Genomic DNA, 121896 nt, shown 5'->3' on the forward strand with positions numbered 1-121896 from the left:
GTGAATAGTGAGGAGTTTTGGAGATAACTCACTGCTGGTGGCCTATTGGTACTTGTCAACTTAATCTCTGATCAAGGCTTCATTCTTAGCATTTCCAGGCTTCATTTCTAGATTCATTGGCGGCTTCTAGACCACCTGAGGATTCGGACCATGTGGAACCTTCCAGGTATCAGACAGCTTTCCCTTACCCTGGTAATGGGGATTGTGGTCCCCGCTGGAGGCACCTCCTCCTCTGAGGAGTAGCAGGACAGAAGGGAGAGAGGGCCACATGTCCCAATGCAGCTTCCAGGGGAGGGACCTGTGGGAGGAGAGGCGTAGGCACAAGGGGCACAGGGCCAGCAGGTAGTCCAAGACAGAAGGGGCAACAGAAGATGCCACTATCCTGCTGCCATGGTTTATAGGCGGCGATGCAGCTACCTCAATCTGCCCAACATGCAATGCCGAAGAGGTTCCATCTCTCCAGAAAGACCATGACCTCCACTTGTCAGATGATTGGGCCTGAGATAGGCTCCAACTATACGGATGGACACCCCATGGCAGTGGCTCTGAAGGTCACAGTGGCCCTCAATTTCTATGCCTCTTGTTCTTTCCAGGACTCAGTGGGGAATCTGTGTAGAGTCTCCCAATCAGCGTTCCACAGTTGAGGTGACAGACGCTCTGTTCAGGCGGGTTTAGACTTTCATTCATTACCATACGGATGAGACCAGCCAGGCTTAGTGAGCCAGGGGCTTTGCAACGATTACTGAGTTCCCCTGCGCCCAGGGTGCCATCGACTGCACACATGTGGTCATCAAGTCACCAGCAGGTCAGCCGGGTGCCTTCATCAACAGGAAGGGATTCCACTCCATGAACTTGCAGATAGTGTGTGACCACAGGAAGCAGATTCTGCAAGTCTGTGTAAGGTACCCTGGCAGCTCCCATGACATGTACATCCTCAGACACTCCCAGATGCCGAGGCTCTTCAGTGCTCCAGCCTGACTAGATGGATGGCTGCTGGGTAACAAGGGCTATCCCTTGAAAAGGTGGTTCATGATGCCTCTCCGCCACCCAAGAACAGAGGCCAAGTAGCAGTAAAACAGGAGCCATGCCTCCACAAGGGCAGTTGTAGAGAACCATAGGTCTTCTCAAGATGTGCTTCCGATGCCTGGACTGTTCAAGGGGAGCACTACAATACCCCCTCAGCTGATAGCAGTGCACAACCAACTTGAGTTCTACAGGGAAGATCATCACCAAAAATGGCACACATGAGCAAAGCCTCCTCAAATCTGCTTATGACAGTCTTGATGACATGGATCCACCAGCTTCAAGTAGCAGAAACAGCTGCAGCCACAATATTGTTGCTTTCTCCCAGCTTCTGGGTCTAGGCTTCATCTTCTTCAGCCTGCCTATACTGCATCACTGGAATCATCATCTAAAACTGAGCTCTGAGGGCTCTCCACGTCCTTTTAAATTATTTCAACGAGGTTCAGTCTCCCCAAAAGTTTTGGTTTCCAATCTCAGTTTCAGTCATAGTTTCTTTAGAAACTGGGCAGGTCAGTTTCCTTTCTCTGTTTCCCTATTTGGTTCCCCTTTTCAATTAGGGTCTGCATCAAAAAATACACCCATTGAAATGATGGTTTCCATCACAGAAGCATGAACACCAACATGGGCCTATTGGACTAAATGGCCTGTTTCTGTGCTGTAAATTCTATATATTTATTCCTCCCACCATCCCACCGAGGTCTGCTCGCAATCCCTCATGTGAACAGAATAGAATATAGCACATTAGTAAGTACATTTTACATTTTCGTTCAATTGTGTTTAATTTATGTTGACATAAGGCGATATAAGACAGGGCAGATTTTTCCCGTTGGCATGCGGGGGCGGGCCCCACATGTCCACGCGTAAAATAAAGCATGGTGACATTGGGCGAGCGTTTCGATGTCACCACGCCCCATCGCGATATTTCATTGGGCAAGTACATGATGATCTCCACTGCGTGCCCACCATTAATTAACCGGCCTCTTAAGACCCTTGACTCACCAATCGATGTTGATTTTTCGGCGCCCGTGCAATCTTCGGGTCGGCGCATGGGTGCAACGGGCAGGCGAGTAGGACACATTTGTATAAACCCCATCCATAGGCGGGATAAGAGGGCTCAGTGGGGTCATGAGTGTTGTATTGCAGGTATTGATTTTCAAAGTTTTTTGAAACTTGCATGTGTAATCTGTAATCCTTCAAAACGCACACCAGCTCCTTTGTCTGTACTCTTAGCTCTCAGGTCAGCACTCTGCACTGAGGAATTCTTTTTGGGCCTGTGTGTTTCGGGAAGCCTTCCCATAGCCTGGGAATGGGAGCTGAACTCTCCACTGGAGGCACCGCCTCTGAGGAGGAAGGGAGGGCTAGAAGAGGGAGGAGGCCAGGAGTGCACATTCAGCCTCCAGGGGAGCCACTTTTGGGAGGACAGGCGCAGGCACAAGGGGCGCAGGACCAAGAGGTAGACCAAGGTGGAAGGGGCCGCAGAAGACGCCACTATCCTGCTGCCAAGGTATACAGGCGGCGAAGCAGCTACCTCAATATGACTAAAGTTCAGTGCCGAAAGGCTCCGTCTCTCAAGGGAGGCAGTCAACTATATCTGTCAGATGATTGGGCCTGATATCTCCACTAACTGTGTGGGTGGACACCCCATTCCAGTGGCTCTAAAGGTCACAGCTGCCCTCAACTTCTATGCCTCTGTCTACTTCCAGGGGTTGGTGGGTGATCTTTGCGGTGTCTCCCAATCAGCTGTCCACACTTGTGCCAAGCAGGTTACAGACACTCTGTTCAGATGGGTATTGACCTTCATCCACTTCCATTGGGACCAAGCAAGCCAGACACAGCGAGCCAGAAGCTTCGCAGCCATTGCTGGCTTCCCCCGCGTCCAGGGTGCAATTGACTGTACACATGTGACCATCAAGGCGCCAGCAGGTAAGCCCGGTGCCTTCGTCAACAAAAGGGCTTCCACTCCATGAACATGCAGATAGTGTGTGATCACAGGATGCTGATTCTACAAGTCTGTGCAAGGTACCCAGGCAGCTCCCACGACGCCTTCATCCTCAGACACTCCCAGCTGCAGGGGCTCTTCAATGCTCCAGCCCGGCTGAATGGATGGCTGCTGGGTTCCCCTCAGAAGGTGGCTCATGACTCCTCTCTGCCATCCAAGATCAGAAGCTGAGCAGCGGTACAATAGGAGCCACGGCACCACAAGGGCTGTGGCGGAGAGAACGATCGGTCTTCTCAAGATGCACTTCCGATGCCTGGACCGCTTGGGGGGGCGCACTCCAGGACCCCCCAGATCATGTGTCACTGATAGTGGTTGCATGCTGCGCTCTCCACAATCTAGCACTGGAAAGGAGGGATGCTGTGGATGACAAAGACATTGTCGCAGTGGCTGCAGCTGCACATGATGCGTCCAGCAGAGGCCGAGGATGAGCATGCACAGGGAAATACTGAGGTGGTAGACACTGACCCAGGCATACTGCAGGGAGGCAGGGACACCTTGGATGCTTTAATCTAATGAACCTTCAGCTAGCACAACACAGATGGACCTCCAGGACAAGCCTGGGCTGTAGGCTCCAAACTCGATACCTAAGTGCCAAATCTTCCAGGTTAGGAACATTAACTAAGGGCATTGTTAATAAATTTGAATGTCCTACAAAGCACTCCTAACATTTTTGGAAACCATACACATGCAGAGGAAAAGAGACACCCTCAGCCACGGTGACAAATCTGAATTTAATATCACAGGCAAAGAAACTTAATGAAACAAAATGACAAGGGTGTTCCAATTCAGAGTAAATCATTAAGACCTCATCTCGGGCCAACACAAAAGCACCAGTGATAAACCCGTGGTGTGCCTAAAATGCCTTATGTTTACGTTTCCGGGTGCTACGTCTTGGTGCTGGGAGTGGCATCTGAGACAGCCTGCTCACTCTGCTGTCCTGTTGGCCTCAATGACCTTGGTGGTCATCCCCTGGCCCATGGAGCCTGTGCTGGCCCTGCCTGGGCGGGAGCTGCCAGTTCCACAGCTGGTATCTCCCCAGTCATCGCAGCCTCACTGGATGCTACAGTCACTGGGAGAGGGGCTGAGAAGCTGATGCCCTCAACTGGAGCACCCTGAGAGGTGCCTGCAGAGACAACAGGCAGCTGCTGCGCCGACTGCGCTAAGGACCTCTCTGCTCACTGTGGATGGATGGGCACCGAGTTGGGAAACTTGATGCCCACACCATCTCCCACACTGGCACTGACCAGTTGAGGTCATTGCCGATGTGAGGGATTGCTGGTCAGAGTGCATCCCCAGGAAGCCCTGGCGGGTCTCCTGGAGGAGGTTCTCCACGAGAGTTGCCACTGTCTCCATGCAGGATGCATGGCGCTCGGACAATGTGGCTTATTGATTTGGCGATTGTCTGCGTAGATTCCTCCACCACGGAGACCAAGCCAAGCAGAGCCTCATGTATCTCCCCCAGATGTTCCCACACATCCGGCTGCATTTCCTGCCCCTGCTGTGTTGCGGACGACTCCAGAGGCACATCATCAGGCACTGATTGAGCACCAACTGCTGGTGCCATGGGCACTCTCTGTCTCTGCCAGCTCCCCCAGTGACTGTGAAGTCCCCTCACCGCTGTGCCCTGGGGCACTAGCCGATGTTCTAATTCCCACCGAGGTGCTAGTATCTGCGCTGGTGCCTGCCTGGGGGAGATGCTGTGATGCTGGTGAGACTTCCGGGTCCTCAGGTGTGAGATGGGGCCTCTGCTGCTCCTCCTCCCGGCCCTGCTCCGCTGATGCTGAAAGGAAGAACAAGGACATTGGATCAGTTAACGTGGAGACAATGATAATGTGCATCCCTGTCCCCCGGATCATTATGCACTCATCCTTCCATAAGCAATGGTCAAGCCATGTTGCAAAATTAACTCACTTAACATCCAGCACTGCTATGGTTGTTGGGAGAACAATGTTGACCTCACTGGGCATACATACCTTGCCGTAGCACCCCAAGCTCACTGACACCAGTGAACCTGGACGCATGGCGCCTCTCCAGATCCAGGGCCTCCTGCTCAAACCAGCTGAGAATAGCTAAATACGCCTGGCCCACGCCAGTCCTCACACGCTCTGCAGCATTATGAGATTTCTTCTCCTGAAAATTAAAGAAGAGCATTGATTTTTGCAAATTGTACCTCAACTCTCTTCGCGCACGGCCCACCCCAACCAGAGTGGGACATATCAGGGCTCCAGTACCTCCTCACCCTGCTGCTGCCGAACACTCACACAAAGATGCCAGGCCTGTTCCCCACCCCACCCCCCCACCCCTCACTTGGCCACATGCTGCGTACATCACTCTAGGCACCATATGGTCTAAACTTCCATAGTAAGGAAGCGCAAGCACATGGAGTGCAAGAGGCAGCAGATGGTTCATTGCCATGCCACCTTGAAGCTCCCCTCCCAGCCTGTCATCACCCTGACTTGGACATGCCCTGCAATTCAAGTACAGCACCTAGGTGCATCTCCTCCAGGTTGCCCCAAAAACAGTCATGTGGGTCTCAGTGTACCACCTGCTGCGGGTGCAGAACCCATCTCTTCACCACCCTCTCAGGGTGACCTTGGCATGGGCAATATCTGCTGGCCCACCCAACAAAGGACACATGCCGTCAATGATTCAATGCAATCATTATGCTCAGACTTGGTGGGTGTAGGTGGGGGGAGGCAGCAGAGGGGAACCTGCTGGGTTAAGTGACCAATGCCAACATTGTCCTTACCCTTCCAGAGCACAACAAGTCGTTGAAGCACTTATGACACTGGATCCAGGTGCGCCACACCACATCACGGGAGCTCACCACCTCCGCCACCTCCTCCCAGGCACATTTTGTCATGTCGGGGGGCCTCCCCCTCCCATCCTGGGGAACCAGCACCTCCCGCCATGCTGCCAAGTCCTCGAGGAGGGTAGCAAGGCAGTCATCAGAAAAACGAGGGTCACACTGCCCTCCTGCCCTACCTTCCAGCCTGGCCTGCCCCGATGGCCTGCTCTGTGGCCTGGCCTGCCCCGATGGCCTACCCTCCGGCCTGGCCTGCCCTGATGGCTTACCCTCCGGGCTGGCCTGCCCCGATGGCCTACCCTCCGGGCTGGCCTGCCCCGATGGCCTATCTTCCGGGTTGGCCTGCCCCGATGGCCAACCCTCCGGCCTGGCCTGCCCCGAAGGCCTACCCTCCGGCCTGGCCTGCCCCGATGGCCTAGCGTCTGGACTTGAATAACCTCCATTGCCCCTCTGCAGAGCCCTTTCCCAGGCTGTCAGGCCTTCCTTTATACAGGCCACTGGGTCGCTATTGGATCTGGCGGTCTGAGCGCGCCCGCCACCGCCCGGGAGTCATGGAGCACACTGGGTGGGTCTTACTTGGCCACCCCCATGTAAAATGGCAGCGCAGATCCGAACGCAAGCAGCGATCGGGTCCATGCCTGGCCACACCCGATCCCGCTCCGCACCGCCACCCCCCCCAAACGCCCCACCACCACCCCACCATCCAGAAAATTCTGTCCATAAATTCCCCAATCTTGTGCTTGCAGCAGGAAGCTATACTTGCAGGAAGTGTGAATCAGAGGACAGCTTATTATGGTGGCGGGGTGGTAGTGGACCCCATTCACACCCTTCACCAGAAGCAAAGTCGGCATGGAACCAACTCGTTGGATGCCTGACCTCCCCACATTGACCAGCAGCTCCAGAAGTCCCAGCAGCACCAACGGGAATCAGGGGAAAACTCTCCCCTGGTTGGAGTCTTACCTAGCACAAAGGAAGATGGTCGTGGTTGTTGAAGGTCAATCATCTCAGTTCCAAGACATCACTGCAGGAGTTCCTCAGGGTAGTGTCCCATGCCCAAACATCTTCAGCAGTTTCATCAATGACCTTCCTTCCATTATAAGGTCAGAAGTGGGGATGTTCGCTGATGATTGCACAATATTCAGCACCATTCGTGACTTCTCAGATACTGAAACAGTCCAAGTCCAAATGCAGCAAGACCTGGACAATATCCGGGCTTGGGCTGACAAGTGGCAAGTAACATTCGCACCACACAAGTGCCAGGCAATGACCACTTCCAACAAGAGAGAATCGAACTATCATCCCTTTACATTCAATCACATTACCATCACTGAATCCCCCACTATCAACATCCTGGGGGCTTACCATTGACCAGAAACTGAACTGGACTAGCTATATAAGTACTGTGGCTACAAGAGCAGGTCAGAGGCTAGGAATCCTGTGGTGCGTAACTCACCTCCTGACTCCCCAAAGCCTGTCCACCATCTACAAGGCACAAGTCAGGAGTGTGAAGGAATACTCTCTGCTTGCCTGGATGAGCGCAACTCCAGCAACACTCAAGAAGTTTGATACCATCCAGGCCAAAGCAGTCCGCATGATTGCCACCCTTTCCATAAACATTCACTCCCTCCATCCCCAACGAACAGTAGCAGCAGTGTGTACCATGTACAAGGTGCACAGCAGAAACACACCAAGGCTCCTTAGGCAGCACCATCCAAAGCCATGACCATTAACATCTAGAAGGGCAAGGGCAGCAGATAGATGGGAACATCACCACCTGGAAGTTCCACTCCAAGTCACTCCCATCCTGACTTGGAAATATATTGCCGTTCCTTCACTGTCACTGTGCCAAAATCTTGGAACTCCCTCCCTAACAACACTGTGGGTGTACCTACACCACATAGGCTGCAATGATTCAAGAAGGCAGCTCACCACCACTTTCACAACGGCAATTTGGGATGGGCAATAAATACTGGCCAAGCCAATGATGTCCACATCCAGTAAATTAAGTTTTAAAAAGAGCACATTAGAGTGCACTGGCAGGACTTAGGGAGGGGAGCATGCGTGTGGGGGTGATGTGTTTTATAGAGCAGGTGGGTAGGAAGAAAGGGGGGGTACTACCTTAGCAGGGTTGCTCCCAAATGCGCAAAGGGCACCACCTCCGAGGATAGTACTCACCCTTTTAAAAAGCTTCTTAAAAAGACATCCTGCCCACTCCTGCCCAATTGCACACGCCAACCGTTTTATGGTGTGGGCAGCATATTATCAGGGTCAATTGGCTTGTTAGCAAGCTCAATTGGCCCTTGATTATTTATTTATATATGATAGGCTGGCTGCCGAGCTCGGCACCCGCCTAACCCAGCCCCCATATTATGGGAGTAAACTTAGGGCGGGTGGGAAGACGGTGGTGTTGACATGCACCCTATTTTACGTGCCCCAAGCCCCAACAAAAATGCGCCCAGAGGGGGCATGTAAAATCAAGCCTAGAGAATCAGTTTTATAATTTTGTAGCCCTATTGCCAACCCACATTTCGTCAAATGTGGCTGCACACTTGTGGGTCAATTATTTTATTCTGTGGGCAGAATTTTTCACTCGACGTGCGGGCTTGCACCCTGCCCACTTGAGCATGAAATAGCATGCGATGACATCGGGCGAATGTCCCAACATCAATGCACACTTGTGTAATATTTCAGTCAGTAGGCACACATGAGAGTCGGCAGCGCGCCTGCCGACAATTAAATGGACTATTCAGGCCATTATCATAGTAATCAATGGTGACTTTTCGTTGCACGTCCAACGTTACAATTGGCGGGCAGGCAAATCAGCCAGGCGGCCTTTGCCTTTTTAAGGAAGCCTCATCTAAGGGCAGGATGACATTTCCGATATTAATTAAAAATAAGATAAAATTGTTTGGACAGAACTTACATCAGACATATGTTCAGGTGACTGATCCTGATGTGTGGACATTTTTTTCAGCATTGAAAATCTTTATTTTTGTCTTTTGAATTCTTCAGCTCCCTGAGGCAACTCTCTGCCTTCAGGAAGTTTTCTATGAGCGCTCCCTCACGCCCACGCTGAACTCAGCACTCGCCCTCCTCCTGCCCCCACCCCAACAGCACTGAGCATTTCAGCACGCCTTGCTTGCGTGAATTTGTGGTGGGGGCACCGATCGCTGGCAGCAGCCTGTTTCCCAGCTGCTCCCCGGCCCGCACACCGTACTCAAAACCTTGTCCTGTATGTTTTGTAAGGTGTCGTCCTTGGCTCGGTGGTGGCACCCTCACCAGTGAGTCACAAGCTCATGGACTGAAGTTCCACTCCAGAGATTTGAGCCTACAGTCGGCTCCGTGCAGAACTTCAAAGGGTTCTGCAGTATCGGAAGTGTTGCTTTTCAAATGAGATGTCAAAACATGGCCCTGTTGGCCTCTTAGTTGAATGTAAAAGATCTATTTCATGGAGGAGTTGCCTCAGTGTCCTGGCCAACATTTACCTTATTACCAACACCTAAAACAAGGTTTCGTTGGTGTTTGTACAAGTTTGCTTGACATAAATTGTAGTGTTTCATACATTACAACACTTTCCTTGATTGGCTGTAAGGCTCCTTGGGAGGCCATGAGGTCATGAAGGGTGCTGTATAAATGCAAACTCCTTCATTTTTTCTCCATTGTTATGTGCAAATTTTACACAAGAAAGGAATAATTATAATTTTAATGGTGTCCACCTATTGTTTTTAACCTTAACAGTTTTAAACATAACAGCGCATATGTGCAACACGTCTAATGTGAAGTGCTGCTCCCTGTCCCTCATGTTTTGACACTACTGGAAGACGACCCAAACTGCTGCCTGCATGCAGCCCTGACATTCTGGCTCTATGTGCACTTGCATCTCTAATTCATCGGTTTTCTCAGTCTAAATTGTGTAGGCTTGAAGATTTGTAAAGGGCTGCTCCTCACTCACAGATAACTCCTAAATCAGAATACTAAAAACTGTCAGCATCAGGAACTTGATTTAAAAAATGAATGGGAACAAAACATTACCCATGGTTCCAGAGACATTGTGGTAGCCATCTTTACACCCCATCGAAGTAAAGAACTGGTCTAGTATATCACATTCTTTTTCACTCACTGCACCTATTAAGGGGCAGTTTAACAGCATCACTGCAGTTTTTGCTTAGTTATGTGGAATTTGAATTCCAGGAATGCACAATGAGTATGCCTGTGTCTGGAAAAAACAGAAGGCAATAAATTGATTTGCTTTTAACATAAAATAGTCTATGATGAGCAAATTAAACCATCGGAGTGCAACTTTGACCTAACTATCGAGCAATGTTCTTAAAGGTCAAACGCAGTGAACTTCAGGTTCAACTTTGACCAGGAAATCAGAAGATCACGATGAGACAACTCAAGCGTTGCCAGGAGGTCACGCTGATTATGAGATCACGGACTCTTGATCCTCAGACTTGAACACCAAAGTTTAGACTTGAATGTAGGAAAGTTGATCAGTAAGTTCGCTGATGACACTAAAATTGGTGGGGTGGTAAATAGTGAGGAGGACAGCCTTAGATTACAGGAGGATATAGATGAGCTGGTCAAATGGGCTGATCAGTGGCAAATGGAATTTAATCCGGATAAGTGTGAGATGATACACTTGGGCAGGACAAACAAGACACGGGAATACATGATGAATGGTAGAACCCTGGGAAGTTCCAAGGATCAGAGGGGCCTTGGTGTGCACGTCCACCAGTCCCATAAGGTAGCGGGACAGGTAAATAAGGTGGTTAAGAAGGCATATGGGATACTTGCCTTCATTAGCCGAGGCATGGAATATAAGAGCACGGAGATTATGCTGAAACTGTATAAAACCTGGTTAGGCCACAGCTAGAGTATTGCTTGCAGTTCTGGAATCCACATTATAGGAAGGATGTGATTGCACTAGAGAGAGTGCAGAGGAGATTTACCAGGATGTTGCCTGGGCTGGAGAATATTAGTTATGAGGAGAGATTGGATAGACTGGGTTTATTTTCCCTGGAGCAGAGGAGATTGAGGGGGAACATGATTGAGGTGTATAAAATTATGAGGGGCATAGGTAGGGTAGACAGGAAGGAACTTTTCCCCTTGGTGGAGGGATCAATAATCAGGGGGGATAGATTTAAGGTAAGGGGCAGGCAGTTTAGAGGGGATGTGAGGAAGAATTTTTTCATCCAGGGTGTGATGGGAATCTGGAACTCACTGCCTGAAAGGGTGATAGAGGCAGAAACCCTCATAATATTTAAGAAATATTTGGATGTGCACTTGTGATGTCATAGCATACAAGGCTATGGACCTAGTGCTGGAAAATGGAACTAGAATAGTTAGGCACTCGTTTGACCGGCGCAGACTCGATGGGCTGAAGGGCCTTTTTCTGTGCTGTAAACCTCTATGACTCTATGACTAATGTCGCTTTGCTTTTGCTGCCAGACAATAACTTAAAAACCAACAAACATATTGGGCCCAATCATAATGCCCTGCAAGTGATTGAGTTTTGAATTAGTTAAAATCTTGTCCATTTTGTTACTATTTTTAAACTCTGATTTGTCACTATGTAACTGTTCCTTATGGAATTTCATTTTTTTGATCATTGGTACATTTAATTACCTGAAATTAATAAAAACTCACAAGGCCCATTTTATGCTTTTGAGTTTTTCAATGTAAGAAAATCTCAAACTGATTATCCATGTACTCCCAGATGATGAATAAACCCTGGTAGCAGCAGGAAGAATAAACCTTTACCACTTATACAAATACCTTAGCGGAACCAAAGGGTTACAAATTTCCACCCACATATGAAATTGCAGGACATTTTGCATTAATAATTTTTGAATCCTGTGAATATGAAGTTGATGTAGCTTAAGTACGGTACAGACCTAAAAAAAAGCCTCTATGGTGTTTGTCATTAATGATATCATGATGTGAATGTAATTATGACAGTCATGATTATAGCAGATTTTTACCATTTGCTGATTTGACTTAAATGATAAACAGGAAGGAGAGATGGAGCTGCAACACACCTTATGAAATAACCGCATAAACTATTTATAATACAGATTTAACTGCAATCAGCCATTAATTCAGTTTCTTCCCTGTCAAGACTGTCAACATTTTGGTCAAAATAAAATTGAAATGTTTTCTGATTAGATGGTAGTTATCCGACTGATATTTTTCTACTCATATGTTATTCTATTTTAAGTCTGAGGATGTCATAAAATCTATGAGTCTGACTCAAATTCAGCACTTGAACATCTTGCTATCAAAAATATTTTCAATTGAAAGTCAAAGATACCAGAGTGCACATTAAAATAAATGCCAGGATGGCTCAGTGAAGCAAAATGACTGTTGCTACATCAAATATAGTTGACTAAGCAATTGCCTTGGTGTCTGAATTTATGTACCATTGTTTCCTATCACATTTCAACTGACCTAGCTGCTATCAATTGTTTTTCTAATTAATACTTCTATGTAAAATTGGGAATTTTTAAATATAAATATGTCAGAACTGTCCAATTATTTCAATCATTTTCTAAGTTGATTAGCTTTCTTTTCCTGACTTGCTTAGTAATAGCAATTTTATTTTTGTTGTTTAGACTTTGTTTTAATATCATGACTTGGCTTGTGGAAATTATTCCAGGGTTATCATTATTGCTACCTCGAATTAAGCGAGGAATTACTGATACTTATACTCTGTTATGTACATACAGTGCACCTGATGCCGGGGTTCTCAACTCTGCAGGGAGATGGGTTGTTTAATGTCTCACTGTAATTGTGCCTTGATATGCAGTATGTTTGACCATTGAACCTAAGTCAATGTGGACAATGTATAGTGAAATTTCCTGTCATAAATTGTGACTCAGCTTAATCTGCATCATATGTCAGTTGACATGACCCTTGCACAGCTCTATAACATAATTGCTAATTGGTTTGTAGAAGTTGTAAATTGATTGCCATCATCAGAAAATGCATTTAAAAGTAAATTAAATTTTACAATGAATTTCATACATAGAGGATTACAAGATGGGCACAGAATTGGAGGTGGCATGTGATAAGAATATAAGTTAAAATGTTTAAGGTAGATCTTGACTTTGAGTGATTGTGTAAAATAATTGCTAGCAAATCAGCAGCCCGTTTTACAACCCTTGCTATCTTTATTTCTATTGACGGCAATAGAAATAAAAAGAACAGGAGAGTTGTAAAACAAGCTGTTGATTTGCTAGCACTTACTTTACACAATCACACAAAGTCAAAATCTACCCTATTGATTGGAGACTGCTGGATGCCAGTACCGTGAACAACTTAGTACGCAGTTACTCATTGATAAGTAATCCATTGTGCAGAAGACAGATCTTATTAAAAGGATTTACTCTCCAATTCCTCATACATCTAATGTTGTGGTACGTGCCTTCAAACAAGCTATAGCCTCCTATCATATTGGGCCATCACAATGACAACTTGATACTATCAACACATTGTGTCAAAATAGAAAAAAACATACACCAATTACATTGTTAACGGAGTGGACATGTTATTATTTTCTGTTAATCTTGGGTTGGCAAATTCTGGTTTATCTATCTGGAAAATTCCATTGCTTTTAAGCACAAGGAACATCATGAAATGCCCGAGGCAGATAATACTAACAGTCTGTTCTTTATACACTGCAAAAGCAAAACAAAAGAAAAATATCAGCACAAATTTATATATGCACAGGCTAAATTAGGTAAAATAATTCTTAATTGGTTAAAAAAAAGAGTTAGTTCAGCTACACATGCTTTTCTGATCAATATGTTTGTGACTGTGATTGTGCCAGATAACGATGGTTCAAGCAAAAAGCAGTGTCACTTGGGCCCTCTTTAATGCAATGCCTTTGCTGTCACAGTGATGGATGCCCTAGTTCGAATATGCTGATTCAATCTCTCCACTGTGCCATTTTCACATAACCTGAGCCCTAACAATAGCTTAATCTTCCCCTACCAATTAAAGGAGTTACTGTTATGAATTTCAAAACTCAGTTAAATATCATCTGTTAATTCTGAGAAAATTACATTTGAAATGATAATGTGCTTCATTTTGAGGAACCCAGACATGATACACAAAAACATGCTGCTAAACAGATTAATCAACTGTATCAAAGGAAGATTCAATTAACCATGGCTGACCAACCATTTAATCTCTCATGACAGAAACTTCATAAAGACAACATGGAGCAGCCATAAAATATATATATATTTTAAATTTCAGAATATTGCAGCAAAGTGTTATCTCTTTCCTTTGTATCAAGCCCTTGTAGTTGAATTGTTGGGTTTAGGATGTAATGGCTTCCTAATACTTAAGCCTTTTCAGCTCTTTAATAAATAGCTCTCTAAGTTATTGGTCTACATTGTAGTGCAATCACCAACTGCAGGCTTAGACACATAGAAATCAGCTAAGTTTGTATGCATTGGAAGAACAGTTGCAATTCAAAGTTCATGAGCTAAACTTTCAAATTGTTTTGAAGCACATTCAGACTAATTTTAACTTTCATTGACATTCAATGGAAAAGGAAGTCAAACAGTGCAGTAAGTTTTATGTGGCACCTTTAATGAATGTCTTTTGGAAATCCAAATACATTACAACTACTGGTTCCCCTTTATCCACCCTGCTTATTACACCCTCAAATAACTCTAATATATTTGTCAAACATGGTTTCCCATTAATTGGATGCCTTTTCTTTCAATTTATTACTATCTTTAGCCTCCTTAGTTTGCCACAGATGGTGCATTCTTCTCATAGAGTCTTCTTTCTCAAAGGAACATAGCTTGTTGAGAGTTATGAAATATCTCCTTAAATGTCTGCCACTGCTAATCTACAGTCTTACCTTTTAACCAATTTTCCCAATCCACATGGATGGCCAGAGACTAAAGGAGGAATTTTCCCAAATTTGCACTAAGTGCGGTAGCGGGTGTGTAAAACGGCATGCTGCCAATCGACGATGATGGTGGGTTTTCACACCGTATCATCCTGAGCCCACCTCATTATTTATGTACTTCCAGGAAATGCGCCGTTTCCGTGGTGGGTGGGCTCCTCATTTGCCTGCCTGCCATTACCCCACCATTGCATCACTCTGGGCACCATGTTTAAAGGCCAAATACAAGCACAATGCTTGCTGCTTCCAGCTCACCACTGCTGCCGGGAGACATGGTCCTCAAAGGCAAGAAAACTGCAGCTCCCCGGTTTAATAATGGGTCCCTCAAGCAACTGCTGGATGCCGTGGAGGCCTGCCGGGATGGCCTATACCCCGGCTCTGGACGCAGGATGGGCAACAATCCAGCTTGGGAGGTGGTGGCAGTGGTGGTCAGCACCAACACCCTTCAGAAGAGGACAACCACCCAGTGCCGCAAGTGGATGAAGATCTTCTCCATTCTGCCAGGGTAAGTTACTCTTTTCATCACTCTCAACACATACACTCACGAACTGAGCACACATCCTCAGGGCCCTCATTCATTGCCACTTCAAGGGGCATCACCATCCACTCTCTCACACTTACTGTCATGGTCCTCATCCCGTCCATGGGACCACTCACCACCCGCACAGGACAGGCACATTTATCATCTGGCCCAGCAGGCGTCCTGCTTACACTTTCTCCATCTCTATCAATGCAGGACAAGCTGGCACACAACAAAAGAGAGAGGTCACAAACTGGTGGCAGAATGCCCAAAGCCAAGGTCCTCACGGACTTTAAAAACAGAGCCCTCCAGTTGGTCTGGACTGGTCCTTTACTGACGGTGAGGTCAGCACTGCCCTACCAAATGAGGATCCAGCAGTGCAACATCCATCAGACAACCATGCCATGAGTGATGTGTCTTGTTTGACAGGCCACTGCCAAGCACTAATTATCTCTCCATGTTTTCACAGGTACATCTGCCAAACAGCCGATAGAGTCCATGACCGAGGGCCTCCAATCAAGCGCCGAAGAAACCTCTGAAGAGGACTCTGAAGGCACCCTCCCTGAAGTCCCATCACAGAGTTCACCCACACCCTCCACCAGCGCAGAGGCACACACCTCGGTGGGACCTAGCTTTGGAGTAGCCCCAGGGTCACAATCTGGTGAGTACATCGCACTTTCTGATCCACAGCAGGTGGAGGCAGGGACTTCCCAGGTCCCTGGCACTCAGATGACTGCTGGAGGCCAGAACATTGCTGAGTCCAAGTCAGATGACGAGCCTCTGGACTCAGTCATGTCACAGTTGCTAGAGCTGCAAAGTCAAACTCGGGAACATCAGGGAGGGGTGTCTGCTGCACTCTGCAGGTTGCAAGGCACGATGCAGGAGTCCATCCACCTTTAGTCTCAGGTGATAGAGCCAGCATGTCAACGCACCAAGATCAACACTGGTAGGATGGCAGCCGCATGGAGACCTTGGTCCAGGGCTTCACTCTTGCACTGCTGCGTGGGGTCAACTCCATCCTTGATGCCATAGTTGGCCTCCTACAGTGTGTACACGAGAGGGTGCCAGGAAGATCGATCTCAGCACTCCAGCTAGCCCTGCTCCTCAGGGAGTGAGCCTGGGGGCCCCCAGGCACCCATAGGGAGGATCCACAGGTCCACACTCCAATCCCATCCATCCAGGTCACTTTGAGAGTGTCCGGCCCATCCAATTCCCCTCTTCCTGTTACCTCAGCAGCTCCAGCTCCACACGCCGGGGGGGTGCCACTGTCACAAAGCAGGACCCCGAAAGTAGGCCGGGGCCCTCCAGATGACACCTGCCTAAGTCATCACAGACAGGGTGTCACAGTGAGCAGGCTGCCTCCACCTCCATCTATGCGGAGCATCAAGATGTAGCAGCAGGGTTAGGACAGTTAATGAGAATTAGTTGCATAGTCTGGGCATGGGTGTTAATTACTTGTACATACTGTTCACCATTGTCAATAAGCTCCCAAGAATGTCTCCCTGCCTATGGCTCCTTGTTCTGATAAACAGTGTTCATGTCACTCAGATGTAAAACCTTTCTGCACAAGATAAAGGCAGGTGTCTCAGTCCAGGGCCTCTTCCCTGTGCTCCGTGCAGCCTTCAGACCAAAGTGATGGTCTGGCCTCACTCTCCCTGGAAACATTACAGATGCCTGCACCTTGGCAGTGCTGGTCGTTGCTGCCAGAATGTAGTGGACAGGTGCCACAGAGTTCTCTCATTCTCTCTGTGTGCTCTCAGCACGTTTAAGGAGGGGCTGGTTCCCATATCTTCAGCATCTGTGTCCACTGATGCTGTGCTCCAGCTCCTGAAGGACTCAGGTGCTGAAGGCAGAGAAAGCATCAGATGCTTCTAAAGTTTCATGGCTGCGTCTCTATGATATGATCCTGATCATGGAACGCAAGCGAGCTGCCCTCAGCCAGACAGGATTCAGGCATTCTCAGAGATTTATGGAGAGTCTTTAATGTATGTCATCATCATCCTCCTGCAATTGAGCGACTATTAGGGCCTCCACTGCCTCTCCATGACAGGAGCATTCTCACAGAGGGTATTCACACTGCCCTAAGCCAGACTGGAGTCAAACATTCATAAATGTGACGTGAGTAACAATGGGGTCACTGTAATATGGGCTCACTGCATGTCGTCATCATCCTTCACAAATCCAGCAGCTATGAGGGCCTCTCAAGCATGCCTGCCTCGTCTAGCCAGTGTGAGGGCCTCATCCCCATCATCGTCGCCTCTGAGGACCTTCTCGGCCTCATTCGCATTGGCATCCTCCTCATCAAAGGAGATGTGCAGCTCCTCCATCTCCTCCTCAGCCAGTTTGTCTATCTGTTAGAGGGCCAGGTTGTAAAGGGCACATCAGATGACGACGATGCATGACACCCTATGCGGACTGTATTGCAGGGCTCCACCAGACTAGTCCACGCACTGGAACCTCATCTTCAGCATCCCGATGGTCTGCTCCACCAAGGTGCAAGCTGCAGCGTGACCCCCATTATACTGTCGCTCTTCCGCAGTCTGAGGCCGCCACACGAGTGTCATCAGCCACAGCCTCTGCAGGTAGCCCTTGACCCAAGGAGCCAATCCTGCAGCTTCTGTGGATCCTGGAAGACTCCAGGGATCTGTGACAGACTCAGGATGTAGACGTCATGCACAGTCCCTAGAAACGGTGCTCACACCTGCAGGATGCATTTCTGGTGGTCACATACCAGCTGCACATTCAGTGAGTGGAAGCCCTTGCGGTTGATGTAGTTCACCACCTGTTGCAAAAGAGATCTGAGCACCACATGAGTGCAGTCGATTGCACCCTGCACTTGTGGGAGACCCAAGATCAGGGCGAATCCAATCACTCTTGCATTCTAGCCGTCCTGGTCCTGTGTGAAATGCACAAAATTGTGCGCCCTCACAAAGATGGCATCCGTGACCCCATGGATGCATTTGTGGGTGGAGGCTTGTGAAATCCCACAGAGATCACCTGTGGAGCCCTGAAAAGAGCTAATGGCATAGAAATTGAGCGCCGGAGTCACTTTCACAGCCACTGGCACTGGACGTCCTCCATATCCCCTTGGCGCCAAATGCAGTAAGTGGCAGATGGTAGAGACCAGTTCCCTAGATATTTACAGTATTCAGCGACACTGGTTCTTGGTGATGTGCAGGAATGAAAGGCATTGTCTATAGACCCTGGGTGTCACTAGGTGCCGACCTGCGATGGCTCACTGTGGCTCTTGGATGGCATATTGTCCGCTCACACCACCTATCATGCCCGCCACCAGCGGGCATGGAAAATTCCACCCTAAAGCATGATCCCAACCCAATGTACTTGGGAATGATTCTAGACAGGACTCTGTCCTTCTGGGAACACCTGGAGGAAACAGCAGCGAAGATCAAAGCCAGAGAGAAGCTACTAACCAAACTTGCTGGATCTACATGGGGCGCTGCTGCCACATCACTCTGGACCTCAGCACTTGCCCTATCATACTTCACAGCAGAGTACTGTGCACCTGTCTGGCAAAGGTCATCATCATCATCATCACGCACACACACACGCACACACACACACACACACACACACACACACACACACACACACACCTTGTAGACATTCAATTGAACAAATCAAAGTGCATCATAACTGGAAGCTTCTGCTCAACGCCTCTCCCCCGGCTCCCTACCTTCGTAAACATCATTCCCCCACATATCCACCAACTGACAAAAAACCACAAGCTGGTTGATACCCTCAATGCTGCACCTCACTTACCACTCCATGATGACCTGCTGCCTACTACCCACTTTCCATCACAGTGCCCCATATGGAGCAACTTTCCTGAGCAAGATCTACTAGGAGATATCCTTTGAATTAAGGGGCAGAATTTTATGGCCTCTCCCACCGGCGGCATTTTCCGACCCCGCTGAAGTCAATGGACTTTTGAATGGCTCGCCACATTTTACGGCCCTTCCCCACCATGACAGGGCCATAAAATTCTACCCAAGGAATGGGAAACCAGGAAGTTACTACCAAGTTCTTTGTGAAAAGCCCCATCTGTCAAACGGCAGGCTTTGAACTACCATATTGAGAGTGGTTCTTGCTAACCAGGTTCAGGGCAGCCCAAGGCCCTGTGCAGCCAAGCTCCACTGCTACCAACCCCTTATGCACTTCTGGAGAAACATAAGCAGCACTCTACATTACTGAGGAGTGTTCCCGGCTTAAACTCAGCAAATGAGGAGACTATTGCTTGGCTTCAGGGATTTGCATTCACTAAATAAATAAATAAATACTCAGACTGAGAGAAGAACAACACAGCTTTCTGAGTGGCACCAATACTTAGCACTTTCAGAAGCAGTAAATTAAGTTAGATCCATCTTTGATCAAAGTCTATGTACAAAAGCCATTAAGGATTCAGGAAATAAATGTTCCAAAACCTATCTATGTGCACAATATTCTATTGAATACAATGCATACAGAGAAAAAAAATCTGTGAAATATAATACATTATTGAAATGATTCAATATAGTTTTTTTATATTTCTTTTAACATTGGACATAAAATTGAGCAAAAACATTTTAGATAAAGCTTTCTATAACATCTACAGATTGAAATATTGGTTTAATGACTTGAAATCTACTTTCAGTGTGAAGTTAGAATAATAATACTTTTATCAAAGCTATATTTTTAGCATGGAGCTGTATTTGCAATAGCATTATGAAGAAGGACTTAACACAGAGGGAGATTTATCTTCATATCACTAAACATTTCCCCATTCAATGTTGCTTTTTTGCTTTGCCATTATTTACCTTCAGATTTTCTATAATCTTAAATAATTTTCCTTTTAAGATAGCTTTGTGCAATATATTTTGAGAACAATTTTGTTGGGGTTAGTATTCTACTATGCATTTAGCATTTTACATTCTATTTGCATTGGTGTCAGTCAATGGCTCAGTTAAGTTGCAGCCTTACCTATGAGTTAGAATGTCCTGGCTTCATCTCCCACTTCAGGAACCTGAGCACAAATTCCAGGCTGACACAGCAATGCAGTGCCATCTCTCAGGTGAGACGTTAAACTGGGACCTCACTTACCTTCGCACTTGAAGTTAAAATATCCCTTGGCACCATTTAAAGAAAAGTAGAGGAGTTCTTTCTGGTGTGCTGGCTAAAAATTATCCCTCAGACAGCATCAGTAAAATAAATTAACTGGACTTTATCACTTTGCTGTTGTGGAACCTTGCTGTGCACACAAATTGTCTGCCATATTTCATACTTTACAACACTGCCTATATTTCAGAAGTATTTCATTTGCTGCCAAGCATCACTGAACATCAGAAACTTGCTATAAGAATGAATGTTCTTCCCTTCTTTGCTTAGACATCCTTATTAAAATATAAAATGATTTTACAAATTGTTATCTGTTGGTATAGTACTTGAGTATTGCTGAAAAAAGACATTTTGTCAAAGCTTTTTGTCTTGCGCTCATCAGAACACTTGCAAGAATACCAATGTCAGGGGAAGCAACAACTTTATGCTGTAATAGAAGGGAGTGCCGATTGGTTGACAAGTGGACTCGAATTGGTAGAGGCATTGTTGTGCAGAATGCGCCAGTTATTGATGGCTGACAGTTAACTGCCAAGCATTGTTTGAAATTTAATCCAGGCAGCTTGACTCTGATTGGTAAAGGCATTGCCCTGAGGAATGAACCAGAAAATGGCTAAAGCTTATTCTGTTTGGCTGAAACAAGCACAGTGTATTCTTTCAATTATCCTGATGAGTACAAGACACAAAGCATTGACAAAATGCCTTTTTCCAAAATTATTTTACTGATAATCTGATGGGAAATGATCTTATGGAAAATTTGACTGTGGCAGTTTTAACCCTGGTACCTGCTGGCAAGTCCCAACAAAACAAAATTGTCCAGAGTTCATCACAGATTGGCAGTCTCAATTAGAAGGACCATAAATATGGTGCAGAAAATGGAAAGATGTCAATGCTGCAATACAGTGTTCTCTTCCAAGGTAGGATAAGATACAATTTGGAGCACAATGAAGGAATTTTCTCTCTTTATGTGGCCCTACTGTATCTGATTGTCATGTTTGATGCTGACATTGCTTAAAGCTTGTATTTATACAGCCTACTTAATGTAGTAAGATGTTCCAAGAGGCTTCACAGGAGCACAACCAACAAACTTTGAAAGCGAGCCATTTAAGGAGATGTTCAGACAGAGGACCAAAAGCCTGGTCAAAGAGGTAGGTTATAAGAGTGTTTTAAGGGAGGAAAGAGAGATAGAGAGACAGAGAAGTTTAGGGAAATAATTTCAGAGCTTGGGGCCTAGGGAACTAGAAGCATGACCACCAATGATGGAATGATTAAAATTGGGTGCTCAAGAGGCCAAATTTAGAGGAGCGCAGATACCTCAGAGGGTTGTGGAGTTGGAGAAGATTACAGAGATAGGGAGGGGTGCAGTCATAGAAGTATTTGAAAACTAAGATGAGAATTTTATAATTGAGGCTTTGCTTAACCAAATGCCAATGTAGGCCATCGAGTGCAGGACTGATGGGTGAACAGGACTTGGTGCAAGTTAGTAAACAGTCAAGAGAGTTTTGGATGACTTCAAGTTTATGCAGAGTAGAACTTGGGAGGCTAGCCAGAATTATGTTGGAATAGCCCAGTCCAGAAGTAACACAAGCAGCAGATGAGCTGAGGCAGCGGTAGGGTCAGGTGATGTTACAGAGGTGGTCCTAGTGATGGCATGAATATGTGGCCTTAAGTTCACCTGGGGTCAAGAGCAAACAGTCCAGTAAAGTTTCAAATATTTACCAAGGAGAGGGATGGTGTCAATGGTTGGGGATGGATTTTTTCACGGGAATCAAAGATAAGGGCTTCAGTCTTCCCAATATTTAATTGTAGGAAATTTCTGCTCATCCACTACTGGATGTCAGACAAGCAGTCCAACAGTTTGGAGACTCTGGGAGAGTTGAGAGAGATGGTGGTGAGGTAGAACATAGCAAACCTGTGGAACCTGTTATGCTTTTAATGATGTCATCTAGGGATAGAATGTAGATGAGAAGTAGGAAGTAGCCAAGGATAGGTCTTTTGGCAACAGAGGTAACAGTGTAGGAGTAGGATGAGAATCCATTGAAGGTAATTCCCTGGCTACAATTGGACAGATAAGAATAGAGCCTGGTAAGTGCTGCTGGACAACAGTGGAGAAGCTTTGGAAAAGGCTGGTGCAGTTAACTCTGTTAAAGTTTGTAGACAGGTGCAGAAGGAGGAGGAGGGAAAGTTTACCATTGTCACAGTCACATAGAATATCATTTGTGATTTTGAAAGGAACTGTTTCAGTAATGTAGCAGGACTGGAAGCCTGATTGCAGGAATTCAAACATAAGAATTTGAGGAAATATGGGCCCAGTTTGGGAGGTGGCAGTACATCCTACCAAAACTAGGGAAGCGTTCCAATCCCTACCATTAACATCTTTCTTGTTGCTGATCAACAACAACTTACATTTATATAGTGCATTCAACGTAGTAAAACATCCCAAAACATTTGATGAACTATATCAAGAAAAACATTTTTGAGCTTTTTTGACAGAAGGAGAAATCACAACAGATGAACAAAAGCTTGATAAAGGAAGTAAGTTTTAAGAAACAGCTTAAAGTGGAGAGGGAGATACAGAGATGAAAAGGTTTACGGCAGGAATTCCACAACTTATGGCCAAGGCAGGGGAATGTATGATTGTCAAAGGTCCAGTGATTAAAATCAGGGATGCCCAAGAGGCCAGAATTGGAAGAGAGCAGATATCCCAAAGGTTTATAGGGCTGGAGGAGGTTACACTGATAGGAAGGGACAAGACCACAGAGGGATTTAAAAACAAGGATGAGGATATTAAAAATGATTGATTGTCATATGGAAGACAGTGAAGGTCAGCAAACATAGGGATAATGGGGGAAGTAGATTCAGAGTGAGTTACAATATGGCAGCCGAGTCTTGGATGGGCCCAATTTTACGCAGGGTGGAAGATGGGTACCTGACCAAGAGAGTATTTGAATATTCAAGGTAACAGTCACCATCAAAAAGAATGCAATCTGTACCTTTTAACAAGGGCTATTTTTTTTAATTATTCATTCATGAGGCATAGGCGTTGCTGGCCAGGCCAGCATTTATTACACATCCCTAGTTACCCTAGTTCAGAGGGCATTTAAGAGTCAACCATATTGCTGTGGGTCTGGAATCACATGTAGGCCAGACCAGCAGGCTTCCTTCCCTAAAGGACATTAGTGAACCAGATTGTTTCATGGTCATCATTAGACTTTTAATTCCAGATTTTTATTGAATTCAAATTCTACCATCTGCAGTGGTGGGACCCAAACCCAGAGCATTCCCCTGGGTCTCTGGATTACTAGTCCAACAACAGTACCACTACGCCATCAGCACCATGGCCAGGATGGAAACCTGATTTGAAGGGCTTCAGACATGAAATTTTGGGAAAGTTGGACACAGATTTGGGAAGCAATAACATATGCAAGGACTTGGGGGTGATAGTTTGTAAGTACAAAGGGGTAATGAGGAGGGGGTGATAACAACAGGTTTGAAGGGTTGGGGCTGGGAATGCCTGAGGAGGGAAAGTATTAACAATATCAGCTAACCTGCTGATTATTAAAAGAACATTCAATCCTCTCTAAAAGATTTGGATTCAGTTATATTCTTTCTTCACTTAAATGCTTAGCCCTCAAACATTTCTATATTTTGCCAAATAATGTTTAGTTTAGGGAATCATCATGCATGCGGGTGACAAGAAAGCTAGCTTAAGACTCACATGACCTCAGCAAGTCAAGATGCTCTGGGCCTGAGGCTCCCAGCTCATCAAAATTATTAATTAGTGTGTCAGCTGCAGTCCCTGCTCTCCTGGATATTCCTAACTCCAGTTTACTGAGTGTTGTTTTGCCTAGAAGCTGAGAAAAAGACAATTTGCACCTTTCCATTAAACTCCCTCTTACATACATCAAGCTACAACAAGCAGATTGTTTGTCTGATGTACGAACAAATCTCTCAAATTAATGGGGATTAAAATCTCTCCCAAGTGCATGCTTCCTTATGTAGATTCTGCTGCTCTCCTGGTGGATCTATATCCAATTTGTTTGACAGACTGGCCATTTCCTCCTCTGATTCACAGATAAAGCTGTTGACATATATTTTCAGTCTCAGTGCACTAAATTCAGAACCTTCAATAAAAGCAAGAGGCTAAAATGTTAAAGTTTCGTGCCTGTACATGCAGGTAAGAAAGATCACATTATAAATCACTAAAAAGCCAATATTCTATTTAATTTGTCACTTTTTAAAAAAACACTAAGGTAACCTATTTAGTGACATTGATTCAAATCAATCTAGTTTATTTTCCATTGAAGTAAGATAAATGAATTCATTGGGCCAGAAGCTGGAAGGCCACATTTTGAGAGTTAGAAAGAAAAGCTTTTTCTGCTTACTGAATACCCTCATGTACACAAAAAAAAGCCCCAGCAAGCTTGGAGCTGATGCAACACTGGCACTTTTCTCTGTGAATCCTGAAAGGATAAGAAAGATCCAAACATTGTAAAATACAACCATTGAGAACTTACTGTACAGGACAGAAAGGCAACTAACACAGAAATAAATTGGACCAAATATGTTCAATATATAAAATATTTTTTTACCCAATTTGGTCAAATGATATTTTTGTATCTAAGGAAATGATGGACAATATAAAGTCCAGGAAAAGAAATGGATGAAGTTAATGTCACAGAAAGAGGATGGGGAAGTGGGGATATTGATAGGATAAAAGTAAATAGAGGTGCTAAATTGGTTGGTATTGCTCCAAGTTAACCAGTCACTCAGACCAGATGGGATGCATCCTTTGTTGCTGAGAGTGGGGACAGCAGAAGCCCTGACTACAGTCCTTCAGTCTTCCTTAAATATGGGAGTAGTAACAGAAGACTGGAGAATTGTAATGTAACATCACTGTTGCAAGTAAGTAATGAAGGGTAAAGCTGGTAACCACATGCCAATCAGTTAATGTCAGTGGTGATAATTGTCAAGGACAAAATTAAGTATGGTTTATTAGTGAACAGTAGGTATAGATTTGTTAAAGACAAATCATATCTATTGTGGTTCAGATTTTGATACAGTAGCTGCTGTGTATATGGACTTTCAAAATGAATTTGATAAAGCAGCTTATAACAGATTTATTACTAAATGAAAGTGCATGATATTATAGGGACAGTGGTAAGTTGAGCACATAATTAGCCAAGGGACAGGGGACAGAATAATGATAAATTGATGTTTTTCTAACAGACAATGGGATCCCCAGAAGTCAGTATTTGGACCAATGCTTTTCTCATTTTAAATAAATGACCTGGACTTGGGTATTGGTATACAATTTTGATGTTTGTGAATGATACAAAAACTTGGCAAGTAGTAGCAGTGAGTAAGATAGTAACAGACATAGGAGGAAGTAGACTGACAGGTGAAATGGGCAGATGCATTTCAATGTGGATAAATGTGAAGTGATGCACATGGGAGAAACAATATGAAGTGGCATTATATTTTAAATGGTACTATTTTGAGTGGGTGCAAAAGCAGAGATACCTGGTATTGCATGTTCACAAGTCTTTGACAGTGGAAGGGCAAGTTGCCAAGAAGGTTAAGAAAGCATCCGGGATTTATAAATAGACTTGGCTTTGTCAATAGGGGCATTGCTACAAAAACAAGGAAGTCATTTAAAACCTTTACAGGTCTCTAATTAGGCCTCGGATGGAGTATTGTGTACAATTCTGGGCACCACACTTTAGGAAGGATATAAAGAGGTTTGGAGAAGATATGGAGGAGGTTTACCAGGTTGTTGCCAGTGCTGAGGGACTTCAGTTATATGGACAGATTAGAGAAGCTGGGATTGTTCTCTTTAGAGCAAAAAGAGTTAGGAGAAACCTAATATATCTATTCGAAATAATGACAGATATTGAGAAAGCAGTAGGAAGATACTGTTTCCTCCAGTGGGCGAGTTGGTAATAAATCTAGTGACTGGCAAAAGATGTAAACGAAAATGAGAAATTTGTTCACATGGAGGGATGTTAAGATCTGGAATGCAAACCTGAAAAGTGCCTATAGGAACTTTCAAAATGCAGGTGGACACAAACTTGAAGAGGATTAATTTGCTGGGTTATCAAGAAAAAAACTGGAGCTTAACGTTATACAACATAAGCAACAACAGCAGGGGATTTATCTTGGATTTGGCTTCTTTTGGTCAGCTGGTTGTTTAACATGGACAGAGTCTATAACTAAGCTCCAGGTTCACAACATCTAATAATTCAGAATTCTACCCAAAAACAAGCTTGCTTGATATTGTGATGGCCCATGTGCTTTTGGAGGAAAACCTATATTTTATGTTGGGGTGGTATTCCTTTAAGAACTAGGTTTCTCTGGTAGATGACGTCTTGGTTAAAAAAAATGAATTGTTTCCAGTAAATGATCCTGTGACTAAGCTGCCTGGCAGACAAACTATAGTCTAAAAAAGTACTCAGGAAGTTAATTACAAGCAGAAGCAGATTCCTGTATACAGCTCTGCTTTCAAGCAATTTAGTTCGGAACAAGCTGGCTTCAGGGAACATCTCTTTAAAGCCAAATTCAGTTGAGATTCTCTGTACTGGCTAAAAAGGTTCAAAACCATTGATAACCAAAGGACTCACCTAACAGTGATCTGGACTTCTGGGATAGCCAAGCTGAGAAGAAAGAGAGAGAGAGAGTTTCCAGATGTAAGACACCAGAGCTAAAAACACATTAGAATCAGGAGAGTTCTGACCTAAGGTGGCTATGCTTAGGATGTTAGCAATGTCTGTGTTGAACTGGGACCCTACAACCATAGGACAGTTGGAGGAAGTTTGAAGTACAACCTTGTCAGAATTAAGTGTAAAGCACAGGAAGTCTCGACCTTTATTTAAACTTTTGAAACAGGATGCAAACCAAGTAGTTAAGCTTCCAATTTCTGATCAGTACCTGATTGGAGCTTTTTGGCGAAATTAGTCAAATGGATGTAGAAGAAAATTTGAGTCAGGACATTTGGTTTAGAGTAAAGTAACTGAGTTTATTGTACTTTTAATATCTTTAATGTATCTGACTATTTAAGATAGAGTGTAGTTATTAGTATTCATGTTCTTTGATTTTTGAGTAATAAACAGTGAACCTTGTAACTTCATTTTTTTAGTAAATGCCTGGGCTTTTGGTGTTCCGAGGAAAAAAATTGTAAAAACTATACTGGTCTCTACCAAGATCATAACATTATTGAAGGCATTCTTCCTGCATATGGACAGATCCAACTTTCTTAAGACTGGAAACTTAATGCAGGTTAATAGGGACCAAGAGAAAGGGATGTCCAAGTATATATAAGGGTACTGTTTGAAGTTTAACCAGGAAAGTATGCACAATTTGCCAGCATAGAGCATTGATAAATGTCCCAGTACTTGCCCTGCATGAGTTACTTATTTAGGCATTAATTGGCAGCATTATCTGGAAGAGAGTTGGAAGAATTCTAGTTCTAGACATTATTGCCAATGCCATGTACAGTGCTACGTTTCAACAGTATCTTATTCCAGGTTCCCATGTAGAAGGGACTTTGAGAAAAAGTGACTCTCGCTATTTTTTATGTGGTAATGGGAAATTTCTGGCACTATATCTTATCTTCTCATATTTAGTAATCAACCGAGCTAAGTAAGGATTCGTTTATCCTATGATGAATGGTTTAAGTTTTGGAGGAGGAAAAACTTATCAGCCTTAAATCTCCCTTCCAACAGAGTAGCCAAAAACACTTTTACACTAGTATATTTATCAGATCTAAGGTTCTTGCCATTGTTATTTCTTCTTTCATTGATCTCCTGGAAAGCTGAGTCAGCTGTTTCTCCCTTAATTTTGTGCTTTATTAGCATGACACTGTACAATGAGCTGCTACAAGGAACTCTGCTCAAGCTTCATGCTTCAGACTCTTCACTGAATTGCTGAAAGTCATGATCTTGTATTTACACTGCAGTAGTATTTAGTGCTTGCAGTGTAACTGTTAAATATTAATTATGGTCCATGACTAAAATTACAGTAATGGATTTAGGAAATAATTAATGAGGAGTTTAGAAAATATAGGGTTATTAATATTGTAGATAGGAAGCATTTCCTTTGGGCTTTATTAAAACAGTTTGTTACATTTCACTTACCAACAATTTATGCCATTTCAGACTGTGTGAGCAAGATGTTAAAGTAGATGTACTCACTTTTATGAATGCCCATTATTGTTCAGAATCATTAATATTAGCTTGAGCAAATCAGGGATGGACGACTGGATGTAAGTGAATTATAAATCTGTCTTTTACTTCAATGAGAAAGAAAACCAAGTGCGATATATATGTTGTCACCCAGATTGTGCCCTGTTGTTGATGAATTTCACCCCATAAGGTTAGATATTAATGTGGGCTGCATGGAATAATCAGGAGAACAACAACCCAAAGATGGCCAGCACTGTAGCCATCTCCCATTTCCAAATCATTGGATGGCTGAATCACCTGGCTGTTTAAAGTCATAGGCTCTTTAATTCTAATGGAGGTGCTATGGCGTACAGAGGAGCCCTATTGCCATTTTCAGGCAGAACTGTGCTCAAACTATCCAGTTTTAGTTGGAGATCCTGCTGGAGTGGAGCCTAAAAGTAAGTTTTTAATTAATTAGGTGGAACCAGGAGGAGCATGAGTGCTTCCATCCAGAGAAGAATTTGAAAATGTGATATCATAGTCAACTCAAAGGGAGGAGAGATGGAGCCCTCAGAATAAAAGCTATATGTGCAATTATTTAACTACACCTTAGATTAAGGAGTTATTTTACTTTGAAAAACATTTTCAAAACAGGCAAGGACAAGAGTGGAAGTAACACTTTAAATAAGTAAATAGACGTAATAAGGTATATGTACTAAACTGAGAAGTAGAAGCAAATAACTTAATATTAAAGGCAATTCAGTGAACGCTAAAGATTGCACCTTTCAAACCCACAACCCTCCTTCGACAGCACATTCCAAACCTGTGACCGGACCATCTCGATCACCACCACCAGCAACTTGCCCTCCAAGCCATGCACAATCTTGACTCGGAACTGTTATTAGATTTAACGTAATAAAATGTCCCAAGCATTATATTGTGAACCAAAATTAGACACCAAGACAAGGATTTTGCCCTTGTTAGGCAGGCTTGATGGGAGTGAGCGGGAGCGGTCGGGAAGCCGTACGCCACCAACGATCGGGCCACAATTGCGATTTCACGCTGGCTGGCCAATTAAGGCCCACCCAGCGTGAAACATGTGCTGCAGTGCTTAGCGCTGTCTATGTGGTGGGGGAGGAGGGCGAGCGGGGAACTTCACGCATGCACACAGGAAAAGAGATGAAGATTTTTGAAAATTAAAAATAATGCATTGTAAAATGTTAAAAAAACATGCTTCCTCTGTCACATGAGCAGGGACATATTATGAATGAAATGTTAAAATTTGCATTTAATTTTTAATTGCTGTTAGAAACCTCATCCTGCCCATGGATGAGGTTTCTGAAAAAATCCAAAGGCCGCTTGGCCTTTTCGCCTGCCCGCCAACAGTAAGGTTGGATGGGCAGCGAAAAATTTAATTCAATTAGATACTTAACGGTCTTAATAGGCCTGTTAAATGTCAGTGGGCGCGTTGCTAATACTCACGCCCACCTGCCGACTAAAATATTGTGCAAGAGCGCGATGACGTTGGGACGCTCGCCCAATGAGCGAAAAATTCTGGCTCAAGTCACATAAGGCAGTATTAGGGTAACATTCGGGCAGGTGGCCTAGAGCTTCGACAGAGCAAAAGCTTCATCAGAGATGGTGGTTTTAAGGAGTGTCTTAATAAAATAAAGAGAGGTCAAGAGTTGGAAAGGTGTAGGGAGGAAATTCCAGAGCTTAGGGCCTAGGTGGCTAAAGTCACAGGCAACAATCATGGAGCAACTAAAGTCAGGGATGCTCAAGAGGCCAGGATGAGTGCAGATATCTCAGAAGGGTGTGGAGCTGGAGGAGATTACAGAGATAGGGAGAAGCCAGGCCATGGTAGGATTTGAAAACAAGGATGAGAATTTTAAAATTGAGACATTGCTTGAATGGGAGCCAATGTTGGTCAGTGAACACAAGGGTGGTAGATGAGTGTGAGTAAGGAAATGGGCAAAAAAGTTTTAGAAGCCCGCATGTTTTCAGATGGTTGAATGTAGGGTACTGGCCATGTATACATTGGAACAATCAAGTCTAGAGGCAACAAAGACATGAATGAGGCTTTAGCAGCAGATAAGCTGAGGCAAGGACGAAGTTGGGCAATGTTACAGAGGTCTAACTATGTGGTGTAGAGTCAAGGATTAACATCAGAAGAATACATGATGCTGGCTTATTAATGTTGTCAGATTACATGACTGAGTGATAAGCGAGATCTTGAAGATAGCAGTAGCTCTTACCGCATGTGGATGTTCAGATGAGTAAATAATTTTTGTAAATAGGTAGTCCTGGTTAAAAAGACTATGGGCTCGAGCAGCATAATTTTGGGAGACTAGACAATCCCTAAACCCCATCTAAACACCTATCACACAACAAACCCTGGTGGCAGCAAATGAAAGACTCAGCAAAGACTGAAAGAAATGATTAAGGCTGGAAAGAAAAGAGAATCTCAAAGGAAGGACAAAAGAAAAAATTCCAAAGCTCACCAAGATATCGGAACATCATGGGAGCAGCAGAGACAAGCAATGACACAGACCCAGAAACTGGAAAGCAGTGAGCACAGGCTGAAACAACAAGCAGCACCAGAGAAGCAGGGTCAAATACAGAAACAATTCCAGGGCTGAGCAGAAGCTCAGAATCCACCCTAACAACCCCAGAGCCATTTCAGAGTGCAGAAGGCCCTCAGCAGGTCCAGAAGTGGGACAACTGTAGAAACAGGTTTACAAGATACAGAGCAGCTTCAAAGCTACATAAAAAAACACCAGAAAGACCAGGTCAGTATCATACTTTATGCAGTAGGAACAATTGCTGGTGACGTGATAGCAAAGCAGGGGGTTTGATGAGACCTCAACTTCATATGAAGAAATCATACAAGATTTCAACTCTTACTTCAGCATCTGTTGATACTTAATAATTGAGAAGATTAAATTTAACAGAAGAAAATAAAGGCTAGATGAAAGCATGGATTATTTTATCAATGATTTCTAAAGCCTGGCAGGGAACAGCACTTATGGAATTTTAAAAGATGAGCTGATTTGTGACAGGGTTACTGTAGGGGTATTAGATGAAGCATTATCAGGCCTCCTACAGACAAGAGAGAATTTAATGTAGGTGAAAGCAGTGTAGATCAAAGACAAATGGAACTTAAAAAACAGAATCTGGTGTTCGTCCGCGGGGAAAGAAAGGTCCCATGGAGAAAATCAAGTGACACCATTCAATTCGTAGGCCATAAAATGGAAAACATGCCAAAGCCTAAGCCCACCAAAATGGGAAAAAGCACATCAATCACCATTTTAAAATGTCACCGTGTGACGAGAACAAGCCGCACAAATGAGAAGAATTTCCAGAGGAGGGGGTGGGGTGCAGGGTGCCATAACTGTGGAAACTTGGGCTTCGAGGAGAAGAACTTATGCTGCTCAGAAAAATCTTAGTGAGTACCACCACCACCACCCCCGCACCCCCCCACCCCCCCCAACCCCCCCACTCTGCCCACAACTTACCTTTAAGAACTGGCAATTAGGTTTCTGAATATCAAGAGAAAGTAGGATCAGGCTATGCCATACATGTATCACATGTTTCTCCTTGGGGATAACTTTCAACTTGAGTAGGAGCCAGTGTAGGTCAATGAAGACAGAGGTGATAAATGAATGGGACTTGATGCAAGTAAGGACATGGGCAAGAGAGTTTTGGCTCACCTAAAATTTACAAGGGGTAGAATGTGGGAGGCCAGCAAGGAGTGAGTTGGAATAGTCAACTCTAAAGGTAACCAAGGCACGAATGAGAATTTCAGCAACAGAGTTGCAGAGTTTCAGCTGTGGTAGGGACAAAGTTGGGCAATGTTACAGGGGTACAGTCTGATACAGCCAGTTTTACACCCTCACTGAGGTTCAGAGTAATCACCCTCAAAGTTCCAATCAGATTTCTACAACTAACATTGGGCTCTGATTTATATGATCAACCTCCCGCCTGATTTGGATGGTGCCTGCTTGAAAATAGATTCCAGTGGACAAATAGATGTACCAGGTCCCCACCATACTTTCAACCACCAGTTGCTCATATTTCAGGCAAGAAATGTGCAACCGATCATTGCAAGTTCCCTTATTTTCTAACAGCATTAATTGTTCTTTGGTGGAAGTGAAAAGTTTCAGAAGAACATACTGTGATGAAGTTCAATGTTGTAGGAACGGGCCTGCTGGCACAGAAGCGGGCACTGTGTGGGGTGCTAAAACATGTTTTTGGTTCAGAGGTTTCATTGAACTGACTTTTATTCTGTGAGGAATTTCTACCTCTGAGCCACACCTGACCTATAGGTTTCACCCAGTCAGTTAGGGGTTGCGCAGATGTTACAAATTGCACAGGTCTGCCGTAAATAGGCTCTTGGATTTGGTTGCAATGGTCCTTCTCCTAACGGGACCGCGCATCCATTAAAACCAGGAGTACACTTTTAATACCCATTATCAAGTTAAACTATGGCATGACTGGAGGATCATTATAGATCTCTCACATGATATATGATCTTGCATGCTGCTACATGAATTCTGTCATTTTATAGGTTGACTGAAAAGTATCCTAATGGACAGGTTGACTCTGAAAAACCCAACTGATGTATTTTATATGAAATATGAATGAACAGAATAATGTCGCAGCACCTACATCGTCTGTCCAACAAAACCCCCTGCCAGATGTAATGAAAACCCAGTGCCAGCATCAGGATGCAAATGACTCTGTGATGTGCACGTCGACTTCACATTGTCTCAAAGCTTATGCATTATTCAGAAGTAAGCTGTTTATGATGGCTGAAATGGCTGGCCCATTCGGTATTCCATCCAGCAGCCAACCTAAGCAATTTAAAAAGCTTCTGTATCTCTGGGAGTTAACCCTTAATAAGTTGAAATCTACCATCGTAGCAATATCAGAACAATTAAACTAAAATCTCTACTAGGCTGAGTAGGTAACAAGCAGAAAATATTGTAGCAAGTTAACAGACAATCCTTTTCCTCTTTGTCTGAAATAGCAGCCACTACTTTCTGTGCCCTTGGAGACAGTTTTGGAGGTTGGCAGCCAGGAATAAAGCAGAAAACTCCATTGGGTCAGCTCCCTGACCGTGTCCTGCCTCCAGACAAATTTCCTGGGGCCATGGGATTCAGCAACCAGCTCCATGGAGGTAGGCAGTCATTCAAGGGACTTAAAGCCTCACTTAATAGCCATTTTCCCACAACGATGGAACTTTCCAGGCATCAGACAGTATTCCCCCCACCCCCTCCCACCCCACTGAGTCCAGAGCCTGGCAACGATTTGGGCCTCAGAACCTGCTCTCTGTGCTCCAGTGACAAAGTTGCAAAACTGAAATGGCCACAGTTGCAGCCAAAAGCATTCTTGTAATGGCTCTAACAATTCTGGGTTGCCTTTTTTTATGGCATCTTCTACAGCCTTTTGAGAGTGTCTCCATTCTGAGGAGCTCTCGCACCCACTGTCTGCCTCAGCTATGCCGACCTCTTCCAGTGAGGTTGTCAGGCAGCCACTCCTGCGGGCCTTCTCATTGGGCTTCCCTCATCCCTGTTCTGCCTGCCATTCCTAATTGGACAGCAACGTGGAAGAGGCCACCTCACGTAAAGTTGAACTGACGTCCCCACTGCCAAAGTGTGCAGGCTCAGGGCCTGACATCCACAGGAAAATTCAGCCCAAATTTCTCAGTTGACAGCCTAAAATCAGAATTCATTGCAGGGAGATTTTAAGTACTGAAATTTAGGCTGTGTCTTCCTACTATCTTATTTTAGTCAATTCATTCAAATGATCTGGTGAAATTTTCTTAGCACTAAAGTCCCACTTTGCTTAATTCAAATCATTAAATGATCCATTTTTGGTGCAAATGCAGAATTGAATTGTTAAACATATGGCCTGCTTTCAAAATAACAAAAATCCTTAAAATGAATAAATTTCATTTCTAACAAAAGTTCTTCATATATTTTTGAATATTTGTTTGACTAGAGATTAGAAGTAGCTGATTTACAGTTAAGTATAGCCTGGGAGTGTGAAGTTGGCATTCAGATGATATAGCAAAGGGATGCATTTACAGTGCAATAACTTCCTCTTGCTCCAGCATGGAGAGTGAGACTCCCTGGAGTCAGTAATCTCCCATGGTTTTGGTTTGACAGTACACAGCATGTAAATCTAGTGAGGTATCAAACGTAGTTCAAAGTGAGAATGTAGGAGCTTCTGGGGCCTTTTAAAACTGGTTGACCTCAGTTTACATGTTTTTAAAGAAGGGATACTCTCACTGTTGGAAGATTGCCCAATGTAAAGAGAACACTCCCTTGGACAATAAGGTTTGCATTCTAACCAAGCAGGAGTTCAGCAATGCAAACATAATTCTGTCTGGCTGAAATCTGAACTGTAGTTACTGGTGTCAAAGCAACAGCCACAGTGGAGATGCACCCTCAAACATTCTGCGTTATGATAGATGTTAACTCAGCCTGGGAACTTGGTTGGGGAGGGCAAAGAAATAAAGAAACTGCCACAGAATGATGAGTCTGATTGAGAGTTAATGTTAAAAATGTTATCCACTACATTTGTTCTTTATTAGGATGTTATTCCATTGCATGACATCAATAACATACATCTCTCAGTTACATTTACACTCATTCCCATACACAAATTAAGTTAGCTTATATTAAGTTAACAGAAACATTGAATATAAAAGAACAAAAAAATGAAAGCACATGATTTATTCTTTAGCCCTCGGGGAAAAAAACACTCTACATTATAACTTGTGTTTAATGCACAACCATATGAAACAAAAAAAGCACAAACAATGCTGCCTCATATTTTAACATATTTTATTCATTAATACTTTTGGCTCATCTGCCTAGAGACTCTTTCAAATGAAAGAAAATAATGCATGACAAATGCCTTTCAACCTCAAGTATTCATTAAAGGATAGCTTATTTTCTTAAAAACCGAGGTTGTTGTAATGAACAGGCTTGTTTTCTCACCATCTAAATGCTACAGGTTATCAACTTTTCTTTCTATAACACTGCCTTATTCAAGAGGTGATCAGGAAACTCAAATAAGCTCTTTTTCTTTTTTGTTTGTTTTATCTATAGTGCAGGAAATGTTCCTTTCAATTTTCATCTTATCTTTCGTGAATTAGTGAGTACAATATTCTTTGGAGCTTGGACCAGAGCTTACAAATGTATCATTTTAATTTTTAGTTTTTGTAGCTCAAATAAGAAGTCACATCTTTACTGAAGGTATGTTCCCAACATAAAGGCAAAAACACAACATTTCTCTTTAGATTGGAGTGAAGATAACCTAATCTTAGCAATCTCAAATGCTTGCAGTTTATATTTAACTAAACAATTCAATTTTGCTGCATCAAATATCATGCTTTACTGGTATTCAAAACAGGACTACCAACCTTAACGTGGTTCCATCTATCATATGATCATATTCCTTTATGAACAGGTAAGACATATTCAAGCAAGCAGAAAGCCTGAACTGCTCATAAATCAACTGTTGTGTACATCTTTGTTTTGATAAACATATGCATATATTTACATATCTTGCACAAATTAATTTCCAAATATGCAAATAAACTGTAATTAGTGTAGCTGATGATTCTTTAGTTGCTGGCAGTTGTCTGCAAAGGCTGCAATATTGAGCATAGCACTAATTACTAATTTGGAAGAGTATTGTTTTGCATTTGGTCACCTTGATTGCTGCCATCAAGACAGTTCAAAAGTTGAAACAAAATAAATATTAAATAATGATGTAAAAAACAAAGTTACTGTAGTTTCCTCATATTTTAACAAAACTTCTGCAATCCTTCCACAGTGAGGTTTGTACAAAGTTTGGTCATGATGGCTATTTTAATAACATAGGTTAAAGTGGAAGTAGCTCTGGCAGATCTTCTCCATAGCAATATTTTGCAGCAGGATCTCTGTAGTTATTTTCATGTTGAACACTCTGCAGGTGGAAAAATAATTCACATTAGATGGGAAAATATATTTAAAGAGAAAAGCCTGAAACAGGATCATCAAGATGTCTATTTGAGCAGTATTGTTTTCAAACAACATTAGTCCATGGAGACTAGCAGCGTTGCACCATATACCTGCAACCAGTGAAGCCATGAGCAGATTGCAAGGATCAGCTCAGAAAATAAAACATGAATGAAGAGCTTATCCATTCACATTAGGCATAGTGATATTCAGGCAGTGATGTTGTTGACTTTGGGCATGTTCCTATCGAATACCACCCCATACAAACATAGTTTTCAGCAGTTCAGAGTTCAATTTCAGGATATGAGTCTTTCTACAGAATATATTTGTACAAATGGGCATTCAAGAAAATTGAAGGTCACTTGGCCTATTTTGGTAATGTTGAATTTTTTAAATTGAACACAACTTTAATAAAAGTTAGTTCATGACATAGTTGTCCAACTACAAAAGTATAGCTTGTTTCCCACACTTCAGATATGATAAAGTAGAGTTGTTAGAAGTCTAGAGATTGCAAAAAATATATTGTTCAAATAATGGAAAATATAACGGAACGGAATGATGCGTGGCATTGATTTTTATTGTGTTTTGCACTGACTAACTCTGTAGTTGTTTGAAATTAGCTCATTACGAACCTGAGATGATGTTCTGCACTTTGCCAGGCAGAGCTCAAAGTGATCTTCAATTGCTGTAAACAGGTTCTGGAAGGCTTCTGCAGCCCTGTTCAGGAAACGTTCCAATAGAGGTTGCTGAGAATCAGAAATCACAGATTTTAAATGTAGCTCACAATACAATATTTTAAATATTATCCTTTGTGGTACCTTGCTGGGCACATATTGGTTGCCACAGTCTCATACATTACAACAGTGACTATACTTCAAAAGTACTTAATTGTCAGTAAAGCACTTTGGGACACCCTGAGGTCATGAAAGGCTCTATAAATGCAAATCTTTCTTCTTCAAAGTTAATTTCATCTTGTGTGGTATTACAGTTTGCAGTGAATGTCTAATCGACGTGTTACTTTACAGGAGTGTTCTTCAGGCCAATTGCTGCAAAACAATATTAATCTCTTACTGGACTAACTATTCAGTTGGATGCAATATTTCTAATTTCTCATGCTGGACCACTATTGTTAATTTAGTAACAGTTTGATCAGGCCAAATACTCTGAGAGCGTTTTTAAACTATTACATACATAGTATTAACACCACAGACACAGGCCATTCGGCCCAACAGGTCCATGCCAGTGTTAGTGCCCCACACTTGCCTCCTCACACCCAACTTCATCTAAATCTAGAAACTGAAGTAGCTGCATTATTCATTCTGAATGTTGACGTACTGAAAGGTTTACTCACGTTTTGAATGGCTACATTCTCAATCTGTCAAAAGCCAGATGTTTGTATACAGGGAGATGCATTTTCTTACCTTATTTGGTTGTAGGCAACAGGAGACACAGTACTCATACACAGTACAGCAGTCATTGGGCAGGCAGGTATCACATGCATATAATTTTGTACTAGGTGTGTTTACACTGCAGCAGCCATTCACAAGTAAGTCTTTCCTCTCACACACATAGCCTGCAATAAAATGGAGAAGAAAGGGAAACAACTGAAAATCTCGCAGCAAATTTCAAGAGTTGTGCAGCTTGTTCTAAATGGGAGACAATGTCACTATGACAAAGAATACACTTTACTCAGAAGAGTATCAACTCTTTAAAACAAAGGAGACTAATATTAAACAACAGACTAGTGAATCTAAAAGATAACGAGCAAGTGTAAGTGCTTGGTAAATGGAATCTAGGTGATGTCACATTTCCTCACCCTGTTCATCTGTAATTAGCAGTTTACCCTGGATAGAGTTTCGACACTGTGTATATAGCCTGCTGCTGTTCCCAAGGTTGAACCGCACTTTCCACACAATCGGTCGCTGGGAACCTCGAAGCTGCAACAAGTTTCGGTCAAGTACTGTTCTTTCCTCCTGAATGCAATGAGGAAAAGAAAAAATTGCTTAGTTGATACAAAAATATCCTAGTACTAATGTGGCTTGCATCATCAGTAACTTCTGCCAAAATAATCTAAGTACTCATTTAGCATTTGGTACAAGAAAAGTTACACTTGAACTGAAAAGCTTGAATGAAAGGATTTGAATTTACAGTGTCTTTCACAACCTCGGGGCATCCCAAAGCACTTCACAGCTAATGAAATAATTTTGAAGTGTAGTCACTATTACCATGGAGAAAAATGCAGCAATCAATTTGTGCATAGCAAATTCCCGCAAATGACAATGAAATAAATGATGAATTCAACAGTTTTAGTGATGTTGTTTGAAGGATAACTGTTGGCCAGAACACGGGGAGAACTCCTCTACTCTTCCTTGAATAGTGCCAAGGAATCTTTCATAGCAACCTGGATGGGCAGATAGGATCTCATCTTAGCATTTTATCTAAACTAAGGCAGCTCTGACCATACAGCGCTCCTTCAGTGTTGCTCCAGAATGTCAAGTGAAATTGTGTGTTCAAGTGCTAAAGTGGAGCTTGAACCCAAGACCTCCTGACTCAGTGCCAAGAGTGTCAGGATTGAGCCAAGGTCGACACTTAATAATCTGACATTAGAATTCCATATCCTTATATTTCAGTCACTGCTAATACTTCAAACCAGTGTTATCTAGCTCAAAGTAATATCTCAACGTAATTTAAGTGTGGAAGACCAGAATGTATAATCGTACCACTGGAAGATTTTTTTTTTCAAAAGGCAGTTCAAGTGAAAAAATAAGGACTTTACACATGCCTACCTTCACACCTTATCTAATTCTGGTGTAGAATAGGGGCAGCAAGATTTAATTTCACAATTCATAACTATTGTGATAAATCGCAAAGCTAAATTGTAATAAATATTTTGCCCAATTAGCACTTATTTTAACAACAAAATTCATGTATGTTGCATAACTGCAGAAAAGTCATGAAATCTAACAAGGATATTAAGTGATTCTATGGTACACCATCACTGTGCTAAGAAGTCAACAAATTATCTGGACAGAATGTAGAATTTTCAACATCTGTTACATATACAACAGATTATAAAAATGCCAGGATGAATAAATGACAATTTTAATTAAAAACCTTTCTTAAATACTACAGATGATTAAAGGACTCATTAACAGCTTTAGCTATTACCATGATTCATGTTTTCCAAATGTTTGGGCATCCCATACATTAACTTTCACAAGAAATTATAATTAAAATACAAACCCAGCAGACAGACTCACACTTTTCTTACCAGAATCTTTGCTGATATATTACCTTTATTTTAGTGATGATAGCTTCATTTGTACAGACTGGCTACTGTATTTATAGTGTACATACAAAAATACACCATTCATTTTGAAAAGGGAGGAGCCTATCTAATTTTGACTGCTTTTGTATTCAAATAAGGTACAAGTAAATTTAGTTAAGACTAAATGACAGCATCCGAGCATGAAACCGATTTCTGTTTCTGTTATCACGTTCATGCTACAAGAACCAAATATAACCAAAGGATAGTCACTTCTAAATACATTTTAATGGGTGCAACATTCAGGATTTGGAAACAAAGGCCGTGATCTTAAAAAAAATTGCCACGATCAGCTACTTATGCACCATGTTTGGGTAAAGCAAAGCCCCTCAGCATTCTAATCCCAGCTGCAGCTTCCAAGCACTCTCATGGGCAAGTAACTTGAAATAATACATGAGTTTAAGGAAAAATGGATTTGGCTGCGGTAGCCTCCCATCCACCTGCAGCCTGTCCCATTACACTGGCAGATGTGGTGCAACAACAGATGCAATAGTCCCATTATCTACATCTATAAATCCATTTTTATCTCAGGCTAGATAAGTCAATTTGCCTGGAATACATTTTACCAAGTTACAGTTTTAAAAAAAATTGCAACATTTTGTTTTCCTTTTCAAAAATAAATTTAGAGCAAATTTTGTTATGAAATGCATCAGCCACTAAACAGTCTGCAAAAATTAATTCAAATAATTTCAAATTCAAGGTGAATTAATTAATTCTTCAGACATCCTCACACTACTCATATTGTTAGCATAAAAGTCTCCGCCTTATTTTGAAAAGACCTAAATACACTCCTTCCAAGACAAAAGCAAAAGACTGTGGATCCTGGAAATCTGAATGGAAATATAAACTGATTAACAGAAATACTCCTCAGGTCAGGCAGCATCTATGGACAGAAACAGAGTTAACATTTCAGTGTGAGAGCGGGCAAGACTAAGAGTGGACCCAGAGGCTTAAAAGAGCACATGAGGGGGTGAGATAGAGAGCAGGCCTAGTGTTGATGGTGGTAAGGCTCAGTCTGTGGACAGAGAGCACACCCAGTAATCCTGCTACTGGTGGGGCTCAGTCTGCGGCCTATCCACATTCGAAGAAAATGAAGTGTAACGTCACGGGGCCAGATAAGTGATTGCTTAGTGAGTATTTTGCTCTTTTATCTTTTAAGAACTGGCACAAATTATTGGTAAGGTTTTATTAGTAGTAAGGTTTTAGAGTAGCAATTGTAAAGCTTATGGGAGTAGTAGCATTTATTAATTAAAATATAATAAATTAATTAACACATAATAAAGGTGGCAGGGCAGATGTTGTGGTGTGTCTGCAGAATTGTGAGAGTTCCTAAACACCAGCGTGATCCAGGGCAAATACATCTGCAGTAAGTGTCAATGGCTTGAGGAGCTTCGGCTCAGAGTCATTGACCAGGAGGTCAAGCTGCAGACACTGTGATACAGCAGGGAGGGGGAAAGTTACCTGGACACAGTAGGTGGTCACAACTCCTTAGGCTAGGCAGATCTTTAGAACTGGTCACTGGTCAGAGACAGGAGGGTGCGACAGTGAGTCAGGCAGGTAAGGGGATCTAGCAGGTAGTGATGGAAGAGCCTCAGGCCCTGAATTTATCCAAAATGTACAATGTGCTTGCTACCTGTGTAGATTAGGAATAGGGCTGGATACCTTTCAAGTTGGGGGTGGGGAGCAAAGAGGAATGTGGTAGTGATAGGAGACAGTATAGTCAGAGGGATAAATATTCTCTGCAGCTGTAACTGGGAGCTCCGAGGATTGTGTTGCCTGCCCAGTGCTAGGGTTAAGGACATCTCCACGCAGCTGAAGAGGAAGTTGAAGTGGGTGGAGGAAGGATCCAGTTGTCGAGGTCCACATGGGAACCAACGACATAGGTAAAACTAGGAAATATGTTCTGCTAAGAGAATTTGAGGAGTTAGGATCCAAACTAAAATGCAGAACATCAAAGGTAATAATCTCTGGATTGTTACCTGAGCCACACGCCAATTGGCATAGGGTCAAGTAGATTAGAGAAGTAAACATATGGCTCAGAGAGTGATGTGGGAAGAAGGGGTTTCAATTCATGGGGCACTGACATCAGTACTGAGGGAAGAGTGGACTATTCTGTTGGGATGGGCTCCACTTGAACCAGGCTGAGAACCAGTGTCCTGGTCAATCATATAACCAGGGGTGTGGACAGGGTTTTAAACTAACAGCGGAGATGCAGGGGGCTGGAAAAGCTTCGGGTGAAGGGAGATTTAGAAATCCAAAGAAAAAGGTCAAGGCATCGGAGGAGTATAGCAATGTTGGTAAAGACAAGCAGAATGGGACTGGGAGCGGCAGTGAGTTTAACAAAAATTGTACATCTCTAAGGTCATTCCAGGGAATAGAAGTAAAAAAAAGGAAATTGAAAGATCTTTATCTGAATGCAAAAATCATCAATAGGTGGATGAACTAGTGGCACAAATAGAGGTAAGCAAATGATTTTGATCTAATTACCATTACAGAGACATGGTTACAAAATAATCAAGGTTGGGAAATAAATATTATTTCCAATGGGCAAGATTTTCGGATCGTTGGGCAGGTGCGGTGAGTGGCCCAGGCGCAACTGGGAAAACGGGCCACCACCCGCGATCAGCCCCCTACCTCGATTTTACACTGGCTAGCCAATTAACAGACAGCCAGCGTGAAAGGCGCACTGAAAGTCCCAGTGCTGCCAGGTTGGGGGCGGGAATAGGGCGAGCATTGAAGTCAGCATGGGAGCGGGGGAGCATGCAATGAAAAATCCCTAAAGACACAGAGCTGCTGAAGAATTTTAAAGCCAAAAATAAACATTATAAAATTCAAAAAAAAATTTCCACCCGTAAGAATCACTCACCTAAACATATTGATGATAAAAATTCTGCCCAAACATTTTTTTTTAAAATTAATATCGGAAACCTCATCCCATTCTTGGGTGAGGTTTCCTCAAAAATCCAAAGGCCACCTGGCCAACTCACCCGCCCGCCAACCGTAATGTTGGACGGGCAACGAAAAATCCAGGTCAATTACTACATTAATGGCCTTAATAGGCCTCTTAATTGTCGGCGGGCATGCTGTCGACTCTCGCGCACGCCTGGCCAACAACCTGAAAATCCTGCCTAATATTTCAGAAAGACAGATGAAATGACATAGGAGGAGGGGTAGCCCTGATAGTAAAGGATGATATGAGGACTTTAGTGAGAAAGGATCTGGCCTCAGAAGATCATGAAGTAGAATCAATATGGGTAGAAATTAGAAACAGCAAGAGTCAGAAAACACTGGTGGGAGTAGTTTACAGACCCCCTAACAGTAGTTATACCGTTGGACAGAGCATTAAGCAAGAAATTATTGGAGCTTGTAACAAAGGTGATGTGATAAGTGCAGGGGATTTTAATCTTTACATAGACTGGGACAATCAAATTGGCAAGAACGGTCTAGAAGATAAATGTTTTCATGACAGTTTCTTGGACCAATATGTTTTGGAACCAACTAAGGATGAAGCTATTTTAGGTCTAGTATTGCATAATGAAACAGGGTTAATTAGTACACTTGTAGTAAAAGATCCATTAGGAAATAGTGATCATAATACCACTGAATTCAAAGTTAAATTCGGAACTGACATAATCCAATCACAAACAGGAATCTTAAACTTAAACCATGGAAAAACAAAAACTCAGCAAGAAAGACACATCTGCGGCTCATTCAGGAAGTTAGGCATAGTATTAGTTTTTAAAAAAAGGCTTACACTATTGCAAAAAAACAGTAGCACGTCTGAGGATTAGGTGTTTTAGAAACCAGCAAAGAGCAAAGAATTGAGAAAAAGGATAAAAATAGAATGAGAGTAAACTAGCCTGTAATGTAAAAGAGGTTGAAAGAGATTTTATAAGTATATAAAAAGAATGGGAGTTGCTAAAGTTAATGTTGGTGCATTGGAATCAGAGACAGGAGAAATCATCATGGGGCATGAGAAAATGGCAGATGCAGTGAACAAATATTTTTTGTCTGCCTTCACAGTGAAACATGCAAGTGTCATTTCAGAAATAAACGTGGGGCTAAAACGGGTGAGGAAATTAGGGAAATTAATATCAACAGAGAAAAAGTATTGGAGAAAATTAGGAGATTAAAATGCACCAAATCCCCAGGGCCTGTTGGCCTACACTCTAGGGATCTTTAGGAGATAGCTGCAGAGATAGTAGATGCGCTGCCTGTGATTTTCCAGAATTCAGTGGATTTGGGAACAGTCCCATCATACAAACTAGGAGCACGAGTAGGCCACTCAGCCCCTCAAGCCTGCTCCATCATTCAATAAGATCATGGCTGATCTGATTGCAACCTCAATTCCACATTCCCGCACACCCCCTGATAACCTTTTACCTCCAACATTCCATCTGCCTTCCTATCATTTGCAGTACCTGAATACTAACCTTTTGTGATTCATGTTCCAGGACATCCAGATCCCTCAGTACTGCAGAGTTTCACAATCTTTCTCCATTTAAATAATATAATGCTTTTCTATTCTTCCTGCCAAAATGGACGGGTTCAAATTTTCCCACATTATAATCCATCTGCCACTTTTTTGCTCACTAACTTAACCCAAGTCTCTTTGTAGACTTCCTATGTCCTTCTCATAATTTACTCTTTGACCTATCTTTGAGTCATCAGCGAATTTAACAACCATATATTTGGTCCCTCCATCCAAGTCATTGAAAAAGATCGTAAGTAGTTGAAGCCCGAGCACCAATCCCTGTGGCACTTTACCGGCTTGCCAACACAAAAATGACTCCTTTATCCCTACTCTCTGCTCCTGCTGGCTAACCAATCCTCTAAACATGATAGTATGCTTGCCCCAATGGCACGAACACTTATTTTGTAATTTGGTGTGGCACCTTATCAAATGCCTTTTAGAAATCCAAGTACACCACATCTACAGGTTCCCCTTTATCCACGTTGCTTGTTACTGCCTCAAAGAACGCTAATAAATTAGTCAAACATTATTTTCCTTTCATAAAACCATGTTGACTCTGCCTAATTGCACTCAGTGCCCTGCTATAAAAGTTCTTAATATTAGATTCTAGCATTTTCCTTATGACAGATGATGGGTGAACTGGCCTGTAGTTAGCTGCTTTCTGTCTCCTTCCTTTCTTGAATAGAGGAGTTACATTGCTATTTTCCAATCTGATGGGACCTTTCCAAAATCAAAGGAATTTTAGAAAAGTAAATTCAATGCATCTACTATCTGCATCTTCTTTTAGCACCCTAGGATGCAAGCCATCAGGTCCTATGGCTTATCAGCCTTTAGTTCTAATCGTTTTCTCGGTACCCTTTTCCCTGGCAAATGTAATTGTTTTAAGTTTGTCCCTCCCTTCCACCTCTTCATTTACAAATATTTTGGGGATGTTATTTGTGTCTTCTATCGTGAAGCTGGACACAAAATATCTGTTCAACATTTCCGCCATTTCCTTATTTCCCATTAATTCCACAGACTCACTCTCTAGAGGACCTACACTCACTTTAGTTACCCTTTTCTTATTCAAATACTTGCCGAAATGCTTACTATCTGTTTTTATACTTCTAACTAGCTTTCTCTCGTACTCTAACTTGTCCCTCCTTCTTACTTTTTTAGTCATTCTTTGCTGGTTTTTAAATTTATCCAATCTTCTGACCTACCACTAATTTTTGCAGAATTGCACAATTTTTCTTTCAATTTGATACTATCTTTAACTTCCTTAATTAGCCACAGATGATGCATTCATCCCCTAGAGCAGGGATGGCCAAAGTTACTGAACCCAAAAGCCGCATACAATAATCTTCAGATGTTCAAAGGCTGCAAGACATGAACAAACTTTGCACAAGCTAATTATTGCTAGTAGAGGTCTTATGGGTCTCCATCCTGGCTGTTAGTCTTTGCAAATCCTGGCTGAAATGTTATCAAGGCTGTACTAAGGAGCTCCATCAGATATTGATTTGTAAGGACTACACGATGTTTCAACTTTCCAAACTTCATTAAGAGTACAGCCATTCACAGCAGTATGTTGTGCCAAAAATTGAAATGAGTCACCTACTAGTTTTCTTGAGTTGAGGATATTTTGTTTCTGGCACTTGCTTCCATTATTCAATTTATGCATCATCTTTAAACCCTGGTCCTCCTGGAAGTCCAATAGTTCCATTTCTACAGCAGATGTTTTGATAAGCAGGGTTTCCAGAATTGTTGACCACATCCACTATGAATGGGTTTACAAGAAAAGCGAAGCAGGATCTCAACCTTCTGCAAATCATCAAACCTGGCTCAAAAATTATCAAGCAGTCCTTGTAATTTATTCCTGTATTCTTCGAGTTTGTGATTTTTTACTTCAGTATCAGGAAATCTGTTTACCCTCCTTCTGAGATGGGGAAAGTGGTTAAAGTTTCTTGACAGCATGTCTGTTTGCAAAAGCTTTGCTTTATTCTGGAAGCTGAAAACTGTCCGAGTAACATCATAAATAATCTTATCCTTCCCCTGGGGTGTCAAGTTGAAAGTTTGTAGATGTTTCATAATATCAGTAAGAAACATCATGTCCTGCATCCATTCGTCATCTTCCAGCTGTGGATAGGATCTTTTCTTTTCTTCAAGAAAAGCAATGATAGGCTCCAACAGTTCCACAAACCTATTCAAGACATTGCTGGTTGACAGCCACCTCACAATACAGCAGAAAGAGACGTCATCAGGCTGGTCTTCAAGATCCAGCTCTTCAATAACATTTTTGAGCTGTCAGTCAGTCTTCCCATTTCAGCGGATGAAATTGACAATTTCAAGGACCACTTTCATAACATTTTCATACTTGAAGTATCTGTCTGCTAGATGTTCATGATGAATGATGCAATGAATAGGGAAAAACTCCAGAAATTTGGGATCACTTTTCAAGCTCTTTGGCCATGCCAAGCAAGACACTACTGCTCCAAAGAGGCACCTTTGCCCCAATAGCCCACAGCATGGAGTCACCAACTTGAGTATTGCTGAAAAAGAGGCATGTCAAAGTTTTTTGTCTTATATTGCAAAGTGTCCTAATGAATATAAGGGAAAAACAATTTATACTGTATGAGAAGGGAGTGCTAATTCGTCAGCAGGTGGACTCTGATTGGTAGAGGCACTGCCATGAAGAAAGCACCAATTGATGGTGACTGCCAGTTACTGCCAAGCATTGTTTGAACTCTGTTAACTGTCAGTCACCATCAACTGGTGCATTCTCCATGGCAACGCCGCTACCATTCTGAGTCCACTTGCTAACCAATCAGCACTATCTTCTCATAAAGTATAAATTGTCGTTTTTCCCTTATATTGGTATTCTTGCCAAGTATCATGACAAGCTTTGACGTCTCTTTGTTCAGCAGTACCCAAATTCTGTACTGCCAAACAGAGTTACCAACCTTTGGCTGCCTTCTTGGATCTTCAGGTCTTCTCCTTAGCCCTCTTCAATTACCAGGTCTTCTTCTGAGCCCAATTCACTTAAAGTCTGCTTCCTGCAGCGCTTTCTTTAATTGGAGACAATTTCTCCTTTTCGTAATAATAAGCATACGGTATGCTTGCCTTCATTGGCAGGGGTATTGAGTATAAAAGCTGGGTAGTCATGCTGCAGCTGTATAGAACCTGGGTTAGGCCACATTTGGAATATTGCATGCAATTCTGGTCACCACATTACCAAAAGGATGTGGAGGCATTGGGAGAGGGTGCAGAGGAGGTTTACCAAGATGTTGCCTGGTCTGGACGTTATTAGCTATGAGGAGAGGTTGGAGAAACTCAGATTGTTCTCACTAGAGTGACAGAGATTGAGGGGCTACGATAGAAGTTTACAAGATTATGAGTGGCATGGGCAGAGTAGATAGTCAGAAGCTTTTTCCTAGGGTGGAAGAGTCAATTACTAGGGGACATAGATTTAAGGTGAGAGGAGAAAACTATGAAGGAGATGTGCGGGGCAAGTTTTTTATGCAGAGGGTAGTGAGCGTCTGGAATTCGCTGCAGAGGAGGTGGTGGAAGCAGGTACGATAGTGATGCTTAAGAGGCAGCTTGACAAATACATGAATAGAGGGATAGGGACCCTGGAAGTGCAAAATGTTTTAGTTGATGGGCAATATGATCGGCACAGGCTTGGAGGGCCAAAGGGCCTGTTCTGTGCTGTACTTTTCTTTGTTCTTTGTTTGTAACTCAACTGGGACTTGTTCTTGTCCCTTGTCTCTTTGCCCCTGCCTCTGGGACAGTTCTTCGGACCTCTCCCTGTCCCCCTTCTCTTGTCTCTTTCTCTCTGGACAATTCCTGACTGTGGCACTCCACACCCTTCTTTTTTCCTTACCCACATATGCACAAGGCCTAAAGAATTAAAAGCTGCCACTGCATCTCTACTGACCTACCTCATACCTATTTTCCTAGTTCACTTTAGCCAGCTCAATCTTCATGCCCTTGTAATTGCCTTTATTCAAGTTTAAAACACTAGTCTTACACCCATTCTTCTTCAAACTAAATGTGAAATTCAAATCATGTTATGGTCACTGTTACCAGGCATGTGAGGTCATTTACTTTGAGATCATTAATCAATCCTGCCCTCATTGTACAACATCAGGAAAAGAATAGTCTGCAGTCTCATTGGCTCTAAAATGTGTGTTGCTCTAAGAAATTGCCCCAAAAGCTCTATCAATTCATCTTCTAGACTACCTTTGCCTTTCTGGTTTGTCCAATTTATATTAGATTAAAATCAATCATATTTATCGCAGTGTCCTTCTTAGAAGCCTCCATTGATTCTTCCTGTATACCCCTTCCTACAGTGTCATTTTGTTAGGAAGCCTATAAACTACTCCCATTATATGTATATATATTTGCAACTTTACATTTTGTCAACACCCATGTATATACCCATGTGAATTATAATTTCTTCAGCTCACACTTCTTACGACTTCTATGTGCTGCAATCTGCAAGGCTTCAGCAGAGCTAAAGATAGGCTGCCCAAATCCCTGCCCTGACTATTGGGATACTTTTGGCCTAAGCTCTTGGGTGTGGGGCCAGATTTGGGCATCAGGAGTCGAGGCAACATGACAGGTGCAGGTTGAAAGAGGAAATCAGGTGAGGCTGAGAGTAGGAGTGCTGTGAATGGAGTTCCCACTTCCATGTCTCCTTCTGCCATGAACCCTCACCTAGACCAGTGCCACATCATTTGTACCACACCACTGCAGACCAGTTTGATGAAGATCAGTGACACATTGTAAACCCACAGATAAGGAGAGTACTCCATCACACTCCTGGCTTGTGCCTTGTAGATGGTGGACAGGTTTTGGTGATTCAGGAGGTGAGTTACTCGCCGCAGAATTGCCAGCCTCTGACCTCTTCCTGTAGCCACAATATTTATATGGCTGGTCCAGTTCAGTTTCTGGTCAATGTCAATGACAACCCCAGGTTGCTGACAGTGGGGTGTTCAGCTACAGTAATGCCATGGAATGTCATGGGGAGATGGCTGGATTATCTCTTTTTGGAGATGGTCATTGCTTGGCACATGTGTGGTGAAAACGTTACTTGCTACTTATCAGCCCAAGCCTGAATGATGTCCAGGTTTTGCTGCATATGGGCACAGGCTGCTTCAGTATCTGAGGAGTCGCGAATGGTGCTGAACATTGTACGATCATCAGAGAACATTCTCACTTCTGGCCTTATGATGGAGGGAAGGTGATCGATGAGGCTGCTGAAGATGGTTGGGCTTAGGACACTACCCTGAGGAACTCCTGCAGTCATGTTCTGGGACTGAGATGATTGACATCCAACAACCACAACCATTTTCCTTTGTGCTGGGTATGGAGAGTATTCCCCTGATTCACGCTGACCATTAGCCATCTAATCAATGCTCTCCACCTGTATATCCTTCAACCTCAATCGATACAATTAACAGGTGTAAGGAGTGATGTGAAGGAAAATGCTCAGTAAAACATAGTGAAAAGACACAGAGGTTTAAAACACAGGATGAAAGTACAGAAGTAAATGTTCTCATTTTTCCTGACCTGATTAGGTAATTAAGCCACTTCCTATATTATGTCCATGACCAGGCACAACATTCCTGCTACTTCCAACCACAGCTACTTCCAACCACACCATGTGATGAGAGCCACGGGTTTCTTCCTCCCATTGCTGGAGAAAGTTCTTTTTCCTCCTCATCCTCACTGCACCCAGCAGGAATTCTAACAAGCTTTCATTAAGTTTGAGTGCTGCCCTTGCTCCAGGTGCATCATTCATTCTGAATACCTCCAATTTCCATTTGTGGACTGTCCCTTTAAATACAGCTGAGACTGCATCATGTGGGTATGAGCCTGCCAGCTGCATAGCAAGGGGTTGCGAAACAGAAGTTAAAACCAGTTGGTACAATTGATTTGAGATCATAGATTCCAACCCAAGTTGATTTCTGGGTTTCCCACCCACACCCACGTGGAAGCCATTTTCAGATTAATATCAGGGTCTATGTTTCTCTGCACAGTCACATACTGATCAGGATTTACGGTTTCACAGCAACATTGAGGTTGCAGTAAAAATGCATGGTTTATGTGTTCATTCCTGTTGGGGTATATGGAGCAGTCTTCAGTTATCCTATTACCTGTAATAGGTGCGATCAATATGCTGGTGAAGAGGGTGAAGTCAAGTGTGCAGCCATTAATGAACTTTGTACACAAATTGTGAATTTTTAACTCTATTTTCTCTTGTTCGTGGCATATTGGTACGCACCTATAAACTTCTTACTAATCAAAAAACAAAGGAAATTCTTGCTTTTTTGCCCAAATTGTGAACAGCTCAGACCTTTTTGTTCAAATCTTGGCCATGTCAGGCACTGGACTCTTGTTCTTTTACCTCTAGCAAAACAGCTCAAATCCAGCTGAGCTCAAGGGGAGTAGATAAAAACATAGCACAGAATGACATTCAACCCATTAAACTCACTCACTTCCATTAAGGATGTATATAAATCACTCTGCTGCAGCCTGTAACCAAACTATTTATTTCATGAGTAAAGTTCTGCAGAAACACTGCTCAATTCCCAAAGGTAATCAAACTTCACATCATTCAAACCTAACTGTAGCCGTCCACAGGCAAACTGTTCTCTATTCCTGCAGCAAGGGCACCATTGTGAAAATCTGATCATCTTGGCGCATATTTAACCCTGTACCATTCAAAGCTGATTATTCTTTCAGTTCCTCCTGAAGTTGATTGACCACATCAGCTGCTATCGGTAGCACTCTGCTCTGCATATCCACTACTTAGATATACATTGCTTCTCATCTCAGATCTCATTTATTTGCTCATTAACCCAGAATCAACATTCTCCATTTCTACATCTAACATTATCTATGCATCTCAGGATTCTGAAGATCTGGATCATGGTCTCAGATACATTTTTTTAAATTTAAAACAAGCTCAGCTCCACTGTCTCTCCTTAAAAGAATTCCAGTACAGTATGACATATTTCCAAACCCACTGCAAATTTTATTGGTTGTCTGTGGTGTTCACAAGTACTTTTAGTATCCCATAATATATTTTCAAACATTTTCACCCATGCAGATGCCATGATCTTTGGGATAATTTACAAATTTATACACAACTTCTTTCTTTCAGTGCTAGAAATGGCTTTTGCTATGCTTGGATATAGTTTCTGTGTTGACTTTTAAGAAACAAATATCTGAAACCTGACCTATTCTCACTCCCAACTCTTTAAGGATTCTTGGCTGGATTTGAGCTGTTTTGCTAGAGGTAAAAGAACAAGAGTCCAGTGCCTGACATGGCCAAGATTTGAACAAAAAGGTCTGAGCTGTTCACAATTTGGGCAAAAAAGCAAGAATTTCCTTTGTTTTTTGATTAGTAAGAAGTTTATAGGTGCGTACCAATATGCCACGAACAAGAGAAAATAGCCGAGGATACCCTTAAGACACTTGAGGTTTATTTTCCTTCACAAGTGGCCTCTATGAAGACTGGATGAGAATTTCTGGATCTGGAATTTAGCTAGTATATTATAAGGCTTTTATCCCTTCTCTCAGAAACATCTTTAAACAACAGCAACCTGTGTTTAATATAGAGGCTTTTGGCATTGAAAAATATCCAAAGATGCTTCAGAGAAGAAATGTCAGGTTAAAATTGATGTCAAGCCAAAGGCGATATTAGGAAGGTGACCAAAAGTCTGGTCAAAGAGGTGGTGGATTTTACGGAGAGTCTTGAAGGAGAGAGACGTGTAGGTTTATGGAGTGATTTCCAGAGCATACACAGCTGAAGGCACAGTTGCCAACTGTACAACAAAGAGAGTGGTGGATGCACAAGAGGCCAAAGTTCACTTTACATGTAACAAATTACTCTGGGAGAGAGGTGGTGCATAGTGATAATGTCACTGGACGTGTAATCCCAAGGCCCAGGCTAATGCTCTGGGTCCTGGGTTCAAATCCTATCATTACAACTGGCAGAATTTAAATTAAATTAATAAATCTGGAATTGAAAGCTAATCTCAGCAATGGTGGCCATGAAACCATCATTAATTGTTGTAAAAACCCATTTGGCTAACTAATGTCCTTTAGGAAAGGAAATCTGCTGTCCTTTCCAGTTCTGCATGTAATTCCAGATCCAGAGCAATGTGGTTGACTCTTAAATGCCCTCTGAAATAACCTAGCAAGCCATTCAGTTCAAGGGCATTTAGGATGGGCAACAAACATTGCCATTGCCAGCAATGTCTACATCCCATGAAAAAATAAAAAAAGTCATTGCTATTATTTACCTGAACGTAGTAAGTCTACATTTGCACATAGTAAGGCATCACTAGTGTTGATTGGGGGAAGAATATTTATCAGGTTATCAGAAGAACTCCTAGCTCAGTTTTATATATTACCTTGAGATCTCTAATATGCACTTACCCCAATGGACAAACTTACAATTCGTCGCTTAACAGCTCATCCAACTGTGCAGCATTCATTAAGTATTGCACTAAATTGTCAGACTAGGTTATGGCACACATCCTGAGTCGAGCTTGAAACCCAACTTGCTGACGCAACAATGTAATCAATTGAGCTAAACGGATAGTGTAGAGGCTACTGGAAAGATACATTTAACTTTGCACTCACCTCAGTATTTCTATGCATCCCCTGAAATCCGCAGTCTTTAATACAGCCCTATTTTGGATTTCTCTTCATGCTATACAGAATCAGCCTTTATTTTGCTTCTTATTTTCTTCATCCCTTCTCTAAATCTTTATGTTCATAGGGCCAATTTCAGCTTGGTTTCTACTGGATTTTTCTTCCTCCAGCACAGGGCCTCTGTTACGCTTGCTTTTGGTCCTACCACAGGGGTCCATTAGTCAGTCTCTCTCTAATTTCTTCTGCCTAGCTCAAGAGCTTCTTTTCCTCTCTCTCTCTCTCTCTCCATTGTTCTTGCAAAGGATCAGTTACTGACTCTCTTCTGCCTCCAACACTGTCTTTTGGCCCCATTCAAAATTTTGTGCTGCTCTCAGTCTCTTCTACAACCTGGCAGGCTCAACTTGTCTGGCTCCTATTAACATATTAATAGCTGTGGGAAGAGTGATCTAAAGGAGCTGCATTTATTTTTAAGAGTGAAATTATTTGTATAAGTAAGTTATTGTTGCTTTAACCAGCCAAGGGCAGATACTGGTCCCAATCACTTATCATTCCTGCTTCATCATTAGAAGCCAAGCTTTCAGCCTCTTAGGCTATGCTCCTTTTCTCACTGTGTGAAAACAGTTCTCCTTACATTGCCTCTGGTTCTTATGCCGATTGCCTTAAAACTGTATTCTTTGGATACTGATAAAAGAAATGGACTTGGTAAAAGAGCACTATGGATTCAGCATGACATTCAACAATTTACCATTGCTGAATGACTCACCATCAAAATCCTCAGGGTTGCCACTGACCAGAAGCTCAAATGGACCAGCCATATAAATAACTGTTTTTCCAGTAAAGGAAAGGATATGAAAACATATATTTTACAGAGACAGAAGAAGCAGTTTAAGAACATGTCAACAAAGAATTAAGGCCTTGGTCTCCCACAGCAGACACACTGATCATTTTAAACTTCCAGTTGTATTCCCCAAATAAATTTGTGCAATTTAGTAATCTTGGAAACCTTCATGTCTTCAAGTCAATAAGACCCTATTAATTAGAAAAATATTTCAACATGGGTTGATGCTTACCCCTCATACCCTGAAGAGTTAAAAACATCTTATATGGGGTCTGGGGAGACATTGACCTGTTCAAGGTAAGGGCACTGACAGGAATAAGGGAAAGGAGGCACACTAACCTGTCTCAGGGCTCAAGGACTAATTTGGATGGGGGCAAAAACCTATCTCAGGACAGTGGGTTTGAGGATACTGACCTGTCACGGAATATTGGGTCCGAAATTACTGATTTATCTAAGGATAGGGAGGAGTTGGCATTGACCGTTCAGAGTTCAGAAGAGGGAAAAGCACACCAATCCGACTCAGGGCAGGAAGGAGGTACTGAGCAGTCTCAGGGACTTAGGGGGCAATGTTCCATTTCTGGTTTGGTGTGGAGGCACCAATCTGTCTCAAGTCTTTCAGATAAGGAGGGGGCTTAGCCTATCTTAAAGTCCAGGGAGGGGTGGGCAGTGATCTGGATCAGGGTTTGTGCATGGGGCGGGCACCCACCTCCCTCTGGGCCCGGCAGGCCCCCGCCTCTCTCTCTGGGTTTGGCGGACCATGACCTCTCTCTCTGTGGGTCTGGCGGACACCCGCCTCCGTGTGGGTCTGGCGGACACCCGCCCCCTCCCCCTCCGTCTGGCGGACACCCGCCCCACTCCTCTCTCGGTCTGGCGGACACCGACCGACCCCTCTCTCGGTCTGGCGGACACCGACCGACCCCTCTCTCGGTCTGGCGGACACCGACCGACCCCTCTCTCGGTCTGGCGGACACCGACCGACCCCTCTCTCGGTCTGGCGGACACCGACCGACCCCTCTCTCGGTCTGGCGGACACCGACCGACCCCTCTCTCGGTCTGGCGGACACCGACCGACCCCTCTCTCGGTCTGGCGGACACCGACCGACCCCTCTCTCGGTCTGGCGGACACCGACCGACCCCTCTCTCGGTCTGGCGGACACCGACCGACCCCTCTCTCGGTCTGGCGGACACCGACCGACCCCTCTCTCGGTCTGGCGGACACCGACCGACCCCTCTCTCGGTCTGGCGGACACCGACCGACCCCTCTCTCGGTCTGGCGGACACCGACCGACCCCTCTCTCGGTCTGGCGGACACCGACCGACCCCTCTCTCGGTCTGGCGGACACCGACCGACCCCTCTCTCGGTCTGGCGGACACCGACCGACCCCTCTCTCGGTCTGGCGGACACCGACCGACCCCTCTCTCGGTCTGGCGGACACCGACCGACCCCTCTCTCGGTCTGGCGGACACCGACCGACCCCTCTCTCGGTCTGGCGGACACCGACCGACCCCTCTCTCGGTCTGGCGGACACCGACCGACCCCTCTCTCGGTCTGGCGGACACCGACCGACCCCTCTCTCGGTCTGGCGGACACCGACCGACCCCTCTCTCGGTCTGGCGGACACCGACCGACCCCTCTCTCGGTCTGGCGGACACCGACCGACCCCTCTCTCGGTCTGGCGGACACCGACCGACCCCTCTCTCGGTCTGGCGGACACCGACCGACCCCTCTCTCGGTCTGGCGGACACCGACCGACCCCTCTCTCGGTCTGGCGGACACCGACCGACCCCTCTCTCGGTCTGGCGGACACCGACCGACCCCTCTCTCGGTCTGGCGGACAACGACCGACCCCTCTCTCGGTCTGGCGGACACCGACCGACCCCTCTCTCGGTCTGGCGGACACCGACCGACCCCTCTCTCGGTCTGGCGGACACCGACCGACCCCTCTCTCGGTCTGGCGGACACCGACCGACCCCTCTCTCGGTCTGGCGGACACCGACCGACCCCTCTCTCGGTCTGGCGGACACCGACCGACCCCTCTCTCGGTCTGGCGGACACCGACCGACCCCTCTCTCGGTCTGGCGGACACTGACCTCCCTCTCTCGGTCTGGCGGACACTGACCTCCCTCTCTCGGTCTGGCGGACACTGACCTCCCTCTCTCGGTCTGGCGGACACTGACATCCCTCTCTCGGTCTGGCGGACACTGACCCCTCTCTCGGTCTGGCGGACACTCACCTGTCTCAAGGTGCTGCTCAGGAAGTAGATGAGTGAAAGGCCGAACACCACGGCGAGGACCCAGCGCTTCCTCAGCACCTTGCGCCACACCATAGAGAAACACTGCACCATCGGCTCCACTCTGATCCGCACTACCAACCCCAACTCATTGCAATCGCCGGCTCCCGATCAGCGATTCGCTCGCCTGGATCCGGCCGGCCCCGGCCACCGCCGTCGAGCCAGCGCTGCCCCCTCCGCTCAGAAACAAGAGACAAACCGGGGATGCAATCCCGCCCCGGGACTGGCGTCCGATTGGACCGCCTTCGCCGCTGGGCGTTCGATTCTCTACATTGACTGGATAATCTAGCTGTCAATCAAAACTGCAGCGTGCACGTTACGTTCTGCGTCATGTGTGTCAAAGGTTAAATAAGTCAAAACAAAGGAACTGCTGTCAGTCATGGTGAATGTGGCTGGAGAGAATGATTGGGGGTGAGGCTCAAACTCTAATAGCTTCATACACTTAGCTCATCTAAAGTGAACTTTATGTAACATTAAGAATTAAACCGGGTGTTCCCGGTACTGCTTTGAAAATGCAGTTGGAGCCAGGTTATTGTTGGCTGTAGATGATGCTATTAACTGGGCCTGAGACCAACAAGGATAGGAGAGCTATTTGATATGGATTTAACCAGCTATGAAGAGGATGTCTTAAAATAAGATAGTCAACATTTTGCCATTTGTGATGTGTAATTTTTAAAATGATTCAGTTCGACCTAGAGAAAGATAAATGCTGGTCCTTTTTCTCATCTTATCGTTTTCATATTTATGTCAGTAAAACAACTTTTCATTGCATTTAGATTTTTTTTTCCAATTTAAGAGGGACTGGAAGAAGATGCAGAGAAGGCATAGTAGCAATGCTGACAACATCCCACCAGAAAGGCAAGTGTTTGCAGTTATTTGTGAAACCTGTTGTTTAGGGATGGGTGGGAGAGGGCAACTGTCAACATTAACTTCGTCCTTGGAATTATTTAGTAAATTCAAACCATGAGCATTGGTTTATTTTGGTATTTAATTTTTAATCATTTTTGCTATGTTTAGATATTTCAGTTGGAAATTGAATCTTAAATCTGCTCCAGCTAGGTCATATTATTAAACTTCAGGTGAATTTAAATTAATTTTGGTTTAGTTTGTTTAAATGTTGACCAGCTTGGAAACCCAGTAACACAGAGGTTCTTCGAAATTTAATGACAGGACCTCATTTTAATTTTTTTGTCATTTCTTGACCACTAGCTTACCTGATTGGAAGACTGGTTAGCTGCTAGGCAGGAAGCCTGTCACTGATAGGCCACAGTAGGGAATACAGAGAATTGAGGGAAGGTAAGATCCTGGTTTAAAGGTGAGATTGTTGGATGTGGGGAGGATGGGGTCATTGATTAGTACTGGGTCTGATAACTGGGAAGCCAGTTAGCTTTGAGAGACCAGAGAAAATCACTCATCCTTTGGCCCACAAACAGTGTTGACAAAGCACTTGTCTGCTGGAACAGTCTGGATTCATTATAAGATAGTCAGTTATTAATATAACATGATCACCAAGAAATGCAATAAGGAATTCAGAAGAAACTTCTTTACCCAAAGAGTGGTGAGAGTGTGGAACTCATTATTACAGGGAGTAGTTGAAGCTAATACAAAGATGCATTTATGAGGAAGCTCGTCAAGCATATCATGGATAAGGGAATAGAATGATGATAGATTTAAGTGAGCAAAGTTGGAGAAGGCTTGAGTAAAGCATAAATGTTGGCATGGACTGGTTAGGTCGATTGGCCTGTCTCTGTACTGTATATCCTTTGTAATCCAATGCTCTCTACTCCCTTCAGCTGCAGGGCTTCTCAAGCTCTGGGAAATCAGGCCTGCAGTGCTTAAATTCCAAACTCTGACAAATCTTGACACACAGCCCCATTAAAATATTTAAATTACACATTCGCCTCTGGAGATCAGATTAGTTGCACCCCATGCAACGTGGCTTCATTAAAACTGAGTGGCCGCATTTGGATCAAGTTTCTACTTTTTGAAATTTTAACTCTCCCCTCTGTCGATGGTCCTGGGGGGTGGTTAAGATTCCCTCTTCTGTATTAAAAAGTGGCAAATGATGGCACAGGTGAGAAGCTGAAGAAAATTTTTGAATAGCAAGACAAAAATGCTGGAAATGCAGAGAATGTCATTCGGAAATGAGTTGTTCAAACAAAAAATCTACGACTAATATTATTTCCAGCACATTGTGTTTAAGTTTCAAATTTCCAGTATCTATTTTTTGGCTTTTGCATTACTGTATACCTTACAAACAATATTTGCCTTAGAGTTATCTTCTGTATGAATTTATCCATCATCCTCATTAATTATCCTATTGTTTCTGAGTACTGCACTATGCTTGTGTGTGTTTGTCAACACATGTATTGTAATTGTGATACTGGTAAAGTTACACTTTTAGACACCACTTTTAATTGCAATGTAGTTTGCAAACTTGACTCTTTTTCTCTTTTAGGACAAGGAGTCAGACAGTTGGTTCAGAGACCAGTGTGGATGAGAATGGTGTTTTTGAAGGACTCAAACCTGAAAGTTCCTCGGCTCAGCAGATGTTCTCTGGTTTAGCAGGTCTGCAATCAGGCCCAATAACTGCTGCATCATTCCAGTCTGGCCTAGTGCTGGGATCTTCTCTGAGTGCATCGGTTGGAAGTGGAGATGTGTTTATTCAGATGACCCCACAGGAAGAGGGAGCCATTCGCACAGAGAATATGCAGTACCATCACCGCCATCGGCATCATCATTACCACCACAGTCACCATCGTTCCTCTCTGTTACACGTTTCTGGTGATCGCCATGGAAATACAGAAGATGTCAGCGAAGACCCTGGCACTCCTGCTCCAGCACTTTCAGAGCTGAAAGCTGCAGTTACCTGGCTTCAGAAGGGCCTTCCTTTTATCTTAATATTACTGGCTAAAGTTTGCTTTCAACATAAGCTTGGTATGGGCATATAGATCCTTCTGTTAAAATTGTATTTACTAATAACAGTTTGACTGAGATGCATATTCTTTTACAGTTACTGGATTATTTATGGTGCAATGACAAATCTTGTACTTTTTCCGTAGCGTCTCAGAACAAATTCTTTGGACCTTCTGTGTTCACAGCAAGTAACAGGGTCTTTTCAGATATCTGTCACAATTGTGCACAGCTGCACCCTATTAGTGCAGCTGCTGTACAAACAATGTAACTTTAAGAGCAGAAGGTGATCTGTTTAAGGTCCTCAAGATACATCTTTTAGTCAGCCTTTTGTACGAGCATTTTTATTTTGTTACTTTGGAAGCTCATAATTTTAAAAATTATTTGGTTGAGGAGGTGCTTATGGGCATATATTCATACTCCCTTTGAAAATAATAGGAGTGTACATGCATGTGTCATCACAGTTTTTTTGTGCCCTCTTGTGCTAGTATTCTTGGTAAACCATCAGAGATCAGTAAAACATTTGCAGCAACCTTTAGTATGTTTCTTGCAACAGTACTTCTTAAATATTTTTTTGACGGGATGAAGGTGTCACTGGCAAGACCAGCATTTGTTGCCCATCCCTAATTGCCCTTGCACTGAATGGTTTGATGGGCCATTGTGGAGGGCAGTTAAGAGTGAACCACATTGCTGTGGATCTGGAGTCACACGGAGGCCAGACTGGGTAAGGGTGACAGATTTCCTTCCCTAAAGGACTTTAATGAATCAGATGGGTTTTTACAACAATTGATAGTTTCCTGGTCAGCATTATTGAAACTAGCATTCAGTTACGCCAGCTGCCATGGTCGGATTTGAACCCATGTCCTTGAGCATTAGCCTGGGTCTCTGGATAACATCAGGGAGGGGGAGAGTGACCTGGATACTGTGTTTCAGGAGACAGTCACACCCCTTAGATTAACTACCTTAAATTCAGCCAGTGGTCAGGGACAGGAGGGTGTGACTATAAGTGAGGCAGGTAGAGGGATCCGGGAAGTAGCACTGCAGGAGCCTCAGCCCTTGCCCTTATCCAACAGGTTCAAGATTCTTGCTCCCTGTGTGGATGAGAGCGGGGACTGTAGGGAGGATGAGCAAACTGAACATAGCATTGTGGTACAGGGAGACATTCAAGTGGGTGGAGAAAAGAGAAATGTAGTTGTAATCGGGGATAGTATAGTTAGGGGAATAGATACTAGGATCGAGAGTCCTGAAGGCTGCGTTGCCTGCCTGGTGCCAGGGTTAAGGATATCTCATCTGGGCTGCAGAGGAACTTGGAGTTGGAGGGGAGAGATCCAGTTGTTGTGGTCCACATAGGTGCCAGCGATATAGGTAGAAGAAGGAAAGAGGTTCTGCTAAGGGAATACGAGCGGCTAGGGACTAAATTAAAAAGCAGAACCAAAAAGGTAATAATCTCCGGATTACTACCTGAGCCACGAGCTAATTGGCACAGGGTCAATAAGATTAAAGAGGTAAATGCGTGGCTCAAAGATTGGTGTGGGAAAAGTGGGTTCAAATTCATGGGACATTGGCACCAAAACTGGGGAAAGAGGAAGCTATTCCGTTTGGACGGGCTCCATTTGAATCATGCTAGGACCAGTGTCCTGGCAAATCGCATAACTAGGGTCGTAGAAAGGGCTTTAAACTAAATAGTGGGGAGGAGGGTTCAGTTGCATGAAAATATAAAAAATAAAATTTTAAGGAGAGGGTAAGAGTGCAGATTAGTGATGAAGCTGATTGCTATCAAAAAGTGAAAGGAAGGGACAGAGTGTGTGAGCGCCATATTGCACCAAAGAATCATATAAGAGTAGGGAAAATTGACAATAGGGCAAACTTAAAGGCTTTGTATCTGAACGCACGTAGCATTTGGAATAAAACTAATGAGTTAACAGTGCAAATAAAGATAAATAGGTATGATGTGGTGGCGATTACTGAGACATGGTTATAGGGAGAACAGGTTTGGGAGTTGAATATCCCAGGGTACTCAGTGTCTCAGAAGGATAGGCAGGAAAGAAAAGGAAGTGGTGTAGCTTTGTTAGTAAAGGAAGAGATCAGTGCTATAGTGAGGAATGATATAGGCACTTGAGAGCAAGACGTAGAGTCAGCCTGGATAGAAATAAGAAATAGCAAGGGAAAGAAGTCCCTGGTGGGAGTAGTCTATAGGTCCCCAAACAGTAGTTTAGCAGTAGGGTACAGTATAAACCAGGAAATACTGGGAGCATGTAAGAAAGGCATGGCAATAATCATGGGTGTTTTAAAATGCATATAGACTGGCCTAATCAAATTGGCAAGGGTAGCCTTGAGGGAAAGTTCATAGAGTGTATTAGAGATTGGTTCCACAACATATTGCTCCAAGAAACAACCAGGGGAGCAGGCTATTCTGGATTTGGTTTTGTGTAATGAGATGGGATTAATTAATGATCTCATAGTAAAGGATCCTCTAGGGAAGAGTGATCATAGCATGATAGAATTTCAAGTTCATTTTGAGAGCGAGAAACTTGAGTCCCATACTCAACATACCCAGTGTTCTGGAATTAAACAAAGGTAACTACATAGGCATGCAGATTTGGCCCTAGTGGATTGGGCAGGAAGACTACAAGGTAGGACAGTTGATGAACAGTGGCAGATATTTGAGGAGATATATTCAATTCCCCCCAAGTAAAATATATCCTAATGAGGAAGAAAGATGGTAAGGGGGGGGAAAAAGCATCCATGGCTAAGCAAGGAAGTTAAAGATAACTTAAAAGCAAAAACTAAGGCATACCAAATTGCAAAGGTCAGTGGCAGGCTGGGAGATTGGGAAACTTTTAAAGATCAACAAAGGGTTACTAAAAAAAATAAAAAGTAAAAACTGATAGCAAAAGCTTCTACAAGTATATTAAAGGAAAGAGAGTAGCTAAAGTGAATGTTGGTGCCTTGGAGGACGAGACTGGGGAGTTAATAGTGGGGAACACAGAAATGGCAGTGACATTTAATCAGTATTTTGCCTCAGTTTTCACGGTGGAGGACACTGGTACCACCCAATAGTAACAGGTAGTGCAGAGGATATAGAGAAGGAGGAACTTAGAACAATCACCATCAATAGAGAAAAAGTATTGAGCAAACTATTGGGATTAAAGGGTGACAAGTCCCCAGGACCTGATGGCCTACATCCCAGGGTGTTAAAAGAAGTGGCAGTGGAGATAGTGGATGCATTGGCTATAATATTCCAAAATTCCCTGGATTCTGGAAAGGTTCCAGTGGATTGGAAAAATGCTAATATAACGCCCTTATTCCAAAAGGGGGGAGGCAGAAAGTAGGAAACTATAGACCAGTTAGTTTAACATCCCTTGTTGGGAAATTGTTGGAATCCGTTATTAAGGAAGTAGTAATGGGGCATTTGGAAAATCAAAATGCAATCCATCAGAGTCAGCACGGTTTTATGAAGAGTAAATCATGTTTGACTAATTTGCTAGAGTTCTTTGAAGATGTGACAAGCAAAGTGAATAATGGGGATCCTGTAGATGTAGTATATCTGGGCTTCCAGAAGGCCTTTGATAAGGTGCCGCACAAAAGATTAATACACAAGATAAGATTCAACAGAGTTAAAGGTAATATATTAGTTTGGATAGAGGATTGGCTAACCAACAGAAAGCAGAGAGTCGGGATAATTGGGTCTTTTTCTGGATGGCAAGCTGTAACTAGTGGGGTGCCACAGGGTTCGATTCTTAGACCCCAACTATTTACAATCTATATTAATGACTTGGATTCAGGGATAGAAGATACTATAGCTAAGTTTGCAGATGACGCCAAAATAGGTGGGAAAGTAAGTTGCAATGAAGAAATAAGAAATTTACAAATGGATATGGACAGGTTAAGTGAACGGCCCAAAATTTGGCAGATGGAGTTTAACGTGGATAAGTGTGAGGTTATCCATTTGAGGAAGAATAAAAAGGCGACATTATTTAAATGGAGAGAAACTTCAGACTGCTTCAGTCAGAGGGATCTGGGTGTCCTCGTGCATGAATTGCTGAAAGTTAGTATGCAGGTACAACAGGTAATAAGGAAGGCAAATGGAATTTTGGCATTTATTGCTAAAGGAATAGATTATAAAAATAGGGAAGTGTTGCTGCAACTGTACAAGGCATTGGTGAGACTGCACCCGGAGTACTGTGTACAAATTTGGTCCCCTTACTTGAGGAAGGATGTAGCTGCACTGGAGGCAGTTCAGAGGAGGTTCACTAGATTGATTCCAGAGATGCAGGTTTTGTCTTATAAGGAGAGATTGAGCAGTTTAGGCCTAAACTCGCTAGAGTTTAGAAGGATGAGAGGAGATCTAATTGAGGTATGTAAGATGCTAAAGGGGAGAGACAAAGGAAATGTGGAGTGGATGTTTCCCCTTCTGGGGCATTCTAGAACAAGAGGCCATAGTTTTAGGCTAAGGGGTGGTAGATTTAAATCAGAGATGAGGAGGAAATACTTTTCTGAAAGGGTCTTGAATCTGTGGAATTCACTACCTCAGACTGCAGTGTATGTCGGGACACTGAATACATTTAATGAGGAGATAGACAGATTTTTAATTAGCAATGAAAGGTTATGGGGAGAGAGCGGGAAATTGAAGTTGAGGCCGAAATGAGATCAGCCATGATCGTAATGAATAGCGGGCAGGCTCGAGGGGCTGAATTGCCTACTCCTGCTCCTAGTTCTTATGTTCTTATTACTAGTCCGTTGATGTCACCACGTTACCACCATGCCATTCCATCCTATGCCATATCAATCCCATTCCTTTCATCCCTCTTACATCATCCCATCCTACTTTTTTTTCCTGTGCCATCCCCATCCTTTACTCCATCCCTCCTGTGCTATTTTCCCCTTCCCAACCCCTCCACACTTCCCAATTCCTCAGCCACTGTGACTTTCTTGTTGGACTTACCTTACCTTCTGCTATTTTTGTCCTCCACTAACCCACCCTGCCCCTCCGAAAGCAACTGCCCCTCCCATTGCCATTTCTCCACCCCCCCCCACCCAAGCAGTCCTCCAGCGAGGGTGAGTTTGTTGTTGGGCCCACCTTACCTTCTGCTTATTTTTCTCCACCAACCCACCTCCCCGCCACTGCGGCCAGCAACCATTGGCAGTTGCACGTGCCTCACATGTTCATCGACACCACATCAGAGCATAAATGCGTCAAAGCAGCAACCATTAACTAAAGCTCATGGAAAAGTAAGGCTCTTTTATGAGGGAGGAATGCTGAATAACATGTGGAACAACACAGCTTCGAGCTCTGCTCCTCTCACTTTCTGATCTCTTGGCCTACATTCACTGGAAGAAGTTGAAATGTCTCCCATCTGTGGATGTGTGGAGGGAGAGGAGGATTAGGGGCAGAGAGAGGGGGAAGTCAGATGGGGAGTTGCATCAAGTGTCTCAGGAGCTTTGTGCCCAGGGAGCCAGGTTTGAGCACACTTGGCCCGTCAGTTGCAGAGTGTTCGGCCAGCCAGAAAAAGAGACAATAAAATTATTTTAGAACAAATAAAAATGTAATAACAGGGCTGTGTCTGAATTTAGCTGTTATCTGTGAACCCTGATTTAATACAATATGTTCCTCACATGCCCCAATCCACTGTGTGCACCTGGCTCCACCCACCAAATCAACTCACTGACCAATCAGAAAATCCTGTACAGTAAAAATTTGTGTTATTATAGATTGTATTGCTTGAACATTTTTTTTAATATTGAGATTAGTTCCATTGCATTTTAAGATATCCCTCAGCAGGTCAGCCAGCATCTGTGATTGACCTGAAATGTTAACCCTCTTTCTCTCCACAGATGCTGCGTGACCTGCTGAGAATTTCCAGCATTTTTTGTTTTTGTTTCAGATTTCTAGCATTTGCAGTATTTTGCTTTTGTGTTAAGATATCCCTCCTTTAGCTCCAGACTTTACATTTCTTGAGGACTTGACATTAAGGTTTATTTAATGGAGATAAATACCTCATTGAATTTTACCTTGATTCTAAATATTGTGAATGAAGGTAATTCCTGATGTGTACCAGTTTCCAGTTGTTAATATACCTGTATAAAAACCAAAGAGGTATATTTTACCCAGAACTCCGTAAATGTGACATTTTAATCAGTTCTACTTCTGTGACACGAGATAGATGGTGTATAGCATTCCTCATTTATATCACTGGAACATTAACACACAATGTCTTGTTCCTGCATGTGTCTAACTTGCAGATTTTTTTTAAAAATGAGATAACCAACCAACTTGCACATAATTTTCCCCTCCTCCCTCTATTTAACATTAAGCTTATGAGTTTAAAAGTTACAGTTAAGAATTCATCAAGCTTGGCCATGCTTTACAAATCACATTTAAAACGTTAAATTGAAAGGTAATTGACCTCCCTCCACAGATGCTGCCTGACTACTGAGTATTTCCAGCATTTCATGTTTTTACATTAAATTGACTTGGTACTGTTTTATTTATGATCTCTATATTGGAGCTGTGCCTTTATGTTCTGGCTTTATTCATTTTTTTTTTGAAACCTGCATTGATGTACAAGAACAAATTTTCAGGTCAAGGGGCTCTTGTTCGATCTGTCAGAGGTCTTGTTTAAATAAATAAAACTTTGCTTATTGTTCTGAATTGTTTAGGGCATAACAGTAATCAATTGAGCAACTATCCTAGAAAGCTTGTTGTGGCAGTATACTATCATTCACACATTGTAGCTATGTTTGGGAGTATTCCCAGTGTTGCTAATTACAAGTAAGCCATGACTACCCTGTGCAAGAGAAGGATCATGATCATCCTGAATTGAAGGCATAACTGCACATTGCCATTGCAAAGATGATGCCAAGTAAGACACCAAGGGCTAAGTATTTCTCAGTGCCTTGAATATAATGGATATATAATTAATCCTGATTCATATACTTGTGCAAACAGCATTGGATTCAGTCATTACGTGTTAATTCGGCTATATTGTGAAGGATGTTAGGTTAAAACATTGATTTTTATCTTCTAACTTCTTTATATTTATCCCTCAATCAACATCACAAAAAACAGATTGGCTGCTCATCATCACATTGCTGGGTGTAGTCTTGTGCTGTGTGCTTATTGGCTGCCGCTTTTCCTACATTACTGACTACACTTCAAAATTACTTCATTGCCTGTAAAGCACTTTGAGACATCCAGTGGTGGTGAAAAGTGCGATTTAAATGCAAGCCTTTTTTTTTTGGAACAGATAACCCTGGTGATACTACATACAGCATGTGTTTTCTTTTTCCATACAGGCATTGCTGTGTTAATTGGAATGGCAAGTACCTTTGCATATGCAAACTTAATGGTTAAACACCAAGTTTCTTTAAGAGTAAGTATTTTACTAATTAGTGATTTTCTGTTTTCTTCAATATACATTGGATTTTGTTAGAGTAGCCCACCACCCCCCCAAAAAAAATATTTTCACACCCTTTTTAGTTTCCCACTTTGCCTTTTGTCATGTGCTGTTGTGCAGCTGAAAAAGAGCAGAATGGCATGGGTTGCCCCCCATTCGTTATTTCCAGCCCTATCGGATTGTGCCTTTGCTCTACTTTGAACCTTCAATCCTCTTTCTTCACTATATTTGGTTAAAATTGTTGAACGATCATTGGCATCTATCTTGCCACTTTAAACCTTAGGGTTCCTCAGGTACATTTGTTGGGTGTGTTAGGTTTGTATAAACTCAGTATAGCAAGATATATTGGGATCCAGTGTAAACTGGATGTGTAAGCAGTCACCAATGTTTAATGTTAAGAAATAATTGGATTTGAAAGATCATATTAGGTTCAGCTTCTCTCATTTGCACAATTTATTACCATTTTGCCATTGTGTTCATTTCTTGACTGCAGCTAACGTTTTACATTTTAGTTTGCCTGGGGTATGGTTTCATGGGTGCTGACTTCCTTCCAGTAGCTCACCCAAATTGCCTTCCTCATATGAGCCCAGATAGTGGTAAGTCCTGACAAGCTGTTCAGCTAGCAGAGAGTATTACAACTGAGCCCAATCTGTCCTCAATCAACATCAATACAAGCAGTTTCCTGCAGGACCTGCTGGATAGTTGCCGGGAGTGGGAACCTTGCCTGATATTTCCTCTCAGTTGTAGCTCTCTCTTGCCATCCTGTCAGAGATCAACTAACTTGGCACAGAGAACGCCTGTAACTAATTACACTGTTTATTGTTCTGTCCACAGTTCCTGCTTCTGACATTTTGCTTGGATGGAAAAATGTTGTTTGACAGTGTTATTTTCTATTATCTAGCTGTTGATTTATCAGTTAACAATCTTGCAGTGATTCTATCATCATGATGGATCCTTCAACATGACATTATCAGAGACCAAACATACGGAATACGATTCTGGCAATTGAGGTTTCCTTAATATATTCCTGAGCAAGAATAAGAAGGCACAGTAAAATTGCTTCATTATATATTATAAAAATAAAGATTACAGAGCAATTTACAGTGGAGTAATTTCATCTCCAAAGTTGAGATCACTGTTATAAATCATTCAGTTTTTTTTTGTCGCTTTTGGACTCCTGAGTGAGCTCACTGCATTGCAATTCTTCTTAAGTAGTTTCTTGTGTATAATATGGAGATTGTCATTCACTGTTCTTGCCACATGTTGCACTCATCATGTAGTGCACTTTCCAATTAATCTAAAGAGCTGACTAATGATATTAAAGAGATTGCTTGATATCTGACTGCTGTTCTACGTGTGAGCCCATTTCTGTTTTTAAAAATTATGTCACGATTACTTTTTGCAACCTATAAATTAGATTTTTTCCCACTCACATATTACTGCCTTCAGAACCCCCTCTTTTTTTCTGCCTCTTCACGATATAATCTGCTGAAATGGGGTCAGCTTCTACATGCATGTTAATAATGTCTAGTTCTACCTTCCCTTCGCCTCTCTCAATCCTTCAACTGGCACTTTGTTGTTAAACTGCTTTTCTATTATCCAGACTTGGATGAGTTGCTGTTTCCTGCTGATAAATATTAGAAAGACTGAAGCCAATGCCTTCGCCTTCACCACCGCACCCCGTCACAATATTCATATTCTTGCCATTATTCCATCCTCCTCCCTGGTCATTGCCTCTGGCCAAACCATACTGTTTGCAATGTCAGTCCTTTTTCAAACTGAAGCTGAGCTTTTGGCCTCGTATGTTCTCTTTTACAAAGACCACCTATCTGACCTCTGTAACATTGTTGTATCCAATTCTACCTCAGCCCATCTACTGGCTGAAACCCCCAATTATCTTTTACCATTTCTAGGTTTGACCATTTCAATGCACTCCAAGCTAGCCTCCTATCCTTCACCCTCCTTAAACTTCAGTTTATCCAGTACTCTGCTGGCTAGATCCTACCCTAGCATCAAGTTCTTGTCACCCATTACCTCTGTCTTTTTTGACTGGCATTGACTTCCAATTTCTCAAATTTAAAATTCTTATCTCATAGTTAACTTCCTTCATAGCCTTGCCCCTGCCTATCTCTAACCCTATAACTTCTTCCCACAAGGTTATCATTTCTCTGACTCTGACTCTGGTCTCTTGTGCACCCCCCTCCTCCATTACTTAGCCATTAACTGCTTTGCTTTCAGCCATCTAGGCACTACACTCTGAAATCTCCCCCTAATTCCCTCTGATTCTCCCCCTCCCACCTTTAAGACCATTCTTAAAACCCACATCCTTGACCAAGTTTTTGCATGGTGAGAGCATCCAGGAAGGCAATCTTTACAGTAGTACGATGTAAAATTTTTTCTCTGAATAGAGCAGTTTGTGCCTTCTAATAGATCCTTGGATAAACTGATGGGCCTCTATGTTTCAGGTGGTGTACTGTACCTATTCTGGAGGAATGACTCGAACAGATGAAAGAGGCAGACTGTTTTACCTGTACCAGTCATTCCTTCATTTGATGGACAGAGTACGCTGCCCAAAACATTGAGGCCTATCAATTCTTTTTGGAGCAAAATTTTACATTGAGGAAAACAAATTTATGGTTACACAATGTTAGTATATTCTTCTTTGCCTTAACATCTATTTTTTGATTGTGTCTCAAATTGGGTCATTTTTCTATGTTAAATATACTATATAAACACACCTTCAGTTGTTGATCTCCTCTAGTATTGCTCCTGATAGGTTAGAGATGACCACATTTTGTGTAAGACGAGCTTTATGCATGCAAAGTGCAATGTATGTGCAATACCTATTTCTTCAAAATCAATTATAAGTAAACATGAATCTTGGGGATGGTGGGGGTGGTGTGGGGAGGAAGCAGCCAAGAGAGCCTTTCCTTTAGTTTTTGAAGCTTTTAATGTTCCTGTTGCTTTTTACTTTGGACAGGAGCAAAGATCAGCACTTGTATGCCTCTGGATATTAGTGTTCCTCACTGGGAACACATTGTTTTTGTATTACACTTTCAGTGCCCAGGAGCTCTATAAAAGGTAAGCTGTTTGAGTATAGCATGTTGTGTGCTTTTAAAATGGTATTTTTTAAAATGTATTGCTTTGCTTATTAGAAGTTGAGTTATATTTGAGTTTTTAATTCGTTCTCAGATAGGAGCATTACTGGCAAGTCCAGTAATTATTGCCCATCCCTAGTTCCCCTGAGAAGGTGATGGTGGTCCTTCCCCTTGAACCACTGATAGTGATTTCATATAACCGAGTTATTACAAGGCCGCTTCAGAGGACAGTAAAGAGTCTACCACAATGGTTATCTTCCTTAAAAGACACTAGTTATTGGACTATTACTGCTTTCCCAGCCATACGAATAAAACAAAGTCGAACTTGATAGTAACAAAAAAATTAGAATTGAGCTAAGCAATGTTAATGTTATGTTAGCTCCGTAATTTTCAGCACAAACAGAAGCACGAACACTGGTTCATGCTTGACCACTGTTTTTATCTATTCCTCAATCTGAGAATTTGTTATTTATTTATGTATTTTTTATTCTTTCATGGGATGCGGGCGTCGCTGGCTGGGTGAGCATTTACTGCTCATCCCTAATTGCCCTTGAGAAGGTGGTGGTTAGCTGCTGCCTTGAACTGCTGCAGTCTATGTGGTGTAGGTTGATGCAACACACTGCTGCCATGGGGCATTGGTGGTGGAGGGAGTGGATGTTGAATGTAGTGGATGGGGTGCCTGTCAAGTGGGCTGCTTTGTCCTGGATGGTGTTGAGCTTTTTGAGTGTTGTTGAAGCTGCACTCATCCAGGCAAGTACAGAGTATTCCATTTCACTCCTGACTTGTGCCTTGTAGATGGTGGACAGGCTTCGGGGAGTCAGGAGATGAGTTACTCTCTGCAGAATTCCCAGCCTTTGACCTGCTCTTGTAACCACAATATTTATATGGCTAGTCCAGTTCAATTTCTGGTCAACAGAATGTTGATAGCAGGAGATTCAGAGCTAGTAATGACATTGAATATCATGGGGAGATAGTTGGATTCTCTCGTTGGTCATTGCCTGGTACTTGTGTGGTGCGAATGTTACTTGCCACATGTCAGCCCAAGCCTGAATGTTGTCCAGGTCTTGCAGCTTATGGGTAGACTGCTTCAGTATCTAAATAGTCGCAAATGGTGCTGAATATTGTGCAATCAACATCGAATATTCCCACTTCTGACCTTATGATGGAAGGAGGATCATTGATAAAGCAGCTGAAGATGGTTGAGCCTAGGACACTACCCTGAGGAACTCCTGCAGTGATGTCCTGGGACTGACATGATTGACCTCCATCAAATACAACCATCTTCCTTTGTGCTAGGTATGACTCCTAGTGAAGAGATTTTCCCTTGATTCCCATTGACTCCAGTTTTGCTAGGGCTCCTTGATGCCACGCACGGTCACATTGCTTCCTTGATGTCAAGGGCTGTCACTCTCCCCTCACCTGTTAAGTTTAGCTCTTTTATCCATGTTTGGACTAAGGCCATAATGAGGTCAGGAGCTGGGTGGCTCTGGCGGAACCCAAACTGAGCGTCAGTGAACAAATTATTGCTGAGTAAGTGCCACTTGATAGCACTGTCGACAACCCTTTCTATCACTTTGCTGATAATTGAGAGTAGACTGATGGGGCAGTTATTGGCCAGGTTGGATTTGTCCTGCTTTTTGTGTACAGGACATACCAGGGCAGTTTTCCACATTGCTGGGTAGATACCAGTGCTGTAGCTGTACTGGAGCAGCTTGGATTGGATAGGATTGGATTGGATTGGATAGGATAAAATTAGATAAAGAGGAAGTACTTAAAAGGTTGGCAGTCTTCCAAAGTAGAAAAGTTCGCCAGTCCCCATGAGATGCACATAAGGTTGCTGAGGGAAATAAAGCTGGGAATTGCAGAGGCTCTGGCCACAATTTTTCAATCCTCCTTAGATATGGGAAAGGGCCAGAGGACTGAAAGATTGCAAATGTCGCACCACTGTTCAAAGGAGAGGATGATAACTACAGACTGGCCAGTTTAACCTCAGTGGTAGCAAAAGCTTTAGTTATGAATCCAGGACAAAATGAAGTGGCTTGGTAAAATGAGTCAATAAATAAAAGCCAGCATTTATTTGTTAAAGGCAATGCATGTTTGGCGAACTTGATTGAGTTCTTTGAAGTAGCGGAGAATGTTATTATTTGGAAACAGAGTTAGCTAAAAGACAGAAAGCAGAGAGTAGTGGTCAACAATTGTTTTACAGACTGGAGAGAAGTGTTCAATGGTGTTCACCAGGAGTCGGTGTTGGAACCCATGTTCCTTTTTATGTATATTGATAACCTAGACTTGGGAATCCAGGACATAATTTCACAATTTGCAGATGACGTAAAACGCAGGCATGCAATAAACAGTGGAGACAATAGTAATAGACTTCCAGGGGACCTAAACAGACTGGTGAAATAGACAGACACTTGGCAGTTGAAATATAATGCAGAGAAGTGTGAAGTGACTAAATGTTGTTGGACAAATGAAGAGATGCAATGTAAACTAAATGGTACAATTTTAAAGGATTTGCAGGAACACCGATCTGGGGGTGTACATGCACAAGTCTTGGAAGGTAGCAGGGCAAGTTGAGAAGGCTATGAAAAAGGCATACTGGATCCCTGGCTTTATAAATGGAGATACAAACCTAGATTTTGCAATCAGCAGCAAAGTGATAGCACTCGCCAATGACCTCACAGAAAGCTGCCTACAAAGATCTAGCCATCTCTGTGGCTTAGATTTCTCCTTTCCAGAATTCAGTTTGAATCTGGCACCATGTCAAGAGGATTTCCAGACATCCGGCAACAGTGATGTCATCAAACAGGTTAAGCAGCCGATCAGATTGAAGTATTCGCAAAGGCAGCAAACTAGAAAGTAAATGCACTGAATTTTTCACTTTTTTAATTAAAAACATTTATCGACAGCAAAATAAAGGATTGGAACGTACACATGGGATTAAGGTAGAAGCTGATATAGAAGCTTTAAAAAACTTTTAAAATGATTTTATAGAATTAGCTTTTCAGAGATAGTAAGGCTGTTCAGCAATAATTATGAACTTTGAACTCAATTTTAAAATCCAGTTACATCTCATTCAACAAAGTGTAACTTTTTCAAGGGATTTTACAGTGAGACCAATAGCGTAAAAGGGTAAGTTTTTGTCAGTTCAGCAATTTCCTGCTTGACTGCAGGCTGGGGGATCTTCAAAAGTGGAACCAATGGGGAAGAGTCGAATCACTGACAGCAACTTATGGATTTTCCACATTTAACTGCGGGTGTGCAGACTTGAGAAGTTACTGTCAATTTTAGAGGCGTAATGATAGCAAACACTGACTGTTTCGCTGATTATTACTTCAAAATCCAGGCCATAGTGTACAAGAGCAAGGAAGTTGTACTAAACTTTTCATAAAGCACTGAGAGTAGGCCTCAGCTGAAATATTGGCCGTGGTCTTCCAGTCCTCCCTATGCTGGGACCCGTCTCGGGCAGGATGGAAAATTCAGAGAGGCGGCCAAACATCCATTGATTTTGAGGGGGAATTTGGGACTGGAAGTTCACAGCTATTGTGTCCAGTTTTGCACACCGCACTTTCAGAAGGATGTCACTGCCTTGGAGAGGGTGCAGAGGATATTTACTAGAATGGTACCAGGGATGAAGGTCTGCAGTTATGTGGAAAAACTAGAGAAATTTGGATTGTTCTCCTTGGAGCAATGAAGGTTAAGAGGAGGTTGAATAGAGATGTTCAGAATTGTGAATAATGTTGATCAAGCAAATCAGGAGAAACTGTTTCTTCTGGCGGAGGACACCAATTTGAGATAATTGGCAGAAAAAGCAGCGGTGGGGGAGCATTTGCACAGCTAGTTGTTATATTCAGAAATAGAATGCACTGCAGAAAGAGCAGTGAAAGAGGATTTAATAATCACTTCAGAAAGCGAGTTGGATAAACATTTTGAAAAAATTTGCAGGACTATAAAGAAAGAACAGGAAAGTGGGACAAATTAGGTAGCTCTTTCAAAGAGCCAGCACATGCACAATGGGCCAAGTTGACTGCCTTCTGCGCTGTATCATTCTGTGATTACATGCAGTAACATTGAGCAGTTTAGGCTTTGTTTTTCTATTTACAATGTATTTTAAAATCCTTCCTCCAGTGTTATTTGTTATCTTTTCTAGGCTTTACTTATCAAAAACCTAAAATTATAGTGTAAATCTGGAATCGGGCCTTGATGTAAATCTAGTGTGAAATAAAGTGAAACTCCCTGGAGGAGGAACTCTTAAACCTTTTACTCTGATGGGACCCAAAGTTACACAACAATGTCTTAACATCCATGTGAAGCAAAACCAGTTATATTGTAAGTGCAAATTTAGGGCCCTTATGTGAAATGTAGCTAAGCAGCCTCAACTGATGTGAGACCACTATGGGGAAAAAAACCTGCCAGTTTTTGGAATTTACACTCTTAAGGATGGATGTTACGGAAAATGAGAAGAAACTCGCATTTGTTGAAAGAGCCTTTTTGATGTTTACATAATTGTTGGAACTTTTTATGCTTAGCTCTGAGCTTTGGTTTTCCCATGGTATATCTGAGCAGGGACTGCTTGATATTGGCGCGGTACACAAAGAGGAAGAATGTTTGATTCCCTGTTGTTATGTTCCTTCTTAATAAGAATAGTTCCAACAATAAAAATTCTTCAAAAACTATTTAGGATTTGGTGTTTAAAAAGGAATATATAAGCCCTGCCCATTAATGTATATGTATGTACCTCTTGTACTATAGGCAGGTATTGATTAGAACCCAATCTTTTGCTACTTCCTATTTTTGAATTGTGTTCTCATGCAAATATTTTGGATCTTCATTTTGCCCTGCATGTTCTATAAGGTACCAATTTTTTCACATTGGTTTCTTCATAGGTTTCATTTGTACATTTCAGATTTTTGAACATTAGTTGAGACATCTGTTGTGTTATGTGATCTCTTATGCAATGTGAGTATTTGATTTTGTTTTTATTATTTGATTCTAAACTGAAATCCTTTAATTTTTCTGTTGTTTTGTTCAATAGTGAAACATGAACCTAATTTACTTTATTATTTTGACTATCTTAATAGTTCACGAAAGCTAACATTTCTCAAGCCTGACTAACTTGGTGAACAGACTTCAAGCACTGTATTTGTTTTGTAATTCTACCCCAATACCAATTAAATAGATTTTCTTTTAATGCAGTACTGTCCAACCTGAATTCCTGCCAAGCTGGCAATTTGAAGATCGAAGCCCAACTTCCTCTTATTTTTTATTTGCTGCTGTGTTCAATTTGTGAGCCTTCAGGTTTGGAGAGGGTTATCTTTAATGCTAAAGTTCTGCTGATATCTGTAACAGCAACTTGTAATTTATAGCACAATTAACAAACAAAAAATCCCATGGCATTTCACACATGGAAACAGAGGGCACCATCAGGATGGTTGACTAAAAACTTGGTAGAAAATATGGATTTTGAGAAGGATTTAAAGAGGAAAGAAGTGTAGAGGTGGGGAGGACTTCCAGAGGGTGGGGCTATGCCAGCTTGCTGCCTAATGCAGTGTGAAGGGATAATAAGGTGTGCAAAGAGCCAAACAGAAGAGTGAATGTTGGTGGGGGTGGTGGATTAAAGGTGAAGAGGTTGCAGAATTACAGTACAACAAGTTCTAGAACACATTGAAGATGAGCACAAGGATTCTAAATTTATTTGTGTTGAAAGGAAGAGAGCTAGTATACATCTGTGAAGAGCAGAGTGGTAAATGAGACTTATCAAAGCATATGTGTAGCTGCATTTTCCATAAACCGAACTGTGTCTGAACTGTGTATATGATGTAAGGCCAAGAAGGAGGTCCTTCTTGATCAATGTCCTCGATCCATGGAGTGATCAAGTCTAGAGGTGAAAAAAGCATAGATCAGGCTTTTAGTGCCAGGGATGTAGGGGAAGAGGCAGAAAATGTGCAGATAAAATTGGTGTTAGAATGGCTGTGGGCTCATAAAAGGTTAGGTCAGGGTCACCATGGCTTCAGTCGGGGTCAAAACAACGCACATTCTTATTCAATCTAAGCAAGTGGCCAGGGATAGAAATGAAGCAGTGGTAAGGGAGAATAGTTTGCAGGAGAGTTGGGTCAAAAACAATGGCTTGGGTCTTCTCAATACAAAGTTGGAAGAAACAGTGGGTCATCCAGGCTTTTGTAGCTGGCAGCACGGGATGGCCATGGATTTGAGCTGATAGTAAGGTGAAGCTGGAAAATCATCTGTACACATGTGAAAGCTGACATTTGTTCTGCCAAGCAACAACACTTAAGTAAGGAGGAGGCCAAGGATAAAATTTTGGGTGACTTCAGAGGTGACAGTATATGGATGGTAAGAGAAATCATTGCTGGAGTTCCACTGACTGAATTAGAATATATAGAAGTGGAAAGCCAGAGAGGAGCATAAATCTTGATAGCAGGAGAGGCAAGCTGAGAACAACACAGGAATCATAGCAAGAACTAGTTATAGTCACGGAGAATGTCATTTGTGATTTTGGCCAGGACCATTTTGGTGCTATGTGCAGCACACAAGCAGTTTAGAGGCATTCAAACATATAATTCTGAGAGAAACAGGCACGGAATTGGGAGGCAACTATGTATGACAACTTTTGAAGAGGGAAGGAAGGTATGAAACAGGCAATAGTTAGAGACCTTCCTTTGTTCTTGTCCTACCCATTCCTTGCTCAAAACCTATTACATCTCTAATTTTTCCTAGTTTTGATGAAAGGTCATCGACCTGAATCATTAACTCTGTTTCTCTCTCCACAGATGTGACCTGTCCTGCTGAGTATTTCCAGCAATTTCTGTTTTTATTTCAGATTTCCAGCATCCACAGTATTCAGTTTTTCAAATAGTTGAGAAGATATGTCAAGGGTGTTTTTTGCGGAAGAAGGTGATGATAGCTGTTTCAGAAGGGTGAGGGTACATGAGGGCTTGTATGGGGGCCAAGGGAGGATGTTGAGTAGTATCAAATTGAAAGAAACACTGTACAAATCTGCAAAGATTAGTAATAGGTCTGAAGACTTTAAGTAAGATTTAAAGAACCAGCAAAAAATGACAAAAAAAATTAGAGGGCGAAAATAGATTGAGAGAAAGCTAGCTAGTAATATTTAAAAAGTAAGAGTTTCTACAATTATTTAAATAGGAAAAGAGTAGTGAAAGCTAGTGTTGGTCCTCTGGAGAGTGAGTTTGGGGAATTGATAATGGAAAACAAGGAAATGGTAGAGGCTTTGAATGGGTATTTTGTGACTGTCTTCACTTAGAAGACTTAGGCCAGAATTTTGACCTTGAAGGGCGTGCGGGCTCCACCGGCTCGGCAGCAGGCAGGCAGCCAAACTCCGCCGCTGAAACTGGGCCGGCTGCCATCTTATGTGGGCGGGCCAATTAAGGCCCGCCCAGCGGCCTGCCCGACGGGAAGCGCCATGCTTTTCCTGTGCCGGGGTGGGGGGGATTCCCCATTTGTCAAGTGCGCTCTTCCGCACATGCACATGAAAGAGCGCACTGCTCTCTGAGACAATGTGCTGTCTCAGGGAGAGTGCTGACTGTTAAAAAAACTTCAAAAATAGAGAAAGAAATGCATTATTAACATGTCCCCCTCATGTGACACTGTCACACAAGATGAGACGTTAATAAATATGAGTGAAACTTTAATAAAATTTTTTAAAACTGAGATGAACCCTCATCCCGCCAGTGGATGAGGTTTTATCTTTTTTAAGAAGCCCGCTGGGGCTCCTGGCCTGCCTGCCAGCCTTAAGGTTGGACAGGCAGGTCTTTCAATGAGCTTAATGATCCTGTCAATGGCCTCAATTAGTCATTGACAGGTCGGCGGGCGAACAGCTGATTCCTAAAAATTTAAATGGACCGGGAAGACATCAGGGGTTCCTTCCGACATCATCCTGCATCATTTTCCCATCGGCCCCACCTCCAAATCGTCGAAGGGAAAATTCTGGCCTTAGAAAACTTCGCAACTATGCTTGAAAATCAAGAAGTGAAAGGGGGAGTGGAACTTAAAGCATTCACCATCATCAGGAAAAGGTGCTGGGAAAATTATTAGACCTGAAGGCTCAAGTCTCCAGGACCTGATGGCCTGTATCCTAGGATCTTAAAAGAAGTGGCTGCAGAGATATTAGAGGCATTGGTTATAATCTACCAAAATTCCTCAGATTCTGGAAGGGTCCCCCATCGGATTGGAAAATAGCATGTAATACCTTTAATCAAAAACAGAGAGAGACAGAACACAGGAGATTATAGGCCAGTTAGCCTCACATCTGTCGTAGGGAAAATGCTAGAATACATTATTAAGGACGTTATAGCAGGATACTTAGAAAATCATAATGGGATCAAGCAGAGTCAATGTGGTTTTATGAAAAAGAAATTGTGTAACTAATTTATTAAAGAGTTTTTTGAGGAAGTAACAAGTAAGTTAGATGTGTTGTACTTGGATTTCCAAAAAGCATTTGATCAGGTGCCACATCAAGGGTTACTACACAAGATAAGAGCACATGGTGTAAGGGGTAACATATTAGCATGGATAAAGGATTGTTTAGCAAACAGGAAGCAGAGAGTAGGGATAAATGGGTCTAGTGGATTGTCACAAGGGTCAGTGCTGGGTTCTCAACTATCTACAATCTATATCAATGATTTGGATGAAGGGAGTGAATTTATGGAAGCTAAATTTGCTGATGATACCAAGATATAGGTTGGAAAGTAAGTTGTCAAGAGGAGGTAAAGAGTCTGGCTATAGGTAGGTTAATTTGACAGATGGAGTATAATGGAGGAAAATGTGAACTTGTCTATTGTCCACTTTGGCAGGAAGAATAGAAAAGCAATGTGCTATCTAAATGGAGAGAGATTGCAATACAGAGGGATCTGGGTGTTCTAGTACATGAATCACAAAAGGTTAGTATGCAGGTACAACAAATGATTAGGAATGCAAATGGAACGGTGGCACTTATTGCAAGGGAAATTGAGTATAAAAGTAGGAAAAAAAAATAAAAACAAAAAGTAGGAAAGTTTTACTGCAACTGTACATGGCCTTGATGAGACCACATCTGGAGTACTGTGAACAGTTTTGGTCTCCTTATTTGAAAAAGGATAAATTTGCATTAGAAGCTGAATAGGGAAGGTTCACTTGACTCATTCCTGGGATGAGGAATTATCTTAGGAGCGAAGGTTGAACAGGATGGAGCCATTCAGCCATTGGAGTTTAGAAGAATGAGAGATGATCTTATTGGAACTTATAAGATTCTTTGGGGACTTGACAGAGTGGATGCTGAGAAGATTTTGTTCCTTGTGAGAGAGGCTAGAACCAAGGGACACAGTTTACGACTAAGAGGTCTCCCTTTTTAAGATGGAGATGAGGAGAATTTTTTCTCTCAAAGGGTTGTTAGTCTATGGAATTCTCCGCCCCAGAAAGCAGTGGAAGCTGGGTCATTGAATTTATTCAAGAATGGGTTAGATTTTTACTAGACAAAGGAGTCAATGTTTATGGGAGGCGGCCAGGATAGTGGTGTTGAGACCACAAACAGATCAGCCATGATGTTATCGAATGGTGGAGCAAGTTTGAAAGGCCAAATGCCCTACTCCTGCATCTTATGGTCTGATGTTCCTAGTGAGAAATTTATTTAGGAAGCGATCAAGGGGCAGGACCTGGATCTTCTGGATGAAATTAGCCAGGAAGAGGAGATTTGGGAATCGCTGAGAGTGATGTGAAATCGTGGCTAGATTGGGTGGGTGACTATGAAGAAAGGGATGGAGGTTAGCAGCAGAAAGCAGGGAAGGAAGTTAGCAGCAGAAAGTAAGGATGGAAGACAAGGAAATGGGGTTTAAGAAAGCCATTAGTTGCAGAGAAAAGAAACCCTAGTTTGTCCTTGGGATTCAGGATGGTCCAAAAGCTAGAATTGAATGTAAATATGGCCTTGAACATTATACCTATCATTTCACAAACTGTACATACTTGTGTGGCCCATGAAGACTTAAGCTTGGACAGTCCTTCCTTAATGGTCAATTTTAAATATGGAAATTCAGCATTTTTTATTGTGGGCAGGCTATGCTTTGTTGAGCAACTTATTTCCGACTCCACACAAAGTATTAATCCATAAAATATTTCATTCTAATTGTTTGAAAGATGCAAATCCAAAATGTAATTGAAGACCCCCAGAATGACCCAGGATTCTCTCATCTGATGGGATCTCTCACATACTACCAACTAAATAGCTAGCAAACAATATTTATCAAGAGGATTTCCCCACTCAAATTTCTTCCATAGAAAGGAAGACCAAAGTAGCCCTTTTACATTGAAAGTACTCTCCACTTTACCCCATTTCTCCTTTTTTTTAATTTTCATTATTCTATTGTAAGATATTTGACCAATTTTTGCTGTCAATCTTGAACAAAGCTGGCCACAAAAATCCAACAGTCTCTGTGGCATGAGTTTCACCTCTCTTGATGTTTATTTCAGTGTAGTGCCAAATCAAAGGGATCTCCAGCAACTGTAATGAACAGAAAAAGCAGGCGAATAATTTCAGGTGAAGGTGAACATTGAAGAATTCTCACTGATAGCAAACCAGGAAGTAAAAGACACTGATCGCCCTTTTCATATGTTTTGCAGAACTAAATAAAGATTGTGACATACACGTTATAAGCTGAAATATCATAAACTAGCATTAAAAAACATTTTATTATATTTATTATTATAATGGAAAAAATTGCCATTACAGAAATATAAAATTAGCTTTTCTGGGCCAGAGAGGTTCTTCAGATCCTGTTACACCTCATTAACAAGGTATAGCTTTTTCAGGGGATTTTAACAGAGTTATTAAAGCGTAAAAGATGAAGTTCTCGTCCCTTCAGGGATTTCTAATTAATTGCCATTTGTGGGGACTTCAACAACATATCCTGCAGAGGGACAGGCAGGGAATCACTGCAGTGGAAACATCTGGATTTCCATAGTTAACTGTTCATGTGCTGACTCCAGAATTTGCTGCCAATTTCACTGTTATAATGATGTGAACGCTGGCAGTTTTGTCATCATTACAACTGCAAAATCTGGTTGTTGTATTACCAGTACATCAGTCTGTTAGGCATATCTATTACATGGTGTAGGTTTACTTGCTGCTTTGCCTTAATGCTGCTACATTATCCAGATGATTAAATTTAATGGTCATTTCAGTACATAAATCAAGTATTTTACTTATACTCTTGTCTCTTCCTTTCTCCTCAGTTTGATATTTCTGAAGACTAGTGTGGAAAGCAAGGATTTCTTTGATTTGCTTTGGATTGCAGGAATCACGGACTTTGTGCTGAAATACATTACAATTGGTTTCAAGTGTTTGGTCCTCGTTCTGCCCAGAATCATCTTAGCTTTCAAGTCAAGGGTATGTGGCCTAGCTTTTCCTGAATTTGTTTCTATGTTACTGATTATTGTTTTACAGTGACATACTTATAATACCATTATGAATGCTATCATTTTCCAAACAGTGGATTCAGAGCAGTGTGTATTATGTTAAATAAGTATAAGAGAATGTCCTGTGGTGAATGCACTGCTCTCCTACATTACACCAGTGATTACATTTCAGAAGTACTTCATTGACTGTAAGGGGCTTTGAAACATCCAGTGGTTGTGAATGGCGCTATCCAAGTGCAAGTCTTTCTTTCTTTCTTTCTTTCCTTTTCCTTCTTTCCAAGCTCCCTTCCAAAAGGGAATGACTGCCGCTGATGTAGTCTATAGTGACCATCCAACTTCAAATGCTTTTTATGGGCAGAAAGCTTCAATATAAAATCAAGTCAAAATCCCTGTGAAGCTTGTGTTTGGTGCACATGGATTGTACCATCACTCAAAGGAAAATGATCTGAAATGCTCTATTTCCTTGTCAGCTGCTCATACAAAAAGAGTTATCATCATTATTTGTGTGTTATCTTTTTACGTAAGTGCAAGATAGCTATTCAAAGAATAACTATAGCTTCTGGAACACAAACTATAGTTTTTAAACCGCATTATGCTAGTGAAGATTTTTTTTAATTAAAGGATACCACAAACGATGTTTATTTTATTCCAGTTGATGTGTATTTGAGTTTTCCTCTGATCACATTCTTAAAGGATATGTAAAAATTGCTGTGTGGTGAACAAAAATTTTGTAGCTTTGGGTGTGTTCTTTAGCTGGTTTGCCCCTCTTTGCCCAGGAATTAGACAGGTGCTGCATGCCTAAAACATGCCTTTCCAGGCCTCTGGAAATCCACTGGCGCCAGTCCAGCCTCTGGTCAGGCCTTGCGATGGAAATACAAGTACCGCAGCAAGCCTAAGAGACAGGACTGGCCATTAGTTTTATGGCCTTCTGACTGCTGTTGGAGAGCAGGCTTTCAGCCCGAAAGATCTGTAGGGAGGTTGCAAATTGTCATGACTCACTGGGGATAGTGCAATATCAAGCCCCACTGCTCCCGGAGCCATGACAAATGTGAAAACGTTTGATCAACCCACCTAATTATTTAATTTAGGTTAATGGAAAACAAGCACCAGGTTTGTAAACTTGATAAGTAAATAACTTTATTGAACAAATTGTCTTTAATGAAAAGAAAGAAATATGAACTGCTCATTTCTAACTCTATAACCTAAATTCTAACCTTTCTTAAACCCTTAAACACATACATACACACACACACACACACACACACACACACACACACACACACACACACACACACACACACACACACACACACACACACAAAAACATGAATTTTAAGGATGGGATAAAACAGTTCAATAGCACCAATTCCAGAGTACAAGATTCGATGGGCTGATTTTGATCGATGCTTCTCAAATTCCTTTCAGTTCTTTGATGACACAAGGTGATCTTCCAGCACTTTCAATCTTTAGTTCACTGGTTAAGCACTTGCCTTTCAATGTCTCCAACAGTGATTTTCCCCTTTTCCTCTTGACAGGGGTTTTCAGAGAGAGAACAGGTTATAGAAATATGAGGGAAAAAAAGCCAGCTAGCTGTTATTGTAGAATTACTGGAATCTTACACACACAGGAAACAGGTTTTAAGACTTGTTCCTTTCAGGCTAGAAGTTATCCTGCTGCACTGCTCTCACACAAAACCTGGTCACCTGGTCAGAAGCCAATTAAAATGTTGTTGCCAGGCAGTTCCCCATTAGACCAGACTCCTCCTAAGCACCATCCTGTCTTTCATGGCATACGATGTTCCAGGACAGAAACATTATATATATCCCTCAAACTGTTCCAGTGGACATGTCTTTCAAACGGCAACCATTATCATTTTAATCCGCAGTCCAACAAAAATAAAAAGATATGTTCTTTACAAAATGAAGGTAGGACTTTTCTTCTCCTGCTTCCCTTGTCTTGCTACTCGATATTCCTGGCCTCCCACAGGATCCCTGATCTATCGGGTCCCAGGCAGAAGACCCCTCGCCAGGTTCTTTAGACATTTTCTCAAAATGGGTACCCTTTCATTCATCCTGGAGGAAATTGAAGTGGGAAGGGCAAGAATGCAGTCTGATTTCCATGACTGTCCTTCATCCATTGTAGGTGTAGATGCAGCTCTACCTCTCTGAGGAATCCCACAAAATCCTTGGACAACTTTAAAGAGTTGGTCCCTTCATGCCATGGGTCTTTCCCTTCTTTTCTTCTTCTGTCATACCTGGAAGCTATGGAGACGAATATCAGTACCAGATTCTCTTGTTCTGTACTCAGCTATAACATGGATAGTATCTAGAGAGTTTAAATGAGTTATATTGCATTTCAGGCTCTTGTAAGACTGCCGTGCAGTCATTCTTTCTCTCAAGGTAGATTTACACTACAGTGGTAGCACATGCACAAAGTGGATTGTTGTGCACGAATGAGTAAATTTTGTAGTGCTAATCCGGAGTTAGTGCACAGCCTGACTTTGGATATACTCTGTGATTTCAGTGTAAATATGAATTGGAACCACTACCTGTGTAAGTTCATTGTAACTATCTATTTCTCTTCCTCCTGAATCAGTTTGACATTTGAAATATGCCCTTCAGGTAGTATCAGAGTCTAATCCTTTCATTGTATTTTGCTCATCAATTGAGCACAACTGTGTTCGCAATTCCCTTTTTATACTTCAACACAAAATAGTCGTACCTCTGTTTTTCCCCCCACCCTAGATCAATTCAGAACTTATGTTCTTCCATTTTTTAATAACGGTTATCGAAGACAATCAAGGCCTTACAGGAAGTCCTTCAGTGTCATTTCTCAGTTGCTGCTCCTCTCTTCTGTTCGTTTTGTTTCATTTGTCTGTCAATGCATTTATGTTTTTATCTCTGAGCTTCTTTCTTGAACATGGATGGAGCATTTTGACTGCAGAAAATGATCCTAGACAGAATAATACCTGGATATTGTAGCTGTCCATTTGTAGTTCATGCTTCAGCAATACAAAGCCACACCTGGAGTACTGTGAGCAGTTCTGGGCACCAACCCTCAGAAAGGATATATTGGTTTTGGAGGAAGTGCAGCATAGATTTACTAAAATGATACCTGAACTGCAAGGATTTAGCTTCTACGGTTGTATTCCTTGGAATTTAGAAGCTTGAGGGTGACCTGATTGAAGGTTTCAAGATATTAAGGGAAACAGATAGAGTTGATTGGAAGAAACTAGTTCTAGTGATTGCGTAGTCTAGGACTAGGGAGCATAGTCTAAAAATTAGAGCTAAACCTTTCGGGAGTGAAATTGGGAAACATTTTACCACATGAGGTGTGGTAGAAATTTGGAACTCTGTCCTCCGTAAATGGCAATTGATGCTGGATCTTTTGTTAATTTTAAAAAGAAGACTTCTGGATTTTTTTGTTATGCTAAGGTATTAAGGGATACGGGGATAAGAAGGGGATGTGACGACGGAGCGCAGATCAGCCATGATTTCATTGAATGGCAGAGCAGGGGCGAGGGGCTAAATGGCCTCCACTGTTTCTGTACAGTTAATGTGTCATTGTTCTCTATGCAGTTCTTTGATGATGATATGGTGATTTCTGGTGCTTATGTTTAATGTCCTGTTAACCAATAGATATCCTATGGTATTACTCACTGGTTGGGAAGGGCCCTTTAATATTATGTTATTATGACGACCTTTTTCTAATTGATAGTCAATATATGTCAGTTTCAGAAAATATGATGAATAGTAACATTTCATTTTATAAGTATTTCATTGGTGAAAGCAGGGATGGTTACACCTTTATAAATGCATAGAGACTTTTTAAAAAAAAAATCAATATTCTTACTTGCCTTTCATTACAATAACAACTGTGGGATTTTACCTGATACTTTTGGCTGTTTGGCCAATGGCATTTTCTCCTGACCATGATCTCTGAAATTTGTGTGAATATAAAAAGGCAATGAAAGTGGTGTAGCATTAGATTTGGGAAGCAGCAAACTGAGAGCAGAGTAGCCTAAGATCTGATATTGAGGCCAGACATTAAGGCCCATGAATATGAGGTCATTCAGTGAGAAGAAGATCAAAGACCCAAGAATGGGGAGAGTAGTTGCTGCTACTAGAAGTAGCTGCCATAGAGGTATTTTGAAAGTAGGGGAAGAGAACAGGAAAATACTGAGCGCATTATCATCATGCCTGCACAAAGTGACACTCTGTGATGTTTCACACATCCACAGAGACCCCAAAAGAGCCATCAAGGAGCACTGACCTTTAACATGTGAGAAATATCAAAAATCAGTTTTGGAAGGTGCATTAAAATTTACAGTGATGGAATTGAGCAGCACACGTCAAAGCACTTGAAACAAGGAAGGCATGTATGCTGGAAATGTTTTGCTATTGGGATTAGATTGTAATTAACTTACCTGTAGGCTTTATTGTAGCTTCCTACCCCTCCCCTCCCCCCCAGTTGTTGATTATTTTAATATGTTTATTATTGTTGTATACATTTAATGTTTTACCTGTATATTAGGGAAAGCAACATGACAGCTGGTGCACACACAACAATCATACAAACAAGTCTCTAAAAAGCTGCCTTTTGTGCAGTGTCACAAACAGAGAATGATGACTAACTATAGTGTTCAGATTTTAATGTATCTCAGCACATGCAAGACAAATCTCAGCTGGATTTGCATCAACCTGTACACATTATATGTGATCACTGTAACTGAATGCAGCAGCTTTTCATTACTTAAATAAAGCCGCCATTTTACATGAGAAAAGGAATGAGTTTGGATGGATTCCATGGTTTTGTTAACCTTTTCTGTATTAAACAGATTAAAGTACAAGAAGAAAGCATCAGATGGATGAACAATTTAACCACTGCTGAAGATAAATTGTGCTCCTTTCACAGTTCGTGCCCTTGTCGAATTGTCTGAATGACTGTTTAAATTGCAATAAATTTCTCCCAGATGTCACCCTTAAATTTAGGTCACTTGACACCCTCCACCCCCGCCCCCAACTCCTGTTTTCCTAGCATTTACTGAAATCACATTAGAAGGACAGAGTGTGTGGTTTATGCACTTCAGTCTGTGAAGTATGATGTCATTTTTTGGATTGAAAGACCTTTCATGACTATAAGCTGCTGTTGGGAGATAACTTTCTTGCCTCAGTTTCTGTTGCTTCTGTTTGCTCTGGCTTTAGTTACCTTCAAAGATTTTGTGGCATGATTATGCAAATTCATGTTATGCTAGACAGTATTATTTCATGCAGGTTACTAAATGAAATGTCCACTTGAACTCCAATCACTTTAACTTTTTATAAAAGCTAAATGCTTAAGAGGCAGAACATAAGGCAAAACTGGGAGTGCCTCTTCATTTAGGGCCAACTTAAGAGCATGTAAAGCAAATGTTCATTTTCTACATCACTTCTCTATCAATCCTACCTATTAACAGATATACTAATATCTGTTGATTAAGTTGAAGGACGTTTTTGGAGAGAAGAGTACAGGAACAAAGAGGGTAGATTAGAGGGGAATTAGCAAACCATGTGGAAAGGAGGGTGATTATGGAAGGTACGCTGATGTGCTGGACTTAATAAATGAGACATTGGAAATCAATGAAGTGGGCAAACTAGATATGGGATGAGTTAGGAATATACAAATTGCTGGTCTTTAATAGTGGTGCCTTCTAATGAAGATTATGTCCCACTTCGTTCTGATTTTGCTTTTGCACACCTTTCTACCTGGATATTTTTGATTACTGACTGACCAGAAGCATGGGACTCCAAGCTGATGAACTATCTTCATGCTGATGTGTCCTTGGGATCTGAGAATGATATTGCGAGGCACAAGGTCAGCAAGTGTACTGAGGGAGTTAAGCAAATAGGAATACCTTCAATCTTTCATAAACTTAAGCTCATCCAAAATCCTGCTGCCCATATCCTAACTCGTACCAAGTCCCATTCACCCATCGGCCCTGTTTTTGCTGACCTACTTTGGCTCCCGGTTGAGCAATGGCTCAGTTTTAAAATTCTCATCCTTGGCTGGAATTTTCCCAGAATTGCACTAAGTGTGGTAGTGGGCAGGTAAAATGGAGTCCTTCCCACTGACAAAAGTGGCGGGTTTTCACACCGTACTGTCCTGAGCCCGCCTCATTATTTATTCACTCCCACAAAATACACCATTTCCATTGCGAGTGGGCTCTCATTTGCCCGCCCGCCATCACCCCATTGTTGCATCACGCCGGCTGCCATCTTTAAAAGGCAGCCACCAGCAAAGCACTCATCGCCACCAGCTCACCACTGCTGCCCGGGAGACATGGCCAGCAAAAGAAAAAAGATTACAGCCCCCTGCTTCAACAATGGGTCCCTCGAGCAACTGCTGGATGCCATGGTGGCAGCTGAGATGTGCTCTACCCCTGCTCTGGCCACAGGATGGGCGGCAAAGTCACCAACCCAGCTTGGGGGGCTGTGCCAGCGGTGGTCAGCGCAAACACTCTGCTGAGGAGGACAGCCATCAAGTGCTGCAAAAGGATGAATGATATCCTCTGTTCTGCCAGGAAAAATCACTCTTTTCATCACTCCCAACACGCACACTCTCAAACCCATCACACATCCACAGGGCCCTCACTCACTGCAAGTGCAAGGTACGTCACCATTCACTTTCTCACACACACTGTCATTGTCCTCATCCCGTCCATGGGACCACTCTCCACCCACACAGACCAGTCATACTTACCATCTGGCCTGGCAGGCGTCCTGATACACTCTCCCCATCTCTATCCATGCTGGACAAACTGGCTCACAACAGGAGGGAAAGGTCCCAGATAGATGGAGATGAAAGTTCTGACAGAATTCAAAAACAGAGCCATCCAGCTGGCCGTCGATGACCGGGACCAGTCCTGTGCTGTGAGGTCGGCGCTACTCTACCAAGTGAGGGTCCAGCAGTGCATCAGCCATCAGACAACCATTCCGTGAGTGACGTGTCCTCTTTCACAGGCCAATGCCATGCACTAATTATCTCCCCTTGCTTTCGCAGGCACAACTGCCAAACAGCTGACAGAGTCCAAGACCCAGAGCTTCCAGTCAAGCTCCAAAGAAACCTCTGAAGAGGAACCTGAAGGCACCCTCCCTGAAGTCCTGTCACAGCGCTCACCCACACCCTCCACCAGCGCAGAGACACACACTTTGATGGGACCCAGCTTTACAGTAACCTCGGGATCACAATCTGGTGAGCACATTGCACTTTCTGATCCACAGCAGGCGGTGGCAGGAACTTTCCAGGTCCCCGGCACTCAGGGCTGCTGGAGGCCAAAACGTTGCTGAGTCCAAGTCAGATGACGAGCCTCTGGACTCAGTCATGTCACAGTTGCTGGAGCTGCAAAGGCAAGCTAGGGAACAACAGGAAGGGATGTCCGCTGCACTCCTCAGATTGCAAGGCACAATGGAGGAGTCCATTCGTCTTCAGGCTGAGGTGATTGCACCAGCATTGCAATGCACTGAGATCAACACTGGCAGGATAGTGGCTGTCATAGAGACCTTGGTCCAGGACATCACTCCTGCATTGCTGCCCGGGCTTAACCCCATCGCTGAAGCCATAGTTGGTCTCCAACTACGCAAGAGGGGTGTTGGACAGCTCAATCTCATTCCAGCTACCCCTTCCACTCATGGAGTCAGCTAGGGGCCCTCAGGCGCTCATAGGGTGGAGGATCAGCAGGTGCACACTCAGGGGCTATCTACCCAGGTGACTCTGGGAGTGACCGTCCCATCCGAATCCCATCTCCCTGTGACCACTGCAGCTCCAGCTTCACAGACTGAGGAGGGTGCCACTGCCACACAACAGGACCCCGAAAGCAGGCCAGGGCCTTCTAGAGGATGCCCGCCGGAGTCATCACAAACGGCATCATAGTCAGCAGGCTGCCTCCACCTCTGCTGTGAATGTCCGGGGAGCATCAAGACATAGTGGCAGGGTTAGGAAAGCTAAGTAAAACTAGGTGCACAGCCTGGGCACGGGTGTTGATCACTTGTACGATACTGTTCATTGTTGTCAGTGAACTCTTAAGAATGCGTCCCTGCCTATGGCTCCTTGTTCTGATGAGCAGTGTCCTTGTCACTCAGATGTAAAACCTTTTTGCACAAGATAAAAGGGAGATGTCTCAGCCCAGGGCCTCTTCCCTGTGCTCTTTGCAGCCTTTAGACCAAAGTAACGGTCCAGCCTCACACTCCCTGGAAACATTACTGATGCCTGCAAGTCGGCAGTGCTCGACATTGCTGCCAGAATGTAGTGGGCAGTTCTCTCATCCTCTCTGTGTGCTCTCAGCACCTTTTAAGATAGGGCTGGCCCCCATCTCTACAGCACCTGTGACCAGTGATGCTGTACACCAGCTCCTGAAGGACTGAGGTGCTGAAGGCGGACACAGCATCAGATGCATCTAAAGTTTCATGGCTGTGTCACTGAGATGACCCTGATTATGGAGCGCAAGCGAGCTGCCCTCAGCCAGTCAGGAGGCTATGTGAAGATCTGTGGAGCGTCCTCACTGCACTTTGTCATTATCCTCCTGCAATTGAGTGACTATTAGGGCCTCCACTGCATCTTCATGACAGGAGCATTCCCTTAGACGGTATTAGCGCTGAGATAAGCCAGACTGGAGTCAAACATTCACAGCTGCGATATGAGGATCTATGGGGTTACCTCACTGTATGGTCATCACCCTCCACAAATCTGGCAGATATGAGGGTCTCCCGAATGCACCTGCCTCATCTAGCCTGTGCGAAAGCTTCATCCCTATCATCGTCATCACTGAGCAACCCCTCATCCTCATCAGAGGAGACGTGCAGCTCCTTCATCTCCTGCTCAGCCAGCTCCTCTTCCCGCTGCAGCGCCAGGGTGCAAAGGGCGCAGCAGACAATGATGACGATGCGTGACACTCTCTGTGGACTGTATTGCAGGGCTCGACCAGACAGGTCCAGGCACTGGAACAGCGTCTTCAGCATCCCGATGGTCAACTCCACCAAGTTGCAAGCTGTTGCATGATCCTCATCATAGCGTCACTCTGCTGCACTGAGGCCGCCAGGCGGGTGTCATCAACCATGGCCTCTGTGGCTAGCCCTTATTCCCAAGGAGCCAACCCTGAAACCTCTGTGGACCCTGGAAGACTTCAGGGATCTGTGAGCAACTCAGGGGGTAGGTATTGTGCACACTCCCTGGGAACCGTGCGCACACCAGTAGGATGCGCTTCTGGTGGTCACATACCAGCTGCATATTCGGTGAGTGGAAGCCCTTGTGGTTGATGAAGTCCACTGAGTGTAGCGATGGAGACCTGAGCCCACATCAGTGCAGTCAATCGCACCCTAAACCTGGGGGAGTCCCGAGATCAGGGTGAATCCAATGGTCCTTTCATCCTGGCTGTCCCAGTCCTGGGCAAAATGCACAAAGTTGTGCGCCGTGGAGAAGATGGCATCCGTGACCTCATGGATGCATTTGTGGGTGGCAGATTGTGAAATCCCAGAGAGATCACCTGTGGAGCCCTGAAAGGAGCCACTGGCATAGAAATTGAGCGCCATGGTCACTTTTTCACAGCTACTGCTAGTGGATGTCATCCATGTCCCCTTGGCGCCAAGTCCTGCAGTAAGTGGCAGATGTGAGCCACCAGGTCCCTAGACATGCGCGGTCGTTGGCAACACTGGTTCTCAGTCATCTGCAGGAATGGCAGGTGGTGTCTATAGACCCTGGATGTCGCTAGGTGCTACAGCTCACTGTCGCTCCTGGGCAGCGTGTGCGGGAGCACCTCTGCCCCTTCTTCATGAGGTTGCTGCTTCTGCCTTTGCACGGCCAGGAGCCTCAGTCGTTCTCTCCTCAGTTTTCTACGGTCTCTGTGGGCCATCAGGCATACAGCTAGGTCACCAGGATCCATGATCCTGATGTGGTCCTCCTGTAGCACGAAAGAGAGAGAGAGAGAGACGTGGTTATCATGGCTGTACTTAGCACTTTTCCTGGCCCTGAATTACCACCCCTTAATGCTTCCCGCAGAGTGCTGATCATCTCTTGGATAGCCAGAGATGAGTGCACTGCATGGCTGCCCTGTCAGCCTTCAACATGGGGGACACAGGTCCAAACCAGGATGCTGAGATTGCAAGGGGCATGAGCGCCTCCAGCGGTGACTGCTACATGGCTAGCGCTGGTGAGGAGATTGTACAACATGTGTAGTCCAACTGCTCCGTGGTCCAATAAAGCGATGGCAGACTCAAAGTTTGTGCCTGGGGTGTTGGGTGGCGGGTATGCTGGTAAGGTATGGAGGGTTTGGTGGCCCTTTGGTGCCTCCGCATTGCATGCATGGGTTGAGAGGGGGGGGTGGCGTTGGAGCAGGCTGGGAGCCCGACCCCAATCATATCACTGTGGCTGCGCCTGATCTGACTCAGTTGCAGAGGCATGGTCAGTTCATACTGGGGATCCTAATACAGGGCAACTTCCCTCGATTACCCTACCTCCTACCTTGATTGCCTGTGTGTGGGATGCAGCGCCAGGACAGCATTTGCCCCCCCCACCGGTGATGGTCGCCTCCAAGGCTGGCCAGCACTTCCCCCAGACACCACCCGCCACTCCTCCCTCCCCACACCCTGGCATCAGTTGTCCCGGTGCTCCTGAGGCCTGTAAACAACAGGCGAGAACACTGCTGCTCACTCATCTCAGTTCCCCCTAAGTGCAGGCCGCCAAGCGCATGTCGCCTGCGTGCTGTTGTGAAGCACATTGGCGTGCTTTCCCGCCGATATGGACAGACGATACGGCGGGGTTCCAAGACCCTGGCGGGATGGCCTTTTAATTGTATGCTGATGTATTTCAATTAGCTCCCTGCCAACCGATGGCAGGAAACGCGGGCCAAGCAGACGATTGCGACCCGCCTTAATGCCGTCATGAAGCAGGTCCCACTATATTTTCTGTGCACACCACCTATCACGCCCGGTGCTAGCTGGCTCAGAAAATTCTGCCCCTTATTTTTAAATCCCTCTATAGCTCCCTATCTCTGTAACCTCCTCCAGTCCAACAACCTCCAAGATCCCTTTGCTCCTCCAATTCTGTGCATCCCAGCTTTTATAACTCCATCATTATAACTCCAACTCCAGCATGGTGGCCATGCCTTCAGCTGCCAAAGCCATAAGCCCTGGAATTCTCTTCCTAAACCTCTCTCTCCCTCTCTTTCATCCTTTTAAGATACTCTTTGAAACTTGCCTCTTTGACCAAGCCTTTGCTCCTCTGCCATAATATCTCCTTATGTGATTTGATGTCAAACTTTGTTTGATAATTCTCCTGTGAAGACCCTTGGGATACTTCACTACATTAAGAATACTATATCAATGCAAATTGTTGTTGATGGACAAAGTTAGAAATACGTTGCAGCAAAGGATTAGGGATGTTACTGAGGATGGTACGATAGTGAATAGATATCAGGCTCAAGCCTACAGCAAAAGTAAATTGGGTCATAACGGACGAGGCAAAAAGATGCAGACTGCAAGTATTGGGGACATTCCAAATACAGAGAATTCACAGAGAGTGATCGACACTAGGAATAAGAGTTTCAGTTGGATAGCGGCAGCAAATATTGTGAAATAATTTTTAAAACCGTTGGATGCTGTCATGGGGAATGTAAATTTGTTCTCTTGGATGGGTTAGCTGCTTGTCCTTTCAGCCCTGTATCAATCTCCGCCACACATTTACTTCTGTCAGTGCTATGGTGATACTTGGAAATCTTGCCCTTTTGCCATCCAATTAACTGGCAGGTCTAAATGTAAGATCTGAATTCAGTTTTCTTCATTAGCCTCTTTTCCCCATGAAATTATGCACAAGTTTCCCTTGATTGTTTCTACAACAAAATCAAGATTGTGTCTATTTTTTGTAAATTCATTTTAGCATGGGAACAAATTCAGAGTGGTAGTAAACTCGGAGGGAAGGTTGTGTGTTGCTTTCTGTTGGTCTTGCTAATCAGTTTACACATTTACTTTTTTTGTGCAAACTAAAGAAAATAGCCACTGTTAGGTTTAGCACTGTGCCTTTGCACAAAGAACTTCTCCCAAGGCCCTCTGGTAGTTTGAAATCATGGACCATGTCTTTCAGTCAGAACAACAACAACTTGCATTTTGTGTAGCATCCTTAACATGCTGAAACACCCCAAGGCGCTTCACAGGAGTGTCATCAAATAAACTTTTATACCGAACCATTGTTGGAGATGTTGGACAGGAACTTGGTTAAAGAGAGAGATTTTAAAGATTGTCTTAAAGGAGGTAGTGAGGCAAAGGATTTAGGGAAGGAATTCCAGAATTTGGGGCCTTAGCAGTTACAATGAATAAATTCTATCACCCTATTCTTGTAGTTATGAGCAGCAAACTCCATTGTTGTCGTTCTTTTGTAATTCCTGAGCTTTCTTTCTGAACACACTATGTTTAATCTTGTTTTAAGTAGAGCAGTGAAATGTTTTATTGCAACTGGAAACATTCCATAAGATATTAAAAAGTACTTTTTTTTATTTGCAGGGCTATTCCAGGGAAAGGTACCACAATAGCCTCATTGTTGAGAATTTTTATTGTAAAAGTAATTCCCCAGCCTCAACACTTGATGGTTTAAAATTAATTCTGAACAGAACAATTAATTCTTACACTTTTTAAGGTCACCATCTAAGCCACTTTTTACGTGAATGGATGTTAGTAACATGAGGTTGGGGAAAGCGAAGAGTTCTTGCTGGAAACAGGGTGAATAAAGAATTGTTTCAGTACTATCCTGGGAAAATGTGTAAAAATGATCTTCCCAATTTGAAGGAAAACCATTGGGCGCCAATGCTTTTTCAAAAACATTATTACAAACAATTACTTATTTACTATTAAATCCGGGAAGAAATTGTTTCATCGTGAAGAAATTGACAAATCCATTATTTGTGTTTATTCAGTAGCATTAAATATAAGTGTTTGATTAGCAAACTTTCTCTGCACACATTTTGGTTATGATTTTAAGTTTTGAACCTACACTATGTAGAAATTTATATCTTGAATGATAAACTGAAGAACTTAAGCTATGGCTAAACTGGCGTCACCATTAATACTCTTCAATGCTGTATAAAGAATCAAAAGAAAGACTTGCATGTAGCCTTTCATAAGCTCAAGTCTTCCCAAAGCACTTTATATTCAGTTAAATACTTTTTAGTGTGTAGTCACTTTTGTAATATAGGAAATGCAGCAGTCAGTTTGTGCGCAGCAATGTTCCATAGTCAAGAATGCAATAATGACTGGATAATATGTTTTAGTGATGTCAGTTAAAGGATAAATATTGGTCAGGACACCAAGAGAATTCCCCTACTCTTTTTCACATAATGCCTTGGGGTCTTTTACATCTACCTGGAAGTGCAGCTGGGGCCTTGGTTAACAGTTTATCCAAAAGACAACCCCCCCCTCCCCCACAATGCATAACTCCCTCCATCCTGTACTGGAGTGTCAGACTAGGTATCAGAAGTGAAAGCAGTTGACTCAACATTATTTATAGAAACAAAAGGGGGTGCAGAGGAAGGAGCGTGGAATCATAGAAATTTACAGCACAGGAGGAGGCCACTTGGCCTGCCATGTTTGTACCGGTTGAGAAAGAGCCATCCAGCCTAATCCCATTTTCCAGCTCTTGGTGTATAGCCTTATGGATTACAGCACTTCAAGTGCATGTCCGTGTACTTTTTAAATGTAACAAGGGCTTCTTCCTCTACGATCCATTCGAGCAGTGAGTTTCAGACTCCCAAATGGGTGAAAACCTTTCACCTCAACTCCCCTCTAATCCTTCTACCAATTACTTTGAACCTATAACCCATCCACCTGCTTGTTATTGGCCTCTCTGCTATGTGAAATAGGGACCTAAGTGAAATAGGGACCACGTTATTGAGGCTCATCAATTTAATATACTTAAACTAACTCTCCTTTTGGCTTCCTCTGTTTTAATGCTTAAAAGTGTGTATATCAGATAATGTGGGTATCATTTGCATTGTAAGTTTTTTAATATTTTGTTACCTGAAATAATTTTCCCAACATTTTGTAAGTCTGATTTGCAGCTAAATAATCTAATTTTAACAACTGGAATGATTTCCCTATAAATTTATAATGGAAATTCACCTATGATGCAAACAAACTTTAAAATAATCACGAAAAGACCAGTAAGCTACTAGGGAACCCCATTTTGCACATGGAAGATTATCTTTGAAGGAGAATCTTTATCCCACATCTCCTTTTGCTATTTTTATTTTCTTCAAGAATAAATTCACAACTCTCCACTTTGATGTGTTTATATTGCAGCTGTCATCATTCTCATGTCTAAGATATTGTTGTATATGTGTAAGGTAAAATTTAGAAAGTCACAATTTCTATCATCCACAAGTGATGGATTATAGATTCCTCTGTACTTCAAAATGCCATAAAATATGTTTGTAGTACTGGCTAGGAAACGATATATAATATCTGATGCAGCCTGCATTGCTGCCACCTTTGTTAACCATCTCTTTACATTTGCTGCCTTAATCTATTGGTAAGAAAAGTTGAAAACAAAAGTTTAAAAGGTACATATATTTGTAAATAACGTTGGCCATGAATTTAAATCCTAATCCCAAACAATTTTACATATATTGATAAACTAAGCTTTTTTTGAGCTTTGTTGATCTGAATTATTGCATTGGAAATGCAAATCTGGAGAGATGTAAAACGGACTTCTGATTCATTACCACCCAGTTTATACTAACTCTCAAAAGTCAAAATATACCTTAATGTGTGGATTTAAGGAATTTGGCACTGAACATCATTTCACAGATGTGTTTATTTGCATTGAAAGCCTCATAACCTTACAGGATTGATTGTGAAGACAATTGTATTGAATAAACACTTTCAGCATAACAAGTCCAGTCTTGTTTTACTGTTTTAGACACTGCCAACCCTCCTCTGTAAGTTAACTGGGTAACTCCTGCAGCAAATTGCTGCGGGCAACAACGTAAGCAAACCCTACCAACTGCACTTCAATTGAGTCCACTATTTTGATTCAGCCCAAACTAAGTTTCTATTGATATCTTTGAGTCCATGACAAGAATGGGAAAACAAAAGTAAACTACTGTGATGCTGGAAATGTTCAGCAGGTCTAGCAGTATCTGTGGAGAGAAAAACAGAGTTCATGTTTTAGGTCGATGACATCAGAGTGCAAATATAACTTTACAGCAGTTGTTTATGAGAAACCCCAATGCATGCACAACTGTTCAGGATATGCATTGTTTAATTATTACTGAACGTGCCACATGGTATAAACTAGGAGAGTCCAGCTATGTATTACAGAACCGCTTCCATTAGAAGTGAAGGGATGTATAAACAGAAGTTCTGCTTCAGAAAGTCCACTAGATCAACTATGCAGAAGTACTTGTATGTCTGGGAGTGAGTATCACCATTTGAAACTTCTTTTAAAAAATGTCAGCTTGTCAATGGCCTTTATATCAACTTTAGCATTTGTTTAAATTTTTCTGTATATATGTTTAAACTGTGTTGATTACTTCGTTAAGGGATTTTGCTTGGAGGAGCTACAGTTAGCAGAGATCAAGCCATTAATTGGGAGAATCCTGGTCTTAATTGTATAGTCCACATTAATTTTAACTCCCTTACACCACTGAGCTTAAAGACGGATCCAACTCGATTTGCCTTCATGATATCATCACTCCACACATTAAACAAAAAAAAACTTTCAAATTTAATTTTAAAGGGTCATGATTCATTTAAGGGGACATTAGATAAGTACATGGGGAGGAAGCAATAGAAGGATAAGCTTATTATGTTAGATTAAATAGAATAAAAGGGGTTCATGCGGAGCATAAAAGCCTATATAGACCAGTTGGGCCGAATAGCCTATTTTTTTGCCTGTAAATTCTGTAATAATTACAGTGCTATTCAGCAAAAGTATTTTTTTTATTTCTTGTCCAGCTTCCTCTCTGATTTAGCCCTCCACTCCAAGGACAGTTAATTATATTGGAATATGGTTCCAGGGGTGCTGGCAGTCATTCCATCCTTTGCCCAAGTGGCCATTCTTCATGTTTGAGGCTGGACAGTGATTGCCAGCAAGCTCGACTGTCAGGCCCATCACAGCCAAAGCAGATCCTGTCTGCACCTGTCATCCACACACACTATCCAGCAGGGGTCACTGGATAGTAATCAGGAGTGGGGAATCCAGGCCAGTTTTTTTCCCCCTCTCCAAGCTCAAGGATGTAGAGACTAATTGTAGCAATAATATTATTTTAAAACAAAGCTGCTGAGGTTGTTTTTCCTAGCATTTGTCAAGTCTGAATTAAGCATTTCACCTGGAAGTAGAATGAGTCATTTGAGTCATGTCAACAAAACCTAGTCTTATGTAACTGGCTGGGTTTTAGTGGAATATTTTTGCTTCAATCCTGCTTTGTGTCAGGGTACTCCTTAAATGAAGAAGTGGTTCTAATACTCCATTCTCTAAAGTAAAATTCTCACTGCGCAAATTTTTTTGTCAGATTAATGGGCCCATTGGCCAGTGGAGATGATAGGACTAAAACGATTGCTGTTATATATTTGTCCCAAGCTGTCAGCTGCACAAACCAGAAACACAAACTGTACTGGCTGCCTGCTGCAGAACTGACATCACTCAATTCCCCAGAGATATGAGATCACAAAAATGCCAAAGCTATGAATGATTATAATTGTTCAAAGCACAAAAGATTAGAGTGACAGCTTGTTATATGATCTCATCCCCAAGACCCATGAGATATCTGTGCTGTTTTATTGGGTGTTCCAGCATAGAGCCTATCCTACAGCACCAGACGTGGGGGAGAAGGATGACACGTGAATGTGGCTGTGTCAAACTTGACTCATGGTCTTTGGAAGGCAAACAGGTGACTTTTTATTCCTGTAGCGGTGACATCATGCTATCTTCACAAGGTTTCCATGCCAACTGTTGTGATGCAGCTGCTGTTGGTGCAATTTGTGTTTATACCTGTAAATATTTCACTTGCAGCATTGAAGCAGTCAGATTAGGGAAACTTAATTCCCCCTTTTAGATTTGGGGAAAAATATCAGTTGTTAAGAATCATGACATTAATTGGGATATAAATGAAAAAACTGCTGATCTCTACAGAGCTTATGTCAGTATCTGAAAGAGAAAAGACACAAACAGCTTGCATTCTTACAGTGCCAAATACTCTGAAGTACATCTGAGTGCTTTATAATGGGGTTGATGACTTGGAGGTGGGAAGAATTAAAGGTGAGGGAGAACAGAATGCAGTCAAACAAATAGGTTTTTAAAGAAGCCTTTGAAGGAAAGGGGAAAGGTATCAATGCTGAATGGCTTTCAGAGAGAGTTCCAAAGAGCAGACAAATAGAACAGTTTGATGACTACACTGCAGATGATAGAGGGGAGGCTGGTGAGGTGCACATCTGAGAATTCTTGTGTTAAAACAGCTTGCATGAGGATTTCCTTCACAAAGGGGAGAGGTAGGGGCAGAAGTGGAAAATTTTGTTTTGATTTTGAGCTGAAAGAAATTTCAGCTTGCTCAGGACTTGGCATTAAATGGACAGTTTGATAGCAAGGCACCAACCTTGCTCTCTCTGGTGGTTGGCTGGAAAGATTCGAGTTGGATGTTGTTGCACGTGGTAACTGGTCCTTTTCTTGAGGACGATGGCACTCGGGGGTGGGCGGGGGGGGGGGGTGGGGGGGGAGGCGGTGGTGTGGGGCGGCCACATATAGTTGATAAATATGGCGGGAGCAAGGATGGAACACGGGCTTGACATAATTGGGAAATCATTTGGGGAAATATAGTAGTTTGTGTTCAGATAGATAAGGATTTAAGCGAGGGATACTATTGTGAATATGTCAGACATGGCTTAATGGAGCACTCTCTGAGCAGAAGGTTGTAGGTTCAAACCCCATTTCAGAGTCTTGAACACATTATCTAGGCTGGAACTTCAATGCTGTACTGAGGGAAAACTATCAGAGATGCCAAGTTTCAATGAGATTTTGAATCAAGGTGATGGCTGTCCTCTTAGGTGGCATTATTCAAAGAACAGCAGGGGTGTTCTCCCAATGTATTAGCCAATACTTATTCCTCAACTAATATTGTTCAATAAAGGATTATCTTGTCATTTAACTTCCTGCTGTTTGTCGGACCTCACTATGCGCAAATTGGCTGCTGCATTTGTTTGCGTTATAATAGGGACTACATGTCAAAAGTATTTCATTGTCAATGGAGCACTTTGGGTCATTCTGAGAATGTGAAAGACACTATATGAATGGAAGCTTGTCATTCATTCAAAGTGGAGCATGAAAAATAGGCATTGAATGAGATTGAGTGATCAAACTGCTGAAGGCAGTGAGGTAACCAAGTATTAAGAGGGACCAGTCAAAATCACATGGTAAGTTGTGATTTGCGGCATTCACTGGGTGCTGTGACAAGTTAATTTCTCCTTGTCAAAACAACATTAACTTCTCTTCAGATTTAGACTATGGTCAACATTTTCTTCCAGATTTATAGCATTTGGAATTTTTCTTTTGTATTGATGGCATTTGTCTCCAATAGTCAATTAGTTATATTTCTATTTTCTACACAGGTTTTCATTTTAGATACAGAAGATTGTTATTAAAATCATTATGGACTATGAAATAGAACTAAAGCTACAGGTTAAATAATATGGGACTTGTTATTTTATTGAAAAAAAGAAGGTTCTCACTATAATCCTATTTTTATATTAGTGATGCTGACTAAAGTGAATGACAACCAGATCAACTTAAAGTTTCCCTTTGGCTTCACTGCCATTAAAAATTATTACACTTTTTAAAAGTAAAAGTTATCTGAATAAAGCAAACTGTCGCAGGATCAAGCCATCTGTATAAACAAAGGTAGTTGAAGGCTGTCTATTTCATAAATGGGAGACAAGTTTGAATTCAGACCAGCCTATTGGACTGAAAAAATCTAGCTGTTAGAGTTCTAATTGATGTGAGTTTGGGCACTCAATTCAATTCCCAGTAGTTATGATATCAGAGCTTTGAACAATGAGCACTGAACAATTCTCCATGAATTGGCATTAAATGGGAAATGTACAGAAGTGAAAGATGACTGATCTTTGAAATACAAATTGTCATATTGATGCAGTAGGGGGCATACTTCTGATGCCGGATGAAGGTTTGTTGTTGGGGCAGTACAAAGAGGAACTTTAATCCTGCATCAAGCCATCTGTGCCTGACCTGGGAGTGCTTTGTTCTAAAATTGGACGGAAACTGTCCATTTTCCTACTTTGGCCACCTTCAACTTGAAAAAATCAGGAGTTTCTAAAATTAAATAAATGTTCATAATTTACATAGCCACATACAGTCACTTAAATTACTTTGGAAATGCTGCTGTGAAACTGTTACTTTCAAGGCATTATTACTTTTGTCTGTTTTTGTTTTGTGATGTTGTTTGTACTCCCCCACTTACTTTTAATTACAGAATAAAAATCTGGGGTAAAAGAGTTTTACCTATTATTGTGTAGAAATTGATTAAATGTTAGTATTAAAGGAATATTGCTCATTAATGAGTATTGTTGGGTGAGAATTGTCAGTTCTGCCCATCATCAGCACTCTGGCAATTAAAAATAAATAATCTCAACATACTACCTTTTACCAAGAAGTTAATGCATCCTCTCCCGATGGCACAATGGATTTCAAAATGCCATATGGTATGGTGTGATGCTGAACTATACCGACCCGGAATCTCCAGGCTTCATCTCTAGTCCTTGCTCTGTTGGCTCACTCACTCACTTCAACCGAAGCAGCTCCAGGGATGCAACAGTACCTTTGGAGTTCCTTCGTTGAAAGGAGAAATTGCTAAGGAATTATTAGCGCTAATTGTTCCCTAGTAGCTGGCTGGAAAGTGTGCATTTATATATGTAGTGTGAGGACCAGATGTCAGTTCAGTGTCCTGGACTCACGACGTGTATAACCCAAACAGCAACAGTGGTTGCTGTGGAACTGTATCCCAGTATAAGTTATGCCCCTTAAGAAGTGAAGGGGAGATAACTGGATCTAAGAAATAGCAGAGTAGGTTCCTGCTAAATTCCCAGGTTGGTACTTTGCATGTTAGTGGGGTGAGCTAACTGATCTTTGCCCACATATTGCTTGAGCTGTTTTCCAGGAGTCCCATAATAGAGCAGCAGACAGACTTAACAGATCCAATATTGGGTCTGTCATTCCAGCTGAAATGAAAGGACCTGGATTAGGAACTTACTAAAGAAACTTTTAAAAATTGAGTAATATGGGGTGATGAATATATTTTTCAAATATCAAGAGATAATACTCCATTTCATCCCTGTCTTCTACTTTAAACCTATAGAATGAACTAAACTTTCAAAGCATTTCTGAACAAAGTGTTATCACTGTAAACAATAACGCTGGAATAGAAGTAAATGGTTGGTTTAAAATCAAATATAAAATTTGTATTATTCACAGTAAATTAAATCTAAAACTCTTTTTGCAGGGAACCCTTTACCTTCTAATAGAAGAAATGAGCCAATTATTGAGATCGTTGACCCCTATCCAGCTGTGGTACAAATGCATCATGGGAGGAGACTCCTCCAATAGTTACTTGTTGGAAGGCACCCTGATTGTTCTGTACAGTCTCTGCAAGGTCAGAATCAGAAGCAAACAGAAGATTCCTTATTACAGGAACATTTCCTCCCTTTTTGTTCTTGTAGTTTACAAAGGGTGTATTTTCAATTTGCATTCATTATAATTAACAAATATGGTACATGAAATCAGAATAAAAATACTTTTATTGCATACAGGCCATTGAGCATTCTCCAGATTTTAAACACAGTTACTATTGCACAGAAATAACTTCTTGGGACAACTAATAGTTTCATTAAGTAAATACAGAATTACGAGCAATAGGTGCAATTTGAAACGTGTTGCCTCACTGCATTTTTTAGAGTTACTTTTGCGGTTTGAAATTTGTAGTAAGACCATAAATATCTCTTTTTTATAATCCAGTCCACAATTTTACTACAAATAACAAACAGACAAATTGTCCCAAACCCGGTGGCATAAAGCAACTTATCTTTTTCTAGGGTGCTGCTTATCTTTGACAATTTATCTGATTTTCTTTCTTTTGACCAATACTATGTTCTCTCTTTGTGAAATGCTGCAGTTCTTGGATGTCTGTGGTCGAATAGGTGGTTTGCGAAAGGCCTTGAAGATCTTGTGCAAATCGCAGGTAACGTGTTTGACCTATAGAAGCATTCTTCACCATCACCTATATTTAGGGAAAAGTATTAAGTAGAAACCAGGCATGTCCTTCCAGAGAGGAACATCCAAGGGCACTTCACTTGTTGCTGTTGCTACACCCCTGGCGATCAAATTGATGCACTGGCAGAGACATGGTGGCAAATGATCAGTCCCAACCTCTTATCAAACTCACAGTGGAGTCTAAAGATAAAGAAAAAAACCTATGTGTAACAAAAAAAAATTAACCTGTTTTTATGAATTCTGAACTAGATTTTGCATTTCAATACATGATTCACTAAAATTATTTAACATTTTATGTTACAGAAAAACCTGAGATCTGAAGTTGAGCATTGATCGGTTTGCATAAACTAAAGTTCCGCAGTTGGGAACATATCCATAAAAGCATGTTTAACAGTGTGCACTCATTTCACACAAGCACTCTCATTCTGTGGGGAAAACTGTCAAAAGTTTTGATTCTGTGTCTTATTAATTTATGATTAAATGCTCCAACTGTTAGAAAGTACTTACAACCATGTTTCTCTGTCACATTTAAGTCTTACTAACTACTCAGCTAAGGAATATTTGCAGAAATTGGCCTTGCAATGAAGCAGTGAACTGTTGTTTTCAGACCAGAGGAAGTGATACAATTAGGTTCCCCAGGGATCAGTACTAGGACCACTGCTTTTCTTTATATATATCATGACTTAGACTTCGGTACAAAATAGGGCAAAATATGACGCAAAACTTGGAAGTATTGCGAAGAGGATAGTGATAGATTTCAAGAGGACATTGACCAGTTAGTAGACTGGGTGGACATGTGTCAGGTCAAATTTAATTCAGAAGTGCAAAGTGATACATTTTGGTAGGAGGAATGAGAAGAGGCAATTTAAATTAAGAGTACAATTCTAAAGGAGGTGCAGGAACAGGGAGAACTAGGGGTATATGTGCATAAATAATTGAAGATGGCAGGGCAAGTTGAGAAAATAGTTAAATGGGATTCTGGCCTTTATAAATAGAGGCATAGAGTACAAAAGCAAGGATGTACAATGAATCTTTATAAAACATTGGTTCAGTGTCAGTTGAAGTATTGTGTCCAATTCTGGGCACCACTTTATAAAGCCTTCACACCCTTCCTAGAGGGTGCAGAAAGATTTATGAGAATACTTCCAGGGATGAAGAGCTTCAGTTACATGAAGCTAGGATTGTTCTCTTCAAAGAAGAGTTTCAGAGGTGATTTGGTACAAGTGTTCAAAATCAAGAGGGGTCTAGATAGAGAGAAACTATTGCCATTGGCCGAAGAATCAAAAACCAGAGGAAACAGATTTAAGGTGATTGGCAGAAGAACCAGAAGTGACATGAAGAAAGCATTTTTTTTTTATGTAGCAAGTGGTTAGGATCTGGAATGCACTACCTGAAAGCATAGTGGAGGTAGATTCAATTGTAGCTTTCAAAAGAAAATTGGATAAGCACCCAAAGGAAAAATAATTGCAAGGCTGTAGGGAAATGGCAGTGGAGTGAGACTAGTTAAATTGCTCTTGCAGAATGTACTCGAAGGGCAAATAAAGAGACCATTCGACCCAAACTGTTTTATGATTCTATGTATTCCTATGTAAGGATGGAGCTGGAAGCTGGCTGGAAACCTTTACTACTATCCAGTGGCTTCAGCTAGAAATGGTATATGTGTAGACAGCATTCAGTGTTTATAATGCTGCCTATATTTTATTAAGCCACTAATACACTGTTCATACTGAATGAACAAGGCAGTGAAGGCCTTATTAATGCTAGTACATCATATCCAGCATGACATATTGCCTTCAGGAAAAGATGGTTAAAGAGAGAAAGCAGGAGGAACAGGGCCATTTACCTTATGCAAACATGACAGTACCATTCCAGAGTTAGATCCCAACCTGATCCCCAAGCAGTGAGACCTCCTCTGAGAAAGTTTAACGCTGCTGGGGTTTGACACCACATGAACCATAACTCCAGTTATATGCACTACCTGCCTTAAAAAGTGTCTGTGGGTTCCTTTGAGCTCCTTGTTCTTTGTACAAATTCACAGGTGCTGCTTTGAGAACGTAGAAATTCCAGCCCATAAACTCAGACCATTTAAAAAGTATCTGCTAGAGACAAAGTTCTGAGCATAACCTGGAGATGTATGCGGCGCTTTCCCCTAAACCTGAGAATTTGATTTGAGCCGAGACAACGCGCGAATCACGTTCTCCCGGAATGAGATCTATTATGTTGCTCTCAGCCGTGGTCAAGTGAATATCAAGGTATGGACGGTAGTGTAGTGTGTCGAAGATTGGAATAGTAACTCGGAGGTCAGGAGCCCAAATCTCATTATGAAATTGAATTCACTAAATCTGATAATTTGTAGGACTGGCAGCATAACAACGACTGGAAAAGCTGCCAGATTGTGGTTTTAAAACCCAGCTGGGGCATGAACGGAAAGGAAACCTCTGCTATCCCGACCTGATCTGCCCCACATGAGATCCCAGTCTTTCACTGTGTGGTTGACCCTTGCTGCCCCCTGAAATGGCCGAGCAAGTCACTCGTGTAAAACAATCACTACTCTTCCCAGAGCAATTGGGGGAAGATGATAAATGGAATTGGCAAAAAGCCTCAGAGCAGGTCAGAATTCTGTCTTCGCAAGGATAGGGAGTGTTGCAAGGTAGTGGGTATAATGAAGAGGAAGAAAATAAATTTTAAGTGGGGCCAGAAGCAAAATCTGTACCAAGTCAAAATAACTATCCTTGCAAAAAAAAGTGGAACTTTACAACATAATTGATGCCTAAGACTAAAAGCTGTGTTAATTTTACAGCTACTGATGTAATCAATTCCAGAAAAGCGTTTATGTTACGGGGTTGGATGCAGAGTCTATTCTAATTAGGTTATACCGCTCTGACTTCAGAACTATGAAAGCGTCTTCTTGGTGTTATATCAGCACAATTAGCATTATGTCAGCCGCACTTCTGTTACACAAAGTGAAACTTTCGTATTGATTTTAGATGTAATTTCTTATTGGGACCAATGGGTTCTTTCATCAGTCGCCCCAAATACATATGTTTTCTCCAAAGATTGCCACAGCATTGGAAAGTGTAAACAACAATAGGAGACCCAGAAGCAGGGCGCTTCATAAACTAAAGCCTTAGTATTGGCATAATCTGCATCTTTTTTTTGTTGGAAAACAGCAATATGAAAGCTGTGCTTCTCACTGCAATTGCCTTCTCTTTTGGCAGAGCTGTGGCGTGCGAGCTACCAGCCAGCAGTGCAGCGAAGCCGGAGATATCTGTCCGATCTGCCAGGCAGAATTTCGAGAACCTGTGATGTTGATTTGCCAGGTAGGGGGAAGAGGGGGGGCAAAATAAGACAAAGTTGGATTGTTTTTAGCTGTTACAGAAATGAGTTTTCCTGTGTGTTCAAATCAATCCTATATTGATGATAATGTCTGGCGTTGTCAGCACTCACCGAGAGTATCCCTGAGCAAGATTTCATGGTTTTAGTTACCCGATCAACAGATGCAATATAAGCGATCAATCTGATTGTTAGAAATGGAGGAGGAGGAGGGGGTGGGGTGGCGGTCGTGGGGTTGGTTGGTCTATTACTAGTCAACAGCCCTGTTAAGACATTGAAGAGTAACATTTATCTTCGGGGCACTGCATTGGGAAGCGTGAGACATGACAAAAATGGAATGAAGCAATGCACTTAACCAATTATAATTGTGGAAATGATATGTAGAGAACAAGATTGCTGCTGCAATGCACAATGCATGCAGGTTCCTGGTTAAGCAAGACTCCGTGCAATAAAAATATAATAAATGCTGGAAACACTCAGCGGGTAAGGCAGCATATGTGGAGAATGAAAGAGACTTAACATTTCAGCTCTACGAATGCTATGAAATGTCATCAATCTGAAATCGCCCACTGGGTCACTGTCAAGTAGGAAACCAGTTGTGACTGATAAGAGCCCTCAGTACGGGGTCAGTTGCAATCTCCTGACGAGTGAGTAAACATGAAGCTCTGGAAAAGCTCCGGATTTGCGCAAGGACAACACATTGGAGGACGGTGGAGAGGAAAGTGAGTTTGGATATGGAATAGAAACTTACAAGGACAGAGGGATCTAGGATTTTTTTTGAGGAAGAGGTGATAACGTAGAAGTCAGGAAGAAAGCAGTTCAATAGGAATGGAATGGCACCTAGAGAGCATGGTTCCTGGTTAAGCAACTTTGATTTTTAAAATGCTCTTCCTGGTTTTCAGACCCCTCTGTGGCATTGCTCCCCCATCTCTCATCTCTTCCAGCCACACAACAGCGCCGCACTACCCCGCCCCCTCCCCAATCTTTGCACTCTACCACTCCCCAATTCTAATTCCTCCACCATTGGCAACCATCCCGTCAGCTACCAAAGTGTGAAGCTCTGAAATTCCCTCCACACTTTCTTCCTTTAAAACGTTCCACAAAATGTACCTATTTGAGCAAGCTTTTTTTGGTCATCAAACCTAATATCTCCTTCTGTGACTCCATAGCAAATGTCGTTCGATAACTCTCCTGTAAAGCACATTGGGACTTATTATTACGTTAAAGGCGCCGCACAAATGCACGTTGTTATAAAAGCAAAATACTGTGAACGCGGGGTGGAGTTCATTAACATTCGAACTGCATTGTTAAACAACAACAAATAAAATCGGGAAATGCTAGAAATACTGCGATCTAGCAGCCTCTAGAGAGAAAACCCTTACGTCGTGTCTGAAATGTTAACTTTTTTTCTCTCCCTTGACATAAACTACCAGACTTGCTAAGTATTTCCAGCATTTTCTCGGTCTGAATTTCTTGTCTTTTAACGATCACACTTGGAATGTTAAGGGACTTTCTGAAATGTGTTTGGAAGATGCGTTCGGTGGAAACCCAGTTGTGGAGTAAGAGAATACAATACTGCATTATTCATGCGTTTAGGAACACTATTTCTGCATCACACATAAAGAGGGCAACGTAAACTGTTCAAGTGCAGCCTTACAACAATTTCCATCTGCATTGAAGTTAACATATTTGAACACGCAGTTAAGTCTTAGATTTTAGTTGTATTCTTTCAGGGTGTCTTGTGAGTTCTAATCAAAAGATAAACGATTTAGAATGTGAAACTAAAGTGTAAATCCGCCCCACCCCCTTCCTTTAGGCTAAATTGCTTCCGCACGCTTTCTGTGCGAGTGTGGAGCGACTAACAGCTCATCCATACTATCGATGTGACTTTACGTTCAATTACTGGGGCGTTTCGAGCATCTTCACATGCGCGGATCTAATTTTAAGTGCGCGCTCTGTTCTTTGCCCTTGTCTTCTGCTTCCCCCAGCACGTCTTCTGCGACGAGTGCGCTTGCCTGTGGTTCGATCGAGAGAGGAGCTGTCCAATGTGCCGAACCGCTGTCGTCGAAACCCTGCGCTACTGGAAGGACGGGAGCACCTCCGCGCACCTCCAGGTGTACTGATGCCCGAGTGAAATCGATCCATGGCTGTCGGTCCTTTAGCACTTTCAGCACTCCCCGGGGATGTGCGTGAATGCAGCTGCGCAACAGCTGGGATCGTGCTCCTTGTTTTTTTAGTGCGAAGAAAGTGTACAATCTCCACGTGCGATAGTAATAACAATGTAAATATTTCAAAATCAGCGCGTGTTATTGGCTGTTAGGTAAAAATATTCTACCCTTATGTTTTTAAAAGACCTTACTAAGAAAAGGAAATGCATTCCAGCGTGTTTTGTGTCAACAGTAACCTACATTTTGCAAATGAATATTATGCTAATTGTTATTTTACCATTTGATTTCTGTGGGCTGGAGAAGTGTTTATGATCATTGCAAAGCTAAGGTCATTTAAATGAGGCTGCAGAGGATTCTACTGGTTATGAAACATTTATTTAGAATTTAAGATGATTTTCAACAATTCTATGAAACAGACTAAAAAACATCAGCCATAAATGTATTTACATAAAGATGCTAAGATCTTTTTTTTTTAAAAATCATACTTTTGTAATTACATGCAGTAACATCAACTGGTATAAAACTGCGATAACAAATGTTACAATCCAATTTTAAAAGCATGCATTTTTAAATTCTGTTCTGCTGTCTTGTAAAATGTAACCAGTGCAATTTTCCAGTCCAACTCCTTCACATTCCGGTGGTTTGTTCAGCCCAAGTTTGGGGCTGAGTTTCACTCCCGAGCAACGCTCTGACCTTCACTGCGTCGGCGGAATGACAGCTACTGCACCTGTCACCTGGAAAGTAGTAGAAGAAATTCATTCTAGCCTTTATTGTTGACTAAAATAAATCCTACTCTTTTAATGAAACTGAAGTTATCTGTAACCACAAATGGCATTCTTTCCTCAGTAATTTCACTCTCACTTCTCTCGAGGAAGCCACAGGAACACCACTTTTCAAGCTATACTCTTGATTTAAGCTGATGACATTTGATTTGTTGCTGCTAACTTTGAAGTCCTTTCCAGAGAAGACAAGAACCCGGGGAGGGTGTAATTGCACCATAAATGCTGGAATAAGTGTTGCAAGATGGCTTGATAACTAACCGAGCTCAAGAGTGGTGCATGCAAAAAAATAAGTTATTAGTAAATAGCCCACAACTCAGAAGACCTTAAATTAAGATTCGTTCCTGTCCTCTATTTCCTGCCCCCCCCCCCCCCCCCCAATTCTGTTCCTCTCCTGAGGAGGTGGCTCATCCAATGGTACACCACAGGCACTGGCACACTCCGTCGCTCAAGTGGCCCCAGAGAGTGGGAGTTGGCGGGCTATTCCACTGGTGGAAGAGGACACAACTCAGTACGTCTGTATCCTCAAAAAACACACACACACAGGTTGCAGCTGGGGTGACTGGCTACGGATCAAAAGGAACGCTGGCTGATTCTCGCCATCAGCTCAGAGATGGTCAGGCTAATTGTATCATCCCTGTTACTGGCCAGCTGAGATCAGCTCTCAATGGAGTCGGGACTTTCCGCAGTATGACTCAATGCCACGCTACCAGGTTGTCCAGAAGTTAGTTAGCAGATTCAGCCCTAAAAAAAATTCTTTTCCAACTGTCTTTGGAGTTCTCTCCATAACTGTTGATGGTCAAAATGATCAAACGGCGATCAATATCGAAACTGACTAGAAGTTCACCATCACAGATATTCACACTAAAAACTTATAGCACCTGCACGTTTCTGATTTAAAACACGTTTCTCCGATAAGGAAATAAAATTGTCAACATTAGTATGAGAAGACCAGGGTCAGAATCTCAAGTTATAGCTGATAATGCCTCTCTTATCCGAGAAAATTATGTACTGTAGTCCGACTCTGTTTAATCACAGTGCTCGAGCGATTAAGAAGCCGGCGGCTCCTCTTACCTGTTGAAGTCCAGATCCCAGGTATCAAACTTCCTACAGGTGTTTTTTTCTGATGAGTATGAGGAGCGCTGTGACATGAACCAGTGTGCAAATGGTATAAAAGTGCCTGTTGCTGACGTTTGTATGGATTCTGTTCCTGTCGGCGGCTTTCCTCTGTGCCCTTTCTTGCAAATGGTCCCCTATTATCCTTAACCTCCTGGCGACCTCCTGCACTTCGGAGCAGCGTTCTCCTGGCCGGCCGGAGGCGCGCGCACACACCGTCCTCTCCACCTCGTCTGCTTGCTGACACATTGCTAACCAACTGCAAGCACTGAAAACATCAAAAGTCAGTGTCTCTGTCGTTAGGAGCTCTATTATTAATTAAAGCTGCCTCCAAGTGTCACATGGCGTTCCGAGGGATTTACATCATCTCTCCCCCCGTGTTCAGCTTGTGTTGGAAGGTAGTTCTTAACCGTTTAGGTGCTGGTGCTATTATTTAGATAGATGTTTTCTCACGGCTTCTAGAGATTGCATGAAGGTGCACTTTTACTATAGTGAAAAGCAATTGTTTTGCTTTCTGGATTCGAGTCCCTAGTCTAGTCTCTTCGGGTTGGTCACCTAGACTCTGGTTTTATTCTTTTGTAATGCACTAAGGATGATGAAAGTTGTGAGTGATTTAAAAAAAATACTTTGTAACGCACATTACCTATCCTACATTTTGTACGGTTAAATAAATATGGTCTTTCATATATATACTACATATTTTATTTTCAAATAAAAGTTTCCTCTTCCCTTGAAGAGGAACGACATTTAAACTACAGGATGCAAATAAATATCTCTTCCAAAAGATGCCGGGGCAGATGGTTAATTTTGCCCCTAGAGGCGCATTAGGAATTTATACCTGCACATTTGTTAGGTTCTCTGTAGAACCCTGTTGTCAAAATTAACCAAGCATAAAATCAAACCACTGGATTGTTCTACTTTCACAGTTCCAATGGACATTTACCAAAGTTCGTGTGTGTATTTCAACTCGGTTTTACTACTGGGAATCATACAGGACGTGTAGACGGCATCTTGGAGTTGATTCGAAAGCATTAAGTGTTGAAAGGGACATTTAGATCAGATGTTTCAAAGGACTAATTGTTGGGTTAGCACGCTGCCATTTCACGTTTTAGAATCTAGATTGGGATCTAGTATTAAAGCAATTCCAGTGGGAACGTGGAATGGACGATATATCAACTCATCGCATGTTTCAGGATTTTCTTCCATTCCCCACCCACCCACCATTTCACACTGTTCAATCTCTGCAACTTTTGGTTGCAGCATCTACTCGCACACAAGCCTGTGTTGGTTTGACGCGGTGTATGTCCCCTGCTTCCAAACCCCAGAATTGTCTTTCTTGCCCCAAATATTTTTGTGGGACTCATCCTCTGAATTCAACCCATTCCAGCATAAGGATATCTCCCCCTCGCTCTCTCGCTCTCTCTCTCTCTCTTTCTCTGGTTACAAAATCCTCGGTCAAATGAATTTGGGCAGTTAGGGGGAGATGATGACATAGTGCTAATGTCAGTAGATTGGTAATCCAGAGGCCCAGGCTACTACTGCTTTGGGGTCATGGGTTCAAATCCCACCATGGGAGCTGGCGGAATTTAAATTCAATTAATAAACCCGCAATATATAGCTAATATATAATGATGACCATGAAACCATTATTGATTGTCATAAGAACTCATCTGGTTCACTTACGTCCTTCAGGGAAGGAAATCTGCCATCCTTACCTGGTCTGGCCCACATGTGACTCCAGACCCACATCAATGTGTTGACTCTTAAATGCCCTCTGAAATGGTCTAGCAAGCCACTCAGTTCCAGAGTAATTAGGAATGGACACAAATGCTGGCCTTGCCAGTGGTACCCGCATTCCATGAAAAAATAAATTTTAAAAATTCTAGATCCAGTTCTTAGCGTACAAAACTTTTCTCAAAGTGTCACTGTCAGGCACCAAGAATGGTTTATGTGGCGAGTTTAAAAGTTAATTAGGTTAATGAGTTATGAACTTCTAGTGCAGCCAGAGCATAAGTATAATAGGAGGAGAGACAGAACTTTATTCTGTGGCTGACTATGATGTATCTGGAATAGCTGATGGTACTGAGTGGAATCGCTTTTCATTAGTTCGAGGGGCTTTTATCTGGGTGGGTCATGGAAGCTCATGCAACATTTAAATCCATCTCCCTAATGACTTGTACATTTTTCAAGTTGCTGATCTCAATGTCCTTTTTCAAGAATGACCCATATGCAACTAAGGCAACATCACTAAAAACAGCTTTTACAAAACCTGCGACTCCGCCAAATCCAAGCAGTGCATATCAGCCAGTTAAAACACATAAATCCGACTTTCTTGAACTTGGAAAGCCTAGGCCTTTAGGATTAAAAGTTTGACATCCTTGCCCTAGGCCTAGATATATGATATATTTGATATAATCAAAATATAATGTTAAATATATAAATTGAACGTGCTGTTATGTAATTTCATTTGTTCTAGAAGGCCGTATTAAGACTGTTCCATTTCAACAGTATTTAGTCACTAAAAACATTTGAATTGCAAGGTAAAAACCTGAAATTACAAAGAGGCCAAGAAGAAATAACTTGTAATTATATTGTGTCCTCACATGCTGGGAATATCCCAAACATATGCAATGAGTCGTTTTTGATGTGCATTCGCTGTTGCGGTGTAGGAAGGGAAATAGTGCACAGCAAAGCACCACAAACACAAATGATGGGCTAGGAAATCTGTTTTTGGTCAAGTAGATTGAAGGACGATTGTTAACCAAGCTATCAGAAAGTACACTCTGCTCCTTTTTGAGTAATGGCATGGAATCATCTACCTCCAGGTAACGGGTGGGGCTAGAAAGGAGGGATGAGCTGGGGGTACCTCCGACTGTGTAGCACTCCCTCCGTATTATGTTGGTGTCAGCATAGATTATGTGCCCTGAATCGGGATTGATCCCAAAACTTTCTAACTTCGAGCCAGTAAAGCTGACAGCAATTGAGAACCGCAACTTCTTTAAGAGTGGTCACCTTTAAACGTCTTAAATAATACAGTATTTTGGATAACTGAGATAAATATAACATTCGGCTTTGGAAAGTTAGGAGGCAGTAACGCAAAAGACGCACCCGAATAGCAAGAATCCAGAGGTATGAGAATGATTTATCCCTCTGTTTACTGTTGGCCTATTGAAATGCTCTATGGCGGTCGCACTATAGTTATGGGTCGCATAGAACTAAGGGCAACATTCAGTTCTTCATCACCGCCAAAGACAAATTTAGCAACAAACTGGATTCTTGTCTCTACGTAGAGCTGAATATCGACAATAACTGGCCTGGTAGAGTCGTCATTAAAAATGGGTTCCATTAATCCAAAAAGTCACAATCACCGAGATAGTTTTTTTTGACAGCTATCTGCATTTGAACGAGGAAAACATTTAATCTCGCAAGCCTTACAACCACTTTTTAATAATAATTCCCACTAAAAGAAATAAAAATGTGATTTCGTTTTAGCGCACAACAGTAATTGCTCTTCAAAATACGTTTTTTCTGGCTGTGAAGTGATTTGGGAATTCCTGGGGTCGTGAAAGACGAGATATAAATGCAAGGTCTTAATTTATTTCAAAGAGAAAATATCCTCATTCTGACCGCATGAAACAGATGAAAAGCAGAAGAATATTTATCTAATTTGTATCAGCCTCTCGCTGATATAAGGCCGCCCGCAATACAAATGAGGATACCACAGGTGGGTTATGAATTCTCCATTCCATTCAGGTATCTGCTGGGTATGGTATTCAATGAGGAAGTAAACTTTAATTTAAAAGCAAACATATTGAAGTATTCACATCAGATATTGAGAAGGTATATCGTCAGCAACAGACTATCCGTGATTTATTCAACTTATGTGGAAGACTTTTTACAAGTGGTATTCTCCATCTTCAGCTTTGATTTATCAGATCTTTATTCAGTCCTAAAACAAACCGAGTAAAGCAAGACCATTGCCCATTAGTCTTATTTGAGAACGACATTTCTTTCAATGTACATTCCCATGCATTTGACTTCTTATTTGGTGTGTATAAGATTAAATCATTAAACTGAGTTAGCAATTGGGACTGGGATGTTTTGAGATTTTTGTCAGCATAAGTTATTAAGGGACATGGGGAAAGGCAGGTCTGTGGCGATAGGTCGCAGCTCAGCCACGATATCAGTGAATGGCGGAATAGGCTCCCGGTGTTGGAGCGGGAATCAGCTCTTGTTCCTATATTTCGATGAAAGAAAGAGTTGCATTTTTAGAGTGCTTTTCAGGACCAACAGTTGTCCCAAAGCTTTACAGCCAATGGAAGTACTTCTGAAATGTAGTGAGTGTTGTAATGCAGGAAAAGTGGCAGAATATGGGGCTGAGGTTACACATTCAGATCAGCCATGATCTTATTGAATGGCGGAGCAGGCTCGAGGGGCCGCGTGACCTGCTCCTTATTCGTATGTTGGTATGTAATTTGTGTACTGCAAACTCTCTCAAAGGGCAATGTCCAGATAATCTATTCAGTGATGTCGATGGAGAGATAAATGCTGGCCAGGACAGGGGGATAAATCCACTGATCTTTTTCCAAACAGTGACATATTTTTTACCTCCACCGAGGAGGGTGAACATGTCATCCGAAAGACAGAAAGCTGACTTTAATGCAACTTGTCCATCGTTTTCTCCGATAAAGTGGTTATGATCTGTTAGCAAATTAAATATCAAAGAAGCCTGTAAAAACGTGAAACTATTACATGAATTGACGGTATTGGCGTACATAGAAAATAACATTAAAAGTTCCTTAAATGGGAAGGGCGGAATGAAAAGCAAAATAATCCACTTATCTATCTTATTTTCTAAGGCAGAACGTCCCTAAGTCTGTTATTAGATGTTATGTCCTGAAGGCAAATAAACTATATAGTTGACTGAAACTCTTCATCGTGTGATAAGATGGTGCAAATTCGGTGTCCTGAGCTCCCTGCAGGCAATTTGTGACACTGGCAAGAGTTGATGCAACTCCAACTGAGTTTTATTGAATGAAAATTCCACCAGAATTTGGGAGAGTGCCACATTAATTCATTAATCACATAGATGTGGAACTTCTGCACTTTTAAAGAATTAGCTCGTTTTAATTCATCAATAGGCCTGTGCTTCCATTTGAATGAGATTTAACTATAGTCCATATTCGTCCTAAAAAGTATTTTTTTTTTTTGCCAGTTAGAATGTATTGGAATGGTGCCATGATTAGCAAATGTTACATTTGAAGTAATGGTTCCGTTTTAGCTGTAGTGTGTGTGCAGTACTTTAAAATGGAAAAAGATTTCCCAGCTTTTTACAGCTTCTAACCAAAGGGCTCGGAGTCAGACAAATGACAAACTGGAGAGCTTTAGGGCTCCAGAATTTGTGAACAATCTCTGCTCCTATCATTCCTGCTGTTTGATACACAGCCTATCAGTGATGAGTATGTACAGCTAAAATACAAGGATGACCTACTCCTGCTCCTAATTCGTAAGAGTATGTTCAGAAATGATGGCGACATCCTGAAAGTGGGATGGAGTTGCGTTTTGCAAAGGAGCAGGCACTTTCCTATCGAGCTTGTTTTCTTCTCATTAGGTAGTATGCTAGCAGAGGCAGATTTCACATTCGGCTACTAGAAGACATGGAATTTAATGTTGGACAGATGGGGTACCATTTAACATAGGAACAAAAGCGAAAATACAAGCGAGTTATACAAAAGGAAAAGAAACAAGGACTTGTGTTGAATTATAAATACAGAGGAACATGGACTTAAGGCGAATAAAACATTCTTCCTCTAGGTTAAGATGATCTTACTAAAACTAAAAACAACTAATCGGCATCATTAGTTATTGGATGGTCTCCAGTGAAAACCGCAATGAGTGAACATAATCCAGCATAAAATATGAACTCATCAGGTGGCCTCTCTATACCCACTAAGTTCCAGAAGATCATCTCCTACTGGTACCCAGCAATTCATTTCCCCGCACAATCTGCAGTCCTAATCGAAAGTAAACTTTCACTCATTTTCTATTGGTTCGGGATTGTTGCCATTAAAAACTAAACATAAATGCTAATGCTGTCTTCTGATTGGTTTTGTGGCAGGACCATCACAAGAACTTCTAGAATAAACATCAGACCTTAATTGATGGACGTTGCATATGTCAATATTGAGAGGTAGCCGACTCAGAAATAGATGTTATGATTGTGACCACCATCATGACTTCTATCGTACATTGGGTACGTACGTGCTACGAAATATGTGAGAGAACGGAGAACTAAATGGCTTTATTGCATTTGAGGACGAAAATGTAAAGTGGAATTTGTGCAGGATATTATATGCAGGATGTTGGAGAGACAGAAAAGTTCTTTATAAGATATTCGTATGCAACAACTATCAACGATTAAGAACAGTAGGAGATCTAGTAGAGGTCCATTTAAATACTGATTATGTGAGAATACGATTTTCGGTCGTGTTCAGCGGAATTTCCTTTATCTGCCTCGCCAATGTAAACAGCCATACTTTGAATGGTACTACAATTCTGAAAACATATTCCACTCGGAAATTGACGGGGTTTGCTTTGCTACCATAATCGGTTCAAATTAACAGAAAATTATACCGTGAAAATAATGTAGCATGGCTGGCAACACAAATCTATTACATCGGATGAATTTTATTCAGTACTTTAGATTCAGTGAATGGACTCTTGTATTGTTTCTGACAATTGGAACTATAGAACTTAGGGTGGCTATTTGGCCCATCCTGGCTGCACCGGTTCTGTGCTGGAGCAATCTAAAACTAGCCTCAATATCCATTGCTCTGTCCTGACACTTAAAATATTTATCCATTTTTTCTTAATAGATGCAAAGGCAATCCTTGTTGATGAACTTCTAACCTTTAACCCTTCAGTCTAGCGCGTTTCCTGTTGAACTGTAGCGGCAGATTAATCCTGACAATGGAGAAGGAAACAATATTTAGAATGAACTAAAAAAAATTACAAAGCAGCTATTGTAAAGACACGAAGGTGCTACCGTGGAAAAAATAAATTACTGCAGGACCAATAGAAAATAAGAGTTTCTATTACTGGTCCCATCCTGCCATATAATGTGATATAAAGTTTTACAGCTCAAATTATAATATCAGCTTTAAAAAATAAGAACCGTTTTCAGATATACCCATGACAAAAATCATGTAGCTCAACCAGGTCCAGTTACCTTGACATTAGTAGAAGTGTAAGTGTACTTTAACAACAAGTCACATTCCTTCTCCAACATTGCTTAAAAAAATCTGAAAACTCCTGCCAAAATATATTAATTTAAATATTATCAAGAGGATTACGCTTCAAGCCCATCGCCTCCATTAGAGTAAAAAAAAAGCCTCATTTGTCTTCTCGATGTTTATTTGTAGTTTTGAAAGTTCTAAAACTACAAGAAGAAATGAAAGACGCTCCTTGGTGTTTGGTTGTGGGTAAATGTTTAAAAGAATCCTCCACACACACGCATATACACGTGTGCAGATATGTATAATCAGAAATGTTAGGTAACGAGTATAGTATTCGCGCCTAGAAATACATGGACTATAGATATGGTAATTGACGGATTTAAATAGTGTTATGTACTAAATGCATAAAAAAAATGCACTCAGATCTACCAGGCGACACTTAGTTCCAAATCAATCTGGCCGACAAAATTAAGTTTCCATCCTAACTCAATGCTGCCGATCCTAGTACTTGCAACCTGTTGTCAGCAGTACCTACTTATTTTTAAGCAAAATACAATATTGCGATTTTTTAAAAAATGAATCTGTCAATCATTCAAAACTAGTGAGTGAATTACAACATGTGTGTCACAATACTTATTGGATAATGTGTCTCTGGGAAAATATCTCCTCGTATATTTGGAAATAGCTTGCAACCAATAGCCCAAACTCAAGCTTCCAAACGAGATACACAAATGCAAAAGAAGGATTTTCCTATAACACAGTTGATGGTAGGTGCTATGTTTTGAGCTTCTCCAATGACTTCAAGAGTTATCTCGACAAGAATAGCTGTGGGGCCGCTACCATTAGCTCAGTACAGCTAGGTCGAGGATGGGAGAACAAATCGGACAGGCCGCTCACCTCTGGTTGCTATCCAATGATCCCTGGCAGAGTGCTTGTGTACGGCGGTCAAGGGAGGACAGGTGAGAATTAACTTTTGCAACCGATGTGACCAAACAGCCTTTGAAAATTGACCATCAAAGCTCATATGTGCAGAATATCCACTATGGAAGGTACTAAATCATATGCAAACCACTGTACTCTAGGAAAGATGTGTACCAAAAGGGAGAAAAAGGAAAACAAAATGTTTTTGTTATAATCTGCCATAAACTTCATAAAATGTCTTGGTGGAGACCAGTAGCTTTTAAAAATTAAATTTGAATTCCCAGTTATTAGACGAAAGAATTCACATTTTCACATTTTAACATATTTCACATTTTAAACAAAAACGTTTTTACTGTACAAGAATTAAACAAAGCAACTACTACTAACTTAACACTATATTTTGTAAACATTTATACTGTGGACCCAAAAATTTCAACAGCTTGTCCTCGTTCTACATTTATTTCCACCCTAGTGTTCCCCTATACAGGATTTTGAGGATTCCTTCATTTCTCCAGGGACCAACCACAGCTCTCTGGAATTCACTTTAGTTCTCCACAGTGTTCCCACTACTCTCTGAGGTATGATATTTCTTGGGATCCTTTCACTAGCATCCAGCTGGGCAACCCTTTAACTCTCCTTCAATACCTCATGATTGTGGACTCCCCAGCTGAAACATGGGCTTTACTGCTTTCTTGCTTAATGACACTAAATCATAAAACACTCTTGGTTTCTGATAGTCCTCTGCTACTGATCTACAACTCTTGGCAGATTCTCTCTATACTTGTCCCAAAGCTGCTCCAAGGTTTCAGTTATTTGCCTGAGAAACCACATTACTGAAACCCAAACAAAAAAAAAATCTTCATGCAATCTATCTCTTAAGCAACATGGCATACCTGGGATGTCCCAGATAGACATTTAAATTAATTATCTCCATAATTTAAACTGTTTATGGAAACAGCTGTAGACATTTTGTCTCCACCAAGAAACTCAGAGAGAGGTCATCCATTGTTTAGTGTTTTCCCACTTCCAAAACTCACCTTATTAAATAAACCCAGGCCACCCTTTGAAGTTTAATTACATTCGGTTTGTTTACCAGCTTTGCAAACTGAGAGTTTTTATTTATCTTACACTTACAAATTTCAATCCCCAAATTTAAAGTTAGATCTCTAAAATATATGAATCATGACATTACATTCTCATAACTATTTTTTTGCCTGTTTGCTTAGTGGTTTATAAGTAAACCCAAAGAAAATCAAGGATAAAAGATGATATTACACTGTAAAATTGTGGCCTGAAATTAAGCCATGGGTGCATGCTCGCATACTAATAGTGGATTTGACTGAAAGACCTCTTAGTGGAGGCGTCAGCAATGTGCATGTATATAATATACTTAAAAACAGTAAATTAGGAGAAATTTTGATCCCTCACGTCATGTTTTTGTGTCCCGATTTCTGCAATCTACTTTTTGATTCATTAATATTTCATAGTCAACCTATTTAATCATTTTAGTAGCACATTAACAACCTTCCTTTCCTGACGTCAAATGCCCAGACAAAGTGGAACCCTCTTCTTGACACTGCACATTTAGTGTTGCATTTATTTCCCTAATCTTTTTGTTCTTCCCTATTCAAGTGCATGACCATAGAAATAATCTTGAAATTACTCCATGAAATCTTCCTCCTAAACTTGTCCCTGTAACTCCTAAATTCATTGTGCAGGACCTCTTCCACAAACTTTCTCAAAAAGAATCAGAAAGCCAATGATTTAGATTACATCAATGTATGAATCAGAATTACTCACTTAAAATAGCCTGGATAATCACACAAGGAAAGGACAAGCAAAAACAATCAAATTGCTCCAAAATATATTTTGAAATCCCTTGACTACTATCTTGATTTCTCCATTAAGATGAGAGGTAATGTGTTTGACACAGAAAACAAAAAATTACAACCTCTATAAATTGATTTTTTAAAAAGTACTATACACTGTCATATTTAAAATACCTTCAATATATTTCATTGGAGGCCTGTCCCACGGCTAAAGAAAAGATAGAAGCTATAGAGCACCTTTCAAAACTTATGATGCACCAAAGCACTTTACAGCCAATTAAATATTTCTGAAGTGTAGTTACTGTTGTGATGTAGGAAATGCAGCAGCCATTTACATGGAGCAAGATCACACAGACAGCAATGAAATGATGGTCAGATAATCTGTTTTGGTGATGTAAGCTGAAGGATAAATATATGTCAGGGAACCAAGGAGTACTACCTGCCCTTCTTCGAAACAGCACTATGCAATCTTTGATGTTCCGCTGAGAGGACGGGATGGAGTGCTTGCTTTAACATCACATCTGAATGATGGCACCTCTGAAAGTGCAGAAATCTCTCCGTACTACACTAGGAGTGTCAGCCTGGATTTCATGCTCAAATCTGTGTAGTGGGACTTGAACCCATAATTTACAACTCAAAGACAAGTGTACTACCAACAACAGGGCTACAGCCAAAACTAAACAGAAGATCCCGATAATGTAGCATGCTACAGCTTGTGCATGCACCAGTATGACTATACATAAGAAGTTTGTTCGGAGACTTCGAAGATACACTGAAAATGCTCCCCTTGTGCTCTTAACTAACCAATCAGAGTGTAAAAGTTCCAGGCAGCCTGGGAGTCTATGAAATGGTTTAGAACTCTATTTGACGGCACTGGTCTGTTTAATACTTTCCACACCAGATCCCAAGGGAATAGGGGATGACGCCCATGTAAAATGCTTTGGAATTCCTCTGGCATGCTGTGTTTGCTTGTCACACTTCTGGGGTTCCTGAAATTTATATTTTGTGTTGAGTTGGAGCTGCTGCATTGGTGTTCCCAGTACATGAGCTGGGGTGTGCCAGATATCTCTGCCAGAGTGTGCTGAATGCATGTGCCAGGTGCATGTGCTGGAGTGTGCTGAGTGTGGATGCCTGAAACATTTTCAGCACATGGAAGGATGGAGACAGAGTCAGGACTGGTGTGGAGGCAGAAGAATCTATATTTAGAGAGGATTTTTGCAAGGACCTGCCCAGCATCAGTAATTTCTTCAAGGTAATGAAAAGTATCTTGCTGAATAGGTAATACAGGGCAATTACTCTCTACTTTTGTCTGGTTGGACTTTTTTTGTGTGTTGACAATGCACAAAGTTAAGATTGACCACCTGGACACTGCTGCAGCTGTGTGCAAATTTAAGAAGCTGAGGGAAAAGACTCTTGATCAATGTTTTGACTGTTCATTCAATGTGCTGGTGCTGCAAGTGCAGCTAATGGTGACACTACCATAAAGTCACTTTATCATGGAAACCAAGTCTAATGCTGGTTCACAAGAAATAGCAGCTTTCTGCACTAATCTGGGTGGCATTGGAGAATTTCTGTGGAGACCATTCAGCATTTAGTAACTCTGAAAGTATTGTTAAAGGAAAATACCATAGTGCTTACAATGACGAGTAAGGATGATCCCGAGTATAATAATTCTCAAAATCAATAAATGTAACTTATGTCATCAACAATTTTCTATTAAATATGAAAGCAGATGTTCCATCGTCATGTTTGCAGAATGCATGTACAAAGATCTGGTGAAAAATCAAGAACTAAGACTTCATACTGCATTATTTTTACGACAAAGGACACACCTCAGGAAAATCCTGTGATTGCGGCAGAAGTAAGAGAAGTTTACCATGGTGTGAATCATAACTTAAGTTACTTAAAACAGCACGAGAGGAGGGAGCAGATAAAACAGCATGAGAGCAGTGGAGCAGATAAAACAGCGCGAGAGGAGGGAGTAGATAAAACAGTGCGAGAGCAGCAGAGCAGATAAAACAGCGCAAGAAGAGGGAGCAGATAAAACAGTTGGTGGTCCACCAGAGCAGGAACAGGAGGCAGTGCAAGAGGAGCGGCAGCCTTGGTAAGATTTACAAGGAGTGAGAGCTGAGAGGCAGAGCAAAGATTTAAAAAGAGCATGAGCTGAGAGTCAGAGTGGAGATTTAAAAAGAGTGGGAGCTGGATTCAGGCCTGAAAGTTGCGTGAGGACAGAGCGAGAGTTCAGGGGAGACTTGGGGCTGAAAGTG

General features: G+C 42.2%; 2 protein-coding genes across 4 annotated transcripts; one reads left to right on the forward strand and one right to left on the reverse strand.

The window, feature by feature from the left end:
• Nucleotides 1-35095: 35095 nt before the first annotated feature.
• Nucleotides 35096-56325, reverse strand: spring1 (SREBF pathway regulator in golgi 1). Its single transcript, XM_041202583.1, has 5 exons — nucleotides 56072-56325; nucleotides 38371-38527; nucleotides 37976-38127; nucleotides 37187-37300; nucleotides 35096-36522 (listed from the first exon to the last, which is right to left on the reverse strand). Exons 1-5 carry the CDS (start codon nucleotides 56180-56182, stop codon nucleotides 36439-36441), a joined length of 618 nt encoding a protein of 205 aa, XP_041058517.1. The 5' UTR covers nucleotides 56183-56325; the 3' UTR covers nucleotides 35096-36438.
• Nucleotides 56326-56480: 155 nt separating this feature from the next.
• rnft2 (ring finger protein, transmembrane 2) lies at nucleotides 56481-108806 on the forward strand. 3 transcript variants are annotated; one of them, XM_041202581.1, is made up of 10 exons: nucleotides 56481-56539; nucleotides 56925-56986; nucleotides 58587-59065; nucleotides 66338-66414; nucleotides 69419-69519; nucleotides 80778-80931; nucleotides 101482-101631; nucleotides 102151-102216; nucleotides 105467-105568; nucleotides 107570-108806. In XM_041202581.1, exons 2-10 carry the CDS (start codon nucleotides 56940-56942, stop codon nucleotides 107702-107704), a joined length of 1311 nt encoding a protein of 436 aa, XP_041058515.1. In that variant the 5' UTR covers nucleotides 56481-56539; nucleotides 56925-56939; the 3' UTR covers nucleotides 107705-108806. The 3 variants fall into 3 exon arrangements, with proteins under 3 accessions (XP_041058515.1, XP_041058514.1, XP_041058516.1); XM_041202580.1 differs by having other exon boundaries at nucleotides 56484-56539; nucleotides 56905-56986; XM_041202582.1 differs by lacking the exons at nucleotides 105467-105568; nucleotides 107570-108806 and adding an exon at nucleotides 102552-103259 and having other exon boundaries at nucleotides 56484-56539; nucleotides 56905-56986.
• Nucleotides 108807-121896: the final 13090 nt, after the last annotated feature.

The sequence above is a fragment of the Carcharodon carcharias genome, chromosome 13 (genome assembly GCF_017639515.1).
Source record: "Carcharodon carcharias isolate sCarCar2 chromosome 13, sCarCar2.pri, whole genome shotgun sequence".
NCBI classification, from domain to species: Eukaryota; Metazoa; Chordata; class Chondrichthyes; order Lamniformes; family Lamnidae; genus Carcharodon; species Carcharodon carcharias.

Excerpts from the sequence above, each read along its gene's own strand:
- rnft2 (XM_041202580.1), top strand. The coding sequence starts at position 56,515 with ATGTGGCTGGAGAGAATGATTGGGG. Across the intron at positions 56,540-56,904 it reads GCTGGAGAGAATGATTGGGG|ATTTTTTTTTCCAATTTAAG; the intron begins GTGAGGCTCAAA and ends CATTGCATTTAG. Across the intron at positions 59,066-66,337 it reads TTGCTTTCAACATAAGCTTG|GCATTGCTGTGTTAATTGGA; the intron begins GTATGGGCATAT and ends TTTTCCATACAG.
- spring1 (XM_041202583.1), bottom strand. The coding sequence starts at position 56,182 with ATGGTGCAGTGTTTCTCTATGGTGTGGCGCAAGGTGCTGAGGAAGCGC. Across the intron at positions 38,128-38,370 it reads GCTAATTACAGATGAACAGG|GCTATGTGTGTGAGAGGAAA; the intron begins GTGAGGAAATGT and ends ATTTTATTGCAG. Across the intron at positions 37,301-37,975 it reads GTTGCCTACAACCAAATAAG|CAACCTCTATTGGAACGTTT; the intron begins GTAAGAAAATGC and ends TCTGATTCTCAG.